The sequence below is a fragment of the Abramis brama genome, assembly GCF_963993115.1.
Source record: "Abramis brama genome assembly, chromosome: 4".
In the NCBI taxonomy this organism is placed as follows: Eukaryota; Metazoa; Chordata; class Actinopteri; order Cypriniformes; family Leuciscidae; genus Abramis; species Abramis brama.
The window spans coordinates 47,178,387-47,300,282 of NC_139966.1; the positions used below are offsets into that span (position 1 = coordinate 47,178,387).

General features: G+C 37.5%; 2 protein-coding genes across 3 annotated transcripts; both read left to right on the top strand.

Moving 5' to 3' along the window:
- The first annotated feature begins 57,157 nt into the window (after nt 1–57,157).
- Nucleotides 57,158–98,804, top strand: arhgef39 (Rho guanine nucleotide exchange factor (GEF) 39). 2 transcript variants are annotated; one of them, XM_084111301.1, is made up of 12 exons: nt 57,158–57,227; nt 61,164–61,356; nt 62,166–62,260; nt 67,867–67,987; nt 71,055–71,173; nt 83,792–83,862; nt 87,007–87,135; nt 90,352–90,581; nt 94,013–94,101; nt 97,249–97,372; nt 97,819–97,934; nt 98,145–98,804. In XM_084111301.1, the coding sequence occupies exons 2-12, from the start codon at nt 61,207–61,209 to the stop codon at nt 98,182–98,184; spliced, it is 1,284 nt and encodes a 427-aa protein (XP_083967427.1). In that variant the 5' UTR covers nt 57,158–57,227; nt 61,164–61,206; the 3' UTR covers nt 98,185–98,804. The 2 variants fall into 2 exon arrangements, with proteins under 2 accessions (XP_083967427.1, XP_083967428.1); XM_084111302.1 differs by lacking the exon at nt 57,158–57,227 and adding an exon at nt 57,711–57,729.
- Nucleotides 98,805–115,932: 17,128 nt separating this feature from the next.
- On the top strand, nt 115,933–120,232 carry rergla (RERG/RAS-like a). Its single transcript, XM_084112526.1, has 5 exons — nt 115,933–116,241; nt 116,446–116,502; nt 116,634–116,707; nt 117,649–117,797; nt 118,817–120,232. Exons 1-5 carry the CDS (start codon nt 116,190–116,192, stop codon nt 119,100–119,102), a joined length of 618 nt encoding a protein of 205 aa, XP_083968652.1. The 5' UTR covers nt 115,933–116,189; the 3' UTR covers nt 119,103–120,232.
- Nucleotides 120,233–121,896: the final 1,664 nt, after the last annotated feature.

Here is a 121,896-nt window from a genome sequence, read left to right on the forward strand (position 1 = left end):
AACAGTTTTAATTTATTTTTATTTCAGTTATAGTTTTATTTCTATAGTTCGTTTCGTTTATTCGTTTATTTCAGGCAATGGCACAGAAAAGTACAAGGTAGACAAAATATAGTTAAGTCATATAGTGCAAAAACAGAATATACAGTATTTAAATATGACGATCGAATTCTGCCTGAAAGGGAGTGGGAAAAAGACAACTTATTTAATCCCACCCCAGTTCCCCATTTAGTGATTAATACATTGAGCTTCATTGTTACTTTGCTCACGGATTGTTTACAAATGTTATATCATGGTGGCGTTACCACAAGTAACAAGTATTTATTATAACAACAGTTTATACCAACAATGTAAGAAAAATAAACAATGCCAACAATGGTAATGGACAATATACCAACGATGGCAAGGAAACATTGAGCACATGTTAACACTATGAGACAGAGTACAACAGCAGTGTAAATTAAAGACCCTCATCTCTGTATTTTAACCAGACCCAATGTTTATATAACAGTTTAAATTGATGAATAGTTTGGCATTGCTTTTGTTGCAAGTCCAGTTTGTTCCAGAGTTTCACTCCGCATACAGACACACAATAATGTTTTATGAGTGGTTTGGGCTCTCGGTAATGAAAAAAAGTTATGAGTTCGCACTGGAGTTTTAAAAAAACTTTGTAAATTAGGTGGTAATAATTTGTTAAATGCTTTATATAAGACTATTGATGTATTATATTTTACAAGATCATCAAATTTTAGCAACTTTGACTGCGTAAACAGATTATGAGTATGTTCTAGAAAACCAACCTTGTGAATGATCCTCACAGCTCTTTTCTGTAATATGATCAGAGGATTTATTGTGTTCTGGTAATTATTTCCCCATACTTAAACACAAAACATAAGGTATGGTATACCAGGGTGCAGTATAAAGTACGGAGTGCATTTTCATCAAGGTATAGTTTTGCTTTATTTATAATTGAGAGGCTTTTCATCTCAATTTTTTCAAGTACGAGCATAGTACTTAGTCATTTCAAAATTGTCCTGTAGTTAATGTTTTTCGTCAAATATTTATATTTTGTTTTATTTCAGCTTTATTTCAATTAACTTCCTTTCATTTCATTCTGGCTCAAAGGTGTAGTTTTATCCTATATAATGTGGAGGGGAAAAGTGGGTTAATTTAATTGGTTAATTTCCATAAAGAGTGTAAACACTGTTAAGGTCCCTTCAAGGCAAGTCAGTTTACTTGTCGGCGATCTTGGAAGTTTTCCCCAGGCCGTGTAGACAACAGGCATTCAAATAAAGAATATATCTACTTAAGTGATGGAAAAAAGACATCTCAAAAACTATTTGAGGTATCATAATTTATCATTTTTAGCTTGACTTTTTTCAGGTAATGTAAAAATAACACGCAACATGTCTATCAAAAAGGCTCTTTAACTCAAACGCAGGATTTTGTTCTGCCGCCATTCATTCCAATGTCTCTGTCTCCTCCTCCTCCTTATGCATCCAAAATCACATACTGCATTTCCTTACCTTTCGTTAATAAAGTATGTTTTATGAGTATGTAGTATGAATGCAGTCGTACTAGTACATCTGCCATATTGCCATAGTCATGTGACTTTCCACGTCAGTTGCCTCACAGTTTCCTGCCATTATTGAAAAGACACTTAATATTCAGGAATATTATCGAATTGACTGCACACACTGATGAGAACAAAACTTAAACTGAATTGAGATTGAGATTTCTGCAGAGCTGCCTTATAGCTGATATAACTTTGTTTAATAACTGATGAATTTTGCAACATCAACACTGCCATTGTACTGAATTGTATCAACCTGACAGGAGCTGAATAGATGTATTCTGTAGAGCTGCTTAGATGAATTGAACTAATTTCATAATTGATTAACTTTATTGAACTGAACTGAATCAACACTGAACTGATTTGAGCTATATAATGACACTATTGTCTTCTATAGAGCTGCTTATAGATGAAATTAATTGAACTTGTTTTATAATTGATTAACTTTACACAGTTATTGAACTTAACTGAATCAACACTGAACTGACTTGAGCCCAATAATGACACTTGTCTTCTATAGAGCTGCTTATAAATGAATTGAATTGAATTAATTTCATAATTGATGAACTTTACACGGTTATTGAACTGAATCAACACTGAACTGATTTGAGCTGAATACTTCCATAGGGCCCTATTTTAACGATCTAAACTGCAAGTATCAAGCGCAAAACGCAAGTAACTTTGTGGGCGGGTCTTAGGCTCTGTTGCTATTATACCGGCGGGATAAATGACTCTTGCGCCCGACGCAAATCTAAAATGGGTTGGTCTGAAGTAGCTTCATTATTCATAGGTGTGGTTTGGGCGTAACGTGAAATAAACCAATCAGAGCGTCATCTCACATTCCCTTTAAGAGCAGGCGTAAACACAGAGAAGTGACGTTGGGGATGGAGAAACACACCCAAATTAACTTCGGTTAAACAGGCGTATGATAATTTGGGTTAATGTGTAAGCTAGATGTATGCTTTTATAATAAACTATCTGTCTGTCTGTCTGTCTGTCTATCTGTCTGTCTATCTATCTATCTATCTATCTATCTATCTATCTATCTATCTATCTATCTATCTATCTATCTATCTATCTATCTATCTATCTATCTATCTATCTATCTATCTATCTATCGTAATAATGTATGATTTGCAAAAATGAAAACTGCTGCTTCTGTGTGTAGATGAGAGAATCAAAGTGTATGCGCGTTGTGCACACGCTAAATTGATTATGGCCAAGCATGCGCCCTTAAAATAGCATATGAATAACATGCTAATAACTTTAAACTAGTTTTTTTCGGTCAGTGGCGGATTTGTTTTCTAAACCTGCAAAATAGCATGAGGGAACGTTTGTGCCGGAACACGCCTCCTCTTTGCGCTGAACCGCCCCGGGGAGCGCAAGTGTATTTCTTAGTTAACCGACATGCGTCTGTGGAGGGAAAAGTCCGCTGTGCGCGGGTGCAAAATAGGAATGATACATGCGTCGGTGTACAAAGTCATTTGCGCTGGGTGCAAGTCAAGATAGGGCCCATAGAGTTGCTTTACAGCAAAATTTGAATTTGTCTGATACTTAGTGAAGTTTGTTTTATTGATCGTTATTTTGCTGTTTGTATAAAGCGCTATATAAATGGTGACTTGTCTCGACTTGAACGTGAAACCTGTTGTCATTTTTGCGATTCCGCTCAGTGCCACTAACGATGCATAATTTCAAAAGTGCAGCACCAGCGCTCCATGATCTTGTATATAAACTTCAGAGAGGCAGCAAAGGTAGAAGCATGTTGTAAAGAGAGTAGCCGAGCTTTATGTGTGCAGAAAGAGGAGCTAATCAGCGCAGAGTGCTCGGCCTATCACTCTCTCCTCTCCCATTGTTACTGGCCTCGCTGGCCTGTGCTGAGCTTCTTAGTTGGTAATTATGTCAGCTCCAGCCTAAATGATTTATTATTTATTTTGCCAGACTGCAGCCTGAGAGACAGCTGCCCCTGGAGTGGTCATTAATGTGCTATCTGGCCGGGCAGGGCGTAGCTCCTATGATCCTGACCCAATCTCAGATCCTAATCCAAGGAGGAAGGAGGCTGCAGGCCAGGATTTGGCGGCCCAGCTATCTCACTCTCTATAATTGATAGGTTCTAGGCGATTATACGCTTCACGTGATTAAGATCTATAACGATGTATTGATCGGACTGCACTGGGATTCGACCAGGGGGTGTGAGACATCCACGACTACCCGCTCCGCCCTCCTTCCCCTCCAACCGATGGTTTGACATTTCGATATCTGACATTAGATAAAAGCGCGCGAGTGTGTATCTGTACGTGTGTGTCTTTTCCTCCCCGTACGGCGAACCTGCAGATGAAAGGGACGAATGTTGTTTGAGTTTATGAGTACATACATATTTACAGTGTGCGCGCGGAAACATGCACATCTATCAATCCGGGGATCAGAAGAGGAGCTGGATTGGATTTTGAAGGTTAGGCTGAGAAGCCTGTGGGTGGGTGATTATTAATTATGATAGCTGTAGACTCAGATTTTATCCTGCAGTCGGAGACCTGTGGGACATCAGCTGAGCCGGGTTGGCTGACACTGAGACAATCAGGAACAGGATGATGTGGCACTTGATGGGAACGCAGTGGGGGAAAAAAGTGCCACTTTCATCTAAGACATCAGGAATGATTTGTAGTTCTAATACAGCATAAAAGTGTTTTTTTAGAGCAGAAACTCAGGTTATTGGCAAAATCTTTTATTTGAAGCTGCTGCTGGCTAAGCTACAAGCTAATCAAGAAGTTAAACTATGGCTGAGCTACACTTTAAAAACTCAAGTTAGCTTAGCTATGCAAAAAGTTGCTATATACGTTGAAGCTATTTAACTTTTAGGATCTGAAATCAGGGTGACGGCATCTATGTCAAAAAGTATAAACGGCAGCATTTAACTAAAATGTCACTGTAAAAAAGTGATGCAAGGACATACATGGTTTGAAGAATCATTTATTTGAGTGGCGCATCTTATCAGTGAATTGTTTGTTTGCATGAATCATTTGAATGATCTGATTCACTAAAATGAATTGGACCTGCAAAAATGAAATAATGGAGCGTTTAAAAAAGTATGATTTATTTTATGTGTTCTTTAAGTCTAAACCATTTATCATCGCTAAACTCGAAAAAGATGCAACTTTTTAATTACTACCAATCAATAATAATAGTTAATTTAGTACTTTTGTTTTAATTATCTAGCTACTCCTCAAATGGACTACTTCATAAAATAATTGTAAAATAATATGACATTTTTGTCTAGTGAAAAGTCACCATGCATGTAACTGAATGTGGCGTTGCCCAACATTTTATTTACATGACCTACATTTAAATATATTTTAATAAGTTCATTGGTAAATTAATATTCACCAATAAATATATTTAATAAAAGTAGTTATAAAATGTTCAGAAAATTATAAACGGCAGCATTTAAATAAATATTTCAGCTTGTAATTAAGTTAATTCAGTTAAAGTGAATTTAGTAGCATTGCTACTTTTGTTTTAATTAGCCACTCCCTAAATTGAGAAATCATTTCTCAATGATATGTAAAACATTTTTGTCAAATGAAAAGATTCAGGAAAAATCAAATGTTGTACGTATAACTGTAAATGTCTTGCCAATTACCCAAAGCTCAATCTTTTGATGAGCTAAGCTCAGTTCAAGATGGAGCTTTTCAACTGACTCTTTGGCTATCAACAAGCTTCCCTGCTGTCGATTTACCATGCGAGAATCCATCCCTCTTGGTAATAAACAGAGTGCAGAAGGGAAACAGAGCGAGAGTGGGGAAATTAAAGAAAAGCAGACAGAAGCATTTCTAGCTCATTCCTGCATTATGGCGCATTTCCATTTTTTGCCTCAGCCTTAATCTCCATTGAATGACTGTCATCGCCCTCCGGCGGTAATTAGGAACGGACTCTGGACAACAACAGACAAGTCGGCCTAGCTTGTCTCAAGCAGCAAATTACCTTTAGCTTATGGTAAGCAATATTCCGTGCCAGGCAACTTTTACTGCTGATTAGCAATTAGCCCAAACTACCGGCAGCCGAAGAGCTAATGTTTAATTTGGTCTGCTAATGATAGACTCCCATCTAGTGAGCGCAAGCTGGGAGAGCGAACTCAGGGGAGGAGGCTGGGTGTAGAAACGTATGGATTTCTTCTTAATTCCTTTTCATTTACAACCTGACAGGCCCGCAGGTAGTAAGGAAATTTCTTAGCGATTAGTAATGGCTGCCCCCTCAAAGTGGCGAACGAATGTTAATGCTTCTCTTCAAGGCCTTCGCCTAAAAAATACACACTCCTGAGGCCAAGTAATAGTGTTTTCTTTCACAAGCACAAAATTGCATTAAAAAAAAAGGTGACAGCGATGAAATTGCACGCAGCATGACCAAAAGAACATGGACGAATCCTGCTAATTGCTAAAAGGTGCATAAAATCATGCATTCAACTGCTTAGACAAACATTTCAGATCCTAAAGAAATTTAAACCTGGAGTGAAACAGCTCGACCTGGACTGGACTAAAAACAAACCTGAAACCTTTTGGGATGAATTGGAACCGCTAATGCTAGTCATACCCCATATCAAAGGTACACAAGTGAGAACTCTCATTGGCTGCTAAATACCTTGTTTTCCGTAAAGAGGCTGTGTGTTTGTTTGCAAACATGAGCAAGTGGTGTCAGCGGGGGCTTCAAAGCATCCCTTAAGACCCTGCTAATCATTCTCATGTAACCGAGCACACACTTGTGGGCTGGACCCGCCAAATCAGGTGGACTAGCTACAGCACTCACTCAAGGCAAGTTCAGCGTAGATGCTTGTTAAGAATGTGCAATGGTTACCGTGGGAATTATCCCATCCCTCGAGGCTAGGGAGTTCTCTGCGCTAATGAACGGCAAGGATGAGGCTCGTTATCCTCCTCTGTCTGTCTGATATTCAGCCACAGTGTCTCATCTCACACACGCGCCTCTCTCTAGTAAAGATGGAGGAAAGTTGGTGGATTTCGCTCTCACGTGGACCGGCGCTTCGAGATATATCCCCTGCGGTATACGGTTAGACTGAGAGATGATATTTCTCAAAGATGGTGAAGGTCATTATCGGCCACGTTCACGTTGCATGTAAATATGGTTGGTACTTCTCTCTGTGTCTAATTCTATCTATCTATCTATCTGTCTGTCTGTCTGTCTGTCTGTCTGTCTGTCTAGCTATCTGTCTCATCCATCCATCCATCCATCCATCCATAATATTTTCATATATTTTTAAAATGCAAAAATAATACAATCTTCAAAAGCCTGGTTTTTAATTCTGAAGACAGATAATTTCTTGATAATATTACCCTCAATATTTTTTTCATACAGAGTAAATGTGTCTTTAAACACCAAAATTATGCCCACCGACATATTTTAGGAAGGGTCCTCTTCAAAAAGTTTTTGTGTTTTATGAATGAAATATTGAAAGACATACTGGTTTGTAGTAATTAGAGGTTGAGTAAATGATGATATTTGATAGTTGATAATAAGGATGAATGACATGAAGTTATTCTGGAATTAATAAATGGCAATCCTAGATTTGAGAAGCAAGTTTAAAAAAGAATAAATAAAGTAGAAACACGGAAAACACAATCCTTCCCTTAGGGAGTGATGTTGTAGACTTCAGGTGCTTCATGCAGAGAGAGAACAGGTTGTCCACGTTGACCAGTGTTGCATGTTGTTAGTTAGTTTACTTTTTGTTATTTCTTTCTAATTCTTCTTCCTCCCTTTCTTGTTCTTTTCATCAGACACAACCGAGATACAGTCAAGGTGAGGTTTTACTGCTTGGCAAGTTCAAAAGCAAAGAGATGTTTTCCTTTTCCTTTCCAAAGTCCACAAACCCAACTTTTTCAAATCTGTGTTTCTGATTTGTGCAAGCTCTTGGGAATGATGACAGCGGTGGAAAAGAAAAGGGGCCTGTTGAATCGAGTGGTGGGAGAGGTAGAGAGGGGCAGAGAGAGACTGAGGATTGAGAAGGAGAAAAAGAAAGGGAAAGAGAGAAAGCACTAGAACATGGAACTCTCTCACTCATCCTCTCTCTCTCTCTCTCTTTCATACACACACACACACACACACACACAAACACAAAAAAGACTGACAGGCTGGAGCTTCAAAGCTTTAGCTTCTCTCTATCCTTCCTCTGGTGTGGAATTTCAATGCAGTAATTCATTTTTCATTGGGGGGTTGGGGAGGGCGAAGAGGTTGGGGAAGGAGGAGTGTGTATTCTTTCAATGATCCACTTCTGTTCCTCTTATAGTGCTGATGTGTTTTAGTAAACTATATGAACACAAATCCAGCCATGCATACTGAAATCTGCAGCTAGTTTCCGCCACTCATTCAAAAATGTGATAAAGAAACCGTGATTTTGTTCATATTCGTTTGGCACAGAGAAAAAAAAAACTTTAGGTTTCCTAGACTTTTCCATTAAGATTAAAAGTTGTTAGAAGATGCATGAGTGGCAACAGAATTTGTATGTAAGATGTGTCATGTTGTAGTTTGTTTGAGTTAATGGGCACTAAATTAAAAAAAATGAACAATCATTTAGCATTTTGCGAAAGTTTATTTTGAACCCTTCATCATAACCTGTACAAACATTTCATTTTACCATGAAAGTTTGTACTGTTAACATTAGTGCATTAGGTATCATGCACTAACAATAAACGATACTTTTACAACATTTATTAATTAAAAATAATATTTAAAAAATATAATAAAAACTAATTAAAATAAGCAAACATGAATAAATAACAATGTATTTATAATTTACCATTAACCTAAAATAATGAATGGTATAAACATTAACTCATTTTCATTAACTGATTTTAACACATTTAACCCTATAATGATAACTAATTTGGTGTTGAAACAATGGTAACACTTCAATAAAAGCATTTACGTATAATTCATTAATAATGTACGTTATAATAATGCATTATATATCTTTTAAGAAGTAATTGTAACCAAAGTTAAAATGCATTATAATACAGTGCTATGCATAAGTTTAGACACCCATGCTAAAGTTGACTAAAAAGAGGAATAAAAAATCATCTTTTGGAAATTGAACTTAATGCCTTAATTAAAAAAATTAGGAAAAATCCAACCTTTAAGGACACCAATTTTCTTTGTGAATGAATAATGTATCGTAAATAAATAAATGTTCTTCCTTAAAATACAGGGTGCATAAGTCTGGACACCCCTATGTTAAATTCCCATAGAGGCAGGCAGTTTTTATTTTTAAAGGCCAGTTACTTCATGGATCCAGGATACTATGCATCCTGATAAAGTTCCCTTGGCCTTTGGAATTAAAATAGCCCCACATCATCACATAGCCTTCACCATACCTAGAGATTGGCATGGTTTTATTTCAGTTAGCCTAATAGCTGGTTTGATTTGCATTGAGAGATGATCTTATGGAAAGTACTCCATGCCAATCTCTAGGTATGGTGAAGGCTATGTGATGATGTGGGGCTATTTTAATTCCAAAGGCCAAGGGAACTTTATCAGGATGCATAGTATCCTGGATCCATTAAGTAACTGGCCTTTAAAAATAAAAATCTGCCTGCCTCTATGGGAATTTAACATAGGGGTGTCCAGACTTATGCACCCTGTATTTTAAGGAAGAACATTTATTTATTTACGATACATTATTCATTCACAAAGAAAATTGGTGTCCTTAAAGGTTGGATTTTTCCTAATTTTTTTAATTAAGGCATTAAGTTCAATTTCCAAAAGATGATTTTTTATTCATCTTTTTAGTCAACTTTAGCATGGGTGTCTAAACTTATGCATAGCACTGTATTTGCTGAATATTTGTCATATCTGAAATTGGTTGTTTGTCATGTTTTTTAATGCATTGTACTTTCTTAATGTGTGTTCAGGGTAAGTATTATAATGTATAAGTTATAACTTTACAATTATTCATAAGTTCCATACAGTGCATTATAAGGTGCATTTACAAGGCATAATTAATGCATTAGTAAGTAAAGTGATACCACAACGATTTTCACAAGATTACAAGAAATGGCAAGTAACACATTGAATTAATATTCTCCAATAATCTTAGTTTAACAACTTCGAAAAATATTTTTTACAATGTAGCTGAAAAATCCTCCAACACACTTTTTAATCCTCCAGCTTGTGTCAGGCTGAAATCTCACTCTTAAACTCAACTTTTTTTCTTTCTTTTTTTTTACAAAATGTATCCATCTCCATCACCCGGTTGGTGGCTGGCCATAGACACCTTTGAGCCACCATTATTTTATCTTGGCGTACTTAAAGGTCTGTAAGATCCACAAGCCTTTGAGGGTAAGTGGTGCCTCTAGTGGCACATCAAGGAGGTGAGAGGAGGCGAAGAGGTCAATGCTCAGGGGTACCTCGGCTATCTCGACCTCGTCCTGGGGTGCTGCCCATGAGGGACGTGTCAGCATGTTGCGCCTCTGATAAGGAAAGGTCAATCTGCTACCATCATCCAATGGCCCAAGGCCCGCTGAAAATACCAGAAGAGAAGTCAAAGAGCCGCAATGCATCTTATAATATCAAGTTTTCCTTTCTTCAGGCCCCAACAACGAAACCTCAAACCGTTTCCTCATATATTCCTTCAGCAAAATGCATCATTTTAAGATTCCCCTCCTTGAAGGGCACAATCACGCACAGGCTTCTTCTTCTTCAGGCCCCCACCCCCCCTCCCGAACCATCTCACTCTGTTATTTCTGATTAGCTGTAAACGAGCAAATATTTTCCCAGTGTTCGCCAGGTTAGATCCCCATTTAATTAAACTGGCTCATTATGTCGCTCTCTGATTAGTGGAGGGGAATCAATTATTCAATTCACAAACATGGGCCGCAGGAGCTGGAGGTGCACAAAGAGCTGCTCATTTAATTCCAAGGACACTAATTAGCTACAAAGCAAAGCTGCAACTTTCCGTCTCTCTTTCCCCCCCCCACCCTGCTTCCTCAATTACCGCGAACGTAGGACACTCGGTGTGAGGGGCGGGGAGGAGGGCTGAAGCAGACGTGAAGAAGAGAGCATGATGGGAAACGTAGGTGGGGCGGGTCAAAGCGTTCCTTATTTGGCAGGATTCCTGTCTTGTTAGCGGGGTCGAGATGTTGCGGACGGCAGTGTTATTTGCTGATATGTAGATCGGAGGGAGAGCTAAGCATCCAGGAAACGACCCGAGGGATTTCCAGCAGCTTCAAACTCAAAGGCCTGCCACTTTTGTTCTCCGCAATCAAACGGCAGGCAATTATCCGAATTATTGACAGCAGATTTCTCATTTCAACTGCAAATTAAGGCTATCAATAAAGCTTTCTGATGCAAAAGTGACTAATTAACCAACGGAGTGGAGCTCTGAAGCTGCGTTGTAAAAAGAAAAAAAAAACTCCAGTCGGTAGCACGTAGTGGAAACACAGGGGAACTAATTAGTTTAATTATCAAAACAGCTAATTAAAATTACACAGTTGCCTAATTAGTTCTGTGCTTCTTGCTGTCTCTCTCTCTCTCCCTGTCTCTCTTATTTCCTCTTTGCCCTCTCACTCTTTAATTGACAGGTTTAAGTTAAATATAAAACAGTAGGAGAGAGAGAGGAAAAAGACGAAGAGAAAACATGTATGGTGGGGTACCGAGAGTTTAACGCATTATCTCGGATGATGCCGTCTATACGGAGCTGCAAAATAAATGAATTTCATCCAAGCAATCCTACTAAATTCTCTTTGATGTGAATACATTTATCCTCTTCTTGTTTTCCTGACTAAAAACAAAATGAGATAAAACTTGCCATTCTGTAAAAGACAAATTTAAAGTCAACAAAATTAGAGTTTTGTCATAGCTTTCATCTATATGCTAATCTACTACTAAAGGTTGACTAAATTCACTATATATTTATTTATTTATTTTTCTCTTTCAGGAAGATGCAGCAGTGATGACTCATCCTGCACTATACAGAATTTTGTCCAATCAGATGCTCTCTTGAAGGAGAATGCCCCTCCCCACTAATACCACATGCCAGCGAATAGTAAGTAGTAAATCATGGCAGTGATGTGGCTATTTAAAAAACAGGGCTGATCCGTTCAATATGTCCCGTCCAAAATTCCTGTTCCAACAGGAAATATGTCTACACAGTAAACATGAAATGGCTTGACATGTGCAGTTTTAAGTCAACATGACTTAAAATGGACAAGTTTTAGTTTTTTTTGTTTTTTATCCGCTGTATTGTTGATGATTTAAAGATATTGGTTCTTCAAAACATAATAGCTTGCTCCGCCTCTGAAACAACTTTCCTTATGGATAAAATCCAAGCTTTCTGCTCGAAAATATATTACATTACAAAAGTAAAATGGATTGTACTTGTAACTACCATTTCATTTTGACTGAGAAGTCAAACAGGCTTTTGAGATGGAAAGTGGAGCATAAATACTGGTAATAAATAGGAGAATGAAAGCAAAAGTGGCCATTTCCTTTCTGTTTGCATTTGTGTGGATGTGTGAACAACATAATGACTGATATACATGATGGACATCACAATTTACAATCCAGTGTACTGCAGGTGAAAAATGTAACTGTTGAAAATTCTTGATGCAACCATCCTTGATTGAACACACTCTCAGAAAAAAAGGTACAAAAGCTGTCACTGTGGTGGTACCTTTTCAAAAGGTACACCTTTGTACCTAAAGAGTGCATATTAGTCCCTCAAAGGTACATACTGGTACCAAAAGTGTACATATTAGTACCTAAATGGTACATATTAGAAGGGTACTGTCCCAGTGACAGCTTTTGTACCTTTCTTTCTGAGAGTGTAGCAAAAATTATGGAAGAAGAAAGGCAAAACTAAGATATGTTTGTAAGTAAAACTTTATTTTGATGGTTCACTTAAGACATTTTACTAACTAAGTAACTTTGCAACTACATGCCAACTTATTCTACTCACCCGAACCCTAACCTAACAGTCTACTACAGTCTACTGATACTCTAAAGAGAGTTAGTTGACATGTAGTTGACTTAACTTGTAGATATTAAAATGTCTAAAGTGGACCATTGAAATAAAGTGTAACCTGTTTGAGTATAAAAACATGTTGAGGGGTTTGCATCATGATAAAAAGCACCCGTGGAAGGCCCCTTTCATTGTTTGGGGTGTCTCTGTGTATCAGATCGGCCTCTGAACATGCAAATGGGCCGGAGGGCCCGTCTTCCCACCTGGCTCCCTTTGGCCATGCTGGTATTTTTAGCAACGCTAATCAGGCAGCTTATTATTTCTCGAGTTCACAGAAACTTTGAACTCCAGACTCCCTCTGCCTAAAAGATTCATGAAGGCCGCGGCATCGGGGGACCTGCTTAAGTTTGCAGTGGGGTCAGAGATCGGCGTTATCCCTTCGGCAAGCGCAGAAAAACAAATTGCATATGTTAAGGGCATGTCTGGTACATAGTGTATTGTTCAATTTACAGTTTCTTTTCCCAGTGTCTATCTTATACCTTAAGCTAGTTTTTAGGCTATACAGGCTTTACAGAGCTAACAAAACAGTTCTGTAAATAAGGGTAATACGACGACCCCCAAAACGTCTGTATTGGGCTATTTGGTTGACCTAAAAAATCTTGAGTCAACCCGTAGTTAGACTGTGTTACATATACCACATAGAACAGACAAGTTTTACCTCAATGACATTTTGCTCAGTGTTATTTTCAAATGATTTATGTATTATAGTAGTTATGTGTTTTTTTCATTTTTATTAGTTTGTTTTTTATTTTAGCTCTAATTTATTTTTTATTTCACTTTTAGTCATTTTAGTACTTTAACTTATTTCAGTTAGTTGCCAAAGCAACATGTCTAATTTTCATTTAAGATTTTTAAGTTGAAGTTTTCCATCCAATTTTTATATTGTATTTTATTTCAGCTTTAATTTTAATAGTTTTAGCTGACAATAGCAATACAGATTTGGTCAGAGGATAAATGAAAACCAATGACGTTTAATCATGTAATTGACGTCCAACCGGATGTGTACAAAGGCGACGTATTTGATTTCTAAAGCTACAGCGGAGGGTTTTCAGTGAAAAGTAATTTGAATTTTCATCTGTTTCTCGCACATCCTTAGCGTATGATTTCAGAAGACACATCCACACACAAATATATACCCTTTTATGTTTTTTTTTCTTTCAATTTTGAAATCGTTATGAACTGTTGTTGGAAATGAGCTGAAAATTAATCAAAATATTTTCATTTGTGTGCCACAGATTAAATATCATCATACGGGTCTGAAATACCATGCAGGTGAATAAATAATGACAGATTTTTCGATTTTAGATTTCTGTGTGAACCATTCCTTTATAATAATTACGCTAATTTCCATTCTGTTCTCATTTGTAAGAAACTCTTAAGTGAATTTTTAGCGCACTTGTAAACCAGGGGACTTTATTAGAGCGTGAGTGAATATGAAAGGTGTTCCAAAGTGAAGGCCTTTGTGTATAAAATGCAATCTCGGTCCGGTCTGCCGGCAGGGGGATGCATGTAGATTGCAGGGTGAATTGCCTGCAAAGCTGCTGTCCGATTTGAATTGTCAATGCGTCGCCGTTCCATTTGACTCATACAGAGACCACTTTGGCTCAGATAGTGCAAAGACAGATTCCATCAGGTCCTTATCTGTTACAACCTGCATTGCTTGCAATTGGATTCAATAGCGGCCAATAATAGAGTTATTTTTTTAAACATTAGGATACCTGTTTTTTTTGTGTTTTTTTTTGCACTGGTCAGCAGCAGGGTGTGTAGGGATGAGAAAAAGGATATAAAAGGGAACCTTATTCTACCTTGTTTTTTTCCCCACCTCCTGCTGTCCGATGCCATGAATAGTGTATTATTCCGATCATTTTTCTGACTTTCAGGAAGAAAAAGTAATTTTATCTGGTAAAGGATATATTTTTTCTTTCAGCCGGCCCATCCCAAGAGTGGTGTGCATTGTGCCGAGCTGAAGAAATCTCATCACTGTATTGATACATCACAAAAGCCAAGCGCAATCATCGTCTGTGAGAGATCCTCTGAGACCAATTTAGGACCCCACAGACTTTGACCATAACATTTAAATCAGCAAAACGGACTAATTTAGTATTGGCTATGATAGTTCTGAATACAATTATTGCAACCTCAACATGGCAGAATTCATTAAAATAGCCATATAACTGATATCAGTGTTAGTCCAATTTTTCCATAATTTCCTCACTCTAAAATAATTGGACCTAGATCTCGTTTTAAGGCCATGGGAGAACTTTGATGGGACTCATTTGCTATAAGGGTGTCTTTTTCAAACAAGACATTAATTAAGTGAGAGTATCTGTTCTGAAATACTCTGCCTTATATTTCTTTGACAGCTTTTAAGGAATTAAAGGAACAGTTCACTCAAAGAAAAAAAGTAATTATTTATTAACCTTGATGTTCTGAACCAACCTATATAACTTTTATTTCTTCCGTGGTACAAAAAGTGCATATTTTGAAGACTCATGCAGCTTTTTTACTATACAACATATGATAGCTTTGTTTGAAGAACTGGCTGATATTGAAGTCATTATTCCCTGCTAATCTTCTTATCCAGTGAGCCTGGGCTGGACTGGGACAAAAAATCGGCCCGGGCATTTTGGCCCAGACTGGCCCACTATATGATCATAAACACCACCCATCTTTGCACGCCCTTAATTATATGCATACCAACTCCTATTCATTAAAACCACTAATGCCATGTAATGAGTGAGTATAGGAACGAGTGAGAGTTAACAGATGAAATAAGTAAAAATGTGACATTTATTAATACAGTTGAACTATACTTCACAGTGGTGAATCCTGAAACAAGCTATAACCTGCATTGGCATAGCAATACAAGTGTTTCTCACAGGATTTTTGTTAAAACTGTGGTGGGTGGACCTCTGTCCTTCTAGGGGGGTTTGGGGGCATGCCCCCCCGTGAGAAAATTTTGTGCATTTTAATGTTAAATTCATCAATCTGGTGCACTTTGAGAGTTCAAAATTAAAAGCTCCAACCCATATTCAGTGTGCAAATTAAACAAAGAAAAATTCAAACCTCTTTTAGTTACAGTGTCTATTTACATTACACCTACTACATAATAATAGTTATAATATTAATCCAATGACAGTAATAGCCATATTTTGTAAAACAAATGTACTAAAAAATAAAGGAAACTTTCATAATTAGTGTTGTACCAATTTCTATACTTGAAAGAGATAAGCACATGATCTTATTATTTTGACGCAAACTGCATCAAGCTTTTATTTTGGCGGAAAACATGGTTTACAAACGCCTCTCAATAAATTTCTAGTGAATTGCGGTAATCGTCAACTATGCAGATGTGGAAATAATCTGTAACTGGGTTATGGGTTCCTTCCTACACTCATGACATGGCCTTCTGCTTACCGCGGACTCTACACTCTCTCATCTCTCTCCTGATCCTCCTATCATCATCATCTGCCACAGGAGCTGATGAAGGTCAGAAAACATATATTTTGACACATTTTACAGTGTCTGTTTTAAGGGCCTGTTTCTATTTTTTCACACTATTTCTCTGCACATTCCTTGCGTTTCTTCTCCATCTCGCTGACTATTTTGACAGATACACACTGACACTGCTGCGCTCGCTCACTCGTTTAAAATTGTGATTGGGCCAGCCCAGTGTCAATCAAGAAAAGAGCCAATGGGCCGCTGATCTACGTGTTTCATGGGCTGGTCTGTCAGAAAAAAAAAACTAACACTGACTTTTTTTGACCAATGCATTACACCAGCACTAAACCCAGCGCCGCCAATTAAGCAAAACAAAACAAAACGAATGGGCCGCCGATGTACACATTTTATGGGCCGTTAAAAAATAAAATAATAATAATAAAAAGTGTACATGAGTATGAGATGTATCGGCCCAAAAAGCACGTCGGCCCACCGGGAAAATGCCCGGTATGCCCAATGGCCAGTCCAGCCATGCAGTGAGCTGATAACTCAAGATTTACTGTGACTGAATCATTGGTCAACACACTGAGTCAGTAGGTTGAACTTCATGTCTAGGGAATTTATTCTCATTATATAATGGGCCCTATCACGGCGCAATGTGTTTTTTGCTAGTTTCAGCCCGACGCAGTTATCATTTTAACGTCCTGCGCCGCGTTGTTTAAATAGCAAAACTAGCTTTAACCTCGCGCATGAGCAGATCTGTTTCCTCACAAGTGAAGCGTTCAGTGTTTCCGCTTGTAAATTCCGCCAAGTAAATCGCGAATCCGCATGTTTATTGCATGTTACGCCCAAAACACACCCATTACTCATTAAGAGAATAGGGACAACCCTTTTAGACCATGCACTGTGCGCGCTGTCCATTTGTCCCGTCGTTAAAACTACACTGTGTAGGATTTTCTCCCATCTAGCAGTGAAATTGTATATGACTACCAACTGAATATTATTTTCTAGCCCCTCCCATTCCGAGGGCGTTTTAACTCCTACGGTGGCCGTATTATTTCAAATCTGCCGGCAGTCGCGAGTAATCACCCCTTGCATTCGTCACGGTGCCACTGAGTGTAAAAACGCGAAAGGCGAAGCTTGAATTTCCAGGTATGTCCCTCTTTGGCTAATGTATTTTCAAGATGGAGGCGCAATATGGCTTCCGCCATTCGAGTGACTCACTCGAATGTATTCTAAAGGGCAGATTCTACGCTTACGAGAATACTTGATTAGTTGGTAGAAGTAATTACACATTAATGAGCACATATCATTTTGAAAGAACAAAGTGTTTTTTTCTTAGAATCAACTTAAAAAATTACACAGTGTAGCTTTAAACTAGCAAAAGTGGATTCGGACACGCCCTAAGTGCGCTTGCGCCGTGCACTTTAGACCATGCGCTTAGATCGTTAAAATAGGCCCCTATGACTTTAATGTTATAATTCTATGACATCATTCTTGTAATTGGACTTTTTGTCTCAAGACTTTTTTTTCTCGTCGTTTTTTTTTTTTTTTCTTAAAATATTACGACTTTAATCTCATGGTGCTACAACGTTATTCTTGTAATGTTGACTCTTTTCACAAAATATTACTTCAATGTCATATTGCCACAATTTTTCTCTAAATATATTATTTTCAAAGTATTACTAGTTTAATGTCAGTATGCTTAACTTTATTTTATTTTAACAATTTCTCAAAGTGTTACTTCTTTCATTTAATGTTAATATTTGACTTTATTCACGTCAAAGTTTGGTAAAAGTTATGACTTTATTCTCAAAATTTCAAAGTTTCAATATGGATATTCTTGTAATTTTGACTTTTATTCTCAAAGTATTACTACTTTAATGTTAATGTTTGGCTTTATTCTAAAAGTCCTATTTCAAGACCGCTTTATTCTCAAAATAGAGTTGAAAAGAAATGGTAAAAATGATATTTCATTGTAAAAGAGCTGTGTGATAATTATTTATAAAAAAAAATCAACTGGAAAATTCCATAGGTTTGGAAAAATAAATAAAAAAAGAACTGTCATCTTTCAGTGAATTATTCCTTCAAAATTGGACATTAAAATCTATTTTTGAGGTTTCCCATGTGTATTCCCTTGAGTAAATGTAATATGAAGTTCTCCAAACATATCATTATGAGTCGTAGTGGTACTATTCCCAGTTTCTTAGCGTGCTAAGAAACGATAAAAGCAAGTCTCAATTTGCCTTCATGTTAAAAGTTCAAGTCAAATATTCATCCTTTGCCTGAATCACATTCCGTTTTTTTTGTCCTCTAGAGTCGAGCGTGTTGGTATCAAGTCAAACAATGTGTGCATCTGCTCAAAGAGTCAGAATAAGATGGGTGAAACTCTTTAAGAAAAGCCTTTTTTGATTGCTTCAGATGCAGACGTTCGTCTCTTGGAACAGAACAGAGCTGTCACAAACTCCATCTTATTTACATTTTCTTTTTTTCCCACCCCACACACACACACACACGCCGCACCGTTCCAGAAATGCAAAAGGGAAGGAGCCCAAAAAAAGAGTGTCTTTCAATGCCAAGGTGCCAGGGCCTTCTTTTTAAGCCGTAAATGTTCTGACGCAGGAGAAGAGAAGGCGATAATGAGAGCTGAGCTCCTTTCCAAGACATCCGTATTGTTTTAATTGTTCGAGCCACATAACGGAAGAGAAGCGAAAGTCTCTGAGCTGCAGCGCCAACATTTAAAAAAAGAACAAACCTGGCTTTTTCCAATGTGTTGGAGCAATTATGTACAAACCCTGTAATTATGCATATCTTTTTGAAACATGTAAAGCTGTATGGAAATGAGTCTGGGCCGATTTAACTCCACACCACACACCCCCCACCGGCAGCACATTGTTTGATATTTCAGAGAGTTTTGGAGAAGTAATGGGGACTTTAAGTCAAGGTTTTGCGCGAGAGTATGTGAACGTGGGTGTGAGCGCGCTGAGCTAAAAGGGGAAGCTTTAGGCCGTTTATTGCGGGGAAACGGTGAGAAATTGCTACAAAAACACACCCTGTGTGAAACTCCTTCCCTTCCTCCTGCCTCGTTGTCGCTTCCCCTCCTCCTTCGCGCGTGAGGTCCCACCCTTAATTAAGCCTGCTGGGGTTTAAAAGTGTTGAATCTTGTTTAAAGACCATCTCAGCACATTTAGAGGACCGTGCGGGTGCACGCGCTCACATGGTAATCAGGCCATCCGCTGGCATTTGAGTGGAAATCTTATTTTCAGACAGATCCCCCCCCCCACACACACACACATACACAAAAACACACTTGTTTTCCCAGCGATTTCTGAAAAGATGCGGCGTGTCTGGAGATGAGAAAGCTGGGCCGATTGTTCCCGGTTGTAAGTGAGAATATCTCTGCTCAGCACCTCTGTTTCGTGCAATTACCACTCGTTAATCCTTTCAGAAAGAAATTCAATTACTTTTATCAAGGTTATTTCATACATGATAGACAGCGCTGATGCGAGGGTGCAATGAAAGCGGTGCGTTTTGTGTTTCTGGCCAAATAATTGAGCTACGCTTGCTCTTCCAGGAGAATGGTCTTCCCAGAACCACGACAAAGCGACTTGTAACAGCTCTATGAACAACCAATAATGGGGACATTATTCCGGTTCACCGGGAGCTAAGCACCTGTTACTGCTCTTCAACGAAGAACCAACACTGACATTTAAAATTTTCATTTTCAACATTGATAACAGCTTATTGGCAGGAGTCTGTGCCGGTAAACCGACCAAGGCTCTTTAAATGCACGCAAAGTGGCGAGATTAAAATCAAATAGGTGTTTAGGTTTTCTTCCTCCCCCGTTTTTTCATTCCCTTCTTTTTCTGCTTGACTTATCTGCATTCGTTCCCCTAGACCCTCTCTCAGGAAGAGCAGTGGAATCTGGGTAGCTCCCCCCCCTCCCTTCCGCACCAATTACCCCTGGATGGATTTTTTTTGGAGTGAAGCCAGATAATTGTGTAATTATCTGGGTGAAATAGGAAGTCTAATGTGTTAAAGTGGGATTTTTTTTAAGCCATGGTGTGGAAGGAGTATGGCAGGACCAACCTGCCAGAGAGGTGGACGCTCAACCAAATTGATAAGTGAAGAGATAAGTCCCACTTGGCTGAAGTATAGTATGACCACCAATTCCACTTTGGAGAAGGCAGAGAGACCCAGAAATTGATTTTTTTTTTTTTTTTTTTTTCTGAGTGGAATAAATCAACATATGAATCAAGTGACATTCAAGTGCTTTGGGGTCCAATTATTGTTTTATTAGTATTATTGTTTTGTACATGTACATAGAATTTTAATAAAATAATACCAGTGCCAGATAGGTGTTCCACTGACTTTAATAAAGGGCAAAGATCAATGATGATTGGTCAACAGGCCCTAAACACATCATTTTGGGTCCCGCCCAGACAATGTGCTTCACTGGGTGTCAATTATGAGAGCATCATGACCTCTTTTTGAATTGGAAAAGGCATCTGATTAGTTTATTGGACATTGGGATTTCAGTCAGTGTATTTTTGTCCCAATATGATGATTGGAAAAGGTTTTAAATGGGTGAAACAAACAGCTAGTAATTAAGTTGATGATGCACGTGAGGCGCATGATTCATAAAGTAATATCCTTGCATCAGTTGTGCAATTAAACTGTGGAACCTGACTCGGTTTTACTTTATTGTGTACATTAAATGGTGATCACCTTAAATATCCAAATCGGAGTAATATACTGTAGCAATAACATTCAGATTATCCTCTTGGCTCCACTGTCTTTGATGCCATGTTTTAATCAATGAATAAAATGAACTAACTACTGGAATTCAAGGTGGTCTGTTCCCATTTAACTAGCACAATATTACATTGACCCTAAACCGCTTTTCTTCACACGTGATTTCACATTGGCAGATCTCAGATCTTTGCTCCAAGACAAAGCTGCTGGTAAACAGCAACTTGTGAAAATGAGGGTTTGGAGGGAAGAGAAACAACACAATGAAAATTCAGGGGAAAAGCAACATGAGATATGTTGTCTCCTTCAGCGGTTGTTAGGAAATAAATTGCTTTTGAAAGTAGAAATGTTTACCTCAATTGAGAGACGTTTTATGCCCTTGACAGGAAATTATTTCACAGCTTCTCTTGCGGTTGCTCTTTCCAATGGTCATGTTTTCTTAACCTTACAAAATAACTTGGCCTCTACATTCACCTCGAGTATAAACACTTATTCTGTGTTTTGAGGCCTCTCTCAACGGGTACCTTAACTAATTTCTTTCTTCTATGGAGAAACTGCCGCGATAGAATGGATGGAAAAGAGGCGTGCTGCTATTCTGACTACTCCCCATATTTGCCCTTTGTGTTGAGTATGTAGCAAGTGGCAGAAAGGAAATCGAATGTAGAATTGCACTGACAGTCAAAAATGGGACTTTTTTTGCTCTTTAAATTTGTATTAAAAGTATGCACCTTGCTCGCATAATATTGCAGTTGTTGTTAGCAAAACAAATCATATGAACTGTACAATTGAGTGTAAAATTTGTTTATGGCTGTTAATGTAGGCAGGGTTGGCCCATTGTTGGCTTCCAGACAATTTAGAACTTATCACTTCAATTTAATTGAGTATGTGGCAGAACTTTTGGGAACAGACGGAGCATATAAGATGAAATCTGAAGGTACATCAGAATGGCCATTCTGTGTTAGTCTGCAGCTAATGATCAATTTTCAGAACATGTTTTCATCTGAATACCATTTGAAGAGTTTTGCAAACTTGAACAAACAGATTGTGACAATAATGACAATCATTACAGTCACTATACGTATGCATGCATGTATACCTGTATATATGCATGTATACAGTACCTGTATGTATGTATGTATGCATGCATGTATACCTGTATGTATGCATGTATATGCTGCCGATTTAAAAAATGAACTAATTGATTGCATAATTTTCTGCGATTAATCCCACTTAACATAAAATTTATTATATTAATTAGAAATTAATATAGAAACAACACAAAGACAGTGTATTTTAAATAATTGAAAGGAATCTTTGTACAATGAATGAAGGCCAGTGTCACAGATGCCAGACTGCTACTGATGTTTTGATGAATATACTGTTTTGATGAATATAGTTATGACACCCACTTTTTTATACCAGTCAAATTTTTCCATTCTCGATTCCAGTTTGTATACCACAACCAACAAGAACTACTATGTCAAGTTCAAACATTTTAAAAGACAAGTAAACAGTCAGTAATAAAGTAATAAAGAACACATTACAGGCAATTGCAAAAATAAATATAATAGAAGATACAGTGAGGAAAATAAGTATTTGAACACCCTGCTATTTTGCAAGTTCTCCCACTTAGAAATCATGGAGGGGTCTGAAATTGTCATCGTAGGTGCATGTCCACTGTGAGAGACATAATCTAAAAAAAAAAATCCAGAAATCACAATGTATGATTTTTTAACTTTATTTGTATGATACAGCTGCAAATAAGTATTTGAACACCTGAGAAAATCAATGTTAATTTTTGGTACAGTAGCCTTTGTTTGCAATTACAGAGGTCAAACGTTTCCTGTAGTTTTTCACCAGGTTTGCACACACTGCAGGGATTTTGGCCCACTCCTCCACACAGATCTTCTCTAGATCAGTCAGGTTTCTGGGCTGTCGCTGAGAAACACGGAGTTTGAGCTCCCTCCAAAGATTCTCTATTGGGTTTAGGTCTGGAGACTGGCTAGGCCACGCCAGAACCTTGATATGCTTCTTACAGAGCCACTCCTTGGTTATCCTGGCTGTGTGCTTCGGGTCATTGTCATGTTGGAAGACCCAGCCTCGACCCATCTTCAATGCTCTAACTGAGGGAAGGAGGTTATTCCCCAAAATCTCGCAATACATGGCCCCGGTCATCCTCTCCTTAATACAGTGCAGTCGCCCTGTCCCATGTGCAGAAAAACACCCCCAAAGCATGATGCTACCACCCCCATGCTTCACAGTAGGGATGGTGTTCTTGGGATGGTATTCATCATTCTTCTTCCTCCAAACACGTTTAGTGGAATTATGACCAAAAAGTTCTATTTTGGTCTCATCTGACCACATGACTTTCTCCCATGACTCCTCTGGATCATCCAAATGGTCACTGGCAAACTTAAGACGGGCCTTGACATGTGCTGGTTTAAGCAGGGGAACCTTCCGTGCCATGCATGATATCAAACCATGACGTCTTAGTGTATTACCAACAGTAACCTTGGAAATGGTGGTCCCAGCTCTTTTCAGGTCATTGACCAGCTCCTCCCGTGTAGTTCTGGGCTGATTTCTCACCTTTCTTAGGATCATTGAGACCCCACGAGGTGAGATCTTGCATGGAGCCCCAGTCCGAGGGAGACTGACAGTCATGTTTAGCTTCTTCCATTTTCTAATGATTGCTCCAACAGTGGACCTTTTTTCACCAAGCTGCTTGGCAATTTCCCCGTAGCCCTTTCCAGCCTTGTGGAGGTGTACAATTTTGTCTCTAGTGTCTTTGGACAGCTCTTTGGTCTTGGCCATGTTAGTAGTTGGATTCTTACTGATTGTATGGGGTGGACAGGTGTCTTTATGCAGCTAACGACCTCAAACAGGTGCATCTAATTTAGGATAATAAATGGAGTGGAGGTGGACATTTTAAAGGCAGACTAACAGGTCTTTGAGGGTCAGAATTCTAGCTGATAGACAGGTGTGTTCAAATACTTATTTGCAGCTGTATCATACAAATAAATAGTTAAAAAATCATACATTGTGATTTCTGGATTTTTTTTTTTAGATTATGTCTCTCACAGTGGACATGCACGATGACAATTTCAGACCCCTCCATGATTTCCAAGTGGGAGAACTTGCAAAATAGCAGGGTGTTCAAATACTTATTTTCCTCACTGTACAAATGAAATTGTCAATGCTTTCAGGTAGATTTTCAGGTAGGTCTAACGGTAGTATTTAAGTAAGAAATACTACAGGAATTGAAAACAGTAATCAAATGTAAAATAACTCTGCATAGTCTTCACTGCATAAGTTAAAAATAGATTAATCCTTATTAGAGCTACAAAAAATATTCAGTCAAGAGCCAAGAATTTTGTTGCTTGATTATAATTAATGACAGACTGCAGCAAGTTTATTAGGCTGTCACCTGACGCACATCCAATTTTCTCTTTACGTTCACTTTTCAACTGTTTAACTTTTTAACTTACGAGGATACTAGCCAAAAACAGGTATTTTGACACAATTTTGTGTGTTTTTGTCTGTTCAAACGCTATAGGGCGCAAAAGAGAACCCAATGTATTACTGACATGCTTGTTTCGGGTGAGTGCCTCTTCACAGACAGCGCACCACGCTGAATTGAGTTATATTTTGCTTCTTACACACGGATGGTTTAAAAGCACTTGAATGAATGATTGGCTGATCACAGGATAGGCTTTCATGCGTACAATCTTCGGTCAGCCACTTTCTCTCACTTCGCAAAGCTGTTGAGTGTTGAACCCATATAGCATGATCATATACTTCAACGCTAGGGCCCTGTGTACAGCTGACCCTCTCTCGGTCCTCACTGTAGCATGTTCTATTTAAAATGAGCTGTAAAAGCATGCTAAACAGATGAAATATAAATCAGTGAATTATTCACTCAACTGATTTGTTCAAAAACACTGATCCATTCAGTGAACGTGATTGTCTTCATGATTTGTTCAGGAACAAAACATTTATTTCAGTAACAAGTGACTGCCTTTATTAGCAAGTCAATGAATCATTTGCTCAGCTGATTCATAGATTCGTTCAGAAACGCCATTAGTACTGAATGTTGTTCCGAGTTTTACAGCAGTTACTACATTGGCTTTGTTTTACTTTCTGCAATTTTTAGGCAACTGGCAATATTGTGTCTAAAATGCAAGTTACTCAACATTAACTTATTGAACGACACATTTGTGAATGCCACATAGTGGAACGGATCATCCATGTAGACTGCATCACTTGTATTTGCTTTTGATGTGACACTTGCGTCCGATGTTATTGACCAAAATTTGCTGTTGTATATTCTTTTCTTGGAATACTGCTGTAATGGTTCTCATGTTGTACATCTGACTTGTTATGAAAGGCACAGGCAAAATGCCTTTCTGTCAAATGTTGATAGTTCAAAATTAATAAATGAGTCACACCTGGGAATCGAGGTTTCATCAAATTTCACTTAAAGAGGCAACATCTATTAGCACCTCACACTTTAGCAGGCAGAATTTTAAACAAACAACGTGCTCCATTAAACAAGTTAATGCTTTTACGGTTCAAACATTCAATTTTACAGCGTATACCAGCGCAACCTCTTTTGAGAGCGATGGCACCATAGTTTATCGAGCACCTCTCAACCACAAACACAGGTAAACAAAAACACAATGGCACTCTAACCAAAGGGCCCTGTGTACAGCTGACCCTCTCTTGGTCCTCACTGTAGCATGTTCTGTTTAAAATGAGCCGTAAAAGCAACAAATGATGCTAAATTGGGCACAAATGGATCTGGATTGTACTAAAAAGTTGAATGTGGACCTCTTACACTATAGTGCTGCTGCCATTACAGCAACAGGGAGACAAAGTTAACAAAGTCTGACATTTTAATTTAATTAAAAAAATAATTTAAAATTTCACTCAATTTTAGACAGATAACATACTTAAAATAGTGCAAAATAAAAGCATTTTCAATCATGGTCTCAAACCTTTGGACCTCTTAGTATTTTACTATGATCTTAACTTTAATGCACCTGAAACAAAATTCCCAACTTTAAAACTTGGAATCTAGATTAATGCCACTGCAAAGCACCTTTTGACAACATCACCAATAATCTTGATTGAATAGTGATGATGACTGTCATAAAGGCTACGGTTGTCTGATCAAGTTACTGCATTCCAACTAACGACGACAACTGCAGGGAAAAAAAGAATTGACGATAGCTAATTAGCAAATCCATAATGTTTCCCTCCTTTTAAGCATCTCCCTCGAGGGTGTTTTGAATCATTATGCAAATGATGTTGTCAAATGTCAATTAGTGCAGGAAGAAACTCTCATGATTTATTATTTTCAAGAGTACTTTTGCAGAGGGAAACTTCTCCCACTAGTCATCAAAGGAAATGAAAGATGAGATATATGTGTGGGACGAGCGCATGCACGCGAGTGTCTCTCTCACACACTGCGGGGAGCGAAAACCTTCATTTGTAGGCAAAGGACAAGGGAGCGCTTAAGTGGTCCACTCGGGGGCCGCACCAAACAGACCTTTGACATACGCCATTGTTTCAATTGGCAAGGGTTTAAACACAAGGACTCTACACTTGGACACATTTTCGGCTTTTTTAATTCGTTGCAGATGTTGCAATTAATGTCACAGACAAAAGATACTTTTTTGATGTGCCGTAATTACGAACAAGGACATAAACGCATCAGGAGAGCTTCTGTTTGACAGTTGAAGGATCCTCTTAATTTTTTTGTTTTTTGTTCCCTGACGTGTTTCGCTGGCTTGACGAGTTTCGCTTCCAAAACTATTCACGGTCCCTGGTGAAGGGCATTTCTTAGCAGCAGTGCAATTACCTAATAAATCAACCAATAAAAGACAATGTCAGGTGTCAATTAGGTTTTATAATTGAATAATTATTGGGTAAAGAGTCAAGGTAGGGTGATTAAGGCAGTGGTTCGCCAAATGTCAAAAAGCAATTGAAATGAATTACACAATTCTAAAACGACTCCCACGATTAGCTAGCAATAAAGCCTTGCTCCGTTTACTTTGTTTAGCAAAGCCTTCCTCTTTGGTTTTTCTCCCTGAACTCTTGCACTTTCTCTGCTCGGTCTCATCGCTCAAAGGCTTTGGCTTTTGCAAAGTGGAGTTTAAAGGTTTCATTGCAATGCCTTAATTAACCAAGGGTACACGTCTGTGCCCATAAACAGAGTTAAAGACTACATTATTATTGAGGAATATGGTCAGTTCATTTTGTAATATTGTTCGATTCGCAATATTGTGACAACACATGGGCTTGATCTACTGTAAAATGCATGTTATAGATCGCCCTAATTGAGGGCTGCTTGGAGATTATCTGAAAAAAGTACAGGGCTTCTTTTTCAAAACCCAATTAGAGATCACATCAGGGTTATTAGGTGAATTATTTATTCATTATCCAGAGGTGCATTTAATGGGGCAAACTCATTTAGATGCTCATTATCAATCTTGGCAACAGATCATATTATTTGGACGTTTTGATCTTTCTGAAGCACAACCGTGTACAGAATGAAGGTGGAGCTCTATGAAAAAACACCAACAACATGCCAGATCCTGCCTTTTATTAAACATTGAGGATTGGCCTCTTGCAGAGAACAGAGTCACTGACTGTTCAGCAAACTTTCTCTGGACTCCCATCAGTCCATTGTCCACATGGCTACATGTGGGCAGTGCCCATCCAACTTATGACTAAGTTTTTAGTCATAAGTTTTTGTACTCTTATGTTCTTGTCTCTTATGCACCAAGGCTGCATTTATTTAAAAAAAAATATATATATATATATGGTAAATAACAGTATTATTGTAAAATATTATTTTAAAAAAATTAAAAAACTGCTTTCTATTTCAATATATTTTAAAATGTTATTTATTCCTGTGATGGCAAAGTTGAATTTACAGCATCATTACTCCAGTCTTCAGTGTGATTTTTCAGAAATAATTCTAATATTGCTGTTTTGTTTTTTGAAATTTTTGTGGGAACCGTGGTGGGATTTTGTTTCCCGATTCCTTGTACAGCATTTATTTTGGCATACTAAAATTTTGTGACATTATAAATGCATTTATTGTCACTTTTGATTACCGTATATTATGGGGACAAAATGTCCTCAAAGATGGCAATATCCGAAATCCTTCGAAAAAAATGTGGTCCCCATGAGGAAAACAGCTTATAAATTATACTAAGTGATGTTTTTGAAAATGCAGAAAGTTTTCTGTGATGGGTAGGTTTAGGGTTAGAGTAAGTGGATAGAATATACAGTTTGTACAGTATAAAAATCATTATGTCTACGGAAAGGCCCCATAAAACATGAAAACAAAAAATATTACAGTTTAAAAGTTTACATTGACAGTTTAAAAATGACATTATAGACAACTAATCGTACTCCAACTTCAGATTTGTACCGAAAAAGAAAATACACCACAAAAGGAAACTTTAAAATTGGGGTTATGAGTGGATTTTGATTGGCAGCATGTGCTAAACATCAAGGTTGGAATTAATAAGAACATGCTGATTCATGTTTGTCATAGTCTAGAGGGATAGGGTCCATGCATAAACCGTGTCCCATTTTGATAAGAAGTACAAGAACAAAATGAATATATAAATGAGAGGTTTGGTTTCCAGACGCACGTCTTCATGGGTAATCTAGCTATATTTTCTTCATATTTGCATAACAAGGCATTACAATGTCACTTTTAAGAGCTTACCCACATGCATGTGTTAAAAGTTTTACATGAAACATAAAATGCTCAAAGTAAGATATTTCTAAGTGTTGTCTCTGAGAGAGTTAGCACTACTTTTAGTGATATTCAGGACTAGACTGGCTGTCATCTTAGTCTGTTATTCCTCTATATCTGTAAATAAGCATAATTATACGACTGTGATCAATTTTCATTCGAAAAACTATGGTAATGTGAAAATTAAATTTTCATAGAATTAATTATGCTACAGGTGAAGAGTAAAGTATACAAAATGTGAATAATATTTTTTTGTGATTGTGATTTTTGCTTGTGGTAGTTGGTTTACACAACCCATTTTAGTTTCATAATTTGATGCATTTCCAATTTAAACTGGACGGTTAACATAAGGCTTGATTTTATCCACCAGGAATCAGTTGGTTCATGAAAAGTCACAGTTTTAAACTTTTTGATTTTGATCTTGATTTTGATCAAGTTCAAAACCAGACAAAAACACAAAGGTGACTTGTGCACTATATTCCAATTCTTCTGAAGCCATTTGATAGCTTTGTGTAATAAACACAAATAACTCATCTGCTGCAGCTCTCAAATCAACTATGGTGACTTATGGTGAAATGTGGTGATTAATTCACTCCGCACCGACAATCGCAGACAAACGCAGAAAGCCACCAGATTACAGCATGTCACAGACATTGTGCTGATTCAACATTTTCAATAGGTGAATACCAGCTTCGAGAGACGCAGACAGGAGTAACACACTGATCCGACAAAACCCGAGGAAGTGTCTGTTTCCGTCTGTCAGTACACCGTGAACTGGCCTTATGTTGACTTGTATCTAGGAAGTTTAATTGTCGTCCATGAGATGAAGAATACCAACTCTAACCTAACCAATTAAACCAAACTAGATCTTTATTACTGCATGTCTTTCATTTCACTGAAAAACTTTTCAAGATAGCTTTTAATGAGAGCTCCTCTCTTCCTCCTTTCCGTTCGGTATGTGCCGTTAGTGAGCTCTATCAAGTGGTATAAATCTTTAATTTTCGAGATCAGCATTAATGGCCGAAACAGCCTAAGATCTCGGCTCGGCTTCTGCCTTTCATCCTCTCCGCTGGTGGAATTCCGCAGGGGGCTGCGCTCAATCGTTTGCTCCCCTAAGTACACAAAATTAGCTGCTTATCTGTTGATCTCCGTACATGATCCCTATGAAATCCTTTCTGTGTGTCCAAGGCTACAGCCTTCACAAGAGCCTATAGGACCCTCCTTGGACTCTGTTTCTCTTGTGCTCGTCCTCTCTCTCGCTCTCTCACTCTATTTCGCTTTCGTGGCCCACAGAGGGGAAACTAAGCCTAATTAAATTGCTCTCAAAGACAATGAGGACCAGGCTTCTACCTCTTATGCCTCCCCTGTCACTTCCAGGGGCTTCAGGCAGACCTTAAGCCCTGGTCTTTTACCAAGCTGCTTGGAGGGATTTCACAAAAATTGAATTGTCATTCACATCCGTTTGCCTTAGCATAATACATTCCGATGCCAGTAAACGGGTGTGCGGAATGTGTTAGAGAAAGTTAGAGGCTTCCGGGTAGATTACGGCTGAGTTAAGTTGTTTGCTACATCTTTGAGGTCCAGTTCAATACCATTCCAGATCTTTCGGAGCCCCATCCCCGCATCTGCTCTTCCACAAATGGGCTCCTTAATCTCGCAGTATTTGGCCCCGTTAATGAGCGCCGGCTGTGGAATTAAGCTTTCCTCTGCCCGTTAATGCTGTCTGCGAGAGCCTGAGAGTGACTGTAGGCCTCGTTAGTGCTGCTTGCTCACTATTGATTGTGCCGGGCCACTAGGGGCTCCCTACCTGCAGTTGACTTTGTACTTCTCCAGGAGTTGTAAGGGCCTGCCGAACAACAGGGACTACGCACATCTCAAACAAGGTCTATGAAAAGCCTATCAATTAGGCTTTGAAGGTCAAGCAAACTCTCTCTCTGCCTCCTTCTGCAGTTCTGTCTTTTTCTTTCTCGCTCTCTCTCTCTCGCTCTCCCCTGGCTTGACTTGCTCATCTTGAGCTGGCACTATCTCCAATGCTCTCTCACTTGCATCGCTCTCTCCAAAATACATCTGAAGACTCCATTCAATTAAATATCTCTCGGCTCCAGCTGCTCCCTAAGTGAAAGGTCAAGCAAGTCCAGGAGGCTAAAAGAGAAAGGCTTGGCTTCTTCTGAAAGCTCCCCTCCCTTATTCCCTCCACCTCCCAACAAAGCCTCCCCCAAGCCTGGGCTCTCTCTTAATGATCCCCACTGGTCAATCCCTAACTAGCGATGACAGTTCCCCCCAGAAGCACCACTGTGGATGGGAGCCGATCGATCAGTTGGAGCGAAAAAAATACACATAATGATAACCCGCAGACATAATGTCAAGCCCTTGTGCTGTCCCAATTGGTTGACATTCAGGTGGATAGAGGGGAGGGCCAAGTGCCGAGACATCAAAAGAGAGGTGCAGCGGTGCGCTTCTCTACGCCAAGTGAGGTCTGTTAACCCCTCTCTCGCATGACCTCTAATTACCCGAGAAGTGCCCTGAGGGAGTGTAAATGGGATGGCCATCAACTTGGAGTGACCCGCATGCCGTCGCCTTCAAAACAAACACCAGTAATACTCATTACTAGAGCAGCAATCCAGCTATACAGGTCTAGTAACAGGGTGGACTTTGTCCTTTTGTGAAATGGTAACCATTTAGTGGTTCGCAAACTTTTCAGGCCAAGTAGCACCTCTGACTAAATGAGATGATACTAGTGCCACCAAGTCAAAACCGTCTTCCCCAGGGGTTGAATTGGTCTGCTTGTCACTCCAATTCATCCATACTATGCTCCAGAGCAGTGTTTGATCCAAAAAGTGCTATATATAGGCTACTGTAAGTAAATTTGAAGTGAACTGAAATCTATATGAAAATCTATAGCATTTTATTGTGTTATGTTTTATTATATATTTTCATTTTATACTTTTACACTTATACTATACTTTTACTATACTTATACACCTAGTTTTGTTCACCCTATTTGCAAAATGTATTTCTCTCTCTTCAGAAAATCTTCTTGAACACATGCTTGCGGACTTTGACTGTATTACAATATTATTATTATTTTCATATTGTTAATTGCTAAAACAATGTCTTTAAAACTGAGCATCTAATATGTTTTAAGAGCAAACAGAATATCTGTCATTCACCTCAGTTTTTGCTAATTTCTTTCAGCATGCAGACTGTGATCAGTGTATAACGCTCAACACCTTACCCATTTCTATCTGGCATTGTGGAAGAACGTTATGCATTAGAGCAGGGCAATTTAGCTCTGGTCCAAAAAGGCCAGTGTCATGTACAGTTTAGCTCTAACTCTAATTAAACATGCCAGCCTATAATTTTCAAGAAATTTGAAAGGCCTTGACTAGCTCATTCAGGTGTGTTTGATTGCAGTTAGAGATCAACTCCTTTCAGGAGTCAAACAAAGACCTTTAGAGTCATAAGAAATGCAAAAATTATATAAATGTTTCAACTACAATAACACATGAAAAAACAAAACTGCATGCATTTTTTAGTATGGAAAACATTGTAATGTCACATACCACTGCTGTTACCACATTTTGAAAATCACAGATCTTGAAAAAGTTAGGGTGGCGTTTCTTTGATTGCCTCTAAAAACAAGGTATTAAATTGCAGTTCTTAATCCAAAGCTGAATAATGACGTAAATAGCATGAGTGAATGTCTTCATGTTCACCTCAGAGGGAAAGACTGCCTTTTCACATTCAAACTTTGAAAACAAATGGCTCCAGTGGGACCAGGCATCCGTACGGGTTCGTCTTACCGTGCGATGCTTTGGCAATCTATTTCCCCCTTTAATTGCGAGCAGACAAGTGGAACCATACATCTGCTCTATGCCGCTCAACCCAATACATAAGCGCCATTGATCAGTCTGGCTTAAAAAGTGGTGCCACTTTCCAATCCCTCACTGAAAGCAGGGGAGGCACTATCAGAGGAGTTGATATGATACACCAACTCCTGCCTGCCACCCCCTCTCCATTTCAGATTAAATTCAGGGTGTCTCATTTTGGATGGGCGGCGGACAGACGGCCTGACTCCAGCACTAGATGAGAAAGTGTTGGGCTGGGCCACCACCACCCCCCTGCCCCGAAGTCCCATCAATAGCCACTGGAATGGCAGCCAAGCCGCTGTAACACAGGACGCCTGTCGCTTGTATGCTGATTAGAACAGAGCAGAGGGAGAGAAAGTGGCAAGGAGACTCTTGATCAGTACCTGTCTCTGTCTCTCTTATTCTGTCTGTCTCTCTCTAGCTCTCTAAACGCTAGGACAGACTGGTGGGTGATCGGATTTCCAATCCTATCAATACTATCTTACCTCGGTCCCTGCTTCCCCCAGTGGTTTCATAACCTTGTGGTACACGGCGTCCCCTTAATTAGCGCCATTGTCTCTGGACAAATGAAAGTGGCTATTTTTTAATGACATTGATTTAAATGGATTGTTCACCCAAAAGTGTAAATTTGGCGATCATTTACTCAACCTCATGTCATTCCAAACTCATATTTTATTATTGCCTAACAGGATGCACAAAATAAGCTCTAAAAAGGACATAAAGTCGCATCAAATTTGGCAACATAACACTTATTGGTTATCGCACACCAAACATCATGACATTTGAGTTTTGTTTTGCCATATTTGATTTAGCTTTATGTCCTTTTTTTTTGTTTTTGTTTTTTTTTTTTTTATGTTGAAATGTTACTGTATAACTTTCATACAGTAATATGGACCAAAACAGAACAGAAATCATCAGTGTTGGGAAAAGTTACTTTTAAAACTCATGCATTACAATATTTCGTTACTCCCTAAAAAAAGTGACTAATTGCATTACTTAGTTACTTTTTATGGAAAGTAATGCGTTACGTTACTTTTGCCTTACTTTTTCTCATCTGGGCTGGGCTTGATTGTTTGTTTTTTAATAACAATTTTTTTTCCTATTTTTGGAAAATGTAAAAGCCCTTTTACACCAAAAGTGAAATGAATAAGCCTCAGATTGAAGGAAATAAAAAATAGAGTAGAGGGTGCAAAAGTAATTCCTTACTTTACTACAGTAGTTACTTGGAAAAAGTAATGCGTTACGCCCAACACTGGAACACTGGAAATCATTCAGATTTGCAATGACACAAGGGTGATTAAATGATGCCAGAACTTTAATTTTTGAGTGAAACTCTTTAATTGCACTTTTTAAATGTATTTGCCTCAAATCTGAAGTTGTAGGTCTTCAGACATTGCTTCAAATATTAGTTCTGCTCACAAGAGAACCAGTTCTGACTCTCTTCCAATGCTGTGACAGATTTGTTGTCAGTTGCATTTTCCACCTTAGGCAAGTGTCAACCAACATATTAAAGTTAAAAAATATTGAAGTGGAGGGGCTCGTTTATTTTCCTAAATTCATCTCGTGCAGGAAAATAAATGGAGCATGACAAGTTAAGGCCATCGGATATTAAGTACATAATGATTGTGATATTCAGCTTGTATCAGTTACAGTAAACTGGAAAAGTGCTGTGTAAGTTATGACAAAAATCGGATTCCTCAATCAATCTTCTTTGTCCCTCATCGATCCGAGGGTCATACTTTCCCTTGTGTCAAAAACCAAACAAATGTTGCAGTGCTCTATGATTTCTCATTAAGTCCATGTCTCCAATGGTCTCCAATGGTCTGCAGACACTCCCACAAATCAATAGCTCGGGGTCTCTATGAATTGCTATTGTGATGATGAGGAATTGATCTTTCCTCTTATGGGAATGTTTTATGTGACAGAGAGACTGGTCACATATTCAAATATCACAAGCAGCACATGATTTCAGTAAACACCGAATCTATTACTGGATTTAAATTTCCCATGTCCTATGGAGAAAAAGAAAGGGTATACTTTTGTATAAGTGTATCAATTTACTGAATAGGTCCACTACTGTTACCGAAGCAATCGAAACTCATTGTTTGCTCAGTATTGCATGGTTTTCATGTTATGATGAGTAATTTCAGTCCAATCCAACTCGGGAAAGTTCAGACCAGCTAGTGTATTACAAGCCTGTGACAAACTTCCACCAACCGTCAAACTTAAGAAACCGAAGTGGCGTATTTCCAGGATTTCTACAGGTGCAGCACTCAAAGTCAGACATTTCCTTTGGCTCGACACTCTTCGCTTGATTTCTGAAAAAGTCCCTGCTTGCTCCCTTTGATTGAACTCAATGGGATTACAACAGAGTTAATCGCTTCTGGGTTTGTCCACTTATTACCATGTGAACTCCCCCTCGGCGCCCCATTGTTTTCCGCCCTTCCATAAAGATTACCTTGAGCGCGGTTTGGAATTGCTCTATTGTCTCCGTCAGAGTGTGGGAGCTTAATGAAAGCGGAGTGGCAGACTTCACAATGGAGACGGCTGCCGTGGCGAGAGGTGGCCGTATGCTCATTAATGAAAGCTCCGCGACTGTCTTTAAAAATAGAATTGCTGGTTGGCCTCAGATTGAGCTATTAGGGACTTGTGATTGTATGTAAAGCCCCCCCCAGCCTCAAACGTACCCTCAAACCTACCAGCAGGAAACAGAGAAAATGGCACCACAGGCCACCTGCAAAGTAACCCAAATGAGGGAGCTAGACTTTTTATTTGTGTCTACTTTACAGTAGATGAGTAGCTAATTGCTTCTATTATACTGTGAAATTAGAATGGTTTAACATTGTAAATAGTCACACAGTTGCTACTTGTTACAAAATACATTTTTCAAGTTAACTTAATATAGTATTTTTGTTTAATGCATATTGTAATTGTAGATATTTCTGCATGTACATGACAAAAATCGTATTAATCATATTCATATTAATCATATTCATAAATCTAGTAATGTTTATTCATAGAACGTTTGTACAAGAACACAACAGCTTCACAAAAAACGTGCCAAGACAATGGGCGACAAAATACTACTGAAACACAGGGGTATAAATACACAGGGAATTTAGGGGCTAATGAGGAACAGGTGTGAACAATGAATCACTATGAAAACTAATGAGGATACCTGTAGAAATATACAAGGAAACTACGGAAACAATGAAAATAGGAACTAAACACAGGAAGTGAACCTCTGGAACAAGAGGAAAAGAAAATACACTTCACAATAAAAGTCCATATAACAAAACCAAGAAATACAAAACCAAGGAACATATAATAGTTTTATGCAAAAATCAGTGAAAACTCTCGCTATAATCAGTAAAGCTGAATGAGTATCTAATTTATATAATTTCTACACCTTGTTGGTTATAGTAAGAGCATTCGCATTGAACAAAGTGTAATGTAAATTGAAACGTTTGACACAACAGTACATCCACATAGAATGCTGTAAAATACATCTTTGCAATTAGTTATTGCGTTTTTTTGTTTTTGTTTTGGCTTTAGTTAAGCAGCCGTATACTGGACTTTGAGATTGAACAAAAATCGTCGGTCACCCTGTTGAAGATCATTGATATAAATAATTGCACAAGGTGATGTTAATAATATTGCTTGAACCGGACGCAACAGTTGAAAACAGTCATACATATGGGATCACTTTAAGCTTCAGTGAACCAGCTGGGACTGGTGAGTGTCCTCCAAAAATGAAAGGTCAGTCAGTTTAAGTGCAGCATAATGAGACATTCCAACATGCAACTTTTGAAAAGGTGTTCATGAACTAGAGCATTTTTAATGCAGCCCCTTGAGTAAGCCCATGAAGTAAAAGGGTCTTTGTTTATTGATGATGTGTTATTTTCACCATCATAATGAAAGCATACTTGTGAAGAGAAGACCCTTAAAATAAGAATATTTTAAATTTCTTTTAAATTACTTTTATTTTTAAATCAAACATTACGGTTGATTTCCCTACTGGCCATTGAGATCATGGAGACAATAAAGCTTAGTGGCAGACAATGTCTCTGTACTATCTGCCATACCAATAATATCATTTTATTATTTGTCTTTTTATTAATATTTAAGATGTTATTAATTGTATTTTAATAATTATTTTTAATATATATATATATATATATATATATATATAAACTGCTTAAATATTGTTAATTTATTTTTATAAATATATCAAAAACATTTTTTATCAGTGTCTCATTATTTTTTACCATAATATTACCATCCATGGACTTAAATAATAAGAGACTAATAAATATAAATATTTTCATAAAAATTATCTTGTGTGCTGTCTTTACATATGCTTTAGAAAAAGACTTTCATAAAAATACGTAAATACAATTAATATTGAATGCAATTTAGTCCTGAATTTATTTTTGTATCGTTTCCTTTATTTATTATTTTCTGTATTTATTTGTATTATATTTCGCCTCTTTATGAGCAGACAGATATTTGAATGAATTTATTATTTATTTATTTATTTTTATCTAGTAATTTTTTATCCAAAAAAAAAAAAAAAAAATCATTTCATTTGTTTCATTGTATCAAACGTCAAATGCAAACAAAAATTTTACTTTAGCTAGTGTTAATTTTTAACCCTGGACGTACAGTAAATGCAAGAAATCAGAATTCAAACAGATATTAATGCACAGAAGCTACACTTACCCAGTAACCATGTTTGCTGTGAAACAATGTATCTTCAAAAGTTGATTGTTGATACTGGTGCAAACCCCAAATCTGCCAAATCTTAGATCTATAAATGATAGCCATTGTGTCATAAACAGTCTGTGCAGGAGCTACTGAGAAGGTCAGGCTGTTGTTTTGAGTAATTAACCATCCAACAGTCTTTCAACAGGAACTGTCATCTGGGCTTTATGTTCAGTTCGCTTGAGGTGGAGGAAACCAGCCTGCTCTCCCAGTGAACCTCTCCTATACGTTCAGTGCCAAGAAAAGGTCAGGTTTACTTCTTGCTGAAACCTTTCGTGGTCTTTTTGCTTCGCCACCAGGAAGGGCGTTTGGTGAGGGACTGTCAAAACTGTTAGGGTCTTTGAAGAGAGAAAGGTGTGCAACCTTTAGTGTCCCTCGACTGAGGAGCGTTGCCCTCTGCACCCAAACATCACCTTAAAGGCCATATATTCTGTTTACTCCCCTGTATCCTTTAGTTCTTTCTCCCAGGGTTTAAAGAGCAGCTCTCTGACTTGAATATCTATCACTTCATTGAACCGGGAACTGTGTCGGGCTACAAGCTACATGTCAAAGGATAGTTTGAGGGGGTAATCAAAAACTTAATGAATGATCAAGAAATCCATAATTTTGGTCTGCTTCTAAAGGAACAGTCAGAAATTCAACTCTTTAAAGATATTTATCAGGTTTTTGGAAACATGACAGCTTGATATATTTCGGAAATGTCCTGTAACAACTTGTTGTGATTTGGTGTGGCCTAATTAACTATCAGATAAATGTCACAAGAGTCCAAAAAGGAATCAGAGATGATGTGTACATATATTTAAATAATATTAATATTATTTATAATAATTAGAAGTGTTTTGCATGATTTCATCCACAAGTTTTATCCATTTTAATTTCCACAAGTTATTAATTACCATCAGCTGGCAGCGTATCGCCAAAACTCACTAAAATGGGACACGTTTAAAGCGATAGCCTCTTCGCCATAAAACATGAATGAATATCCAGGGTGGCCTCAGCTTCGAACAATACCCCAGGCCAATGCCTTCGGCGAAACGTTTCTACGGTTCATTTCTGTACAACAACCCTCCAGCCAAGAGCCGTTCTCTTTTCAAGTGTGCAACACAAAGTGGAAATGTTGAATACAGAAAGGAAGGAGGACTGCACAACCACAGATATGTGAATCAAAGACATGCTGGCATCAGGGGAAGGGAATACACTCACCTTAATCAAGACAAGTAACCATATTTTATTTATCAGCTATTTATTATTGAGTATATATCATCCATAAAAAATTTACAGAGTATTGCCTGCTTCTTTCTTCGCCCTAAGTTAGGTCTCAGTGCACAATAGCTACAGGGTATTCTCGTATTGTTTTTTTTTTTCTTTTCTTTTCTTTTCTTTTCTTTTTTACAAGTATCACTGCTAACATTAATTCAAAACTTTTCTAAACTACCTCAGGAGTTTATGTTCCATAATTCTAACATAAATCCTTCAAGATTAAAAACAGGCCGTCATGCATTAGTGGCAGTTCTGGGACACTTGGTGTCCTGTGCGAGATAAAACATGACCAAAGAGAATTTTCTTATTTTTAAAGTCTTCTAGTACTGCTTTCTTCGTTAAGAGTACAAGGGGACTCGGGTTCAAATTGTCTATTAAAAAAACCTATATAAATAGCCAAATAATGTTTAGATTATTTGTGTGTGTGTGTCCGTCTGAGATTTTAATGATCAAAGATTTTTTTCCATGCATTCATTCATTCATTCATTCATAATTTGGAAATTGCATTCTAAATCCAGTTGGCTGAATAATCCAAGGGGGCCCATGCCAATTTCGTTCAAATTAAATGTGATTTTCAGTACAATTAGCTATTAAATTGGCAAATGAAAGCTTGACAGATGGTCAAGGTCTACTCAATACAGCCTCATGCCATTCATTTTAAATAAGGTATGTACACACTGAAGTCAAATCACCCAAATTAACATTTTGATTTAAGTTTGTGTGTTCTAGGTCAAGTCAGTCTGACACTGACAGCATGCAAAGTCGACAAAGACCCCTTAAAACTAGAGCAAATGAACAAACAGCTCAGTTGGCGAGCCAAGCTGTCTGAGAGACATTTTAATTAAAACTGTGACATTGTATCATAAAAAGCAGGAATCTAATCATGGTGAAATAAGTATAATGTAATTATCACTCAGGTTATAAATAGCTTTAATTTTATGCTTTGTAAAAAACAAAAAAAAAAGCAGTTGGAATGGCACCCGTGTGTTTACAGAACTTTGCGCCACCTTCAGTTAGTGCCAAGAGACAGAAGCCAGATCCAGTTTCTCCTCTACAGTCTCATGTCTGTCCATTCATCCATCAAACCTTTCTCACTCCCTTTCTCCAATGGAACAGCTCCTCTAGGGTGTCTAAGGCCTTGGCGGATTTGACTATAGGTTTCCTTGAGAGAGTAAATTTGTGTACATGTGATTTTATTTGTAATTTTAGTAAATGTCCAGTTGTTTTACTGCTATTTCAGGGTTTCTCTGAAAAAATCTAATCTTGTTCTGGTAGGAATATACGAGATTGTGGTATTGTATTATATTTTTCACAATCCTTCTCCTACTTTATTTGAACTTTTGTTTGAATTAAAGAACTAAAGCTAAATTTGCATTGCCTGGTTTATTATTTATTTTGACCTATTTGCCAACTTTCTATGTAAAATTACAGTTGGTGGTTCAAGTACTGCTGGTTTCACTTCCAATATATAAAAGGAATGATGTTCGCTAGGAAAGTCCCATCACAGACTACCCAGAATAATCACTTGTAGAAGCAGCTTCAGGTATGATCTTCATCTTAATTTTACGATGGATGGATGGATGGATGGATGGATGGATGGATGGATGGCACTACTACCTGATGGTCTATGTGGCATTAGGTCACCCAGTACCATAAGAAACTTATGTCTTATGTTAATAATTGTAATTCAGACATTGATTTGAAAACGTATCCTACCCAAACAGTGCTTAAGAAGACACACAGAGGCACCACCTGCTCTAAATAGTGTAGACAAACTCTATTACCTTCCATTAAACACACCGAGGCAGATGGTTGAAGCCTCACACATCAGGTGAGAATGTTTGTCTGAGAAGCTCAAACGAATGCCTAAGCAGAACAAGAACAAGAATTTCTGCGATTTGGCTGATTTACAGCAATCGCATGCCACCCAGACAAAACAAAGGAATAGCAGACTAACAGAGGAGTGTGAGAGGAAAGAGAACACAGGGCGTTAATGACTGGCCTGCTGAAGAAGGAGAACAGGAGAAGGAAGAATTCCTGATGAGGAGTCACTAGTGGCACAGGTGCACGAGGTGAGAATAAGAACCGTACTGCGTCTAATGATCAGGAGGGATCCTTGAAGTGGTCCTTGGGGAACTGTACTACACATGGAAGAAGATTCATATAATGAAAGAAGCCGTGGTATTAGAACGAGGGGGAGATACAGTAGCGAAAGTATGGTTAGATCTTTGTGGAGGGGTTACCTGAAAGACAAGGTTTTGAAAGACGCCCATAAGCGCCGCCTTAATTGGTATGCAAATATATTTCAGGCTAGTTTCCCTTTAAACCAATGAACCATATGGTAGAAATTTGTAAAGGCATAAAGGCCTGAGTTTGTTCAAATTCAGCTTTAAACTTTCGGTTTAAACTGTTACTTTATTTAAAGGAATTTCTGGGACGAATTCACTTAGTTTCACCACGCTATTTCAATGCGAAAAACTGCCTTTAATGATGTGTTATCAAAAATGTCTTACTTCTCAGTTCCGAAGTTGTAATTAAAAAATTTGTTACGTTCAAGTGTTTTTTTGCAGAAAGAATAGGAATCATGGAGGTTCATTCTTGCCTATTTCTTGAGAAAATCTTATTAAAGCCAGCATGCATAGACGATTTTTAGCCAAAATGAGGTGAAGTAGTGCAGCAGTCTAATTAACTGTTATTCTTCTTGGCACAAACACATTTCTTTTCTAATTAAATTGCTTTATTATAAATTCCACCTTATTTAGCATCTAAGTTAATTTAATTGTGCACAATATGATCAGCATGATTAAACAAAGTGCAGATTATTTCAAGAAAAAATGGCTTTGTAATATTTTTTTTAGAAGCGTAATAACTTGATGCCTTAGAAAATACTTTATTTTCAGTTGGCTTTGTTGCATTGGTGGATAAAATCCAATTCCTCTCTACATTTCCCCCTGGTTCAATATCCAGTTTAGTTAAAGTAAAATGGTTGTGAGCGCCATTTCACTTTTACCATAATGCATGTCCACAGATTCTGTGTTGAATTACATTAGCACTACTATAAAGGAAGCATTGCCGAATGACCCATAAACCCAAATTAATGTCCAGGGAAAGTAAAGGGGTCATAATATTGAGCTCCCTCTCCCATTCTTTCCTTTTAGTGGACTAAATGGAAGAAAGTCTTCATTATAAGCGTCAAACATGTGTTAACCTTAAAGCATAAATGACCTCAGCCTATCAATAGAAGAGCTTGTATCTCATGTTGGGTCATGCACCATGTAGTCATAAAATAGGAGGATGAAATGGCCATTAGAAAGCCGTTTAATTGATGAAGTCTTTCTACTGCTAACTATTGTGTTACTTAGCGAAAAGGACTGAAGTTTACATACAGCAGCGTCAACCTCTAAAGACTTATTTACTTGTGTTTTGTGTTCTGTCGGCTCCTCGTTTATTTGGTATTGATGCCGTCGCGTTAATTTCCTCTGCAGTGACATTCTGATAGGAGCAGAACAGATGGAAATACGGGATTGTCCCAGCAAAATTCATCATGAAAAATGCATCCGACACCTGTGTAATTTGCCTAATCATCTTTTCCTAATAAGCTCCCTCCATTAATTATGCACGACTTCCACAATGCAATCAAGATAAAAGTAAATCTGATGACTTAATACCCTTCAAAATAATTGGTTCAGCCAACCCCCCCCTCCCCTCCCCAATCCCCCTTCCCACCATACTCCCCCTTTCCCATCATGCCCCATCTCTGGGACAGCTTCTCTTTTGATTCTCTTTCCTTTACCTCTCCTGGACATTAATTGGGATTAGGGATCGTAAAACACGTAGTCTGGAGTGTGCAGCGTGTCAGGATATGCATGACAGGAGTTAGGCCGGCAAGATGTCTGAGGGCAGGAAGTTCACCCGCTGTGGACTAAGGGATTCAAAAACGGTTTTCTCCACTTCCTTTAACCCACCCCCCACCTCCCGAGTCCTCCTCGTCTGCTCCGGCTCGCTGTCTCATTGCAGTTAACAGATGCAGGTGCAGATGAACGTGCATCAGGAGGCAGCTGCGAGGGCCTGTCGGTGGGGCTTTGGAAACCTAATGAGAGTCAACCTTTGCGAACTTGCTGTCTTGCCGTGCGTCCCACCTGTCACTTTGTTACAGCCTGCGTGTGCCTTGAATTTAGCGGGCTAAATGAGCGGGAAAAGGAGGCTGGCATTGCCTCACGCTGAGGCTTAAATCTAAAGATGGGGTGCCAAGCGCTGATCCTAAGCAGAAAAGCTGGTAGAGTACAAATAAACAATATAGTCTGTTTAAACGGCGCGATTCCACTAACAGTTTGTACCACTTTTGCATATTATATTTCAGCGCAAAAACACTTTTTCACAAATCACCCACAGTTTAAGGGGCCTTGTCTGCACCAAACAAGCATATCTGCAGTAAGGAGGAGGAGTTTCTGATGCCTGTACCAAACTGTGATGGGCAACATAGCTCCTATGACGAGAAAAAAACTGTTAGCTGGAGCATTCTGTCCTTTTTAGGGTCGGATTTGACATCACATCCTGTTTTTGGTTCATTTAGAAGTCTTTGGTAGCCTGGCTAACGTCAGACCTCTTCTCATTGAGACGTGGTCTGGGAACCACATGTTCATTTTCTCGTATTTGAGGCGTGGTTTACGAATGCCCAGAGCCGTTTATTGGGCGCTACGAATGTCTATCAAATGCGCCTGTACGTAGCTCATAGCCAATCGTTTCAATTATACCAGATGACGTATGTAGAGTGACAGAAATTCGACGAGGAAGAAGACGAAATAAACTTGCGTTCTAAACTACTTAGAACACTATCTAAGGCTGCATCGAAAGGTAACTTCGCGTCTGATGCCATGTTGGATCCATAGATATAAACAAACTGCTTTGGTGTGTCGCATAGACGTCGTCATCGTCTTGCTGCTCCCTCCCCGTTCTGTGATTGGTTCCCTTTTTGTGTGGAAAATCTGGTCCATGGTATCCAGGCTGCCTAGCAGCGTGAATAAAATCTCGCTGCGCTCAAGGCAGCATGGGGAAACCCAGGCTAAGTCTTTGGTCTGTGTTGCGTTCACATGTCAGTCAAATCGCAGCAAAGCACCCACCTTTTCAGGGGTCTCAGTCCACTTGTTTGGTGCGCACCAGGGTTTGAATGGCAGTGTTCACACTTATTCAAATGAACTGCACTAGCAGAGCAATCGCACCAGAGTTCGTTTTGATCAAACCAAACCTGCCAAGTGTGAAAACACCCTAAGATCCATCACAAAATATACGTCACAATTTAGTTTTGTATCTTTAGGATTGGTCTTAAAAATGAACCAGTACTAAACGTATCGTTTTCTTTTTTGCTCCAGACCAAAAGAACCAAGAGAACCAAACTACAAGTGTGAACACACACCGTTGTGGTTGCAGTAAGTAAAGACCAAATGATAAAGAAGAGCTTTGCTTAATTGATTGCGAAAACAATGCAGACAACATAAACTTTGCTGTTAGCTGCCACAAGTGAATTCTTCCCATAGCCTTTTAAACCCCCTTTCCAATTGTGTTATTAGACAAATACGCATTTAGCATGAATCCTGATCTCATGAGTTTATAGTCTATGAGATCTCTGTCTTCAAGCGCATCTCAGACCTTTGGCTGGCAGCAAGTCTATTCTTTTCTGCGCCATTGATAATCCATGGCAAAATTAAATCGCTGCTACTTTTAAGATATCTGAACAAAGCCCACAATTTCTGATACCCCAGTGTTCCACCTTTGATCAGCTGCCTTACTCCTGGCGAGAGGCTGTAGTTAATGGGAGTTAATGTTTCTCTCGGCCGCGCTACCCACGGAGTGCTGCGTTAAGCCCACATCAATGATGATTACAAGTGCGTTTGTGGAGGTGTGCTTTAGAGCAATAGTGCTCTTTGCATTGAACTGGCTGTAGCTAGCAGTATGGTGCTATCTTTTCATGTGCTCAGAGTTGCTTTGAAATGCACAGAATGGCTTGTGTTGTTTACGGTGATGTGCAGTTGCTAATCTAAAATTTTAAAGTGATATTAACTTAACTAAATTTTTCATTAGCGTGATAACAGTTCAGATTTTTTCACAACATTGTAGCTTTTCCAATAACATGCCTTTTTTTCAACAAGTAGCAGCGTACAAGGCTGTTTTGTTATGTAGTTGCACACTAGCTTTACTGCTAAGCTAGCTAAGCTTTTTCTTTACTATATATGTATTAACATATAGATGTAGCTAACTAATTGTATTCTAATTAGTTAGATTGTAGTTCAAATTATGAGAAGCTTGCAGCTTGAAAGCTACAGTTTCAAATTAGCTTCTGCAACACTGGATGCTTTCTTGCAATTATCCTCAGACAAAGCGAGGTGACGTTATTTTTCTGTGGAAATCGATGTAGTTAAACAACAAAGACGTGTGTGCGGAGGAACTAAATGTTAACACTGGTGTGTGAGACGTTGATTAAATGAAGAAAAGGGAAAAAATAGACCTGATCAATACTGAAAACAGAGCAGTTGACGAGATGCAAAACGATACTGCATCGCAATTCGACTTGAGATAAGTGGCCGTAAGAGGCTTTCAAATTAACGTCTACATTTCGAGATATTAGCGAGTGAGATGCCACCCTCCACCTGCAACACCTCCATCCCACAATGCCTTGTTTTCCAGCCCAAACACTCGCACTGTAACACCTGCACAGAGGCATTGATGCACCGATGCACTGAGTAGCTGTTTATAGGAGCTTTTACATCATTAATTTGGAGACTGCTGAAGTGTTAATCAATGCCGCTGCCATAGTAACAGAACAAACAGCGAGTCCTGAATCCCCCGCTAATTGTGCTTTATTGTTTCAGACAGAGCCGGCAGAGCAAAGGGGACTTCAGTTTGACGTCTGCTCATAAAGACAATGTTCTCATTTTAGCCTGATGTCTCTCCATCAAACTTAGTCGGGGCGTTGTTTCCATTAACCACTAGCAACACCTCACCACCGGAGAATGTTTTAATCAATTATGGTCTGACTCACTCACAGCTTATACAGAGACACCAAGCGCATTTATGCCTTCCTTTTTAAACTCTCACCGTGAGTGCACTTGTCCCAGTTTGGATGTTAGATTTTAAGAATTGTACATGCATTAGGATAGCATACAGTATGTATAATCAGGTTAATCATGGCCAATTATGGTTTCAGATTAAGTGCAGTGAAGATTCGCGCATAGAATGCTCTGAAAGCTTTGTTTGTGTCTTCCACTTATGGCCATTATGTGAGCCAGTTGCTTTGAGGGAATATAAAAATTGCAAACCAGCTGTTAAAAAACGCGTCTTGGTTGAACTGCAAAGATCAATAGAAAGTTTTAATGGATTTTATGTGGGTAATGATAGAGGAGGTTAAAAGGCTAGGGCATGGGTTAATGGTACTATCAGGACATAGACCAAGTTAAGTGCAAAGGAAAGGTCTACCACCAGAGGTTAATTAACCTTTTTAAACCCCAAGGTGTCGGAACACACATACATATTGAATAGAAGCTGCCACAAAAAGTCTGTAGGTCACAGCAAATACATTTTGCAAGTTACAATTAAAACATCATCAGACCACTCCACATCTCGATTTAGGAGCCATTTATGAGGCGAAAACTCAGAAGGCAATTTATTACAGTCAAAAGCTATCTGAACAGAGGGCAGTAGGGTTACCAGATATATAATTTGAGGCAATGGCACATGGTGTAAAGAGACAGGAAGGCCAATGATGCAAGCCCATAAGCAGCCGCTCTTTATTTTTTTACCTTTTCATTTGCACAAAGTTTAGTTAATGAAAGATTAATGGGGAAAAAAACCCTCCTGGTCAGCAGTTTATTTAGTATATTGTATATTATGCACTATTAACATCCATTGATGATCAAACGTCAATATGACAAAATGGTGTTTCTTCATATCATTGATATGCTATTATAGTTTTCATTATTTCATTTTTAATCATTTTGTTGTGTTTTTGTAATAGTTTTTGACATTTAAAAGTCTATATTTTTAGTATTTTGCAGCTTTAAGTTTTAGTTTATTTATTATAGCACTTAAGAATTATTTTAAGTTATTTAGAACTTAAACTTGTTGCCTTGGTAACTAACTGAAATAAAAGAAAAAAGTTTTTTATATATATATTTTATTTTATTTCAATAATGAAATGACTATTTTTGTTTTAATTAGTTAACGATAATAACCCTGCCTTGTTTGCTTTTTAAATGCCTTTTCTTGGTCTTAATGTGAAAGATTCATTGCATGTTATTCCAAATACAACATATTTGTCTTCATAATTTTTTATTCATTTTAAATGTTAATTTTAAATTGTACCGTCTGACTCCATTCTTGTTTGTAACGTCCCCTCTGGACGATCAATTTCAATGGCTAAAATGTTTTAAAATTATAAAAAGTTTTGCATTTTGTTTTCTTGTTGAATATTTGAGTATATTTGTGTTTACCTCGGAAATATGGCACATTACGGAAATTTATATACAACAAGTCAGATGGAAAATGAAATTCTCAAGTTACCAATCCTTTGAACCTTCGCAAAAGCATTAAAAAGTTATTTGAGAACTCTCTGGTAAATATTTGTTTGATCTAAGAAATAAACCTTTCTCTGAAAAGCTTTACTTGGATTGCCTCAGAAGCTTTTTAATGATGTGAAGGCACAAGATGGTTACCAAAAGTTATTGCTCATGAGTTTCACTTACACTCCAGCATTAGTAGCAAGAGGTAAAACATCCCCCGTGACCGAGAAGCTCAAACCATGATAGACGTAAGACTGATTCGTGGTAAATAGCATATGGAGAACCCTGCTGGTGACTTCCACTGTGACTGATCAAAAACTTTCTACAATCCGGCGCATATCCTGCCATTCCCTTAGTGACTGGTATCCCTGCCAGCGCCTCCATTTTGGAGTTTGGAGTTCGGAGTTCCCCAAGGCCGGCTTGTCCCAAAGGGACCACAAGAAGGAGGCGAGTTTTTGTGCATTTCTTCCTTGCACGGATACTTTGCATCTAACACGGATGGTAGGTTGAAAGTGGGTGCGAAGAATCATGAAACTCATGAAGCTGATATTTCCCTATCCTCTCCCGCAGTATTCCCTTTTCCGTCCTTTCCCAAGAGCCTGTCAATCCACACCCAAAACAAAGACAACAAAGGAATCCCCACTGGAACCAGGCCATCCTCAGAAGCATAGCGTAGAAGATACTCTCCACGTCCATGATGTAATGAACGAGCAAGGTTTTCCCCCTCCCAAAAAACTCTTTGCTGCTTTCCTACTTCGCTCGTTTTTGGATATGCCTCCTTTTTTTAACTTCATGGTGAAAGTTTTTTCTGCATATTCAGTGTGAGCCCAGAGTTTGCGACTCGCACCCACTCTTCTGCGATGAGCGCTATTCCCAAGGTGCGCTCTTTCCAAGTAATTGCCCTGTTTTTCCGAATGCACTGGAACCGGTGCCACACTGATGCTGTGCTTTAATTTGTGGGTAAATAGGCTTTCTGCTGAGTTTAAAAGCACGGCACCCATTGGGGGATTTGGTTGTGGGGGGGATTCTGGAAGGTGAATCATTACTGTAGATGAAGGAGGCAACTTGTTTCTGGGCATGCATCGAGGAAGTTGAGCAAGTTGATAATACAGCAAACTATAGCGCTGAGGATAACTGAGCTGACCTCGCACATCACACGCTCATCGCGGTTCGCCTACTGAGTGCTACTGCCAATCAACAAAAACATCCTGAGCTGCTGGATTCTGGTAAACAGCTGAGCTGCTACAGGCAAAACTAACTCACCACGAATTAAGACGGCAGAGTCGAGCAGCATTAATGGGGATACAGATTATTCAAAAGCAACACATGCTGTTTTATTCAGGTTTTGGGTGAGTTCAGAGGATGCAGGCACACACACATAAATTAAATATGCAAAAAGTACATATCCTACAAAAAAAATTCAACAATTTAAGCATGTTTGCATGTTTTCAGCTCTAGAAAATCATATATTTTTAATGCAATGTTCATCAAAAAAAAAAAAAAAAAAATCAATTACCTTATTAATCCTATTAATAATTATGATATACTTCATTATTATATTATTAATACATATACAATATATGTAATATATTACTTTTATTTATTTTTTAATATTATAATTATTATATAAAAAAAAAATTGTGGACTTACATTTGTTATTACACATAATATATTTGCCGAAGTACGTATACAATGCCCAGCCGAAAAATAATATAAAATAAAAATTGAAGAAATTTTTGAGTCTTCATGCTCCCTCCCAACCATTCTTTCACAATATGAGCACAATTTGAGCCACAATTTTCCAATTTTAAGAAATGGAAAGCTACACACTCCATCAAGAAGAACTGATGCCAAACATAGAAACATGCTATAATTACTGCAATAATGATCCAATTATAGACTCTTAAGCTAGTCAAAAGAGTGACTGAAAATAGCAATGAAAAGAAGCTGTTACCAGTAAACTTTTACTTATACATTAAAGAAATAAAAGTGTTGGCTTGATAAATCCCTTTACATATGAGTTAAACTAACCAGTGTGCGACTGCTTTTCAAAAGTTTGTCTTGAGAAGTCGCTAATAGGTTGTTTTTGACATTTCCAAGAGTCTATTGGCATTGTCAAGTCACACATGAAGTTGGATGAATCTTAATAATTAAAACAGACATATTAGGAACAGAAGATTTCTAATAATATGTTCAAATGAAACAGGCAACATGAGCTCACCAGACCCTCTTTGCAGTTAATCACTTTGAAATAAAAGACAAAACATCTCCAGAGAATAAACCAATTATAACGAGATAAAAGGCAGCTAAAAATAAGGTTGCAATGAAAAGAATGTGATGCCTCTTGTTTGTTCACTATGACTTGCACTGCTGGAGCAGCTTTGACTCAAATGGGATCCCAGAGGTCTGGGTACTGGTTAAACACATGCAGTGACAACCCAAGCATAACTCGAAACATTCTCTCTGTCCCACAGGTAAAACGCGGCGTGGACATTTAGTGTCACACGAGTTTAACTTTAGATGCGTCTCCAGCGAAAGCGTGACAGCCGGCCCTCCGTGCACAGAGCAAACTTTTACGCTCTAATTTCCATTCCCAAAAGTGGACGCCTGAGAACAAATGCAACAGTGATGGACGTTCACAAATGACAAACACAACGCTACCTGGAGCGCACGCGTGCAAAACGTGAAAATTCAATAGGTGAGCCTCTCGACGTAATGCTTGATGGTTGAATGACAGCTTTCAAGAGAGTTAGTGTCCCCCATCGTCAATTAGGAGCAAACCTCATTGACACGCATAAAACCCTGGCATCCTGTGCTTGCGGTAATTGCAGGCATGACAGTTTATCATTATCCATGAAAACCGCTGGGTTTTGCAAGCGGCACACTTTTTTTTTTTTTATTATTGTCCTCCTCGACTGGAGAGTCACTCCACTTTTTTTGTGTCTATTTGTTTCCATGTGATTATTTTTCCCCAGGGCCAAACAGTCATTTTACTTTAATGAGCTCACCATTTTCAAACATGCCGAAATGGCGACAAGTATGGAGAGTCGGGTTGCGGGGGCCGATTGAGAACTTTAATCAAGGCAACCAATAGGCAGTTATGACAAATTGCTTTTGAAAATCCTCTGCACTCTTTCAATTTGTTTGCCTTGTTAACCCCCTTCGATTCTCTGTTGATGTGTTTTCAGCTTTGTCCATGACTTCATTTTCTTTTCAGCGCTTAATCTATCATTTTAAGCCAGAGTATGCATACTTTAAAGTATGGTTTTAAGGTCAAATGAAACCGGGGAAAGTTTAGGGTTGATTCAGATGACTTTGAAGCTTACATCCCAGACAGCAACATAGTGTTGGCCCAGATTCGGGCCACATCTGGGACATGTGGATTCAACGCGTACCAGATGTGGGCCGGATCTGGGCCGACACTATGTTGCTGTCTGGGATGGCTTATTTATGCATTTCCTCTCTTGAGTGGACTTCTTTAAGGCCTCATTAAAATATTAAATAAATAAAGTATTAGGGGGTGTGGTAGACCTACTCTCATTATAGAGTGCATTTGATTGGACTGTTATTTGTAGTGCAAGATCAGTCATCCATATTTTGGTCTGTATTTTCGGTAACACTTTATTTTATGGTTACGTAGTTGCACGTTACTACATGTACTTACTATAATAGTAATCATAGTAAATTATGCATAATTACAAGTAACTAAACCTAAACCAAAACCTAACCCTAGCTGTAACTCTATAGTACATGTAGTTTTTGTAGTACATAGTAATTAATATTATACTCAGTACTTATTTGAGTGAGTACAATATGACTATCCCCTTAAAATAAAGTGTTACCATTTTTTTTCAGTTTGAGAGATACTGTAAATTTTAAATATAAATATAGTGAATTTGGTTAACCTTTAGGACTTTGTTAGCATGGGCAATGTTAATCTCATCAATAAAATTAATGACAAAAAAGTAATTAAGTTTTTTTTTTATCATCAGTAATGAAGACAAGAGGAAAGGGGCACATCAAGGTGAGAAAAAATCTAAAATATTGACCAAAATATTAATAGAAAAAAATAACATAGTATGACATAGTAACATAGTAAGATATTAGCCATAGCAAAGCAAAAAAGCAAAAAAAAGAATAAAAGTTATTTTAGTATTATACTATTATAGTAATATTTTGAATGAGCTTTTATTTTATATTTTCAGTTTCCATATTATAAATGATTAATATTAATATTAATAATAATAAAATTAATATGGAAACTGAAAATATAAAATAAAAGCTCATTCAATATATATATATATATATATATATATATATATATATATATATATATATATATATATATATATATATATATATATATTATCTTTATTTCAGTTTTACATTAACAACATTTCAAATTTTAGCTTATCTAAGTTTTTTTTTAAATATACTTTTAAATAATTTTGAGTAGTTTTAGTTAATGATGGCAACACTGGGTTGTTTTTATTAAACACTGATATATGTTTAAATTAATATTTAACATGTTTGAATATTCTGTTTAATTTTGCACATTCTCATTCATTTACTAAAATTAGCGATTTTAGTCCAAGTAAAAAAAAAAAAAATATCAACGACTAAAACAAAAAACTCAAATTGCATTTAGCTGACCTCCAAGTCCAATAGATCTGGATCAAAAGCCCCCAAACTGATTCCATGAGGTCTGTAATATCACTAGATAAACAGCCTGAAACAGCCTCTAATGCCCTCGGTGTATCACAAATCCCTGTAATTAAGACTAACGAGAACAATCATGTACTTCAGTAGCAAACAGTGTGTTCATGAAGCCACTTAACGTCCGGTCCCACAGCCGGCATAATTTGTTCAAAATCAAAAGTCCCTTTCCTTGCTCTTATCACAATTGTTAAATAAGGATATTGACCTGTAAATTCCTCAAAAGGCTTCGGCATCACGAGGCCCCGACCGCTATTTGCTGTGATGGGTCCGTGTTTGTTTTTGTCAAAGTGATTCGATATGTTTTGCAGTTGCAGCATAGTTTCTTATGACATCTCTAAGCTTAGGGTTACCTCTCTCTTTTGCTTCTGAATAATTCATGAACAGAAATCCAATACTATTGAGTTGGAGTGAGAGGGACTCAAAAAAAAAAAAGTTGAATTACAAAACATTGCATTCTTTCATCTCGTGAAGTTTTGCGAGGAGCAAGGGTCAATTAAGAGTCCTCTGGCTACGGTGAGTATGAATAATGCACCACAGGGCTGAAAAACCTTGGGAGACTTGCTTTACTTGTGTAGATTATTGACGCTCCTACCGCTTTTTTCCCCCCTCCTCTCTCCTCAGGTGAAAAAGGACCCTTTGTCTATGGTGTCTCTGACTGTTCATGCCTCAATAGCCTGGAGGCAAAATGGGCCTAATTTGCACAGGTCTATTTTGGGGCCAATTATTATAATACCAAATGTTCTGGAAACACAATAAAATTGAAAACAATAAAGAGCAGAGCCGCCAATATTGTCATACATTTTACATTTTAATGAAGCTCTCATTAAAGATGTATTTTATCAGTTTGGCGATTCACATTGCTTCACCTTTTTCAGTTTTGTGAGATTTAATAGCTTTTACATGCGTATAATACACATTTATAGGTGATCTGATACAAAGCTATGTGAAAATATACACCAGAATTAATGTGTTTCACTTAATAGTTTTTAGTTGTAACTGAAGAGTTGCTCCTGACATTGATGTCTCAGGTAGGCTATGTTCATAAAGAGCTTTCGGTTCGCAGAGAAAACATAACTCAAGGGCACGGTCTCATCTGGCACCTGAGAAACAGCTCTTATGTTATGGGGAACATTGCACACTGTAAGTGTTGTCATATTAAAAAGCATTGAGTTGTGTAGGCTAATATAATTACACTGTGTCCTGCATGGCCTTAATGGGATAGTTCACCTCAAACTACTATTAGTTGTGTCCACTTACAATCAAAACAAAACGTGCTTTTGAAAAATTGTTTTGGACCCCATTGACTTTCATTGTATAGACAAAAATACGGAAGATGGAAAATCATTCTGCTTAGGAACAAAATGAGGCTGAGTAAAGGCATATTCACACCAAGAACGATAACTATAAGCGTTCACACCAGCAGACGATATCATTCTGTTTACTATAGAGAGCCTAAGTCCCTCCCCTCCGCTTCCGGCTCATGGGACCTTACTTCAAAAAATATGTATGGTAGGCAAAGGCGAGAGACAACTTATCTTTTTATTCCGTCTGAACTGTGCCCTGTATTAAACATATGATGTTTGTCAATTTAAAAGATAATTATGAAAGTCAAGAAAGTCGCAGTTTGTCATAAAACACAAGAGTAACATTTAGTTTTATGTGAAAATCGCTCAATGAACTACATCTCTCGTCTCGCACTATGCACGTCACAAGATCCGTTGCTCGTATGTGTGCAGTCTGGTACAAAACACTCAGGCATGACGGCGTAACGTTACGATTATAACGTAAGACTATAGAAAAAATGACAGACGTTAGCTTCAGTAAAGTTAGCTTCATTCATTGAGAGAAAAGGTATGATGTCCGACGTGCGCCTTTTGGGTTTGTAGTCTCTGTAATTACGTATTTTCACAGTATTATACCTCAACAGTTTTACATCAAACTGCGACTTTCTTGACTTTAAAATGTATCTTTTAAATTGACAAACATCATATGTGTAATTCAGGGCACAATTCAAACGAGATCAAAATATTTGTTGTCTCGCGCCATTGACTACCATACAATATTTTAGGCTTATTTAGGGACTTAGGCTCTCTATAGACCGTATGTAGCCCCGCCCCTTTTCAGCACTGCGCTCGTTGTCATTTGACTTCCGGTCTGTATTTTCACAGCGATTTTGCGTGTTTATTAATGAACGGCTCGTTTTAAAATCTTCCCGGTCGACTGACATTTGTTAAGTCATCTGCTTTAAACATCACAGCCCTCATGATAACTTTCGTTAACTTTACATTAAGTAAATCCACTTCAAAAGCTAATTACTCCTGGACAGCAATATACAGAGCGACCGCAAAAACGGAAGTTAACAGGCAATATTCTAAATATGGCGGCGCCCTCGTTTCTCTCTGGTTTCTATGGAAGCCCGTTTCCGCCACGTTGAGTAAAAAAAAAAAGATTCTTTAAGTCATAATAATGAGAAACTTTCTCGAAATAATGACTTAACATCTCGTAATAATGAGAAACTTTCTCGTAATAATGACTTAACATCTCGTAATAATGAGAAACTTTCTCGAAATAATGACTTAACATCTCGTAATAATGAGAAACTTTCTCGACATAATGACTTAACATCTCATAATAATGAGAAACTTTCTCGTAATAATGACTTAACATCTCGTAATAATGAGAAACTTTCTCGTAATAATGACTTAACATCTCGTAATAATGAGAAACTTTCTCATAATAATGACTAGGAAATATTAGGCTTGTTTGAGATGCGCCTAGCCTCGCCTGAAATGTGTGCGAGAGTAGGCAGCTGCAGTGAGGGGAGGAGTGAAAAAAGCGCAGGCAAGACGGACAGTTCTCTCTTCTCGCAATGGATCTGACACCTGTGAGATCAAAGATGGATATCGCGGGATTCACGATATTCACGCTCGTGCACGGTGTTGCTAATAAACTGGATGTAATTTAAGTTCTGTTGCTTTTATATTAAAATAAATAAAATGAACAAGACACCCAAAGTACTTGTTATTTAATTCCATTCCAAATACATGTTTATCAATATTTTTTTCTTTAATACAGACATATGTGTTTTTATTTTTTATTATTTTTTTATAAAAATTAAATTGCATAACCCAAAGAGATCGCACTGTCAGATAGTTTGGGAATATTCACACATAAAATATACACATAAAACATGATATTAGAGTTTTAAAATCAAACATTTTAAAAGAGAACAATACATCACAGTTGTTTAAACCAATGAGCATTAAGCTGTGTCGTCAGCAAGTCGTTTCCCATCATGCTTTTGATCAGCGCAGTCGGTGGAGAGCAACTGCGCTCGCCTGCAGAATCCGACACATCCGCCTTGCGATCGCGAGAGATTTTTGACATACGTCAGCATGACATCAGAGCAAGGCGGACCGCACTCGGACACATTTCTAACCGGCATGCATCTCGCGCTGATCACCGGTGATCGATTCTGCGCAGATTTTGCTCATCTCAAACAAGCCTATTCTGAAAGTGATTCCAACTGGATTCCAACGATATTGTTTCTTTGTGCTGTTATCGTTATAGTTGTAGTGTGAACTCTGCTATTCTTTTATATTTAGAACGACATTTAGAACTTCTCGTTATAGTTATCGTCCTTGGTGTGAACAGGCATTAAATCATGACAGATTAATAATTTTGGGGTGAACTATCCCTTTGCCTTGACCCCCCTGAAGCATGCAAAATAAAGCTTTTTTCTTCAAAACAATAATATTATAATCATTACCGATGTTTTTAAAAAAAGCGTATTCTGAGTTTTGGTTTCCCTTTGGTTAATTCTTTGGAAACCAAATCATAACATTCATGGAACATTTTTTTAGGTATTATTTTTATAAGCAAAAACAAATGTTCCGGGAACCAAACATTGCTGGGAATCTTGTCATATTCACAAAAAAACAAAAACAAAAAACAAAAAAAGATATAGAAATATGGGAAAGGGTCGAAAGTAATTGCCTATGATGGTTTGGATGTAACATCACAACCTGAATGATTAAAATGCCTTTTTGTGCAATACACAACAACTCTAAATCGTCTCATATTAATGCTCAAATCATGCTTTATACCAGCTCAATGTTTTATTTGTTCTTAATGCAAGAGGTCTATAATGGTCATATATTATACAGCAGGTTGCTGCACAATCTGTCATGTTGGTCAGAGGCTGGAAACCTTCAGATAGCCACACAGGCAACACTAGATGTCAGTGTTCTCGCTGATGTCGAGCTGCAAGCTTTTTGTTTGTGGGGAGAGGAAGGAGAAGCATATACAGTAGTTTGAGAAGTTGATGTTGCACTTTACAACTTGCGGGTCCTAATGGATTTCCTTATATTAGAGGGACTGTCTATAAGGAGTTGGGGGCTATTACTGTGCCAAGCCTGATCACGGGGCATCACTTTCATCTTGCCAACACTCTTGTATAATTAGCAGAAATTTGCTGAGATGTGTTTTCTCCTCCCTTCATTTCCTAAGATGAATCATCAGGAGTATAGACTAAACTCCCTTTCTTAACTCCTAAGATGCAGAAGTTAAATGTAAAATTAATGGTTCGTCTTATTTAGAGGATAAATTTAGTATTTTTTTCAGCTTTGAAGCTGTTGGATTCACCTAACATGCCTCAGACACTTCTGAGGGCGCATAAGTTTGAGGTCTGACAGAGTCTGTTTAGCATCATAATTACATAAGTACTTTTCTCATGTGTGCTCCTTCTTGTTTTTAATGATCGTAAACAAACTTGTCATGAATAATCTATCCACTCACACAAGTTTTAATCCTGGGGTATAAAACATGCCTGTGGTCAGACAATAATAATACGATTTTTTCAGGGTCATTCTATAAAATTGTGTGCCTTTAAAGAAAGTACATTTCTATGTAAACTGACAGATAACAAATGACAATACAAAGTGTTTTTATAGAATTTGATGCTGGCACAGGGTTGATTGTTTCCTTAGTGACAAACCTCACAAAAAAAAAAAAATTTATATATATATCAATTATTTATTATATAAAAAATATTGTTTCTGTATTAGTAAGTGAATATATATGTATTTATGTATGTATGTGTGTGTGTGTGTGTGTGTGTGTGTGTATATATATATATATATATATATATATATATATATATATATATATATATATATATATATATATATATATATAATTATAATAAATGTATATAGATATGTCATCTCGGAGAAAGACAAATATTATTAATTATTATTATTTATTTGTTTGTTGACGTCAGCTTTTCTACTTTTAAATAAATGTAATTGGTTTACACTTATAGTATATTCTTATGACGCCCTTTTCGTGAAATGACCCCAGTGCTGTATCTACTAAACGTATTGATGACGTCACGGAGGACGGCTCAGTTTCGATGTTTGGGAGAACCAATCAGAGCGCAGTAAAACCCGGAACTTCTGAGAGCGTAAGAAAGAGCGCCTGTATTCAATTTGAAAAGCAAGAGCAACATCAGGTATGGAATGTTTTTATGTTTATATAATCTATATCGTTTTATAAACGTTACAGATTTCCTTTGAATGGCGACTTTATTATGAAGTCATATATTGTACAGTATTAGTTTCAGCCTCAGAGACACATGAAAACAGAAGTGCACTTCTGTATTTCAGCCATGCTAACAAGTGTTTCTTTTTTTGAGTAGTTCAGTATGTCATATTTAATATGGTATATTGTGTCAGTCGCGAGCGGTGACTTTAAGGAATGCAGACTGCCTTTGTAATGCGTTCAAAGTGGCGACTTGGTAGGTTTGTGTATATTTTGAACATCTGTTTTTAAAATAGTTGTCGAAAGTGGGAGTTTTGTTTTAAAAAACAGATTAAAGAAACATCACGCATGACATGAACAGTTTTGCTATTCATAGTGTCAACAGGAATTTCATTGTTAATCAACTAGATTCTAACTAACCTACTTGTTTATTTAACCCTCAGGTTCTGTTTGGGAACCTTGGGACCCTTAATGTATGTTTAAAGTGTGTTTGTTTTCATATAGTCTACTTAATTCGGTTACACTTTACAACAAGGTTCCATTAGTTAACATTAGTTAATGCATTAAAAAACATGAACTAACAATGAGCAATACATTTGTTACAGAATATATGAATCTTTGTCAATGCTAGTAAAACAAAACAAAAATACAACTGTTTATTGTTAGTTCATGTCCATATGATCAGATAGGCCTACAATCTTTGATTCTAATAATGTATTAGTTGTACATTTAAATTAACATTAACTAAGATTAATAAATGATTTAGGAATATTTTTCATTGCTAGTAATGTAGTTAACTAATGATAACAAATGGAACCTTATTGTAAAGTGTTACTCTTAATTAAAAAAAAAATACTGCTGGTAATTTTATTAGCTAATCGTTTGCGAGCTGATTATAAACACAATTTCTCAATGAGACACATCATATTTCATACATTTCATTAAAAAAAAAACATCCCAGAATAAATGTAGACTGTACTGTAGTACGTTGCTGTGGCAAAAACCCAAAGAAAAATACAATAAAAACAAATCCAGCTAGTTAATAAGGTCTGTTTGGACTTTTTTTGTTGGTGTCAAACTGAACCCAAATGCAAATAATTTTTCTATATTCAGGGATCCCACATAAAAAAAACCCCTAGAAATATCAGTTAAACTTCCCTGACCTGCAAACATCATGGAAATGAGTAAAATCTTAAGTCATGCAAAAAGTCATGATAATTTGTCCCTCAAATTTGATTGGTGGATTAGAACGTTGTGGTGATGGGGATCCAGGAACATGTTGTACTCGGTGAAATCATGTACACCATATCTTAACATAACCTTCAGAGCAGTAAAATTGAGTGGGAATGTTTGGATGTGCTCCAGCTCCACTCCTCATCCATGTGGGTCTGCTGGGAGGCAGATCTGTGGACTAGCCTGTTCTGATGATGTTAGACTGCTTCATTTACAGGTGTTACCCAACACCTTTATATGTAGATGCAAGTGTGTTAAGAAAACAAGAGTTTGTCTGTATACTTCTCTGTTTGTAAGCATATATAATCATATTCTCCTGAACAAAAGAAAGCAGTCTTATTTAAAGGGTTAGTTCATTCAAAAATTAAAATTCCATCAGCAATTACTTCCCATCATGTTGTTCCAACCCCGTAAGACTTTCGTTCATCTTCGGAAACACAAATTAAGATATTTTTGATGAAATCTGAGAGCTGGCTCACTCCTTCATAGGCTGCTAGGTAATCGATATCTGTCATCCCAGAAAAGTTAGTAAAGACATTGTTAAAATAGTCCAAGTGACTACAGTGGCTTTACCTTAAGTTTATCAAGCGACGAGAATACTTTTTGTGCGCAAAACCCCCAAAAAATAACGATTTATTTTCTTCTGTGTGGGCCACGTAGTGAGTTCACGTAGTGTAACAGCGCAGCGCTTCTGGGTTGTACGTCAGAACGTAGGCTCACTATTGGCCAGCATCACACACACATGACCAGCGTCGGCCAATAGCGAGCTTACGTTCTGACGTACAACCCAGAAGCGCTGTGCCGTTACTCTACATGAACTCACTCAGAGGCCCACACAGAAGAAAATTAATAGTTGAATAAAGTCGTTATTTTGATTTTGATTTTGCGCACAAAAAGTATTCTCGTCGCTTGATAAACTTAAGGTAGAGCCACTGTAGTCACTTGGACTATTTTAACGATGTCTTTACTTACTTTTCTGGCATGGCAGATATCGATTACCTAGCAGGCTATAAAGGAGTGAGTGAACGAAAGTCTTACGGGGTTGGAACAACATGAGGGTGAGTAATTACTGACAGAATTTTCCTTTTTGGGTGAACTAACCCTTTAATACAGTATAAGCACTGGGTTATGCAAACAAACCCCGCTGGTTGCTACATATTTAGTCTTTTTAACTAGGTACTCCTGACCCCAGTCCTCCTTTTCCTGGCTTTTAATTGGCTTCACTGGGCCTAAAATGCTGCAATATTTCTCGAAATTGACTGCTTATTTGAGTTTCGAGAGTGATGCAATTTACAGTAAGTTGCTGGTAAAAATGGACCATGGCTTCAGATGCAGCACTTAGCAGAGGCTTCATGGGGCACGCGTAACTTCAGGGGATGCATTTCACGTTCGCTGTAGAGGTTTTGTACAAACAAGGAGACCGGCGCATGGCATATGGGATGGGATTTTTTTCTTTCTTGATGCTTTCACTCCTCATGGATGCTCATATGCACACCGGCTCGTGTGCCCTCTCGGTCTTTTCGGGTTGATCGGGCTGCCTTGTTTACAGTGTGTTATAGAAGGGCTGACGCCAGCCTCCCTCGGGAGAGAACAAGGGTTAATTGCTGTTAAAGTGTTGGTCTCGTTCCTCTTTCTGGCCCTGACGCTCCATTAGAGCTGACACTAATGAGGCAGTGCAGAGAGGACACCCCGGAGTCCAGGGACAGCACCACCGGCTGGGGGAGGGAGCCATGATGGAGAGACTTTACTTAGCTGAGAGAGAGAGAGCACACACTAAGTCATAGATCAAGAGTGTGTGTTGTTGAGGATGTGTGTAGGCTTGGCTTCCCTTAATTGGTGGCTTACCCTCTGCATATGTTGTTTGTTTGTCATTAAGAATACACAGGGGAAAGAATCGCTGGTCGTCCCTTATACTTGGTCTTTGCAGCCAATGGCGTTCGCTTGGTTATATTACCGCATTATTGACTGTAATTTACAAATATCAAAATATGGATTTAAATAATGAAATTGCCTGAATATTTTTTTTAAAAAGTGCTTTATAAATAATTGATCATTGAGCTCAACAAAATATATATGGCTGATTGGCTGCAATAATTTATTAAAATATATATTTAAAATTTTAAATTATATTATTTTAATTGGTTGTTTTTATCAATAAGTACTTTATAGAATTAAGTTAATTATATAAAATATAATAAAAATTATTACAGGTTATAATTATATTATTAAAAATAAATATATTTATACTTTGTCATTTATTTATCTAAATATTATGAAATGTAATATTTAATGTATTATTATATTAAATAATTTAATATAATAATTTAATTAATAATGTAATATCACAAAAAGTTATTTTTCCATAATATATATATATATATATATATATATACTGTGTGTGTGTGTGTTTATATATGTATATATTAGAATATATATAGACTATATGAACTTTCTGTATTTCTAATCAAATTATTAGACTAATTATAAAAAAAAAAAACGTATATAAGCAAACCCAATTAAATATAAAAGGCTGAAATAATTTAATAAATTAAAACAATGAATAAAATAAGTTGATTATAACTGCAAATATTTATATTATTTATTTCATTTTCTGTCATTAAATTGCTATATTGGTCAACCAGTAATTTGAATGGCTTGATTTTCTGCATTGTAGGTAGTTACACTGATCTGGAGTCAGCACCTTCAACTGGTCTGCCATGAGTTTTGCTCCGAGTCCATTCACCCCCATGGGCAGCCGCAACATTCAGGAGCAGCGGGACCGCTGGGAGAGGAAGAGGAGCCGCACAGCCCGTGAGCTAGTCCACAGCGAACAAAGATACTGTGAACAGCTGGATCTAGTCGTCACGGTTAGTCTCTCTACAGGCCCAACATTACACACACGCCCATGGGCTGAATTAGCAGTTCTTTTATCAAACAATACGCTGATGGTGAAACACTTGTCAGGGTTGGATTCGGTCATCCTTGGGAGCAGCAACAGAATAATGCGTTCGTTGCAATGTGTTGAACATTAGAATATCCTAATTAATACAAATCTGAAATTCTAATTATCTTGGAGTGCTTTATTCACAGTTTCAACAGCACAAGGTTTTCTATTTATTGAGTGCTCCTTGACACCATCGCAGGGCTATTCTTTTGAAATTCATGGTTTATAACCTGTTCAAGGCTTTTTTTTTTGCAGCTAATTGGGTTTACCTTTAAGATCACTGAGCTTTCAAAGCCTTTTCTGTGCGTATTATGTAGATTATATTGTGTGTAACCACAAATATACACTCGAATCTCACTCATACAGGTTGTTTATAACATAATAATTGCCGTTTGAAAAGCTAACATACTGAACTGGCACATCCGCCTCGTTGTTTTATAATGCCGCATTCTGATTAAACGGTTGACCATCAAAACTTGAGAAAGCGCACGTTCTCCTTCACGTCGTCTCCCACCTCTAGTGAAGCTGCGTTAGATATGCAGCTCATATTAAGCCGTTGGAGGTAATTGAGATGTCATTGCTGCAAAATGCTCGGCTCTCCACAGATTTGTTCTCGCTTTGTCTCAAGGGTATGCGACGAGAGGTGACACTCTCGGTAAGATGAAGAGTCATGTACGAGTGGCGTCTGAAAATTTAATTTTCTCTCCCTCCTGTCTCTTTCTTTTTCTCCAGTACTTTGTGGAGATCTTGAAGGCCAAAGGAACCCTCAGGCAGGACATTAGAGAAAGCATCTTCAGTTCAATTAAATCCATTCATTTAATAAACCAGTAAGTATCCTTTAAATAATTAAGAGAATATTCACGCTCAGGGGAGAGAGACGGCTGAGGGTGGCTGGCTTTGATACCGTTTAAAAGGGACGAGAGGGTAGGGTAGTATTAATTGGGGTCTAACAAGAATCAAGTTTGAGAACTTGGAGATTGCCTGGTGTGCCTTATCTTATGTTATTCTGTTTAATTGGATTGCGAATCGATGCGGATGCTGGATTTAGGCTTACAGCTGCACTTTCTCCTGTGTATTTCACGTTATCCGCCATGGTTGCCATCATTGGTGACGGCTGCCTATTCGTAATGGCCACTGTTTGTGTCTTCCAAGCTTTATGTGTTGATAAAAATAAGCTTTTGCGGTCGCTGATGTTTTAAACATGCATTTTTAATGAAAACGTACATTATCATGCGCTCATTACTGACTCACAGTCTTTCCACCTGGCTTTAAGACTACTGTATCAGACTGCTCAATACAAGATTTCAAGTCAACATGAAACACCATTCGCAACCCATTTTTATTTTGCAATCTGATCAGAACTTGAGAAGTTGATGGGTTGGAGGGGAATAAGGTTGTCACAATACCAAGATTTCAGTAGTTTTAATGTTCTTTTTGTGCTTATGCACATGGCAAATACTTTTATTCAAAACAGTACAAGGCGTTTGTATTTTTAGGATCAAACCCATGACCTGGGCAATTTTGTGATTTTATTTATTTATTTATTTTTATACTAAAAAAAGCTTTTGAATTAAGTCAAAATAATATTAAATAATATTTTATTGATATGATTCAATAAAAATATTAACAAATTGAATTAATAATGGTTTGTAGCCTTCACGTTTTAAGTAATTAAACAGTAATAGCCAATAAATATTTAATTTATAATTAATAATTATTATTATTTTTGGGGGCGGGTGGTCAATATTCATGGATTAATATTAACAACATAGACAGTGGCAGGTCTGTTGGGCTGCGTTTAGATTTAATATTTTAATACAAATCCTCGACTCGTTTACGTTCTCTTAGGACATTCCAACATCAATACCAAGAAATGCATTTGACCGTGAGTCAGTGTTGTTAATGTGAACTAAAACTGTTAAAAATTGTTTTTGGTAATTACTAAAGCTGAAATAAAATAAATAATAACTGAATATAAGTATTTTTATTATATAAAAATAAAAACTAACACAAATTACAAAAGTTTTAACAAAAATTTATCTGAAATATTACAAATAAAACTAAATTCAAACTATTAATAAATACTATAATAGTTTAAATAATTTAAATCAGTGTTTCTTAACTGATGGGTCGAAGAGTACAGTCAAAGAAATGACAACAACAACAAAAACGTAATTCTAAATGTTTTTCTGATGCAAGACTTTTATTTTGAAGTGCGTGCCTGAGTGCTCTTGACTCTTCTGTCAGACGCAGTTTAAGTAAAGAGTGTCTGAGAAAAACGTCCGGATTCAGTGTCTGCTGTCAGATGAGATATTGTCAGCATCATTATTCTAACGTTATTTTTGCAAATTGCTACGAAATAAAAAGAATTCAGAAAAATGAACTCACGGCACACACTCTTTTATTGCGCACGGAAATGTGGAGGTGCGAATGCGGAGTATATCACTTCACTATATAACTGTAGTTTCTGTAACCTTTTCCCAAAATTCCACTTTATTTTCACTTTTGTGCTATTTTCTATATTTTTGATGACTGTGATGCCTCATACCAACATACTGACTCTATATTATTATGAAAAACTAGTTTGGGACTGCTGTTTAATAGCCTTACTTTATAATATTATAGTGTTTAATCATCAGTGCTAGTGATAGTCTTACAATTTACGTGTATGTTAAGTAAAGTGTGTGTGTGTGTTCATTTTTGAGAGATAAATTTGCTAGGTTCAAATTCATAAAAATGCGGGTTGCAGCTTAATGACCATGGGAAAATATGGGTACCACGGCCAAACCAGGTGAGAAACACTGATTAAAATAATACTAAATAAAATTGCCATGAGCGCTTGCAGAGCACGAATGCAAATAAGCAAATTATACTAACATGTTTTTAAATTTGAGCACTTGAACTGAAGTATCGGTACTTTTGACTAGGGCAGGGGTGGGGAAAATGTGTGATATTTGAGCTGAAAATAAGTAATTTCTTAGTCATGGATATAGTCTGAAATAATAGCAAGATTGTACATTTTAAGGAAATAGTGAACTTTAATTTCATCATGACTTTAATAACATCTTTATATTTCACCAGTGGTAAAGTGATCATGCTAAGTTGAGCCGTGACTCTTCCGCATACAGACGATTAGACACTCTGCTTGAGGGGCCTTTATGACAGCTTGAGCAAATGAAAAGCCAGAGCTGCAGAAGATGAAATAATACATCAGAAAAACTGGCCTTAAGAGCAGTCGGCATTGATCTTTCCATGCGGGATGGGCAGACTAACAACAAATTAACTCACAGGTGTCAAGAAGCCTGTCCTTGTTCATTTTATCTGAGGCTATCTATGGCACAGAGCTCTCGTGAAGCGTTTGGTGTTTTGATGTACCACATTTGAAAGCAACCAGCAAAAGCAGCAGCCCTCTCCACTAATGTCCAATAGCCTGCGAGCGAACAAGCTTCCAGCCTTATTAACGCCTTTAAGCCTGTATTAGAGAGATCATCGCTTCTTAGCGCAGGTGAAACAGTGTTTGATATATTTAACAACCAGATCAATCTCAGAGAATTTGCCTGACAAGCTCAGAGACACGTTTCCCAACAGGAGAAACATAGTGAAGGATATTTCATTAGTCTCGAATTGGCCGAAGTTCTCGTAAGAGTTACTGCCCAGTGGTTTCATTGTGTGCATATTTTGAATTACCAAACCACTAGAAAGGGAACTACTGACTGCCTTCGAGGGCTTCATCCAGGCCTCGTTGATCGAGAATCATAAAATTGTCTGAATAATGAATCACCGTGGGTCCCCGAGGCTCCCATCAATGCCTGATTGACGGGCCTCTCTACAAACAGTGGCTGAATGAAGATGGAGGACTGAATTTTAGAGCCCGATGTATTGGATAAATCGGTGCTTGGTTACCATATATCATCATTAGAATCGGTTATTGAAGTGCCGGGTGAAGCGTAATGGCAGTCTCTCAATTTAGATCTGTGAACAGACAGCAGTGGCTGACTGATTAAAACGAATAAAGTGCTCGCGTACTCCAAAACCACATCGTTATCAGGAAGCTTCTTCAGATGCGTGTTGATATCTGCGCTGGCTGCTGAAGGTTATTTCAATCCTTAACTGAAATCATCACTTTTTTTTATCTTTGACTAGTTGTAACACTGAAAAATAGAGAACCAGGGCAGAAGGTGAGCCGTAGATTGTTTGTTTTTGTCATGCACAATATGCGCTTTATAGCATATGAATTTTAACCATATTAGATTTTACTCTTAAAGAAATAGTTCAGCCAAAAATTGCAATCCTGTCACCTTTACTCACCTTCATGTCTTTCAAAACTCATTTGACTTTCTTTATTCTGTGGAATGAAAAAGGAGATATTTAGCAGGCTGTCCAAGCTGCTCTTTTCCATACAGTAAAAGTGAATGGTGACTGCTACCACTTTCATAGCAACATTTGTTTTTATAAATAACAACTTTTTTGGTCTGTTCCTCACATAAAAGTTGTTGTACAATATCCACTTTCATTGTATGGAAAAGAGCAGCTTTAACATTTTTCAAAAGTTCTCCTTTTGCGTTAAACAGGAGAAAGCAAGTCATACGGGTTTGGAATGACATAAGGGTGATTTAAATTCTGTTTATTTTTATATTTTTAACACATTTTATACTTTTAGCAGAATTTAATTTTGCATTTCTGATGTATTATTTCAAATAATTGTGTTTTTCTTATGGTTTTTGAGATCTTTTGGAGTAATTATATAACATAAGGACAATACAACCCAATGTTTCCCAGTTTTCAATAAAAGCGTTCAAAATGATGGTTGCCTTAAAGGCGGCGTTAATACGATGACATCTTAAGAAATCTAAAAATGTCTGTCAGCTATATTTAAGCCTAAAAGAATAGGATGCAGTTTGTTTGAAGTTCATTCTTTGTACATGATATGATACTCTTGGGTCGGTAAAGAACAAGCAAGCAAGCAAACAGACAAACACACAAAACTTGAATATATTGTCATGCCGCTGCCATTCATCCGAATTATGCCTGTTTATCTGATGCGGGGAATAAGGCAATAGTGGGAACAACCCAATTATCCCAGAATGCACCGTAACAGTGATCACCAACTTGAAAGTGCTGTCACTTAAGTAGCACTGAATCAAAAACGTATTTGAGAGATAAATATTCTGAACGAGTGCATCTTGGGGGTTTCTTAATGACAGTAAATGTGGTGTGGAAAGAGATCAAATAGTCTCCGAAATGAAGGAAGAGGGTCCTTGTCACTATCGAGGGAAGGAGGGGGTCTCCCAACAAACTGAACGATGCTTTTGGGTCCTGTACGGATTCGTGTTTTTACGAGTGTTTGTGTTCCTGCTAACTATTCATAGGCGATAATTAGTATTCCTCGGTTCTCGTTTCCCACAAATGAAGCCACATAGACCTCCATTGTTTGGTTGAGTCCGTGCCCGACCCAGATGTCGCAACCGCTAAGCATTAATGTAGATTAACGTGACGCAGGAGGAATGCTAATGTTATCTTTGTCATCTTCCTGACGGCTAGAGAATTTAATTGCCCTAAAAAAGAGCATAAAAAATGTAAGTCATAATTTCATATTTATCATAATAGCCTCTGGCTGTGAGGAGGAAAAAGGAAACACTACTTTTCCCGCCCTTTGCCCTCGTTAGAACTCTCTCGGTTGCTCTGGCATCTCCTGATTATGAACAGAGGCTACCTTGGCTCGCAACTTCATTAAAATCTATTTAAATCAACTTCAACCGCAAAATGCATATAAAAAAACGTAAAGTCTCAGGGAACATCATTAGAGAGAGTGTGTGCGTGTATCCGTACCTGTATTTCTGTTTGGTCTAAGCGGTATGTATGTGTGATACCTACCTCGCCTAGTTTGGATAATAAGCTCCCTCACAAGTGTCAACACCCTCACCCTTGAATTATACCCATGTCACCCTAATGTGCCTGACAGCCAGAGCACCAACTCTTCCATTCCTCTTGAACGCCTTGTTTTGTTCCTGGTTTCGCAATGGGTGCGTTCTCGCTACAAAGCACCACACGCTTGCCCTTGGGCGCTAGCCCCAGCACCCTTGTCTCAAATAAGTATGTCACCCACAGGGAGGGGCCCTCGGATGACACCACACAAATCTGACTAAAAACGCTTCCTTTCGCAAATACTTCTGCCTCTGAACTAACCCCCCTCATTATTTGTGACAAGAAATGCCTTGATTTCCAAAACAGTATCAGGGTTATCATTGCGTTTGGAGTGCGATGGCAAGACTGCAGAGTAGGGTAACGTTGTTATGTATTTATTGAGTTAACAGGACTTAATTGTTAAAGTATGCTTTTAAGTGAGATGAATCGTTTTAAAATGAATAAAACAAATGATTTTTCACCATTTAAGGCAAATCATATTTTCAATTCTTCTTTTTGTTTTTAACAGGACCCTACTCACTCATCTAGAACTGGCGAGGTTTGGCATCGGGTTTGAGGAGTTCTGCACTCACTTGCAGTTGTACAATACTTACGTTGACAACATCCAGACGGCTAAAAAAGTCCTCATGGTAGGTTAAAGTTCAGTGTTTACTCTGGATGTTACTCTTTGTGTTGTATGGCCTTGCATTTTCCTCTTTCTGCATTGCTCTTTAAAGATAGTCTAATTATTATTCCACCTGCTATGAAAGTTACTCAATCAAATGGTCATTTGTATTGGCTTTTCCTGAGTGAATGTGTTCTTTTACTTGGATAGAGGTCATCTCCTTACACTGAAGACGGTGGCTATGTCTATCAATATGAAATCATGAATATGTATTCATTATAGATCTATGGTAATGCATAGGATTGACAGTATGTCATGCTCCACTTCTAATTAGTCCAAACCTATTAAGTCTTGTACAACTCCTCATCTCTGGCACCTTTTTTCACCGCACCATATTGTTCGGCTCAACCTTGTGGGGGGAAAAAAAAGAAGAGAAGACACAATGTCGGGTCAGTAACTCAAAGATCACCATTCAAAATGATTGACGTTTGGAACGGTGAAAAAAAAATTGAGTCACCTACCTGATTAAGGCTTTAGGATGACACTCTGTGCAAACAGATCTCTCCCAGGCAAAGCCCAGCGGTACCATTAGGTCCAACACTACCATCTCATTACGCCTGACTTAAGTGGGCAGCCTCCATCAGTCGGCCGGTAAAAAGTGCGATGGGGAATCTCTCTCTTTGCTAATTAGCTCCTCCCTCGGCAAGGCACCTGTACCCAAGTGTACGGATGACTGATTCCTTGTTAGACCAAATCAGTTAGCGGTTAAAGAATCATCGGGGCGCCAGGCTAGTGCTAACTTCTGTATTCTGTGTGCTTACGGTGAACCGAGGGGGCATTTTTTTTTTCGTACCATGCCAGTAATTGCGTCTGATACCGAATATATGTTTGCAGAAAGGTCGTTTCGAGTGTTAGCCTTGCAGCAAAGCTCTTCCAAGCCTCGTCTAGCCACACGCTGCTTTTATTTAGCTGGGGGAGAGCCTCACAGATATTAATGTCTTAATTAAGAGGAGGAATACGTCTGTGGCCAATTGACCGATTCCCATTGATTGCAGACTGAGCTGTTTAAGTTAGCATCGATTACTCCGCCAGGCCTACATGGCTGTAATTGCTGGAACATTGGCTGGCATGTTCACCATGTCACAAACATGGCTAGTCTGTTCCTCAAGATCCACGTTCTTTAGTTAAATTAGCACAAAAAAAAAGTTTTTCAACCAAGGAGCCTTTTACATTCCCAAATAGTTTATTTTTAAATTTCATTGTGACATTTTTAATCCACTTTTTTTGTCCCATTTTTAACCTTGACCGATAGTTCGGCACAATAATAATATGAGTAAATATGTAATAATGAGATCTTTTAAAGTTTATTTATTTTAGGGATACATGGTATACTGTACGAGTTAGTGACTGATGTTAGACATTTATTAATTTACCGGTGTCAGTCGGTATCGGAGCCTCATTTACACTACCGTTTTAGTTTAGGGTCTGTAAAGGCCCAAGAATGATAACTATAGAGAGAACTAGATTAGCATCCACACCAGTGGACGATATCATTGTGTTTATTATAAGTGGGGCGCACTGCAGTTTTGTCGTCTGCCGCTTTAAATGCTCTGAAAGCAGGATGGATTCTGATTGGCTGTTGATGTTTTTATCATTTATCAGCTGGAAAAAATCATTCTGAAAGTGATTCCAATGATATTGTTGCTCTGTGGCATTATTGTTATAGTTGTGGTGAGACTGACGATTTTTTAGAACTATATCTTTATCATTATTATCATTATAGTTATTTCCTCGGTGTGAACTGGACTTAAGATTGTTTTTGAAATAAGTCTCTTATTCTCACTTATGCTTACAAATTAAACAACTCTTTTCTATTTTAATATTTTTTATTAAATGTAATTTATTCCTGTAATGACAAAGCTGAATTTTTAGCATCATTACGTCTTCACGCATGATCTGTCGCAAATCATTCAAATATGGTGATTTGGTGCTCAACAAACATTTCTTATTATTATCAATAATGAAAACAGTTTAATATTACTGCTTAATATTTTTGTGAAAATGTGTTACTTTTTTCCAGGATTCTTTGATGAATAGAAAGTTCAGAACAACAGCATTAATTTGATATACATTCTGACTGCCACTTTCAATCAACTGAATGTGTCCATGCTGAATAAAAATATTAATTTCTTTAAAAAAAAAAAAAAAAAATCTGACTCCAAACTTTATACCTTTGTCTTGATTTAATGCTCACTTAAAGTAACTCTTTAAAAACATATTGTTTATTTTCATACTGTAATTTTTTCATGTCTAAATTCATTTGTTACATTTAAAACAATTTGTAGTGGTTTATAAAAAAATAATATTAATATTTAATATTAAAAGTATACTTTTTGATTGTTTTGATGACTTTCCTATTATTTTAAAATGTGGAAAGCTTTCAGGCAATTTAAAATGACAGGATTCGTTCTAAGATTTTTTTTTTTTTTGGCTGGCCTAAATAAAGAATTCCTCTCACAGCATGTCCAACATGTTGTGATTTAATGTTAGTGTGTTTCTCAGAGGGAGACCCCAGCTGCCTCGGCCATAAATGCTAGCCGAGCAGGTGTTGTTCGCGGTGTGGGCCGTTTGAAGATGATGGATTGTTTTGTGCACTTGATATGTTTATTTATTTACTTAGCACACAAACATAGCACCGACCCATGCTTTTCTCAGAGAGAAGCACGATTCAAAACATATTTTACATATTGAAGTGATATTTTGCTATGCTAATTAAGACTCTGTCTGTCATTAGCCTGACACTGTATGTGTGGATGTATATTAAATAATGAAACCAGGGTTGCTTCTATTCGGAAGACAGCTTGTGATAAGAGACAACAGAGATGTCTCGTTGTGCATGAGTGAGATTCAGTCGCAAGCGAGACTGAATACACAATTCAATAGACATCACGCCAGATGCATCATTGACGGAGGTGAAAATGTTGGTGGGAGGTAAACAGTATTATCGCTTGCATTATCACATGTGTTCTGCTGTTGTATCAAGTTGTTTTCATGGAAGCAGATCTTTGATTCATGGCTCATTTCCTTCTCAGGTTCAAGTGAAGAAAAGCAAAGCCTTCAGACGGTTTAAAAAGCTCCAGGAGTCGAGGCCCGAGTTCAAACAGCAGAAACTTGAGGACTTGCTTCTGCTTCCTCTTCAGCGCATCCAGCAGTAAGTTGTCAAGCTCACATGTGACAGTATTGGAACTTTAATGGTTATCCTTTATCAGTTTATCAGGGTTCGTTTTGTTTATCGGCTATCTTTTAACGTTGGGTATTTTTATAGTGCATGCTCATTTACATTTAGATCACTTTTGCTTCATCTGTTGCTCACTTAAAGGTAATATTTATGTAAAAACACTAAAACTTTAAGAACACTGTATAAAGTGTAAGCAAATCTCAAAATTAATATCCATTTTGATAATATTGTGATGCTTAAATTCACTTGATGATTTAACATTTATTTATACCTTTAACTTTTGCCGCTATCTAATGCTCATTTAAAGTTTAAAATGTACTTAAGTTTAAGTTAATATTTTAATTAATTAAATGTACTCTTTAGCAAATCTCAAAATGAATATCTATTTTTCATACTATGCATTATAATGTTGTGATGCATAAATTCACTTGTTGCTCTAAAAATGATGGATTTTAATTTATTCATACAAAATATTTGGTCTTTTATGCAATTTTAATTGGTTATAGGTCATAAGATGAAAATAATTATCAGCTTATCGTTATGGGCCAGGATTTTTATAAAGGTGCATGATCCCTGGCTAAAATAAAAATCAAGTTTTTGTACTGTGGATGTTTTTAAAGTAGGCTGAATCACAAGAAAGTGTAACCAGTTTTTCTGTGGTCCTCTCAAAAGACTGATGTGTGAGTTTGGTGGTAGGGACTACATGTTTGTGCAAAACTTGATTATTTATTTATACTTATTACACCATACTTATTTACCCATGTGGTGATGGTAGTCGTGCAGAAATGGCACGCTTAGAGATGTTTTGAATTCGATTTTTGATTTAATGGACTCCTCAACCACTTATTGCAATTGACGTGCAAAGTTTTCTTTTAATCTCATTAAATGTCAGAGTACCTCAGCCATTGAATTTTCAAGTAAACGAGATGGATTGGTCAGCGGATGTTTTTTTTTGTGTGTATTTAAAGTTTAAACCATCTGCTTCGGCGAGGAGATTATAGGATCGACAGCATCAACGCATTGAAATGCAGTCAGTTCTTGATGGGAATGTAAAGCGTTTTGGTTATGCATCAGTATCTTCTGACACAGGCCGGTCTACTTCACAGTCTTCTGCTCAGCTGTCAAATCACTCTACAACTTCACATTTTGTTGATCATGCTATGTGGGTTTTCTTTAAAGAAGGATTTTGGGAATCATTTGATGGCGTGATAACAGAAAGCTGTCACCACCGGGTTATGGTTTTCATGCTTGAATTCTCCAACCGTATTTCTTTGCTTTGGAGGAGTCAGTGCACGGCGCATACCGAGCCTCTCAATGACAGACGTAATTATTGTTTGATGTCGTGCTCACACCTGCCTTCAGACTGTCCAAGAACTGTCAAAATCCCTTTTGTTAAGGAGCCGAATTTGTTGGCTGTAATTTCATGCGGTCGTGGTCTCAGCCGTTAATTAGTGTAACAAGGTGCGAAATGAACTAGAACATGCTTAAGAACCAGCGGAAATTACATGGCATTTCTTTATCAAGCTGCTCGAGTCCATCTTAATTAGGCTTTTATGTCACTCCTACTTATTAAATGTAGTTTCCAACATGAAAGAAGACAAACGCAATGTCATTTTTGCAATGACGATAATTATGTCTTTATATTTATTCTTTTTTAGAACATTTCCTCCGCTTGCGCCCACCTGTCGTGGTTTTCATTCAGTGGTTTCATCATATGCAAAATGACAGAATTCTGTTCTGATCTATTTGAGGTGATTTGATCGCAAGACAGTCTCCTGGTTTTAGCAGGAATCTCTTTTGACCACTTTTTATTGTCAAGGAAAGTTTTTCTTTTTTCTAGACTACACATCACTTACTATGAGTGTTAGTGTGTTGCTGCATGTTAATAAAGCACAAAAAGATTGAGATGTGAAGCATTTCAAATATTTAAGCACTATTCATTTTGTGCACCAAATCGGCATATTTGAATGGTTTCTGAAAGGCCCACTAAAGTGCAACTTTGTATGATGCGTTGACGTAATTTCCACTGAAACAGGAAGCTAAGGCTGGACATATTGAATGGCTCCTCCCCCTTTTCAAATAGCCAATAGCGTTTAGTTTACCTCACAGACTGCAAGTCGTACTTGACAGCAACATGGAAGCGAATCTGAGGTCTGATGATACGTTGGATTCAATAGTAGAGGTGTAGCCATTTCATTCTTAACCAATTTACAGTTGATAAACGGAATAAAAATCGAGCGTTTAAGCAACTGAACTCACATCTCCAACCCATATTGCTCCATAAAGTGTCAACGGTTGCTTTGGCCAGGTGGTATTTATAGCATAGGGGGCGGGACGCTTTAGATTCTAGAGAGCATTTGATTGGACAGAAGATGTGATGAGAAGCTGAAGTCCGCGGTGATGTCATAAAAACCCGTGATCCATTTTAGCGGAAGTGAGAGACTGTAAGTTTTGAATGCTTATATCTCCTAAATGCGAATTTTGTCATTGTTTTGAAATGCACCAGCTTATTCATAACCTCAAGGCTAACATATTCATACTAAAAGCTAAAAAACTTACATTTTGATTTCAAGGGGCCTTGAAGGATCATGTGACCCTGAAGACTGGAGAAATTGCTTGTGAAAATTCCTCTTTGCCATCAGGAATAAATATATTTTTTTCTGTGTCGCATAACGTAAAATTTGAAAATAAGAAAAGAAATTGAAAAAATCGAAAACAGTTGATTTAAACTCTAATAATATTTCACAATATTACTGTTTTACTGATCAAATAAATGCAGCCTTGGCGAGCATGAAAAATTCTGACCGATCCCAGGCTTTTGAATGGACTTTTAGGAAATTTCAAACTCTTGTTTTAGCACAGTAGATGATTGACAGGAAAATAGGCTGTCCTCCACGATGCATTAATGTTTTTACTACAAATGCGACATTGTCACATGCATTTTCGACTTCATTTGTATTTGGATCACATAACATTTTGTACTCCATTTATACCTGTGTTGAGCAGTTATCACTTGTTATCAGATCACCCAAAACCAATGTCCACACGATGTACGTGTGAACGGGGTCACAAGATGCCAATCTTTAGAAACAAGTATTTTCTAGCTTTTTTTTTTTTAACGTGCAGCAAACCACAGGACTCGGTGCTAAATATGGCCTCTGAGCTTTTTGCCGCACCCTGAGTTTTCTCCACCCAGTTATCACACAGATATCCCCTAATTTCCCTCGGAGCTGCCGAGCGCTGACATCTCAATCAGCATGTTCAAAGACGCCCTTGATCTGATCTCATCCTCTCAGGCCCTGATCACTGTGTTTCCCATTGTCCCCCCATCGATTCTGCCTCTGCGCTCTCGGAAAGCGAGGACACACGGGGGGCGCATAATTGTATGATGATCTTAAGTGGCACGGCAGAAGAGCTCCATTCTCGGAGAGTGCAGATAATCAGGAGTACCGCCTCTAACGGGGACTCAGGAGGAAATTGTTGTCACTTATTCGGCTGGAGGATGATGGATGGCGAGGCTGGCTGTGTGTGGATCATGGTGGCTACTTAAGACACGGTGCAGGACTGTTGGGAGGGAGGATAAAATCACTCCTATTATTAAACGCCATTCACTGCAGCTGCCGAGAAGAGATTCACGTCGTGTCCCTGTCGCTCTCTCGGCTCAACTCTTCATCCCTTCTCCGGTCTTCCTGACTACAGATGGACATTTTGGTCAATTTGTCAAGTGTTAGACAAATAAATAAAAGTTATAGTTAATGAGTACCGATATTGAAATTCTGGCTGATATCAATCATTTCCATGACAATTATTTTCATGTTATGGGTGTTATTAAAACTTTTATTTTAAACGGTACAAGTGAATTTATTTTACTGTATAAAAAAATGTGTATTTATCTGTCTATCCATCTGCCTAGCTATCCATCCATCTGTCTGTCTCTCTATTTAGTGTTCTGTCTATCAATCTGTCCATCATTCTATCTATCGGTCTGTCTGTCCATCATTCTTTCTGTCTATCTATCCATCTGTCTGTCTGTCTGTCTATTGAGCATTCTATCTATCTGTCTGTCTGTCCATCATTCTTTCTGTCTATCTATCCATCTGTCTGTCTGTCTGCCTATTGAGCATTCTATCTATCTGTCTGTCTGTCCATCATTCTTTCTGTCTGTCTATCTATCCATCTGTCTGTCTGTCTGCCTATTGAGCATTCTATCTATCTGTCTGTCTGTCCATCATTCTTTCTGTCTATCTATCCATTTGTCTGTCTGTCTATTGAGCATTCTATCTATCTGTCTGTCTGTCCATCATTCTTTCTGTCTATCTATCTATCCATCTGTCTGTCTGTCTGCCTATTGAGCATTCTATCTATCTGTCTGTCTGTCCATCATTCTTTCTGTCTATCTATCCATCTGTCTGTCTGTCTGCCTATTGAGCATTCTATCTATCTGTCTGTCTGTCCATCATTCTTTCTGTCTGTCTATCCATTTGTCTGTCTGTCTATTGAGCATTCTATCTATCTGTCTGTCTGTCCATCATTCTTTCTGTCTATCTATCTATCTATCCATCTGTCTGTCTGTCTGCCTATTGAGCATTCTATCTATCTGTCTGTCTGTCCATCATTCTTTCTGTCTATCTATCCATCTGTCTGTCTGTCTGCCTATTGAGCATTCTATCTATCTGTCTGTCTGTCCATCATTCTTTCTGTCTGTCTATCCATTTGTCTGTCTGTCTATTGAGCATTCTATCTATCTGTCTGTCTGTCCATCATTCTTTCTGTCTATCTATCTATCCATCTGTCTGTCTGTCTGCCTATTGAGCATTCTATCTATCTGTCTGTCTGTCCATCATTCTTTCTGTCTATCTATCCATCTGTCTGTCTGTCTGCCTATTGAGCATTCTATCTATCTGTCTGTCTGTCCATCATTCTTTCTGTCTGTCTATTGAGCATTCTATCTATCTGTCTGTCTGTCCATCATTCTTTCTGTCTATCTATCTATCTATCCATCTGTCTGTCTGTCTGCCTATTGAGCATTCTATCTATCTGTCTGTCTGTCCATCATTCTTTCTGTCTATCTATCCATCTGTCTGTCTGTCTGTCTGCCTATTGAGCATTCTATCTATCTGTCTGTCTGTCCATCATTCTTTCTGTCTGTCTATCCATTTGTCTGTCTGTCTATTGAGCATTCTATCTATCTGTCTGTCTGTCCATCATTCTTTCTGTCTATCTATCCATCTGTCTGTCTGTCTGCCTATTGAGCATTCTATCTATCTGTCTGTCTGTCCATCATTCTTTCTGTCTGTCTATCCATTTGTCTGTCTGTCTATTGAGCATTCTATCTATCTGTCTGTCTGTCTATTGAGCATTCTATCTATCTGTCTGTCTGTCCATCATTCTTTCTGTCTGTCTATCCATTTGTCTGTCTGTCTATTGAGCATTCTATCTATCGGTCTGTCTGTCCTTCCATCATTCTGTCTGTCTGTCTATTAAGAATTCTATCTATCTGTCTGTCTGTCTGTCGTTCTGTCTGTCTGTCTATTTGTATATTTATTGAGCATTCTATCAATTGGTCTGTCCATCGTTCTGTCTGTCTGTCTGTCTGTCTATTTAGCTTTCTGTCTATCGGTCTTTCTGTCTGTCCATCGTTCTGTCTATTGGTATGTCAATCTGTCCATGGTTGAACTATATATAAATCTGTTGTTCTATCCATTATAGTTATATCTGCCTATCTGTAAGCTGTCTGTCTTCAAGTTTATTTTTACTTTATTCATAATTTTCAAAGAAGAATTGTCAATTTTGCTTTTCTAGTTAAAAATGACAAATTCATTTCTTAGAATTTCTGTTGATTTTAATTCTACTTCCTTAGATTGACATTCCAATTCTGCCTCCGGATTGCTACATCAAATCAAATTCAATCCAAATTCAGGAAATACATCTATTTAAAAAGCTTGTTGTTGTCTAATGCATCATACCGTCATGCACCATTATAAATTACGTTGTAACCAATTACAAACTAAAAGCGAGGCCCGGCTCGTATTCGGATTATGTGAAATATTCCTTACCATGATGTTGATTGTGTTTAGCAATAGTTCTAAGTGATTTAAACCTTATAGTACTAAAATGGGCGTGTTTTTAACGCACTTGTACAGCTTTATAATGGATTTGAACGTCCTCAACATCCACATAGCGAAGTGCAATATAAGAGGTTAATCCTTCATTCTGTGGTGGAATTCGTCGCTTGGAGCGGGTCAGAAGGTCATGGCTGCGTCTCTTTTACATGCAGAGAGCCTCAAAAAGCGGAGGAGGACTCGTGTTAATGGAGCTGAGCCATTATGTAGCCGATAGTGTCAGGGCTGTTATATGGGCCTGTGCTTACACAGCAGATGGGTTCAATTCAGTCGGTGCTTCAAACACAACATAATGAGGAGTTCAGGAGGTTTTCTCGCCGTTTGTGTTTGTTTGCAAAGTTGTTGATTGAACTCATTTAAAACCAGCTTTCTAGTGCTGTCCTCCTAATCGCGGTTTCTTTGCTGTTGAGACGTTGCTTTTACATGGAAGTTGAGAGGTCACATCCTCCATATCTGTGGTTTAGTCCTAAGACAAGACCTCGGGCAAACTCACCTCCTCTCTTCTTTTGATCTGTTCAAATGGGTAATGTTAAAGCTCACTTGTTTCGATTCAGCCTGAGACTTGAAGGACTAGGACGAGCACTACATGATTCTTCAGTCTTTTAAAAGCACTTTTTATTTAATATATTTACTCTCAGAACTGGTATCGATCCCCTAAATATAACATTACCCTCATCTCGTCGTCCTTGATATGTTGACCTCAGGTAGTGATTGCCTGCCACAATGCTCTGCTCTCAAGCAGAGAAGACTTATTGAAATTCTTGGAGGCTTCCAGACAATCTACTTTATGTCTTGGCTTTTGTTAATTAGGTTCAGGCACTTGGAAAGAGTCAAAAGTGTGGCGAAAAACTTGTAAAACTCTTCTCAAAGTGCTTGTCATATATTTAGCTGTGGTGTTATATACATCTAGGCGTGTTATTTTGTTCATTAAGATTATTGTTTGAATGCTTACGTTTTCGAGAGTGCATATCGATTCATAGGGAAATGTTTTAATATCCAATTAGCCAATTGGAGTCCAATTAGCAGCTTTAATATACTGAAAATCATTACATTTGCATTGGATACAATTAATTTGACTTGTTTGGAGATTGCTATTTCAAGAATACTATAATAACTATCAGTATTATTATGATTAATCAACTAATTTAAAGGGATAGTTCTTGCAGAAATGAAATTCCTGGTATTATTTGTTCACCCTCATGTTTTTCCTAAGTTTTTTGGTCTACACAAATGATCAAATCAAATATTGTTTTGGACCCCATTGAGTTTCATTAGATGGACAAAAAAAACTTTTTATTTAAAATAGAGGAAAGTTACAGGTTTCACATGAGCTTGAGTAAATTGACATAATTTTCACTGTCCCTTTAACTCCATGCAATCAAAACCAAGTCACGTGATTTGCGTCCCATCTAAATAAAAATTTTTTTTTTTTTTTTAATCTGCATACGTTTTCAGTGTACTGGGAAAACAAAATGCATTTTGTTATCGTTTGTGTTATAATTTTTTTGCTGAAGCTGGCGACATCTTGGGTTCTTCATAGCTGATGTGTTCATAGGCTACATCTGCAGTTATTAAAGAGTAGTAATTATGCAACATCCACCGCCGTGTTCAATAACCCATGCAGGAGCCTGACAGTGGCTGTTGTCTCTTAATTAGGAATATGAATCCTTAATGCACGTATTTAAAGGCAAATAATTAGACAGATATTTCCTCCCTCTCTTCTCCTGCGCGTAACTACGAGCTGACCCGACATATCTGCTGCTGCGGGGGGGGCTGGAGGAAGAGAATGAAAACGCGACGCTTGTTTCATTTGCATATTACAAAGGAATTAGCGAGGCAAGGCGTCCGCGCCAGTAACTAGGCCAGCGACGCTTTCTAGCGCGCCTCTTCATTAGAATATCTGAACTGTTATAAATACGGTTCAGATTACGTTATTGTCTAGTTATCTTCTCTTTGCTTTGCGCGCTAATGACTGGGACAGGGCAGCTAAACGAGCAAGTTCCGTTTACATTATTTGGAATGTGCTTTAATAATGCTCATTAGGCCGTTCCCTTTTTTGTTACTCTGCCGCTTTAATTAGATTTCTTGCCACCCCCCCCCCCCCCCCAACTCCCCTAATAAGGGCATTTCGTGGCTGATAATGCCTGTAATGTATTTGTTACTACAAGATGAGACAAGAAGAAAAAGAAGTGAGATTATTTCTCTTTTTAAGTGCCTTTTAATAGAAGAGGCTTAATTGGGGCTTGTTTGGTTTCCTCTTCCCTTTCATTTCTAATGAGCAATTCGCTACTGCTCTAGTTTTCCCCGTGTTCAGAAAGCCTGTTTAGTTAGGTTTCGTTTAGGCTGTTTGTAGGCTAACTAAATATGGAGCAAAGGTTGTTGTTGTTTTTTCAGAAGTTTTGCGGATAACTCTTCCAGAATTTAATTAAATTTTAATTAAATTATTATTATTTTATTTTTTATTTTTTGACTAAGGCATCATTATTACTAGATTTTTCTAAAACCAAAACCCAAGTATTAAAATGTTTTTTTTTGTATTTTTATAAAGATTTTAAGCACAACGAAACAACAACTCACCAACACGTTAGCAACCCACAACATCTTAGAATTGTGTTTGGGTTGCACATGTATAAAAATCATATGTTTTTTTTGTCTTTTTAACATGAAGTCAAGAGATGTATAATTCAGGATGGATTTAAAAGGTCTGTTAGGTGTGCATATGTACAACCCTCTGTGCCGTTGTTCAACCTTTAATCTGTGAGCATTTCACTGTCCTGGCACCCATACTGTATGTCTGCTTTAACCGTTGCGTTCGGGTCTTGACCTTATATAAGGAGCATGGAGAATGGAGAGCGAGACACTCACAGACAGAAATCAATGGCAGCTGTCAATGAAATCCAAGGTCGTCGATTGCCCCCCCCCCAAACTAATAGATTAAGGGAGCACCCATTTGGCAGAAGTACTTTTTAGATGATAATGGAGCATCTGACATCTTAGCAGTGATGGGCCGTGCATTATCTCTTTCTGATTTTTTATTTTTTTTAGGTTTTATGTTACTTTTAACCAGAAACCCATTGGCCAGGTTATAATGGTGTTTTATCAGACAATATTAGCAATATTCGACAATATGTTGTTTTGTTTTTTTGGAAAACCGATTGTAACATTGATTATTGATTATTAACCGATTCGTTGTTAGTGTTTAATTGTATTTTATTGTAATTTATTTTGACAAAATAGTATAGCGTTTTAACATCGGCCATGGATCAGTTATTGGCCATTATTTAAGTTGTTGTCGGTTGTTATCGCAGAATAAACCCTGACAAGGTGATCAGGACTCTTATTTTTAATATTTTATTAGCTCTTTAAACGCAAAGCTTCCGCGGAGAAAGCAGTTGCTAGCAAGAGGCAAGTTCAAATTAGATGTACATTTAAGGGATACTGTACAGTCATACCACTTATTACACTGCATTTCGCTACATAAATAATTATGGGGATAAGAGATATTGATTTGAGATGAAACCGTTTTAAAATCGTGTTTTAAATTACAGTGTACAAAACAATCGTTTAAAAATGGCAGCAGCTGCCTTTGTATGAAACAAGAGAGAGTCCGCGATACCGGATGACGTAATTAAATAACTACACACAAAATATTGATTTGAGTTTAATATTTTATTAGCTCACCGAACGCAAAACTTCCACGAGGAAAATCTAACTTCAGTTACCCGGATGAGCCTGTGTTATCAGTTTTTACTTCTTGTTATCGAGGAATAACATACCTCTGGATGGCGCGATTGATCAGAATCAAGTATTCCACAGAGCTGTGTAATAAACAAAATAATTTATTATTATAATTTTTTAATACATTTATTATAGTAATAATAATCCTTTTTGGCTTGTTGGTATCAGCCAGAATATTAATCCTATATTAATTAATTAATTAATTAAATATTAATTAAACTATGTAATGGATCATGTACAGTCAGTGTCCCATTATCTTAAAAAAAATATATAGATTTATCTACATTATTTATATTTTAACTTAAACTACATACAAATTCAAACTTTGAGTTTAGCAGTCATTCCTTCAAATGTTAGGCCTTTAAATCTTTAATATATTTCATAAGAACGGGGATCTAAAATGAAATCAAATGAGGACATTTAATGCTTGCATACAGGAAATTACCATATATAATAGTTGAATAAATGAGCATGCACATGCTGGGATTTTTCAGCTTCAACTTTTAATTCCAGAAGCTTTGCAGGATGTCCCACAAGCCCTGCTGTGAATAAATACACATCCTGTACTCAAACTGACTGTTTTGCCTGAAACTGTTTATCAAATCACCTCTGAACTCCTGAGAGGAAGGGAGGGCCGAAAAGGAGGAGTCAGAAGACCCCACATCAGACGTTTCCTCCTCTCTCTCTCTCTCTCTCTCTCTCTCTCTCTCTCTCTCTCTCTCTCTCTCTCTCTCTCTCTCTCTCTCTTTGGCCTTGTACTCTCAGCCCTCTTAAAATCTCTCGACAGAAGTGGAGTTTAAAGGATGTGCTCTTCTACCCCCCTCTGTGGTTGTCACGGGTGATGGGTGACACGGGCGTCTTGGCGCCTGCCACCACTGTTTACATAATTTCAACATGGCCGCAGGGAAAAAGAGACTTCGGCTGCAACGATCTTCTCTTCGCGCTCCTCCAATTAGAAAGGCCCCTGCTCCGCCGCTTAGCACGGCTCTCGGGGAACGGGAATATTCCAGCTTAACTTTTCAGCCCGCGGGGATCGGCTGGCTGAGTCACCAAAGAAAGATGCCACGGTGGAGTTGAGAGGATGTTTAAGACAGACTAAAGATGCCCCAGTTTATCTGACAACATCTAAAATGTTGGACGTGAAGTGGAAATGGTGGTGCCGGAAATGTTGAGAATGTTTTGTGAGAACCGAACTGTCTTGTTGTAAACAATTTTTGGTTGAAGTAAATAATATTGTATCAAAATTTAAAGTCAATTTTTCAGTGACATCACCTAGGCCACATTGAGCCATTGGATAATCCAATAACCCATTTTTCATGATACAATCAGTTCCCTAGAGAGAAGATAATAGTTCTGCCATACTTTTTTTATCCTAGTTGAAAACAGGGGAGCATTTTATATATATATATCCACATTTTTATTGTATCTATCAACATTTATATCAATCATTGTACATAACGATGTGATGGCTACATTTACTTCATTTAAAACTTTTAGAATTATTATAAGTATAATCATAATATACTATGTTATAATTATTTCTAGTGTTCTATTTGTGTTGCTTTTATTTATTTATTTTTAATATAATATATATTTTAATATATAGAATAGAATGTCAATATCAGTCCATAACATGAAAATAATCATTGACTGTGTATTAGCCAGAATTTTTATTTAGTTTTCATTTAATTTTAATATCACATTACAGAAGTAAAATGGGTCAAGAACAGTTTCACATTGACTTTTATCATCTCATATCCATTTCCTTTCTTGGATGTTTTGTCATTTGAATACAGTTGATCAAGCTTCAGGCATTAAATAAGAAGTCGTTCTCATTACAGTTAATGACTGCGTATGATATTTAGTTTCACGGTATTTGCCGAAATGCATATTTGATTGCTACATTAATTGCCTGCATACACCTGTGTAATGCTAATGCGCTCCCTCCAAAAGTTTTCAAGTTCCACTGCAATCAAAGTACAGAAAACTGTAGAGAATCGTATTCCCAATTGTGACGATACCACAGAGTTGAACTTTTTCTGAGAGCCTTCTCATTTGAAAGAGGCCTTTGATGTCTCTAGTCGCTGGAGTTCTGCTTAAGTGAACTGTAATCTCTAGCATTAAGACTCGCTCTATCTTTATCTCCATCCCTGAAACAGCCAAATGAATTACCACCGAATTTACTCCCCTCTCAATTTGGCCCTCACCTTACGATACGGGGGTCATTTCCTTAATGGGGCCCTTGATTTTTGCCCAGCCATTTATAACCTTTTTGTGTCATCAGCGGACGATGGCACGATAATCAATATTTAAATTTATTTATTTTTTCTGAGCAGAAGGGAATGTGAAGTTTGACCCCGTGCACTTGTTTGTGTGAACCGGATGGATGGAAATGCATTTTCATTTTCTGTTTTTCAGTCTCTATTTTTGCTCCCTCCTTCAAATCCTTTCCTCATCCCTTTGTGCCGCTAAAATAGCACAAAATCAGTTCCGCCGCATTGTCTGAGGAAGCAGAAATACGGCACATTAGTGTAATTTTGTTGACTGAATGGCTCTTTATTTCTTCTCAAAAAGAAAAGCCTTTTTTCCTAAACGCGTCTTAATGCGAGTAATGTCATCTTACGATGACAGCGCTTGTCCGACCTCCTTACCCTGACACGCTTTAAGGGTATATTTATAGAAACATTGCAATAAGCCTGTGCCGTGTTTTGTTTATTTGTTGCTTTTTTAGGTACAAGCATTTCTTGAGGGACTTGACAGAGAACACCGGTCCAGACAACCCGGAGTTTCAGCAGCTTTCAAGTAAGAGGCACCGCCGTCTCGCAATTCGACAAACACTCTCTTATCCTGTTAGCGCTCTGTGACAAAAATGTTGATGGGTTTAGCCTGTCTAGATTTTTTTTTTTTTCATTATCTGTTTATTGTCAGGATCTGTATCAAGCTGCGGAATCACATTCACCCAAAGTCACACTTGTTATGCTTGTCAAATTTGCTTTCCACTCTAGTTTGTCACTTACAGAGCAACCTAAAAAGAGATCACTCAACATGTTTGTGATGATGAGGTGCTTTGCGGAGATAAGCATTGCGGAGGATACCATGGCCTGTTGAAGAAGGTGCAAATGCTGAAATCGTTTCATACGGTGCCAAAACAAACCTGCGTCTTAAAGGGAAAAAAAGTTTTTTAAGCTGGCAGCCGAAAAGACAGCCTCCCTTGTCTTTGTTAGGGTGACAAAGAACAACTCTGGGCCCCTGTTGTAGCGCTCACGTGTTGTTATTGTCACCGGGTGGCTTTGCTCTCAGAGGATGAAAGTACAGCGAAGCTTAACGTGAGTCTAAATTCTCGATGTGGATTTTGACATAATTAATAGGGACCAGATCAGAGGATATCAACCATGCAAAATATAAATAAATAAAATCTCTGGCATCAACAGAAGCCCCGATAATGACTCATTTCTATCGTCAAATAAACAGCAAATCCGACTTAAGAGCCAGTGTACACAAGGAATTATTTATGTGTATCAATTAAAATCTCATTGGTTGCTTGCTGCTTTTGCTTACAAATTAAAACAGCCCGTGAGTCTAAGATGAAGGTACATATCCAGATTTGGCCCTCCATTGCCTCTTCCTCTTCTCATTAGAGCTGCTTTTTAAGCTCACTAGCTCTTTTTTGGGGGGGGGGGGGGGGGAGCGAGAGAGAGAGAGAGAGCAATAGAAAAAAGTTTTCTCAATCAGCCTAGGCATATTGTAAAGGGAATTATTTAAAAACAACCCCAGACAAATTATATTGTATCTGATTAACCAAACTAGCTGTGAAACTCACAAGAGGCTTTGTTGTTGTTTTCTTTTTGCGTGTTGATTTATTTTTTATTTTTATGATTTCCTGTTTTCTCCACAAGCTCCGCTGTTTTAATTATTATAATTGTGGCGTTCGTCAATCGTGTGCGTTTTGGTACGCTATCTTCTGCATTTCCCTGCAGCCGAGTATCCTGAACTTTTTTGCGGAGCCTGTCAAAGGTTAATTAATAAAAGTTACCACTCGAGAACTCCTCGGACTGAGTTCTGTTTAAACATACTGAATGTCTAAAATGAAAAGACAGAGAGAAAGTATTCGTAGAATGTGGAATGAGAAGGTATTAATAATGCATCAGCCGTAGCTCTGTTGAAACACAATTACAGAGATGGTTTTCTTAAAAGGGAAGGACTGAGAGACATACAGAGAGGGGCCCAGTCATCTCTAAACAGTCACTTTGTTTGGTTTTGCTTGTAGTTGTTCTAAAGATAAGCAACTCAATTAGGCTGTGATTATTTTACTATGAGGCAAACGCCCCGAGCGCTCTGTTCATTGTCTGAATTGTTTGAGTCAATAAGACCAAAGCTGGGTTTAAAATTAGTATCCATCTGCTTGTTTGTTTCTTTTTTCTTCTTAATGAGTTGATGATGTCTACATTAGTTAATGAATTCCAGGCATGGTAACTGGCTAAATGTTTTCAGTTGCAAACTAAAAAAGTACTCTGAAAACGAGTTCACTCTACATTATTTAGATCACGTTTTGATGCTTTTATGTTGTACAGCTTGCTTCCAATAAACCAATGAACCGCAGAAATCTGTTTTATACAGAAGCCATGTTTATCAGACAGACAAGAATACAAAAGTTCCAGATGAAATATGTAGTCCTTGTGCTTTTTATGGCCAGCTTAACATCCTATGGCAAGGTGTTCACCTAATCAGTGCTATTTGGATGTGTTAATGTACCCTCATCTTTCTCCAGGGGTTAATGGTGAAATCAAACATTGTGTGGAGGCCAAAAACAAACTTGTAATTATCATATGCAATATTGGAATCTGCATAATGCATGAACGCCTATGGGTTTGCACTTATTAGTGTCATGCTGTTAGATTACTTGTATGATGCTCCTAATAAGTTCAAAATTGCATAAATAGGTCAGGCTCGTGAATTATGTGTACTTTATAATTATTTTGTGGAACCATTTTAAATTCCACAGATGTTATGTTAATAAATTATTTAACACTCTCAAATAAAGTATTGCAAAAAAAGGTTTATTGTTGCATAGATTATTGTTTACAATAAATCATACATTTGCATCATAGGGATGCACAATATATCGGCCACCATATCGGTATCTGTATCGATATATGTTAATTTTTAATGTTATCGTGATCAGCCCATTTCTGTCATATAGGCTACATAAAATTATAATGAAAACATTAATATAATTGTGTGCTAATTGACACGGATTTAATGGTGAGACTTTTGTTTTTGTAATTAGGCTCTTAAATTTTATTTTATAAAAATTTGGATTTAGATTTATCGGCCAATATATCGGTTATCGGCTTTCAAATATAAAGATTTATTGGTTATCGGTATTGGCCAAAATTTTCATATCGGTGCATCCCTATTGCATTTTATGCATTCCATTAGGATAAACATAAAATTATGCATTTGAACGTGGAATCCGAAATGCATCTGTAAACGTACACTAGAAGTAATACCAAATAGACACAAGACTGAAGTTTTAAGTTGTGGCTTGAAGGCACCGGATAGCGTGAGAGCTGCAACATGCAACAGCCAATAAGTTAGCACCAAGTAAGTGAAATAGGAGAGTAATGTATTACAAAATGGAAGTTTGAAACTTTTAGAATTAGTGCAAGAATGGCTGCAAGCCCTTCTTCAATGTTGTTTTTTGAGAATACGAGTTATCTAATAATTGAGGCACCTAATCTGTGATTAGTCATGTGTTCACCAACATGATCGAAAACTTTAAACTATGTCTTTAAATGTATGCAGTGTGACAAGTTTCAGTCTTGTAGTGTGTGTGCTTGGCATAAAGACAAATTTTTGTGTTGTATAGTTCGTTGTGCTGTTGGTGTTTGGTTATGTCCATTCAGTCCCTTCCACTGTTTCATGCTGCGTGCCCTCTTTCTGCAGAGGCAGTGAAGGTCATCTCAGAGGTCGCCCAGCGGATCCAGGACAACGCTCGCAGCCATGAGAACCACCTGCAGCTGCGCAGAGTCCAGAAACAGCTCAAGGGCCGAAAGACCAGAATCCTGACTCCAGGTTAGTGTCTGTGATCTTCCATTCTTTTTATCTCCCAGAGAACCGTGGAGAGCCAGAGAGTTAAGCGGATGAAGGAGGTCAGGTGGAAGAGTGTGGAAAAGTAGTCTTGTTTAAAAGAGACCCAGCTGTTTGCCCATAATCAATAGAGGCGATTTTGTTTTCACCCGGCACAATCGTAGTCTCCGACGAGAGAATTAACTGAATTTATCGACAAGTTCTTGCTGCTAATTGGTAATGGAGGGGAAGTGTGCCTTAAGTCAGTTCTTTCCATCTTTCTTCTCTTGTGCTACTTGTGGAGTGGAGGTCCTTTCTTCCTTCTTATTTATCCCAAGGGAGAATGCCCACGTGTGAAACAAAAGAGAAAGAGATGGAGAAGGAAGAGAGAGAGAGAGAGAGAGAAAAAGACAGAGAGGGCCTTGTCGTGAATGCCTTGGCCTGCCAATCTCCCCCAGGACCAATTAGCGCCTCTCCTCATCTTGTGGGCCGGTAGATAAAAAGGAAGCTGGGAGAAAGAGAGCGAGAGAGAGAGTGTGTGTACAAAGGTGGTTGGGAGGCTGGCGATGAATACCCAACGAGCACTGGGCTCATTTCACACAGCGCCGGATGTAGGAAGAGTGTAAAAAAAAAACCTCTCATCCTGTTTTTCCAGGACTCTAGAATTCTACCGAGGTCCTTTCTCTTGTCCAATAAGGATTCTTTTCTTCCATTCGCACTTTTCCTGACTTCAGAAGGCCGAACCGAACCAGGCCATCCCAGCTTATCTCACCCAACCCCTCCGTTTCCTCAGATGTGCCCTAACGAAAGTGATGCTTGACAGATGAGAGGCTTCGGAGCCCCTGAACAATATTAAGTGGCCGGCTTGGAGATAAGGGCAGTGTAATTCTCAGACGCAAAGCTTGAATCAATGGGACATTGATACGGCAGACAGTCTGTCTGTTTCCTTGGAGTCCTCAGCAGGACGTTGCCGCCACCACCACAGCTTTCCGAAGTTCAAGCCGAAACTCAGGCCTACAGAGAAAGACGAAGAGTGAAAGATGAGACCATTCCATGCCCTTTGGATGCAACTGCATTTTTTTCCTTCTAGGTCCATTAAGTGCGAACCTTTTATAGCAGAAACAAACTCTAAGCGAGTATGACAATACAAATGCTTGGCCAATGGATTGTAAACAACTGTCCAGTTGAACATTCTTCACTCTGGTAGCGATAATCTTAGCTACTGAAAAGGGGCATTCAGGCAATATTCAGACTGCCTGAAAAAATCTGATTTTTTTGCATATCCAGATTTTATCTAGTTTTTGAAAGTCTGGAAAGCAACAAAAAAAACCCACATGAAATCTGACATTTGGAGGTGGTTTAAAATGCGATTCCAGTCCGATTTTTACAGATGTCTCTCTGGCTGCTCAATCAGATTTCAAATAGTCTTTTGCATCACTGTTTCAACGGTCAAAACCGGTGACGGAAATGCCAGAAGTATTCCTTCATACATTCATGTATCTGTACCAGTCTCCTCACTGAGTTTTTCTTGTGCAACAGAGGAAATGCACCACGACTCAACGTTTATTTGGAGAGCGAGATGATGGAGACTTCATTTTTTTCATGCATCTGTTTTGAAAGCCTTGTCACGTCTAAAAAGCAACCCATTCAGATAGGTTGGTTATGTCCGGACTCACACATCTTGTTTCACTTGCCATTAATAGTGCGGACAGTCTACCTGAAAAGAAATCCGATCTGCTTGCAGTCTGAACATAGCTTCAGATATCTGTGCCAGATATTTTAATCCAGATGTGTTATTGTTCAGGTAACTTGTGTTGCTCCACCATGACAGTTGTTGAATTAAAAGAGAAAAATAATGGGGCAATTAACACCATTTTGGAATTACTGTAATTATGAGATTCCAACTTGGAAAGAGGGCCCACATGGACCATACAACTCGCAATTACAATGTTCAGATTTTACATCTCTTAATTACGGTGAATGAACCATAACCATAAAAGACAGTTTACCCCTGCTTGCGGCAATGAAATGGACAATGTGTGATTGTGGAGCTTGCGTTGGTAGAAGTGCTGCATTCATATGCCTACAATGAGTATGTTTCGGGCCTTAAAGTGACAATTCTTCATACAGTTGTGTAACCCGAATCTGAACAAAACTTTAAAGAGGGCTCCTGGACTTTGAATACTGTAGATGAACACCTGAATCCTCTTTTTAACTGACATAAAAGGTTAACCTATCCAACAAAGCCTTCTCAAAATTAACAATGATCTGACTTGCCATTCCATCACTTTCAAATCCAGGCATGCTTTTATGTCTCTGGGTCTTTGGCTTGGTCACATCAGGAGTACCCCTGACGCTTTGTAGTGCAACCTTTAGCACCCTGCAAACCACTAGGTCCTTTGTAGTTGGGCAGAGGTGTACTTTGACAGGGAAAGTTGAAAGCGTTCAACATGAAGAGGGGGATCTCCAAGTTCCTGCTCTTTGAACTGAGCCGATGAAGCCTTCCTTGGATATGTCAGTCCATACCAGGGATGGGAATGTGAGGATGAGGCGAACAGATTGACATTAAACAGAAGCAGAGTCCTTTACCATTTTACCCACGAACAACTTGATGTTTTTGGCACTGGCTGTCTTGTGATTGTGTTTGTACACTTGTTAGCATTGTTTAGGCCTATGTGCAACTGAACACATTAGGCATTACTATCCTGCGTAATCCAGATAGAGCTTGGCCATGTAAATGCATGTATCCAATTTAAAGAAGCCAAAGAAACCATTAAATCCAATCTGCACATGTCGCCTGAGAGTATCACAGGATGTATCCTGGTTGTTGCCTCATATTAAACCTGTGGCATTTTTAAAAAGAGGTTTGACCCCTACTTGACCCCTCTGCTAATCATAGAGTGCTTGTCTGTCGCTCAGAGCATCCATTTTGAGCTCCGCGCTCTTGCTATCGCCGGAGCGGCAATCACAAGGTTCACTGGGGCAATTAAGGAATCAGTAGCAGGAATGAAATTTCATCTTATCTATCCAAATGTCAGCATCTAATTTAGTTTCCATCATGCAACTGCCAATCACTGAGAAGAGAGGCACTGGTTGTGTCTTTTCCGTCTCAAGTCATGTAAACCTGTAAAAAAACCATGTACATTTTTTTTTTTTTTACTTTTTTAGGTAAACAATAGGTAAGTCCTTCATCCATTTCTCTGTTATCTCTTCTCATTGTAGGGAGGTGGTACATTCGGGAAGGCTGGCTTAAGACAGTGCCCACTAAAGGCACAGAGGCAAAGCCCAAGATGTTTTACCTGTTCTCTGACATCCTGCTCCAGGCCAAACCATGCAGTCCCTTACATCCTACCCACGGGGATAAGTTTGTTTGTCAGCAAGTCTACCCGTTGAAGGAGTGCACGGTGGACAAGGTCTTCGGCCACACCAAGAGCCAGGGAGGCCTTATCAGTGTAAGTTGAAACAGTTTGCAATATATTGGAGATGCTGTTTAATATTATTACAATTTAGTTGGAATTAGTGAAGAATTCAGTTATGATCTGAATCTTGGTCATGATTCAGTTCACATATTTTGGTATGATAAGATATTCTTAAATGTAATCACAAAACTAAAGATGGTTGACCACTGGACAAACAGCTAGCCCCACCCAAACTCACGTCATTGGTTGAGCCAATGTTGATGTAATGTTGTGAAATTATTAATCTTGTGACTGTTTTCTGGGAAATCACCCAATTGTTGGCTCACTTATGGTTGTCTCTTCATATCAAGGGATAGGATAAAGTATTTTAGCATATATAAAAAAAGTACACACTTCACCTTTAGAACACAAATTGAATATTTCATCTCCTGCTTCATTGAACGTGTCCACGCCAACTGGGGATTTAGGTGAACTGAAAATGAACGAATGCACAGTACACTGGGTATTATTGTAGAAATTATAATTGATTTTTAGATTCTGTAATCGATGCATTAAATTTTCATTGGCAGATCAATGCATCATTACAACCCCAACCCCTTTTTTTCTTTGGGGAAAATCTGAGGACTATTACACACTTTTATCCATTAAAATTCCTCATAGGCACTCTTCAGATCCATCAAATATATTTGAACCGTATGTCCCTCCCCACACTTATTGTTCTCAGAACGACTTGATCTGCAAGTTAGCAAAAATGATCAATTTATCATTCTTCTTCTTGCACTAATTACTCGAGTTCCTCATAAGGCTTCAAGTTTTAATGTCTCCACATGGCTTGATCTCTTTCCAGGTCTCTGTGCTGCCGCTGGGTGACAAATTATGTCTAAGCGATCTCCGCACTCTCATGAAACATTCAGACGCATGTATCGCACACCGCAAAGGCATTTATTCAACACGGTTTAGTTTAAGTGCCTAAACCCATCAACACACAGAAGTGGATGTGCCTTAAGGATTTTGTTTTGTTATTTTGGTTATAAAATACCATAAATCTGAGAACTAACAAACTAACTAATATACACACTGTAAATGTATAATACATCTACTCGTTAACTACATAAATGCAACATAAAGATATAGTATAAAAGGTTTTTGGGGGGCGATGCCGCCAGATGTAGTACGCTATCTTGTCACAGTTATGTTTTTTCCGCGTGGAAAAGACATAAAGAGGATCTTCTGAGCCACCTGCCCTGAAGAACTGTGGGAAGGCGCTCGCATCACTCCATCAGATTAGATCACAGATCCATCTCTTCCGCTCGGCCGCTGAATGCATCTTCCTGAAACCCTGTTAGTGCTCCACACTTCTCTCCTCTCCTGCGGCCGTGGCTGCATATTATCTAATGGCTAGAAATGGCATTTCATTAGCCTGTTATCCCACAGAGGCCTCAAATGCATACTCAATAGCATTAGGTGTAATTTCTCATAAGGACACATTATTGATCCCAGTTCCACCCGCCTCCCACCTGGACCGAAGGGGAAAGAGGCTGTCAGCACTCTCTGGCCCCTCCCCAGCCAGGCCGTGAAGAATTAAAGCAAAATTAAATTTGACAGCTGGAAATGCCATGGCAATCTATATGCAAAGTTTGAAAGTAGTAGTAGTAGAGGAAAATGTGCTATGAAAATTTTGGCTCTCTCTCCCCTATCCATTTGTCTAGATGAGAGAGTGTTTGTATACGGATAATTTCTTCCCTCCTTTTCTCTTTCTCTCGCATTTCCCATCTTCACGTCCCCCTCCCTTTTCGTCTCTCCATCTTCCTCTCACGGCTCCCCGTCTTTCTTCCTCCACCTCCTTGAATATTATTTTGCATCCATGACCGATTCCCTTTGATGTATAAATAATCAAGTGAAATTATGTGCGTCGAAGAGGCTCCGTGCTCCGCCGTTCGTATTATACAAAGTAATTTCTACCTAAGAGGGTCAGATTTCCTGACAAATCCCTAATTACCGCATCGCAATAGAAGTGGAATCTATTTGTGCATAAATCAGGCCACCCGTCCCCCCCATGCGGCGGACCCCTAATATCGCGCTTCGCTTTGCCTCGCTCACTGAACTCGGTAATTAGATAATACTTTTGATGATGGTACATTTGAAATCTTAATCTGTTTAATACCTAATGAGAAACAAGCGCGCCAGCCCCCCGCCTCCTTAAAATACAACCGGAACGTCATTACTTTTTACCAGGTGTCCATTAAAGACCTGGCTCTGCTCATCATTACGATTCCATTCCCAGTCGTAATAAAGATTAGGCCTGATTATTGAGATGCTGTCGGTAACTGCTGCCATTTTCTCCACTTCGCCGGCCTCAGGTAAATGTGAAAGGTCATTTAATATTTTCAAGGCCCCAATTATAATCCACTCTAATAGGTCCCCATTGTAATTATTCCGAGGATAAAGCCTCTGCCTTTGTTTGGGGTTGGATGGTTCCCGTTGTCTTGTTTGACATGTGTAATCTAGCAGTAAAGTCTCCTCAGTGCGGATGAGTGATGGTAATTGCTGTTGACTCAAGGATGAGCCATCTGACGGGAGGCGGAGAACGTGGGCCGAGCTCAGAAAACTTGTCCTCGAAGTGCAGATTGTGCCAAATTAGCAGCTGAGAGCATCAACTGGCACATCTGTGCATCTTTGGGCTCGAGTGGAGAACGTGTCGCTTCCTCTGCACCTCGTTTTTGTGCCTGATGACCTATTTTGCATCAGATTGATACCAAATTTTCGACTTAAATGTTATTGATGATGCTTTTTAATGTTCTGTGAGGTGGATTAAATGGTCTCACTCTGTGTTGTGCGTTTTGACGCACTCAAGTGTCTTAAAATTCATCTTAAGGACAATTAAGCCCTTAAAATGCCTAATTGTTGCTGTACCTCCTCTACTTCTGCAGGGTATATGTAGGGAGAACTGTGAAGTCAGTAGTATGAATCATAAGATCACAAACGGTTGAGATTTCGAGACTGGTCAATGTAAACAATGGTGGCAACGTCAACAAGCTAGTTCATGGACGCCCTCTAGTGATCCAATGTAATTATGCACACAACATGTTGGTTTCATTATGCTTTTGTAAAAACGTTTACACCATTTTCAAGAAAGGTTTCAACTGAATGATTCAGTAAAGTAAAAAGTAATATTTTCCACACCTAAAATGAATGTGAGCACATTCGAAAAAAGAAAAATATAGTAACTTTTGCATTTTAATATATTAATCAATTGCAGTTTTAATGCATTTCTGAATAAGTAACTGATATGAGAATCATACATTGACCCTATGCCTAAGAACAAATGTTTGATCAGTAGACTTCTTAAATTGATACCACCAAAATGTCTACATATTTTTCTTTTCAGTGTTCATCACCAGTTGTCCTCATGCATAAATCTCTTCCTCTAAATCTGAATGTTTTCTCTGTTTCCTTTCTTCTAGTTGACCTTCGCCAGGGCCAAACTGCTCCTAATGTCCGATGATCAGGGGGACATTAATGATTGGTACCGTAGTCTCTGCATGGCTATTGGGTGAGTATGTCTGTCCACACAAGGATGCTCAAAATTCACCCCCTAAAAAAACGAAACTTTCTAGGTTACAATTCCAAATCTCTGTCCACTGTATCACTCCACCCAGGTTTTGTTAAGTTAAAGGATCGACGCAGCTCATAATCGTCAGCCTTTTACACTGTACTCAGTGTTAGCATAACATCAGTGCCCTTCACTTTCACAGGATCTGAGGGCAGGGCGAGAGTTGGCATGGGGCGAGCTCCTCACAGGGGGACAGTCCCAACTCTCAAAGCTAAGCTAATTAGTTTAGCAGTCTGTCTGAGTGATTGGGAGGGACAAACTGTCACCTCATGCCATCTTCAGAGTGGGGAGCTCCTCGCGTGTGGCCCGCCCAACCTACAGGCCCAGGGGAGCACAATTAGAGCCCGAGCTGGACAGGTTGTGGTGGCTGAGGTCAGAGGTGATTGGTATGAAAAAAGAAAGATGTGCCAGTCACTGTCCTACTTGTGGACTACCAATGTGGATCCAGTACTTTTTTTTTTTTTTTAAATAATATCAACCAGCATTATTATTCTGATGATTGTTCATTTTTGCAAAGAAACTTAAACATTAAAAAAAATTATGAAAACATTTTAAAATTCGAATAACTTTATTTACATGCATATCATACATTTTGTCCATTTTATTTTTCTATTTTTCTTCATTATCAAGACTTTTTTTGTACCTTGACATTTTTGACTTTGTACCCCAAAGTTATTATTTTTTTAATTCAGAAATTAAAAGTGTGTGGTTATCATAGAAGAGGTTCAAGTCATTGCATTTCTGAATAAATATATAATTCATATGAGTGTCATACACCGACCCGTATGAGCAAGTGACAGACGTTTGATCAGTATAAATACTTTTTGACCTAAATTTTCTCCCCTTTAGGTCCAATTACTAAAACATAGTTTGTTTTCATAACCATTTTCCATCTTCTCTCTGACCCATATTATTAAGCGGGTCATTATTATTATTTTTTTTAATGCTTTGCTGCACTTATTTATGACATCCTCACAGATCCAATAAACTTTTAACTGCCCTATACTTCAACAAGTTTAATAAAAAATGGTTCACAAACCTGAAATATGTCACGAAAACTGTTAAGGTTAAAAGGTTTAAAAAAACAGGGATCGTTAAAAATATTAACTTGAGTTGATGGATATGCAGAGCAGTATGTGCTACACAAGGCCTGGAACTGAAAGTCATTATTAAAATATGTCATTTTTAGTACTCCTTAGTACCTCCTTTTTTAATTACATTCACATTTGACACAAGCCATGTCACCGATCCGTGTCACGTGACTTACAGTTGCCTTTCTGATTCTGTATTCGTTCCCCTCCGTGATTATCTGTAATGCAAATGTAATCGTTTCCTTTCACGAAACGCTATCAGATTCCCATTATTGATACGGCATTATGTTATTGCTATTGCTTGTGGTTGGGAAATACAATCCTTGAGCTTATTTTCAGTTGTTGCATACCAGTAATCTTAATGCCACTGATTATTGACTCGGAGCAAGACCGCAAACATATCGAGGCCCTTAAAACAATCCGAAACTTAAGAGCACATCATTCCCTCCAATTTCCTTCGCACAGAAGTATGGACAGAAATCAACATATCGCTAATTGAGAGTGCAAATAAGTCAGGAAAAGTGTAATACAAATTCCATCAGAGTGGTTTTAATTGTAGTAAATGAAATTGTTATAAGAAATGAACATGGTTTAAGCTTCACCCACACAAACGGACCACTACTAGTTGTTGGCCAAGGGACTCAATCAGTTGGCCAATCGATGGTTTCGATGACATGAGGTGAAGGTGGCTGGAGCCTTATGACAAAACTGAGCGTCTCTCATCGAGGCAGATCCGCTCGACTTTACGGTCAGATTGATGTCTCCTATACTCCAATGCAAACCACATACTTCCCTTTCATGTCACCAGAAAAAAATCACACACAAATATCCTGTGCTATAGACACGGTGTCTCCTGTGTTGGATCAAAAGGAATTGATCAATGTATTTGAACATTTTGAGTTCTCCTGCTTCTGATTTAGTTACTTTTTCCACATTTCACACATTTTTATGTCACTTTCTTAACCGTAAAATGCGTATGTGAGTGTAAATTATCATTAAAATGTATTTTGAAGTATATTATTGATTCGCAAAAGATTATTTAAAGTGGGTCCACAAGTCTAATAATATGATCAGTGTATGATTTTTTTATTTTAAAGAACATTTTTAAATGATCTTTATCCTACTGTTTGATATTATTCATAAAAGAAAGTTTGAGACCTAGTGAAAATTTATTATTATTATTATTATTATTATTATTAGTTAAAATATATATAATCTATAGATATTGTAATATGAATTATTTCTTACTTTTTTAAATTCTCAATCTCCTACTTTTTAGTTTATCTTTCTTTGTTTCACACATTTTTATGGTACTTTCTTAACAAAAAAAAATAACCATATGTGTCTAAATGATCATTTAAATGTATTTTTTATTGACAAAACAAGTAGTGCTATAAAGAGCATCTATTATTTTATACTGTAATTTTAGACCCGCAATGTGGGAAATTTTAGTTTTTTATATATATATATATATATATATATATATATATATATATATATTTTTTTTTTTTATATATATATATATATATATATATATATATGTATGTATGTATGTATTAAATATTTATTTATTTATTTTGGGGGGGGGGGGGGTGTCACAAAATTACACATGGTCACATCAGAAATTGCTAAGAATACAAATATCACATTCAAATACAGCTATGGTCATGTCTTTGTCAATTTTAAAGTGGTAGTTAATAATTTTTGGATTTCATCGCAAAACCGCAGGCGTGAGCTGGAAGGGTTTTTTTTTTATGCAAGGTACAAGTTGTACAAACGTACTACATGTCTCAGTGTAACGAGAGCCGGAGTCTGGAGAACGGAGAAGTGGTCTGAGTTTATCATCTGTATTAAAATGTCAAAATTAGCATCCGATATGACATGAAAGTGAAGCTAATGATGTAGTCATTTCATACTCCTGATTCCTGTTTAAATGACTGATCTTAATGTCTTCCCTGGCTCAGTTGACGACTGATGGTCTTGTTTTCCATCTCAGGCAGCTGAAGTCAAAGAATACAGTGGTGCACAAGAGAGACGAGCTGTGTAGGAAGCCAATCAGACCCAAACCAGACTGTCAGAACACTCCAGAACTCCAAACACGTGGAATAAAAAGGATCATGGTCGGTCGTTGCTTCGTGTTTAATTATATTTATTGTTAAAATTAACTAGTAATTTGATTATAGAAAGGGTATCCTAAAGTCTGAGACCATTATTTTTCTAATTTAATATTTTTATGTTATATTATATACATTTTTATTTATTTAAATTGTTTAATATCCTAAAATGTTTTATCTATTTCCTGGTTTAAATTGGATTTTAAATCCCAGATTTTCAGACTGTTCATGATCAGACTGTTCATGATGAGAAATATTAAAAAACATTTTTTTTTAAATAAATAATATAATAAAAAATGCTATTATTAGGTCACTAATCAAAGTTCTGAAATTCATTTCAAAATATTTTTTTATTCAAATTATGTTTATAATATTATATTATTAATTTATTTTTGTACTGTATATGTTTTCACATTACATGTACTTAATCTTTTGTGGTTTGTCTCCTACAGATGTTGGATGAAGAGGTTAGGGGGCACAGCGAGGGTCACAGTTCCATCCCTCCAACAGGGGAGAGCGGCCACAGCGCCACCAAGAGGCTGAAGCCTAATGAAGCTCCTGCTGCAAAGTAAGTTTTAATGCATCATTTCATGTTACCAGACTCTGACATAACCAACACTGTCCCATCTCTATCATCTCAACCGGCCCATTATTTACCCAACATTTGTAATACAGAGTCTGACTCTGAAGAAAAAGTTTTTTTATGTTGTGTGGATATGAAATATGTACCTGCAATGGAAATTTCAATAGCATAATAACACTGGCATTGTTATTGCAGACCACAGGAGTCTTCTGAATCAAGCTGTGTCATTCTGTGAGGAGGTTCTGAAAGAGCTGAAAGATCTGCCCACAGACGGAAGGTGATTTAGGTTGAATATAAAGCAATGCACATCAACTACATACTGCTGAATTTTTTTCCATATGCCAAAGTATATGGCGCAATGCAGGGTTTACTGTTCACTTTTTAAAGATTTTTATACTGAGATGTCTTATCAAGTGTAATTCAGTGCAGAAATACTTACAGATAATGGCAACAAAAAAAAATAAAAGCAGTATGTATAGTAACAGAATATTTATCCAGTCACAGACTTTGATGAAATATCATTATAGTGCAAAACAAATTCATTTTATGCTATTACCATTTATTATAAAATTTCAATATAATTTGCTGCAATAAGTCTTTTTGATTTGCATGAGGTTTTGATCTGTTATACACTGGAACAAAAGGGGGAACTGCTTTTATATATTGTATATTGCTTTAATTATGATGATACTCTGCCTTTCTTAATGCAAATGTATACAGTTTCTATTGTATGCTTGTGTTAATCAAACTTTTACTGTCAGATCCATTTAGGAGTTTATTTGTTACTGAACTCTGTTACACTGTTCAATATTATATTTTGCATGTGAATTAATAAAAGCTCAGTGATTTGCTCTAAATTTTGACATAAGTGCTATTAAACTAACAACTTCAACACTGTTAACTGATCATGTGGTCAACACTGCCCTCTTCTGGAATATTGCTGATCGCTCAAGTCTCACATGCATTAACTTGGTTTGTTTTGAGAAATTCAAGCCTGTTGTGAGAGTCGATTAGTCAGTAGAGGGTTATTATCAGAAGACAGGTATATTTTGGTTATATATTAGGTCTATATTGGTTAAGTAATTTTTACTATATTTTGTTAATAATTACTAGCTTGTTTCCCTTCAGTCATGAAAAACAGAAATATAAGAGCGATTTTTTTACTTATTTCCTGGTAATGGTAAAGTAATAGAAGTTTCTAATAGTGAAGTGATTATACATTTTTCTAGTTCTCATATGAAATATGAAAGTTCATTTGGCCACATGGTGGCAGTGCACTGCTTTTTATTTTGTAATTTCATAAAGAAGGCCATAGAATGCAGATTGTGTTCAGTAGAGCTGACCCTCTTTAGACTTATATGAAATTACTGATATTGGATAAGAAATTCATGCATTATTTTCTCCTTCATTTTGGTGTTTATCATCACTACACGCTAAACAGGTTATGAGGTAGAGTCCATTTACGGTTTCAGAACAGGCCTTTGGAGCTCTCGATAGAGGCTGATGCAACAACATCTAATTTCTGAAACTGCCAGGCATTTACCCGGTTGCATACTTGGCACAATTTTCGCAATTTGCTCCTCATCTTTTCACTTTTGCTCGATGCCAGATTCTTTGCTGAATGCTCTCTCTCCTGCCTTACATTCTGTTGACAGGTGGTTGAGGATTCAGAAATACCATTCATGGTCACTGTGTTTTTGATGGATTGTAACTGGGTTACAAAAGACTGAGACCACAATGAAATTCTGTGATTCATCATTTAAAAGTCTGAAAATAATCTTAAAATAAATACATGAAATTTAATTTAAAATTATGTTTTAGGATTAGACACATAATTTAGTATAATGAAATAAATAAATATAAATATAATAATAATAAAAATATGATGATTTAAAAAAAAAAACTTTCTAGGTCACTAATCAAATAAGTAAATCAAAAACAGAAATTTCACTCAAATTATGCTGATCATATAATTTATAAAGAAAACATTTGTATTAAATTTGAAGATAGATAGATAGATAGTTTCTCCCACTTGGAAATCATGGAGGGGTCTGAAATTGTCATCGTAGGTGCATGTCCACTGTGAGAGACATAATCTAAAAAAAAAAAATCCAGAAATCACAATATATGATTTTTTAACTATTTATTTGTATGATACAGCTGTAAATAAGTATTTGAACACCTGTCTATCAGCTAGAATTCTGACCCTCAAAGACCTGTTAGTCTGCCTTTAAAATGTCCACCTCCACTCCATTTATTATCCTAAATTAGATGCACCTGTTTGAGGTCGTTAGCTGCATAAAGACACCTGTCCACCCCATACAATCAGTAAGAATCCAACTACTAACATGGCCAAGACCAAAGAGCTGTCCAAAGACACTAGAGACAAAATTGTACACCTCCACAAGGCTGGAAAGGGCTACGGGGAAATTGCCAAGCAGCTTGGTGAAAAAAAGTCCACTGTTGGAGCAATCATTAGAAAATGGAAGAAGCTAAACATGACTGTCAATCTCCCTCGGACTGGGGCTCCATGCAAGATCTCACCTCGTGGGGTCTCAATGATCCTAAGAAAGGTGAGAAATCAGCCCAGAACTACACGGGAGGAGCTGGTCAATGACCTGAAAACAGGGTTCCCGCGGGGTCTTAAAAAGTCTTAAAAAGTCTAAAATTCTGAACTTCAAATTTAAGGCCTTAAAAAGTCTTAAAAACGGCCAGATTTTCATCCGCGGTCTTAAATTTAATTTAGTCAGGTCTTAAAAAGGGTTTACCCTCGTTTATTTCCAGAAACGCTGGCCGCAGAAAGTTATTACAAAGTAGCAAAAAAGTATCGAGTCGTAGCCTACAAAGCGGAGCTCTAGTGCAGGGTCTCCAACACGTCGCTCGCGGCCTGATTGGAGGTCGCTCGCCAAGAGGCCGTTCACATATCGCGTCTTTTGCGCGCTCAAGTTCATTCAAATGTAGGCGCGCGGTAAGCGTGCTCATAATAGAAGCGACGCGCTCGTTTTTTCCAGGCGCTGTCTGAAAGCTCAGTCAACAGGAATGAAGGGGGTGCACCCAAACACTACGGGTGGTGTTCTCTTCTCCGTAAATAAATCTTGTAGCAGAGCTACAGCAAGCGTTTCTCGGTGGTGGGAAATCCATTAGCCACTAAAACCTTTTTGTCGTTGTGGAGACGCAGGGCATGGTTGCATAGCAACGACAGACGCCACGGGAAAATCGGACCTAATTTTACTATTAATAATAAAAGATAAGCTAAAGTGCATTGTAAATGTCAGTAATTTATCTTTTTGGACTCATTCTTTTTATAAAAAAAATATTTAAAGTCTGAAATATGTGAGGTTTATCTTTTTATAAAACCTTTTTTGTCAAACCTTTATTTTAACTTGTACATGTTAGTATATAACATGCAAGACACAAATATTCATTTTTAATGGAAATTTATTTGTTATTTGCTGGTTTTCGACATAAAACATGGTGAATTGATTTCATTGTGTAGTATTTGTACTTTTTGAACAGGATTCTGTGATAACCATGATCATTTTTGTCACTATAATCATGAAATTAAATGTTCATGCCATTTCATCTCTAGTTATGATCAACTAAAATCAACTAATTATGTGTTTTTTACAGTATAATATGCAAAGTACAATTTTCTATAAAAAAAAAAATTTGATTCTGTTCTTTTCTCTGACACGTGTTGTTGGGTGTGGAAGGTTACTAATGTGATTTATCTGTAAATTAAATTAATGCTTTTTCAATTACTGAATTCATTGAAATAAAATTAGCCTAATTCTTTGATTTGAATATTTATTTGGTAATGCGTCGTGTAGGTCTTAAATTTCAATCTTTATGGTCTTAAAATGTATTAAAAAGGTCTTAAATTTGACTTACTGAAACCTGCAAGAACCCTGTGAAAAGAGCTGGGACCACCGTTTCCAAGGTTACTGTTGGTAATACACTAAGACGTCATGGTTTGAAATCATGAATGGCACGGAAGGTTCCCCTGCTTAAACCAGCACATGTCAAGGCCCGTCTTAAGTTTGCCAATGACCATTTGGATGATCCAGAGGAGTCATGGGAGAAAGTCATGTGGTCAGATGAGACCAAAATAGAACTTTTTGGTCATAATTCCACTAAACGTGTTTGGAGGACGAAGAATGATGAATACCATCCCAAGAACACCATCCCTACTGTGAAGCATGGGGGTGGTAGCATCATGCTTTGGGGGTGTTTTTCTGCACATGGGACAGGGCGACTGCACTGTATTTAGGTAGAGGATGACCGGGGCCATGTATTGCGAGATTTTGGGGAACAACCTCCTTATCAAGGAGCATATCAAGGTTCTGGCGTGGCCTAGCCAATCTCCAGACCTAAACCCAATAGAGAATCTTTGGAGGGAGCTCAAACTCCGTGTTTCTCAGCGACAGCCCAGAAACCTGACTGATCTAGAGAAGATCTGTGTGGAGGAGTGGGCCAAAATCCCTCCTGCAGTGTGTGCAAACCTGGTGAAAAACTACAGGAAACATTTGACCTCTGTAATTGCAAACAAAGGCTACTGTACCAAATATTAACATTGATTTTCTCAGGTGTTCAAATACTTATTTGCAGCTGTATCATACAAATAAATAGTTAAAAAATCATACATTGTGATTTCTGGATTTTTTTTTTTTAGATTATGTCTCTCACAGTGGACATGCACCTACGATGACAATTTCAGACCCCTCCATGATTTCTAAGTGGGAGAACTTGCAAAATAGCAGGGTGTTCAAATACTTATTTTCCTCACTGTAGATAGATAGATAGATAGATAGATAGATAGATAGATAGATAGATAGATAGATAGATAGATAGATAGATAGATAGATAGATAGATAGATAGATAGGTAGATAGGTAGTACGATTGAACAATGATAGATACATACATACATACATACATACATACATACATACATACATACATACATACATGCATAGATGCATAGATATGTCATCTTTGTTGGTACTGATCAGATATGCTTCTATTCTTTCCTGCATTACTAAGAAGAATGTTTTTTGTAAGTAATAAAATGTTTCCCTGCACTTTTGGGATGAATGGATGGAAAAGACATGTCCAGAGAATGCATCATGTACTTTTAGAGAAAGAACAGAAGCAGAAGGAAATGAGCTTCAGTGGGTTATGGCTTACCTTTAGACTACTGAGCAGTAAATCAGGCCTTATCTGAGTCTCTGGCACGCTTCTCCTGGAGCCCTGCCCTGTTTAATTACTCCGTAACTGGAGTTGAAACGGGACGGGATGGCTAATGGTGAGGCCATTGAGGGCTCGGTGACCTCAATGCTTATGGAGCTCGGTGACCTCAATGCTTATGGAGCTTGGTGACACAATTTGAGATCTGTTCCTGCAAGTCTGTGTATGTCCATATTAAGTGCGGTACATTTCATTTCTAATACACAGTCGATACGAATGCTTCTAAATGCTTTGTAACTATTAGAGTTAGGGTTATTCATGGCATTTGATGGCAATTGTTAAATGGAATCTCTACAGCAAGTTATATCTTGGGACTTGAATAATATTATGGATAATTTTTACTTTGCTTGTGAACCAGTAAGAAACCACCCAGCGAAGGCTTGGCAACAGTTTAAAATCCACTTTGCATGACTGCACCATGTCAACAAGTTTTGTCCTGGCAAGACTCTCACAAAATCTAGCAAATATGTATAGTTTGGAATTCAGGTCAGTCTGTAAGTAATTTTGCAGGTATCTTGTCTGATATTATTATAGACATGGTGACAAAGTTTTTTTTCTTTTTTTTTTCGAAAGTCAAGAACCAGATCTGTCTGTGTTTTTCTGTGCTTCTGAAATCAAAGCAACAAAGTGTCCCTCAGTTTGTGGGTTATATTTTATTTAAGCAATACGCCCCTTGAAGCCGTGTTTTACAGTGCATTTAGAACAGCTAAGGGGCGTTGTTAGGCACAAGGCGGAGCAGAGTGCCTAAAACCCCCTTAAATCCACTGTAAAACACGGCTTCAAGGGGCGTATTGCTTTAAAATGGTTACTCCATAAAAATATTCATTTTAATATTTATTTTATTCATAAAATAAACACCAGCAACAACAAAAAAAATTATTCCTCTGCCAAGCAATGTAGTTCCAAAGAGGTTGCTAAGCAACACATGCAGCAACAAAGAATCACAAAAGTCAGTTGCGCAGTAATACTGCGGTCACAGGTGTATGTTTGTTGGGTAATTTACAACGGCTTCGAACGCGGCTCAACCAATCAGAATCAAGGACAGGAACTATCCGTTTTATAATATTGTAATAGAGACCTTGTTGTAGCTTGTGATGTGCTCTGGCTCATGTACCTGCACTTAAGTCCAGGGCTTCCTTGTGGTGTCCAAGAAATCTAGGAAGCAAAATGTGTTTGGAAGAGGTTTCGTGGCCAAATCACAATCTTCCAAAACATCTAGAAATCTGATGCTTTGTGTGTACAGTCTCAAATAAGTGCTGTATTTACATGCACTTCACTTGAAATCTCAGCCTTTAATCTTGGCATTGGTGGATCCTTTGTCCTGTTTATGCCGTTTGTACAGTGCATGACCACTCAGTGGATGCTGTTTGGTTGGAACTTGCATCTTACCTTAAATCAACACCAACTGAAAGAGTGGCTGAATGGTGTGCAGTTTCATTCTGGTGTACATTATTGTCAAACACAGTCATCGGTCTCTTGTTTCTGTTTTGGAAATGGTGCATTAACCGACTAATACACAAGGCCCTGGCAGAACAACGAGTGCTGTTGACCTTGACAATCCCTCTGCTTTTGGAGCATTTCATGCGCGAGGACTGATGCATTAAACACTAGCGTGCTTACCATTCTTTTCCCGTGAAATGCGCCTGAGGATCTCAGTGGTGGTTTTAAGACTATTTAGTATCGTCTCAGAGAGATGTTTGGCTTTTCAGACCGAATCTTACATTACAGTTTGAGCGCACTTGAAGAAACAGGGGGCAGACTGTCTGACGCTGTTTACTTGTTGCATGCGAGCAAAGTCATTTTTTCTTGACTTCAAAACTGTTTTTTATTTCTTCTTTTACATGTTCAAAACCTTCGAGTTCTCACTGTTTAAATTTTATTTCTCATAGGGATTCATTCATTACACATAGGTTTCTTGTTTTGTTTGACATTGCTTTGATTTGATTTGTTTTTGCGATTTTGTCTCGTTTTGCTTTGTTGTTTTTTTTGCGTTACTTTGATTCACTATGTTATGTTTTGATTTGTTTTTGCTTTTGTTTTGGTTTTGTTTTTATGATTTTTCTTTATTTTTTTGTTGTTTTGTTTTGTTTTGTTTTGTTTTGCTTTGCTTTGCTTTGCTTTGCTTTGTTTTGCTTTGTTTTGCTTTACTTTGATTTTCTATGCTTTGATTTTATTTTTGTTTTTGTTTTGCTTTGTTTTTGTTTTTGTGATTTTGTTTTGTTTTTCTTTTCTTTGGTTTGCTATGCTTTAATTTGTTCTTTGTTTTTATTTGTTTTTATTTGCTATGCTTCAGTTTGTCTTGCTTTTGTTTTAATTTTGTTTGCATTGTTAAAGTTAATTATCTACATCATGGCAGGTATGTATATATATATATATATATATATATATATATATATATATATATATATATATATATATATATATATATATATATATATATATTTAGTTATTTAGTTATTTATTTTTGTTGAAAAGTCATGTTTCTGTTACTTTATTTTATATTGTCATTTCTTCTTGCCTAGGGGACAGTTTATGAACAAGTGGCACAGCTTACCCCACTATCCTGTACATTGTTTGTACTGAAGAAAGGAAACTTGGATCTTCACACGCTATAATAACTCAACCCTTGTCTCCCCTTTTGTATCTCTATCCTAGTTTTCATCTCCTCAATCCAGATGTGTAATATTTCGGCTGGATTTTTTGTTTTACACTATCAGACAGTATATCTGGTTTGTTACTTAGTCCACATGGATGGGTCACTTCCTCACCCACCATCGGCTTCTCATTTAACCTAATTTATTCATGTCAAAGGAACATTTTGTTTCTGTCTCAGTTAATCTCTATTAATAAACCAGTCTTAAGCAAAGCAGCTATCAATCTGATCAGATCTGCAGCCAAAAGCAACGCCATTCATCTTAGATCCAATGCACACCCCTCATACTGGCCCCTTTTGTAAATATCAGAGGATGCAATGTTGTAGTTACAAAACCAAAACTGCTCATCTGTTGTCATGGTAGCAAAATGAGTTGAGTTTATGGATACTCATGTCGGGTGATTTGGGATTTGACCCGATTGGCCCTTTGGTCTTATGTTATTGTATGCATGACATTGCATACAATACATGCATCTCCCTGTGAAAAGCTTTAAGTTGTATATACGGGTAAGATTATAAAATAATTTCAGCTCAAATCAATATTTATGGTGAGAAGCTGCATAATATACAGCCTGACAAACAATCAAAGTTGTTGTGTCATTAACCACCTAGCAACCATCCAGGACACCCTAGCAACCGCCCAGAACTAACATTTTCTTTAGAAAATGTAAAAATCCAGTTCAATGTATTTATTGTATATCACACTGTTCTTTTTTTTTGCTGTATTTGATCATTTTACTTTTTAACATATGCAAACGCTTTCCCATAAGTGCATATTCACTGTTTGTCTAAATATTGAGGTCATAGCTGCAACTGCAGCTTAAACCCAGTGTCTAGCCTTCTTCCACATGATCATCGCAGTTGACCTTTACAGCAAGCCTGTGATGAACACTGTGATACAGATATCCCACAATGCATCACTGGAGCATCAAAGACTCAAGAAATAGGTCAAGAGTAAGTTATAGATCATAGCAAGTATATTGAGGTCATATCTTCAAAGTTATATTTAAAGGTTTTATTGTGTTTATGTGTTTACCCGACAGCTATCAAAATATGATGATATTTACTTTGTAACATTCAGCCCCGTTCTATTCATAATGGCAAAACTCAGTTGCATAATTTTGACTTCAAAAGTAGCGAATGCTAAATGTTGAAAATACTTGAGATGATAGGCTAAATATATGACCCATTTGATATGTAAAACTAACACACCTCCTGTAACATTTACTTTTCCAAGAATTCTTTTTAGTTTAGTATGGCTTACATTTTGCGTCATTGCAAAGCTAAATGTATACAGAAACTTTTATATCAGTATCTGGAGCTCCTTTGCTCTGAATTCCACAGTTACACAATAATCTGGGTAAATCTGCCAAAGAATAAAAAAAAAAAATCAGCATGACATTTACAGTAGGTATAAAAATATATACAATACCACTGTATAAAACTATATACCCATTATATTATTAAAGATCAGTCTTGAATTATTAAATGGTTAGCATGGTGAATAATATTTCTTTAAACCATCATTTGTTAAATTGGCTGGATGCGAAAGGAAGAAAAATATTGTCATTGTTTTTCAATATTGTGTGGACTTTTGTCTTTTTAAGGCTCTGAGAAAGGACAATATGCAGCGCAACTTTACAAAGTACCCTTTTCCCCTTTAAATGGACATTGCCTTCATACAGTAAATGCCACATATCATCTGTGAGGGAGACGGGGAGGATTGTTCTCAGCCGAAGTCTGTAGGGAGTTCTGTCTGGAGACAGGTTTGATGAATAGCACTCAAAAATAGGTTATGATAGCAAAATATCCTGCTTTTGTGATACAGCAGATAAACATGGTTTTATACATCAAACTCTGGATGGTTTTAGTTGGACTATTGCATTGCTTCTGATGCTTTAGGCAGCGAATCATTTGAAATGGAGTCAGTAAGGAGCAAAAATGGTCTAGAATGGCATTGAGACCCTATTCAGATATTGCAAGACCCGTCACTCCCATGTTTTGTTGTGTAGTTAGTGTCTCAAAAACATCAATTGAGTCATGTGGTTTGTGAAGCAGAGTTGGCTGGTTATGTCAGCACATGTTGCACGTCTGTATTTTTGTCTTGAGTGTGGTCATTTTGTGGTAATGACTGTGGAGTTTGTCAAAACGAAGACTATTGCAACTGTTGTGCAACCAAATGCGTATTATAGGAATGAACTGAATCAATACTCCTTCACCTAACTGTGTTCGATAAGCTTCATAATTATATGGTATTATGAATTATTAGGACCCTAACACACTATTTAATCTATTCCTCTTCATAATCGCTTTTCCCTTTCATACGAAACTGTCACTTCCTAACATTTTTGGACGAGTATTCTGTGTGAGAACGGTTATATAATGTTGAAACTAACATCTCACTTTCAGTTCTAACCCCTCATGCTATTTTTTACAAATATTTGTAATGGCATACGGCCTGTTTTTCTTCAAGATTAAGCGAGCAAGATTAGCATTCACGTTTGTTTGTGTGGGCTGACTTTTGGGAGTGTATTGTTTGGGTATGAGTTGGTTTTTGTGGCTTCTGTTCAAATACAGGCTTTATTGAGTGATTTTGTAACTGTGGTTTGAGTTGTTATTTTTGGGTGTAACAAAAAATGCCAATAAGCTAAAATACATTTGTCGATTTTTACGCTTCATTTATCTTTATAAAATTACACCGTAATGATTTAAATAATAGAAAATACCATCCTAAAAAATATTGACTATTGCATCCATTTGCTTTTGTATTTTCTCTTTTTAGCAGTAACCTTTTTGATTCCTTATGCCGAGAGAAAAAATAGAGGCGTGACATTTGGGCCAAATGGATTTTTTGTGCAGTACAGCGCTGCTCTGTATGAAAAGCAGGTGCACATGATCTTTGAATTCAATCTCACAGGTCATTGTGTGCCAGCCTGTTAATACATTGGCAATGGAATTGGTATCCACCCCGTAAAATTGCATTCACTGACAGAATGTTAAAAGAAAAAACTGTTAAAGTGGGCAAAACAGGTAGGCTATTATATCTTACAATTTGGATTTAAAATAAGTGCTTTTAAGAGATTGCCATCATAGTGACAAGAACAACAATATAAAATATTTAACATATATCTGTTCTCAAGCTTAGTTTGAGAACAGATATACACTGTAAAAAAATTGCTGTAGTTATGCAGCTGTTTGCCAGTAACTTACTGTAGATTTAAATTGATGTTATTTACTGACAACAGTTTGTTCAAAGTTAAATGAACATTAAACATTAACAAGTCTTTGTCTTTACAGAATAAAACTATAAAATAACAATCTAATGCAAAGCATTCTGGGAACCAGAAATCTTCATCAACCTTTTTCTGTTTTTTTTCCCTTCAGATTTTGGTTCCCACAATGCTTTGCATGAGGCTGTTATTTTAGTTTTATTCTGTAAAGATAAAGACTTGTTAATGTTTAATGTTCATTTAACTTTGAACAAACTGTTGCCAGTAAATAACATCAATTTAAATCTACAGTAAGTTACTGGCAAGCAGCTGCCAGTAATACTGTAATTTCTACAGATTTTTTTTACAGTGTATGTTAAATGTTCTATATTGTCATACTTAATCAGCAATTGCTAATGCTATTAAAGCATTGTTACCAATTAGTAAATTAGCATTTACTGAATTAGCTAGTTAAGGCTGGCCAAGTTTCCGCTACTAAAAATATTTAAGTTGAGATTACATGATTATTTTAAGTTCAATTAATGAATAAGCTTATATTTCAAAGCTTATATTATTATATTTATATTTCATTATATTATATTTGAGGAGCATTTACGATTCCCAACTGCCGGACAATAAAAAAGGTGAACAATTCTTGCAATGAAGGAGGGACCGAGCCACATCAGATAACAATAACAATAACAACACTGCCAAGAACCACCCCCAATTTCTTATAATAATATGTAATATAGCCTACATAACATGGGCGCTGTAATGTATACTTACACCATTCTTCATTTTAAGTTTGCATCTTTTATTATTCCCATTATTGCAGGGCTTTGGTTTGAACTTTAGCTTGTTCCATTACATAAGTGTTTTCTGACCCTTCAAGATCAAGTGTTGCTGTAAATAATAATTTTCTCTTTTATTCTGGAGTGTGTATGGATGACACTGGGAACTGATAACTGTTTCAATGGTGGCTTTCTTTAGAAAAGTGCTATTGCTTACGAAATAAAATACAGAAGTAAGGAGCATCAAGTAAGCATAATATTTATACTAGCCAGCCTAGATATGAAATGGACTTGTCAGTGGTGACTGGTCAGCTGGAAAATGTTAGAAATATTGCTTCTTCTTTCGGAGAGAATTCCATCTATGGCATATTAGCCTGTTGCTATGAGACACACAGCCTTTGAGAAATCAGTGTGTGCCTATTTTAAACATGTTGCCTAAATATAAACAGCCTTCTGTCCTCCCGCTTAACTCAGGCCCAGTATTTGTCTTTTATTTCTAGTAGTAAATTGCTTTTTAATTCCCTCATCTTATGTTTGTTGTCGAGTGGCGTCAGTTTGGCCCTGTACGTTTTGAAAACCTTGATCATTCTTTCTCATTTTTGCTTGTTTTGAGTAGCCGATGATAGTAACCCATTCTTTCCTGATCTAATCAAATTCCAGAGGGAATGCACAGGATATATACAGTCAAACTGTGCACATATTAATTCCCCTCAGTGAGGGAATTGCTCTGTTCCCTATAAGACACAATGGAAAGCAAAAACTCTCAAATGTAGAGAAATATTGATTTTTGGGAGGGAAGAATAATTCCAGCTCCCGGCTAGATGAAAATGAAGTCATAGATCAGTCGAAGGGTTTCTCTCAAAAGCAATGAGAGAGCTCAAAAAGCCAATGAAGAATATAGCAAACGTTCGTCCTCCCTCTCCTTCACTTTCATGCCGTATTTTGGCCTCCAGAGCTTTACTGTCTACGTGGATTAGTTTGAAAAATATCCACAGAGTTAAAATGCCTCTGCTACTATGAATTGCCATTTATCCTCACAGATATGTTCAATTTAGAGGGGTGCTTTCAAGTTCTGTCCAAACCAAACGAAAGCCTCAGACATTCTCTTGAGAGCTTCCTCGCCTATAAATACTGCAGCTATTGTTCTGAAGTCTGATGCTGATGAACTGGATTTACATGTTTAGCACATTAGCCTTAATTTCCTTTATTTTTATCCTGTTTGTTTAGCATTTTCAACTGAAATCGAGCTGATGTTATCAGTAATTCTAAAAAGCAGTATCTACTAATGATCTCACCTTCACTTCTTTGTTCACCTCTTGATTCAGATTAGTAACTTTTATAGCATTAAAGTGAATTAGTAACCTCTTGTCAGTCTAATCAAAAACAGGCTACATCATGCTGTAGTCACAGTGTGTAGTTTGTTTACTAAGAACAGGAAACTGACGCTTCAATTCGCACGGTCTCACCAAAATTGGACAATAGAAGATTGGAAAAACATTGCCTGGTCTGATGAGTCTCAATTTCTGCTGTGACATTCAGATCCTCCCTTGTATCAACGGTTCAGGCTGCTGCTGGTGGTGTGGTGGTTTGTGGGATATTTTCTTGGCACACTTTGGGCCTCTTAGTACCAATTGAGCATCATTTGAATTCCAGAGCCTACCTGAGTATTGTTTCTGATCATGTCCATCCCTTTATGACCACAGTGTTCCCATCTTCTGATGGCTACTTCCAGTAGGATAACGCGCCATGTCCCAAAGCTCAAAGCATCTCAAACTGGGTTTTTTTAAATTGCCAATGAAAAAAAAAAGGCCTCCATAGCCCCAGATCTCAATAGAGCACCTTTGGGAAATAGTGGAACTGGAGTTTCGCATCATGGATGTGCATCCGACAAATCTGCAGCAGCTGTGTGATGTTATCAGTAAGTAGTTGACTATATTTCATACTGAATATAACCAACATGTACAAATTCATCCCTGTACATTAGTGGCTGTCAAAATGAAATGCTTTTGTAGTGTTGCAGCACCAAAGTAGCTCATTGTTAATTGTATATTTCATGACAATCGATTTAACAAGATGTCCTGTTCAAATAGCAAACAATTATAATCCCATACAGGTCACCATTTTCCATGTCCTGTATGTGCACTCTTGAAGACAAACAGCAAAACTTTGCTTTGAGGGGTTTCCAGGCTGACCTCAGCTGACTGGTGGTTTTCGCAAATGTAGATCTGAAAAGAATCAAGTGTACCAGATTCAGCTATAATCCACTTTGATCAATGCTCCACGGAAAGAACACAAGAAAAAGTATCTGGCAATCAAGGCCCTACACCTCATTTCTCATATTAAAAAAGAGAGATTGCTTTAGAAACATAAAGAAGGAAGGAAAACAATATACAGCATGCATGATAATCTGATTTTGCGTTTTCATAAGATCAGGTATGATTCAGTCAACATTTTGCCCATATGATTTAGTCAACATCTCATTTTCTTCTGTATCACACATATAAAACACAATGTGCGATGTTTCTGAGTGTTTTTTTTTTTTTTGTCTGCAGTTCCTATCATGAATCTAATGATACAACAACAGCCTCTAATCACACATCTAGGCTCTGGTATCACTGATTATTCTGTTAGTTTAATAGCTCTTGATAAGTGATCCACTTGGCCTTGCATTGCTCTTTCAGACATTCAACAAACAGCAGCAGTATTAACTCAAATGCAATTAATATGCATTTGTTTCTCGACCCATCAGATTGACTTGTTGATTGGCAAACCTCTGTTTGAGATAATGTGGCAGATATGCTTTAAACTGCATTCGCCTGGTGAATGTTTATTATGTGTGCGTCATTATGTGTGGGACCAGCAGCTTATATAACAGTTCCACATACACTCAATCAGTGAAGGTCCAAACAACACCCACAGACGTCACAATTAGTGCAGCTATTTGTTATTTCTGAAGAGATGCTATTCTTGCATTCACACTTCAACTAGTTATGCTTTAAACAACATGTTTTTAAGTATGTGTGTGTGTGTGTGTGCGCATGCGTTCATATATGTATATATGTATGTATATATATATATAATATGCATGTATGTATATATATATATATGCATGTATGTATATATATATGCATACATGTATGTATATGTGTGTGTGTGCGTATATATATATATATATGTATGTATATATATACATGTATGTGTGTGTGTGTATATATATATATATATATATATATATATATATGTATGTATGTAGCATATATATATATATATATATATATGTATATATGTATGTATGTATATATGTATGTATGTATGTATGTATGTATATATGTATGTATGTATGTATGTATATATGTATGTATGTATATATGTATGTATGTATATATGTATGTATGTATGTATGTATGTATGTATGTATATATGTATATATGTATATGTATGTGTATATATATATATATATATATATATATATAATATGTATGTATGTACAGTAGTGGCCAAAAGTGATGTCCGGCCTAGGAAAATTGATATCTTTAATTTAATATATAAAATTAAATATTGCGTAGTTGTGCTTGGAGTGCACAGATTTTTTAATTTGTGATAACACAATGGTAAAACATTTTTGGCAAGGCTGTCACACAAAGAATTTATGAATGCATGCAAAAAAACAAGAGTGAACCAATGAAATATTAATAACTGATTATGTTTTAGTCAATGTATGCTTTTTTCCTGTTTTTATATGCATTATTTTGCATAGTAAAATAAAACCTGTAGCTGTAGTTTGCCTTTTCTTGCCAAATACTTTTGTCAGATAACTATCTTAACCAAGTTTAGTGTTTTATTCTTCCCTCATTGTTAAAATATAATATATATATATATATATATATATATATATATATATATACATATATATATACATATATATATATACACTGCTCAAAAAAATTAAAGGAACACTTTGAAAACACATCAGATCTCAATGGGGAAAAATATCATGCTGGATATCTATACTAATATGGACTGGGTAATGTGTTATGAACGAAAGGATGCCACATCGTTTGATGGAAATGAAAATAATCAACCTACAGAGGATTGAATTCAAAGACACCCCGGAAATCTAAGTGAAAAAATGATGCAGCAGGCTTGTCAATTTTGCTGAAATTTCATTGCAGCAACTCAAAATGGTTCTCAGTAGTTTGTATGGCCCCCACGTGCTTGTATGCATGCCTGACAACGTCGGGACATGCTCCTACTGAGACGACGGATGGTGTCCTGGGGTCTCCCAGATCTGGACCAGCGCATCACTGAGCTCCTGGACAGTCTGAGGTGCAACCAGGTGATGTCAGATGGACCGAAACACAATGTCCCAGAGGTGTTCTATTGGATGTAGGTCAGGTGAGCGTGGTGGCCCTTCAATGGTATCATTCCTTCATCCTCGAGGAACTGCCTGCATGCTCTCGCCACATGAGGCCGGGCATTGTTGTGCACCAGGAGGAACCCAGGACCCACTGCACCAGCATAGGGTCTGACAATGGATCCAAGGATTTCATCCCGATACCTAATGGCAGTCAGGGTGCCATTGTCTAGCCTGCAGAGGTCTGTGCGTCCCTCCATGGATATGCCTCCCCAGACCCTCACTGACCCACCACCAAACCGGTCATGCTGAACGATGTTACAGGCAGCATAACATTCTCCACGGCTTCTCCAGACCCTTTCCTGTCTGTCACGTGCTCAGGGTGAACCTGCTCTCATTTGTGAAAACCACAGGGCACCAGTGGCGGACCTGCCAATTCTGGTGTTCAATGGGAAATGCCAATCGAGCTCCCTGGTGCTGGGCAGTGAGCACAGGGCCCACTAGAAGACGTCGGGCCCTCAGGCCACCCTCATGAAGTCTGTTTCTGATTGTTTGGTCAGAGACATTCACACCAGTGGCCTGCTGGAGGTCATTTTGTAGGGTTCTGGCAGTGCTCATCATGTTCCTCCTCGCACAAAGGAGCAGATACCGGTCCTGCTGATGGGTTAAGGACCTTCTACGGCCCTGTCCAGCTCTCCTAGAGTAGCTGTCTGTCTTCCTGGAATCTCCTCCATGCTCTTGAAACTGTGCTGGGAGACACAGCAAACCTTCTGGCAATGGCACGTATTGATGAGCCATCCTGAAGGAGCTGGACTGCCTGCGCAACCTCTGTAGGGTCCAGGTATCGCCTCATGCTACCAGTAGTGACACTGACCCTAGCCAAATGCAAAACTGGTGAAAAACAGTCTGAAAAGATGAGTAGGGAAAAAATGTTAGTGGCCTCCACCTGTAAAACCATTCCTGTTTTGGGGGTTGTCTCACTGTTGCCCATCTAGTGCACCTGCTGTTAATTTCATTAACACTAAAGCAGTTGAAACTGATTACCAACCCCCTCTGTTACTTAACTGACCAGATCAATATCCCAGGAGTTTAACTGATTTGATGCTATTCTCTGATTAAAAAGTGTTCCCTTTATTTTTTTGAGCAGTGTATATATATATATATATATATATATATATATATATATATATATATATATATATATATATGTGTATATATATGTGTATATATATATATATATATATATATATATATATATATATATATATATATATATATATATATATATAAAATATTTTCCTCGTATTTTGATGGTTTAAAGAAGGGTCATTAAAAACAAATATCTCCTCCAGACATCAAGTTTGGCCACTAATATACAGAGTGTACGTACTAAAACCTCTTTTAGGCCATATCTTTTTTTATTTTATTTTTTTTTATTAAATCCATTATTCATATTTTATAAAACACTAATTGTTTGGTAAACCTACATGCATAATAATTTAAAACTGATTTATGTATCCTTTTTAATGTTTATAGTGTATTAGTTTATAGCATAATGGTTTTCTAATATTTCATTCAAGAACAGAATGTTGGTGAATCTTTGTAAACAAATAGAACCATTAATCAAATGCAAAAGCAAAGTGGCAAAAACATGGCAACAAAGAGCTATCCTTCCACACACACACTCAGAGCCTGCGATGTTTTGGCTCCAGCTGTGGCTTGCGTCAGCGTGACGTCAGGATCCTCATAATGCTCGAGCTGCGCAACATTGGAGAGGCAGCGCTACAAACCCATGCGAGTCAGACGAACACCTGCGCGAGATCAACAAGGGTATAAAGGATGCATCAGTCCCTTCTTACTTTCGTTCTCCAGTGTTTTTTTTAAAGCGTTGTCAGTCAGATTGACTGAAATGTGGAGCGTGCGTTGAACTGGATAGGGGCGTTTGAGTTTCATTCCTTTGAGATCTGGACGCGTTCCTGCGAAAAATAATGAATGACATAAAAGTTGCAGTTCTTGGATCCGATGGTGTCGGGAAATCAGGTATATTTATAATTTGTATTTAATTCAATCCAAAAAAAAAAAAAAAAAGGTTGTTTTTATGCAATGCAAGTTAGAAAAATATTTACAAAAATACTTACACAAAAAAAAAACCTGTAATATTTTTAATGTTACATTTATTTATATATGCATGTGTGTGTGTGTGTGTTTTGTATGTTTCATCTTTTGTACTCTTCACATCCACAGCACTTATTGTTCGATTTTTAACCAGGCGATTCATTGGAGAGTATGCATCATCATCAGGTATGTGTGATACTGTTTTCAGATTGCATTTTTTCCTATTGTTTATGGGGGTGCATTTGGTTTGGAGAAGTGTGCAGAACATAGGCTGGAATCTTTTTTGCGTCTGATGTGATCTATTCTTGCCTTTACAGAATGCATTTACAGAAAGCGCATGTCTATTGATGGAAGACAGCTCAATCTTGAACTTTATGACCCCTGTTCTCAGGTATGTGGACATCTAACTGTAACTAGCTGGAGTAATCAAGGCAATAACTACATAAGCATCTTGTGGCTTAGTGTGCTACTGCATATTCCAGTGACATAACAGATCTTTCTTTAAGATCACTTAACCTTTGCCTGTTTGAACAGGCATTTGAACACTTCATTGTAAGCAAAGAAAAACATTGTATGGATTGTAATGTATCGCCTCATCTTGTACACTTTACTAGTCTTGACTTTTCCCAGAGACCTGGCATCATCAAAAACTTTTAGTATGTATCCTGTAGAAAGCAAGTGTTGTCTGTCTTCCTGGCATTAATGCGTATTGCAGAGGGTTTTGCTGCTTATGAAATCTTTCCACAAGCTTAAGAGAAAACCAGCAGCATATAATACACCAAGCAGCTCTGCTCACTGTACGCTTGTATTATTCTTTGGAAATAAACCTTATATAACCACACAAGAGTGATTTAATATGAGATGAAGCTTTGTCCTCTTGAGCTTTATATATATATATATTATTAATGTGGTAAAAATGAGGTAAATACAGTCTAGGAGGAAAACTGTGTTTTCCTCTTTGATAAAATCCAATTATTTAATCAGTCCTGTTGCCCATTATGTGATTGGATGCCATCTGTGCATCTTGGGGGTCCAGTCGATTATCCTGTTTTTCCTCACACAATCCCATTTTGTGTAATCAGTGATGTTTAGTTAGTTAAATGAATATTGCTGTTGTAAATAGTTTTACACATAAGGTTAGTAAGTGGTTTTTCCACACTGAAATCAAGTATAGCAGTTAAGTCTTGTGGTTATACTATTGAAACAGTGAGTATTTTAACGTTTACAGATTGGCCCTGTTCACTTTCTTTTTAAGTGCTCCAGATTTTTGCATTTAAACTTTTTGTGGTAATGTTCCTTTAAATACATAATGCATGTGTGGTTTCTTTGCAGCCGTGCGAGGGGAAATCCACCCTCAATGAGCAGATCCACTGGGCTGATGGCTTCGTGGTCATTTACGACATCAGCGATCGTTCCTCCTTCCTCACGGCCAAAGCCATAGTGCACCTGATCCGAGAGCTTCACCTGGGTGGGACTAAAAGGTAACGGTTCTCTAAGTTCACAACAACATCCTCAGGCAACAGAAGGTGTGCCTATTTCTGTCCATATGCTGTATGATTGTTGCTCTTATGTGGGTGTATAATTCACCAGCTTGGGTTTGCATTGAGGAGGATTGTTGAATTGACTGTGGGTGGTGTTGATGGGTGGATGAGCTGGTGACTCAATGAAAAATATCTATTTTTAGTTTATCCTTGGCTATTGAAAAATTTTCAGTGATGAAATAGATGCACTGGACAACTCACTTTATAACAGAAATAGATGGAATATTGAATGGGCTTGTGTTTTCAATTAAGATGTATTCAATTCATAATTCAGGTTGATTAGTTTTTTTCATCATTTACATGAATTGCGATTTCAGACTTTTCCTGCTTTTTCTTTTACTTTGGTTATAGTGAATTAATTTAAGCAGCAAGGAGAAACATCAGCCAATCAAATTAAACTTCTCTTAAAGTCAGCATGAAACAGAAGTTGCGATAGTCTTTTCTTCCCTATTGTGACGTATATCCAAGTGAAACGACTTATCGAGCAAGAAACCATGTAGGGCGCGGCTTGATTTTGTCCATCAGGAATTGATTGGATCGTTGGATGATTGTGGTTTGCTATTGGTCGATCTCATGTGAGTGACAGGTTGTCCCGCCCTCGCGCCGGTAAACACATCATCAGAGAAGAGAAGAGATGTCACTGCAAGAGGGAGGGGAGGTTATTTTAATTAAAGATTATGAGGGTGCATGAATAAAAAAATTTATAAAAAAAAAAAAGATGTGCACGGATAAATCACTTATAATAACACTGCAATATTCCATAAAAAAATAAATAAGAATTGTCCATTTTGATTTCATGGTGACTCGTCTAATCAAAAGAAAAATGATGTTGTGTTCTGAATTTGGTGGCTTTTTAAGAGAAATTTAGACATCCCATATGCAAGTGTAGTTGAAAAAGTTGGCTAACTGTAGCGGACAATGAAACATCCTAAGCACTGTTGTTACTCCTCTGACCCCAGGGACACGGACTCTGTGATCTTCCTGGTGGGAAATAAGCAGGACTTGTGCCACATGCGTGAGGTGGACCGGGAGGAAGGCCAGAGGCTGGCGTCAGAGGGCCGATGCCAGTTTTACGAGCTGTCCGCTGCGGAACACTACCAGGAGGTGGTGCTCATGTTCTCAAAGATCGTGCGCAATGCCAGTCTGGGAGGCAAAGCCAAGGAGCGCCGCCGTCGCCCCAGCGGATCAAAGTCCATGGCCAAACTCATCAACAACGTCTTTGGAAAACGGCGGAAATCTGTTTGAGAACGAACTTGGACAATTGTTGCAGGACTGAGAGATGAGATGCATCAAACTTGTTTAGATAGTTCCTCACCGCTTATTGTCTTGGCCACACAGTCATTACCGGGTGCATCTCACAAAACACATCTAGAACATGGACACATTTCACCCCAAAGTCAAACGAAAACAAATTGTTTCCTTGCTTAAAGAAAATGAAGCCTGATAATTGTGATTTTTGCATTGCAACAATATTTTCATGACAATTAAGCACAATTACCTCATAAATTCTCATTACCGTAATGATTTCTCATTGTGGTAATGAGAAAATGCGCTGAATTGTCACAAATAAATCGTCACAATGCAAAACATTTAAAATAGGCTTAATTTTATTTATGCAAAATATAATAACCTATTTTTTTACGTCTGTGTACAGCTGCACATCTCTGTTCTTTGCCTTAAATGTTTCTTTAATCACTTCTTTTGATGTTTAAACAGCAGATAAAAAAAAAACACTAACTCTGAAGTTGTGAAATATTGTTAGCTTGCTATGTAGTTATTGATAAAATGTTTAATGTATGATGCCAGCAATGACTGACTAATGGTGTCGTTTATGGATTTTGAAATCTCTTCAAATTCATGAAAAATATAAACATCTGTGCATCAAAATGATGTGACCGTACTGACCAAGCATCTTTTCATCTTCTAGGAATTCACATCTAAAGGTATTTGTTTCCACAAAATTGGGAAACAACTGACCTATGTCCAGAGCATAAGTGATAGGTATGCAGTATTGAATACTTTATCAAACATGCTCACCAGAAATAGCATTATCTTGAATGTTGTGCAACTGATTTGCTTCAGGTAGCAAGTTTGCATGTTACAGTCAGGAGATAATGTAGAACAGACTCCGATTTTGGAAAGGCACCAAACAAATAAGCGATGAGTCACTATTTGTTCTAATTTGTACTACAAATTACCAGATACATAGTACATGCAGTATTGTGCAAAATGCTAATTACTTTCAATGTCCTAAATAATGTGTGTAATAGAATACACAGTATGCACTATGTAGCCTACTACTATTTACTAATTTACTAATACTATTAAAACTGTTTAAAAAGTAAACAAATGCTATTAAAGATCAATTGATGTTGCTTGTGGTTCATTCCTCCTCACACTGGCAATGGAAGGTCAAGTCGGATGCATTGCATTGTGGGATCCAGTATTCTATGCAGTGTGCTTTGGTTGCATACTATGGTATGTTTGTCAAAAGGTGTTTTTTCCACGCACACAAAAATGTTGCATATTGTACACTGAAAACATTCTACAGAAACATAGTAGTAGGCTACTATTAAGACATACTACAAAATACAATGTGATGAGTATGATGTAGTATGTAGTGCATACTATGCATTGAGTAAAAACCAGCCAGAACAACCACATATCAACATCCTGTCATCCACCCACGTCATCACACAACATCCGATTTTTCTACAGAAAAAATTATTTGATATAAAATCAAAATCAAGCATTGTTCTGAAGGTACCCTTACAAAAAAGAAGTTTATTCAAGTGTGCTGTTAGTATACATCTTTTAAACTAAAAAATAAGTATACTTTCAGTCTACGTTTTATGTACTTCTCAGAAATATACTTAAAATTACACTAAAGTATTGACTTATATTGACAGAAGTTCTTGTACTTGTAGCAGTCATATACTAATAAATGAGCTATAAGTATTTAACTAGTAAATTATCAGCATACAAGTAAGTTCACTTCTATAGTTGCAGTACGAAAAACGTAGTTGTAAACTAGTTGTGTACACAGTTTACTACTGTTACACAAAAAAGTATACTTTATACACTTAAAAGATGGCCATTTTAGCCCCAAGTACACATACAAGTATACTACTAGTACATAGATATTAATATACTTGCTACTTAAAGTATACTTAAAAAATATACTTGACATTTACTTAAGTATACTTAATAAAATAACCTTGAAGTATACTTATTTTTGTAAGGGATATTTGAGCAAACAGATGAGACAAATTCTCATTCTTTTGGCAACCGGCAAGGCCAAAGACAAGCTATCATGCTTTTTCGTTGACCTTTCGGACGTCTGGCCAACATCCAACAAGACAGTTTCCTACATCAGCAAGTAATGCTGCGTAATATTTGAGTCAGGATAAGTGTGGATTGGGTCTCTGTAGTTTTCATACCTGCAGGAGCTAGCGAAGACGAGAAACCTCTATCAACATAAGGGAGAGGAGCAGATGGCTGTTTGTGCAGCATCGATTCAAAGGGAGATATGAAACACAAAGTTTTTGCTTATGAGGGTCTTGTCATCACGTATTGATTCCTGGATAAACACTCATACAGCTAAACGTGCTGGGAATTTCACTTTTAAGTCATGCTTTGTGAACTCCCCCGTCGTCTAACTAATATGCCTAAACATGTATTTTTCGCTTACCGTTATAGGTAGGACGGAATTTGTTGTGACAGTTTGCATTACATTTGTGGCGTTTTAAAAGAAGTGTGTAAGTTTAGCACCTCTAGTGATGACAAATGGAATTGCAATCTGTTTGTTTGAGTGGCTCAGTTGGACCCAACTACATAATAACATTGGCAATGGCGCGAGTTGGGATGAGGCAGCCTGTTTGTCCAAACAAAGGAGGATAGAGGAGTGGTTTAAAATTAGTTTGACAGCCATCTTTATTTTCATTATTCTGTTTGCTGAAGCTAGTTGAACAGAAATACATCACTTCAAGTCAGCATGAAACAGAAGTTTTATTGTGACGTCTATCCGAGTGAAATGGCT

Excerpts from the sequence above, each read along its gene's own strand:
- arhgef39 (XM_084111301.1), top strand. The coding sequence starts at position 61,207 with ATGAGTTTTGCTCCGAGTCCATTCACCCCCATGGGCAGCCGCAACATT. Across the intron at positions 67,988-71,054 it reads CGGCTAAAAAAGTCCTCATG|GTTCAAGTGAAGAAAAGCAA; the intron begins GTAGGTTAAAGT and ends TTTCCTTCTCAG. Across the intron at positions 97,935-98,144 it reads AATGAAGCTCCTGCTGCAAA|ACCACAGGAGTCTTCTGAAT; the intron begins GTAAGTTTTAAT and ends TTGTTATTGCAG.
- rergla (XM_084112526.1), top strand. The coding sequence starts at position 116,190 with ATGAATGACATAAAAGTTGCAGTTCTTGGATCCGATGGTGTCGGGAAA. Across the intron at positions 116,242-116,445 it reads CGATGGTGTCGGGAAATCAG|CACTTATTGTTCGATTTTTA; the intron begins GTATATTTATAA and ends TCACATCCACAG. Across the intron at positions 116,503-116,633 it reads AGAGTATGCATCATCATCAG|AATGCATTTACAGAAAGCGC; the intron begins GTATGTGTGATA and ends TTGCCTTTACAG.